This window comes from Rana temporaria, chromosome 13 (genome assembly GCF_905171775.1).
Source record: "Rana temporaria chromosome 13, aRanTem1.1, whole genome shotgun sequence".
Classification (NCBI taxonomy): domain Eukaryota; kingdom Metazoa; phylum Chordata; class Amphibia; order Anura; family Ranidae; genus Rana; species Rana temporaria.
The window spans coordinates 106,000,004-106,144,182 of record NC_053501.1 but is presented as its reverse complement, the minus strand read 5'-3'; the positions used below and the strand labels follow the sequence as shown (position 1 = coordinate 106,144,182).

Below are 144,179 nucleotides of genomic sequence, written 5' to 3'. Positions count from 1 at the left end.
ATTAACCCCAATGTGGTCAGTTGGGGTAAATAAATTCATCGGTGGTGCCAGCAGGAGGAATAGTGTCCCATCATTGGTGTGATGGTGTCAGCGAAAAAAATGTCCCATCACCGGAATCAGTAGGAAGAATAGCGCCCCATCATTGGTGTCAGTGGAAGGAATAGTGCCCCACCCACCATTGGAGCACAGGTGTGTGAGGAGGAAGGTGTGTCTGAAGCTGCTGTGTGAGAAGGGAGTTGCCTGGAAATCTCTCCCAGCTCTCCTGGCCCCTTTCTGGGGAAGCCATGGAGGGCAGCGGGGGCCTCCCTTCCTGGAGGTTCTCAGCCATCTCCTGGGCCATCTGCTGCCATGCCTGCCCCTCTACAAGCCTCAGCTGGTGATCTCTCTGCCCCTGGTGTGGATGAAGGATCGGAGGCCATTCGGGAGCGAGTGGTGGCCGGGATAAAAGTCCTAAACCGGGAGAGGGACAAGTTGTACAAGCTACGTGCGGAGCTGAAGCGCCTGCGAAGGCAACGTGAAGGCTTACATAGCCAGAAACGCGGATCCATGGATCCAGAGATCCAATTGGCCAAGGTCCGTGTGGACCATCAGGAGACCATTGTGGCCATAATGGAAGGAAGGGATGGTCCTTTCAAGGAAAAGTTCTGCAACGACAAGAGGTTTTCAAAGGTGACAAAGATGGAGGTGGAGGAGGAGGAGACCCCCAGTTCTGACCCCCTGCCCCCCCAGGGAGAGGTAAGCACCCCAATGCCTTCCCAGGACTCAGGAGGCATGCTGAGGGTGATCCAGGTAATGGAGTCTCCTGTGCGGGGGGATCAGATGGTCTTCAATGAGGAAGACATAACAGATAATGTGCCTGATAAGGTAAAGCCAGCTAAACCCCATGTTGTGGACAGAACTGTGTTTGTACCATCTAGCACCAAGCCTGATAATGTGCCTAATAATCAGACTGTATGCAGTAATAATGTGCCTGCTGAGGCTGCAATGCAGCAAGAGACACGTTCAGAAAATGACATTCCTGTGAAGGAACTGCAAGTCCCAGCAGAACCCATTAACCCCACTGCTGCTGAGACCAGAGCTGATTGCCCCACTGCTGCTCAGGACTCCACAGCGCAGCATCAGGCGACGGCCGGTACTGCAGCAGCAACAGTGACTGATCCTGATGGGAATGTGTGTGTGACTGATAAAAATCATCCCAGTTCAGGTGGGATGGACAATGGTCCCAGTTCAGGTGGGATGGACAATGGTCCCAGTTCAGGTGGGATGGACAATGGTCCCATTTCAGGTGTGATGGACAATACTAACTCTGTTCGTGTGGACAATGTACAGCATAAAGTGACTTCGGTGTGGGGTCTTGGCCCCAATAAACCCACTTTCGCTCAAGTGGTGCGCTCTGCCCCTGGTAGCTCCGCCCCCAAGCAGGGTTTTCCCCTGCGAGCTACCACCTCGAGCCCCCCAGGATATGGTCTTGGGTCTCTGGCTTCGGCTGGGGGTCCAAGACGCAATGTTGTCATCCTGAAATGGGAGGGTGGTGCAGTCCCCCCTGCAAGGCGTGCAGTGGTGGATTTAATCCTGGAAATGGGTTTTGGGGTAAATGATTTGTATGCTTTTATTCATGTGTCAGGGACGCGAGAGTATACAGTCAGTTTCACCAAGCCAGAGGGTCTTGACCTGTTCTGGGAGCGATATGAGGCCCGGTGCAGGTCAAGACCCGAATGGGAGAGTCTGGCCCCAGTTGCGATTTCGCAGCGGTCAACTGTAAAGAAGATCACTATCATCCTCACCAATGAGAGCGTCCCTGCCAGGGATCTGGAGGTCTGGTTGAGGAACTACGGGGAAGTTTTGACCAAACCCAGTAAAATACTGGATGAGCGTAACATCTGGACTGGGGGATGGTCGGTAACGGTCAGGCTGGCCAGGGATGGGAATGTTGTCCGTCACCTGCCTTCCTCGGCTTTCATAGGGAGGGATAGGATGACCGTCTTCTACCCTGGTCAGCCGAAGCTGTGCCACCGCTGTGGAGAGAAGGGGCACCTTAGCTCCTCCTGTTCGGCCTTGATATGCTCAGTGTGTCGGGGTCAGGGTCATATGGCCAAGGACTGCACCCAGAAGATCAGGTGCAACCTGTGCCTGCGACTTGGCCACCCTTATAGCAGATGCCCTGAGGCCTGGCACAATATGGAGAAGGAGGTAGTGGATGAGATGTCAAGGCTGGACAGGATGGAGGGGGAGGCCCCTGGTGTACCATCCTCCTCTGCGGTGACCGACCCCCCTGGTCCTGCTCAGGATCCCTCCCCAGTTCCCTCCCCAGTTCCTGTGGCCACCCCTCCTGTGTCTGTAAGTACTCCTTCTGTATCTGTCTCTGTGTCCCCCCAGCCTACTGTACCCGCTCCTCTTGTGTCAGAACCTTCCAAGTCTGTGCCCCCTGAGTCAGTTACCCCCCAGGAGTCTATCCCTCTGATTTACCTCCCCCACCAGGAGTGATAGCGGGTACTAAAAAGGTCGCTTCAAAGAAAAAAACAAGGGATGAGGGCATCTCTGAGGCTGACCTCAAGTACCTGGAAGAGAGAAGGAAGGTTGGGCGGCGGAAGAAGCAGGCGGTGAGGACGGAACGGGGACGGGAAGCTCCGGTGCCTGTCTCCACCCGTCGTAGGTCCACTAGGTGGGACATTTCCTCATCTGGCGCTTCTTCAGAGCTGAGCTCCGATTCAGAGATGGAGTTTGAGGCGGCCTCAAGAAAGAGGGAGGCTTCTGGTGATGAGCAGCAGAGGGGAGCTAAGAAGCAATCCACCCAATAACCCAAATGGCGGTTCCCCCTCCGTTAAAAGTGGCGACAATAAATGTTGCCAGCATTAAGTCAGTGAGAGCTCGTTCTATGGCCTTCTTTTTGTTCAGCCAATTAGATGCTGAAATTTTATTTTTGCAAGAGACTAGACTCACCTCCTTGGCAGATATTCATATGGCCAAGAGAGAGTGGAGGTATGGTCCATCTTACTGGTCTCTTGCGGCCGAGCCTTACGGCGGTGTGGCGGTGTTGTTTAAAACCGGCATGGTAACTGTCCGGTGGGTTATTGAGGTGGAGATTGGGAGATGTATGGTCTTGGACGTCCTTGTGGGAGGGCAGGACCTGCGCCTAATTAATATCTATGGGCCGCACACAAAGTGGGACAGGAAATGCCTTTTTACAAGGATCAAGCCATTTCTTTTTACATCCCGGCAAGTGGTCTTTGGAGGTGACTTTAATACAGTAATTAGGCCCAAGGACAGGAAGGACTTCAAGGACAGGCTGGGATATGATAGCGTTTTTTTAAATAGTATGGTTAGGGATGCTGGTCTTGTGGATGTGCACATTGCGCACCTCCCGGATGACACCGGGTTCACCTTTCATCGTGGTAATAGTCAGAGTAGGATAGACAGGTTTTTTTTGAAGGAGGCCTCTGCTTTCTCACCCCCAGTGGTGCAGGCAGTAGAGTTCTCTGATCACTGTATGCTATCTGTGGCCCTGAATGCTTCAGACGCCCCTCAGAGGGGAAAGGGCATCTGGAGATTGAATTCGACTCTACTCAAGGAAGAACATGTTAGACAATCCTTTGAGGAATTCTTTCAGGCACAGGTGACCCTCCTGGACTTTTGTAGCAGCAAGGCTGAGTGGTGGGAGCTGACCAAAAAGAGGATCGCTGGATTCTTCAGGGGCCTAGCCAATAGAACACAGTTTAATAAATACATGACCTACCAACGTTTGCGGAGGAAGCTGGATATTCTTGTCTCGAGAGGAGGAGATCCTGGGGCAATCTCCGAAGTGAAACTCCTTCTCAGGAAGTGTCAATATGACCGGCATGCCTCTTTGGTTCTGGAGAGGGACTATGGGAAGTACCACTCGCCTGACCCTTACCAGAACTGCAAACAAGGTGTAGCTGTTAAAGCGGTCGTTGGCCTTAAGGACAGTACAGGTTCCGTGACAAAGTCCAGGTCAGGGATTCTGGAGGTCGTGAGGTCCTTTTATGCCGACCTTCTTGGAAGGAAAGAGCTTGACCGTGACAAGATGGAAAGCTTTTTGGACTCTACTCCGGGTCTAAATGGTGGAGATGTTCCATTGATGAATTTGACAGAGGAGATCACAGTTGAAGAGGTGATGAGGGCAATTGAACAGCTTGCCATCAAAAAGTCACCCGGACCGGATGGCTTGACGGCTGAGTTCTACAAAGCCTTTAAGTCTATTCTGGCCCCACATTTGGTAGAGGTTTTTAACAGTTGTCTTGCTGAGGGGGTGCTATCCCCTTCCATGAGGCACTCGGCTGTGATTCTTCTGTCAAAGGGTAAAGATCCTTCGATGATTGAGAATTGGCGCCCCATCAGCCTTCTTAATGTCGATAGAAAGATACTGGCGAAGATATTTTTCTGGCGCCTGTCGTCAGTAGCAGAGTCTTTGCTTTCTCGCCATCAGCACTGTTCTGTCCAGGGTAGGAGCACCTTCACAGCGGTGTTAGCTGTCCGGGAGGCCTTGGAGCGGTGCAGGGCTGCAGGCTGGGGAAAGTACTTGCTGACATTGGATCAGGCAAAGGCTTTTGATCGTGTTAACCATGAGTACCTGTGGTTGCTCCTTAGTAAGTACGGTCTGCCGGGTGGTTTTGTTGATTGGCTGAAAGTCTTGTATAAGGGGGCAGAAAGCTTACCTCTTGTTAATGGTTGGGTTGGGCAGTCCTTTGAGGTTGGCTCCGGGGTGCGCCAGGGTTGTCCCCTGAGTCCCCTGCTCTATGTGTTTGCAATCGACCCCTTCATCAGGAGGCTAGAGAGCGGCATGTTGTGTGGGGTACCGGTGGGTCTCCCGGGTGAGCCGCCATTGAGGGTTGTTGCTTATGCGGACGATGTATCGGTGATTGTCACTGGGACGGATGAAGCGGAGGAGGTGGTCTCTCTGACATCACGGTATTCTGAAGCATCAGGCTCCAAGATCAATCAGGAAAAGAGCGAAGTTTTCTGGATGGGAAAGGAAGGTGAGGGGTTTGATCTCCCGGACACCTTTCCAGTGCCCCGGGAAAGAATTAAGATACTAGGCATTGAATTTGGACCCGGCGATTATGGCCTCAAAAACTGGGAAGGCAGACTGGAAATTGCCAATGCTAAGGTGGTCAACTGGAAGAGATGGAAGTTATCTATGAGGGAAAGGGTTGATCTGATTAAGACTTACCTGATTCCGATCTTCTTGTATGTCAGCTTTGTCTGCATCTTGCCAGTGTCTCTCTATGCTAGGGTCAGTAGTGTGTTCTTCCAGATGCTGTGGGGGAACAGACTGAACCCCATCAAGAGGAATGTTACCTACCTATCCAGGAGGGAGGGTGGCTTAGGTATGGTCAACCCAGTTCTTTTCTTTTCACTGCTATTTCTCAAGTTTAACATTGGTAGTATGCTTGCAGTGGAACCTCCTGGATGGGCAGGCATATTTAGATCTTGGTTTAGGCCTTTTCTGCGACTTTGGGAAGAAGGTGGCCAAGTGAAGAATCGCAGGGGTCATCGTGGTCAGCTACCAGCCTATGTAGCTCCGTGCCTGAAGTTACTGCGGCAGTGGCGATTGTCGGCTGAAGATCTCAGATCGGTTCCGAGGAAAGACCTTATGAGTCGAGTCTTGAGCGAAGTCTTTCATGACCCACTGGCCTTAAGGGATTGCCCAGGCCCAGTTTTGAGGGTGGGGTTGAGACTGATTAATTTGGATAGAATACCTCCTAAATTTAGGGATCTGGCCTGGTTGTGCTTCCATGGGAGGCTCTATGTTCGGGGCAATTTGAAATTCCGCAGTGGGGTGGATCGTAGCTGTCCTCGGGAGGAGTGTGCAGGTGAGGAGGAGACTATGGACCATTTTCTGCTTCGTTGCCCTTTTAACATAGAAGTGTACAAACAGGTGGGGCGGGCGCTCGGTGTTCCTTTCCTCTCCAGGCTGGGTTATGCCGAGTGGGTGTACGGAGCATTCAGTACCGGTGGAGGTTTTTGTTTGGAGACACTTTTTTTAGTTAGCCTAGTGGTCCGTTATTTCACCTGGAACGCACGGTGTCAGGTCAGCATTCGGCAAAAAATCCTTCCTGTTGAGGTGGTGGTGTATGACATTGTGCATGAGGTGGGGAAGATTTGGGGGCTTGAGAGAGACAAGCGGGGTCAGGGGGCTTGGCTGAAGGCGTGAGGGGTTTCAAGCCTCCCTGACTGCCAGGAGTCTCTTTCCCGGGTGTGGCTGTCTGTCTCTTATCACCCTAGATTATTATTTTTGATACATTTTTGATAAATGGCTGCGTACATAGGTGACGGGTTGTGCCTCTTAGGCCCTCTCTGCTGCATTGTGTAAATAGTTTTGTAGTAATGTTTTGGTAGTGGTGTATAGTGTATATATTGTATATATTCTGAACCTGGATGTGTATTTCTTGGATTTATGTTTGAAGTTTTGTACTATAGTTTTGTTTTTTACTTTTGTATAAAATTGGTTGCTTGATTCTTTTCAATAAAAGATCAATAGTGACCCATCATTGGTGTCAATGGGAGAAATAGTGACCCATCATTGGTGTCAGTGGGAGAAATAGTGACCCATCATTGGTGTCAGTGGGAGAAATAGTGACCCATCACTGGTATCAGCAGGATCAATAGTGCCCCGTCATTATTAGTATCAGCAGTGGCGCCCTGCCCCCCTAATCCACACGCCCAGATCCTAATCTACATGCAGGGTGCTGAACGCATAGACTTCAAAAGGGTATTTTAATGTTTTAAAGCACGTAATTAGAGCTGGAGACTCTAATAGGCTTCAAAAAAGGGTGGGCTCGTGGCACAGAGCACTGCACCTGAACTCAACCAGTTGTGTGACAATAGCAAATTAATCAGGAAGCAGGGTCCTGAGACTCGATTGGCCAAGAGGAGTAGCGAACATATTGGCCAGTACCGGGGAGATCCGGGAGATGGCTGCCGCCGTCCTCATTGTAGTGATCTCTCTGCATTGCCGCCAACGCCAGAGAGGATGTACGGGGAGATCCAGGAGATGGCTGCCGCCGTCCTCATTGTAGTGATCTCTCTGCATCGCGGGCAACGACAGAAAGGATGTACGGGGAGATCCGGGAGATGGCTATCCTCGTGAGCCCAACCGCATGAGTACCCATGGGGGGGGGGGGGGTGATTCTTTTTTTACACCCCCACCGGCTGGAGCACCAGCCTCCACTGAGTATCAGGGGGAGGAATAGTGCCCCAACATTGGTGTCTGTGGGGGGAAAAGTGTCCCATCTTCTATGGTGTCAATGGGAGTAATAGTGCCCCATCATTGGTGTCAGTGGGAGGAATAGCGTCCCATTCTCTTTGGTGTCAGCGGAAGGAACAGTGCCCTATCGTTGGTATCATTGAGAGAAATAGTGCCCCAACATTGGTATCAGTGTGGGGAATAGTGCAACATATCTGGTGTCAGTGGGAGGAATAATGCTCAATCGTTCATATCTGTGGGAGGAATTATAGCCCATCCTTTGTGTCATTGGGAGAAATACTGCCCCACTGTTGGTGTCAATGGAAGCAATGGTGCCTTATCATTGTGGGGGGAAAAGTGCTCCGAGGGACAGATAAAGGCAAACCAAGGGCCTCCTCTTGTCCACGGGCTGCAGTGTTTTTATATCTCTGCTCTACAGGTACATTACTAACAGTGTCCTTCCAAGTTCTGGATTCTCAGAGTTTTCATATGTATATTGAGCTCATTTAATGAAGACATCTGGGCCCGGATTCAGATAGCCTTTACGTCGGCGTATCTATTGATACGCCGCGTAAGTTCTACGAAGCGCCGGCGTATCTTCTTTCTGTATTCAGAAAGCAAGATACGCCAGAATTTTACTAAGATACGGCCGGCGTAAGTCTCTTACACCGTCGTATCTTAGGCTGCATATTTACGCTTCCCGCTAGGTGGCGCTTCCGTAGATTTCCGCATTGAATATGCAAATTAGGTAAATACGCCGATTCAGAAACGTACGTCCGCCCGGCGCATTTTTTTACGTCGTTTACGTAAGGCTTTTTCCGGCGTAAAGTTACCCCCCATAAAGTAGGGGTAAGTCATGTTAGGTATGGACGTCAGAAATTAACGAACAGCGTCGGATTTTACGTCGTTTGCGTAAGTCGTTCGCGAATAGGGCTGTACGTAAGTTACGTTCACGTCAAAAGCATTGACAGTTTGTGGCGTAATTTGGAGCATGCGCACTTGGAAACGTTCACGGACGGCGCATGCGCCATTCGTAAGAAACGTCAATTACGTGGGGTCACAAGTAATTTAAATAAAACACGTCCACATCATCCACATTTGAATTAAGCGGGCTTATGCCGACACATTTACACTACGCCGCCGTAACTTAGGGCGCAAGTTCTTTCTGAATACGGAACTTGCGCCCTAAGTTACGGCGGCGTAGTGTATCTGAGATACGCTACGCCCGCCGATAGATCCGAAAATGTATCTGAATCCGGGCCATAGAGTTTTTATTTTTTTTATATATATATTGTGACTGCGATATTGCGGGGGACACATCGGACACTTTTGACACATTTTTGGGACCATTCACATTTATACAGCGATCCCTGCTATGAAAATGCACTGATTACTGTGTAAATGTGACTGGCAGGGAAGGGGTTAACACTAGGGGGTGATCAAGGGGTTAATGTGTTTCCTGGGAGTGATTCTTACTGTGGGGGGAGGGGACTGACTGGGGGAGGTGACCGATGGTTGTTCCTATGTACAAATGACACAGCATCGGTCTCCTCTCCCTAACAGGACGTGGATCTCTGTGTTTACACAGATCCACGGTCCTTCTGAGTTACTGGGCAATCACGGGTGCCCAGCGGCCATCGCGGCCCACGGGCACGCACATTGGGTCCCCAGTGACGCGGCGGGCGTGCACGCACTGCCCCTAGTGGTTCTGGAAGGCGCAACGTCATATGACGTCCGCCCAGAACAACAGTCTCTTTGTCCCGAAGTCATTTGACGGCGGACGGTAGAGAAGCTACGTGTTCTCTTTAGAGACCTAAGATTAATAAAGTTGTTACTGCATTTACAATCACCGTTGGTTGGTTACATAGCTGCTGCTACCCTAAATTTACCAATGATGAAGACAGTGATGAGTATTGTCTCCCTACAGGTAACACAGAGCTCTTCACAATTCTTCTTCCTCTGGCTCTAGGAATGTTACTCCTCCTTGTTTCTATCCTGGTGATCCTCTTCATTTGCAGCAAACATCACTCTGTTAAAACCCATGAACCAACAACAGGTAATTCTACTTCCTAATTAGTGCGTAATTGTTAAATAAAACCTGTGCTGAGACAAATACAGAGGGTGCCATTGCTGACCTTCTTCTGAAAAAGCCAGTTGCCTGGCTGTCTCTATGTTCAAGACTACAGGACAGTTCGATAATTCTGGGAGGGCGTACATTGACGTCCTCCCAGAATCGCGCTCCCACGGGCCCCCTGGGGCACGCACATGGGAGTGTTCAGGACCGCAGGGTACAGAATGTGTTTTGGGGTGTAATTTGTGGTATGCATATGCTGTGTGTGTGAAAAAACCTGCTAATATGACAATTATGTGAAAAAAAATCAAAAAGGAAAGAAAATCTTGATTTTTCAAAGAATTGTGGGAAAAAATTATAACTTCAAAAAACTCACAATGCCTCTTACTAAATACCTTGGAATGTCTACTTTTTTGGAACAAAAGGGCCGGGGGTTAGATTCTGGACCATTTTCAACAAAAGGGCCAGGGGTTAGATTTTGGACCACTTTGGGGCCAAAAAGCAGGGGGGTTAGATTTTGGGCAATTTTTAACCATTTTTGGAACAAAAGGGCCGGGGGTTCGATTTTGGACCATTTACAACAAAAGGGCCTGTGGTTAGATTTTGGACCACTTTGAACCATTTTGGGGACAAATAGGCCGGGGGTTCGATTTTGGACCATTTTCGACAGAAGGGGCGGGGGTTAGATTTTGGGCCATTTTTAACCATTTTTGGAACAAAAGATCCGGGGGTTATATTTTGGACCATTTTTAAAAAATTGTGGAACAAAAGGGCCAGGGGTTAGATTTTGGACCATTTTGGGACAAAAGGGCCGGGGGTTAGATTTTGGGCCATTTTTAACTATTTTTGGAACAAAAGGGCCGGGGGTTATATTTTGGACCATTTTTTTAAAATTGTGGAACAAAAGGGCCAGGGGTTGGATTTTGGACCATTTTGGGACTAAGGGGCTGGGGGTTAGATTCTGGACCATTTTCAACAAAAGGGCCGGGGGTTAGATTTTAAACCACTTTGGGGACAAAAAGGCGGGGGTTTTGGAACAAAAGGGCCGGGGTTTATATTTTGGACCATGTTTTTAAAAATTGTGGAACAAAAGGACCAGGGGTTAGATGTTGGACCGTTTTGGCACAAAAGGGGCGGGGGTTAGATTTTGGACCATTTTTAACAAAAGGGCCGGGAGTTTGATTTTGGACCATTTTTTAAAAATTTTGGAACAAACGGGTCAGGGGGTTAGATTTTGGACCATTTTCAACAGAAGGGGTTCGATTTTGGACCATTTTTGAAACAAAAGGGCCAAGGGTTCGATTTTGGACCGTTTTCAACAGAAGGGCCGGGGATTAGATTTTGGACCATTTTGGGTACAAAAGGGCAGGGGGGTTGATTTTGGACCATTTTCGACAAAAGGGCCGGGGGTTCGATTTAGGCTCTGTGAAATGTGTGACACAGCAGTGCCTACACACAGGGCATAGTGACTTGACTACATGTCACAGAATACAAGGAAGTAGATGTGTGGGGGTCTTCACAAAGCAAACTTACAAACGTCAAAATTGTTCAGATTAATAAGAACAGGCAAGAAATAATTGAAATGCAATGATAAAATGTATTATTTTACAGAGCGTTCCATTTTACAGGGCGGGAAGATTGAAGTTGAGGTGGTGTGTGGTTTCTGGTGTCTAATTAAAATGTTACCTGGCAGAACACCAAGTGATAGGCCACAGCCACGACAGCCACCGACTAAATGGGTGTTCTTACTTACTATGTCTGAGTCTGTTATTTAAAGTAAACCTCAAGACGGAAGTGGATAAAAAAGAAAGAGAGATATTGAGTAGAGAAATTTAAGTCATGAAAGTGAAAATGGAGGACATACAAACTAATGCAGAAACGCTGAAAGAAATTGGAGAGAGAGTAGAAGTATTAGAGGAAGATGCAGAATTTATCCAGAAGGAAAAAGAAAAGCGTAAGAAACTCTACAACTTCTTTGATTGGCTGATGGATTGGGTATGGGGACATTTCTTTGAAAAAGATCCTTGAGGCAACGTGCCACAGATGTTTTTTTCACAGATTTTTAGTTAGTTAGTATCAGTTAGTTCATTTTTGTGTGACGGATATGGTGACGCCACCCGCTATTGCCAAGACACAGCTTCACATTCTGGTTTGGAAAGAGGAAGGCTGAGGTTCTGCTTTAGTCCTGTGACTGTATTTACCAAGCGAATGGATTTAGTTAATTTTAAGGCCTCCTGATTGAGCTCAACAACTAAGGTAGCCATAGACTGTTCAAATATCAGCCAGTTCAGCATTGATCGCCTGGGGGTGATCCACCATTGATCACCTGGGGTTGTTATTACCACCCCAGGCCAAGGGTGGCAGCAGTCGTGTCATGGTATATTGAGTGTCCCCCTCAGCAAGGAATCAGTGGGAGAGGTTACCCCGCTATGCATGCTGGGGAGGGGTACTTAAGGGACAGACGTCATTGGTGTGGGGTCCGTTCACGCCTCGTGGCCCACCTGGCTGGAGGTGCGTGTTGTGAATCCTAGTTCCGGGACCACGTTGGCCTGGGACTGTGGCTTTGTCTGGTGGACCCAGTAGTCTGGCTGGGGCCTGTACGGCAAAGGTGATCCTGTGCTGTCCGTCCTGCGGGAGGAAGTCACTGGATGAAGGAAACCAGGGAAGGACCTATCCTGGTAGGGACCATGCAAGAGGCTGGTACCCTAGGAGAAGGCCTGGAAACTTCATCTAAGGATGCACCGTACACCGAGAGGCCTGACAGGTCTAAAAGTTCTAACGAGAAAAGCTAAAGAGATCCGGGTGCTGAATCCTGGGGCAGAGGATTCCGGACCAAAGGATCTTATCAAGAAAGGAAGGTCTGTATTTTTCGATTGGGAGGGGCACTAGGCAAGGGTGCCCCTTGTCACCCTTTTTATTTGCCCTCATGATGGAGCATCTTGCAGTGGCGCTGAGGGCGTCGGAGGGCGTAAAAGCAATTCGGGTGGGTAGTATAAATGAGGGCCTGGCTTTGTACGCGGATGACCTCCTGTTATTTTTAAGGGACCCGGGGGAGTCGTTGGTCACTGCTCTGGGTATTATGAACACCTTTACTACATACTCAGGGCTGAAAGTTAATTGGGGCAAATCGTCCATTCTACCTTTGGATAAAGGGGCCAGTGAAAAGGTGGATCCCAACTTACCACTTAAATGGGTTACTCAGATAACTTATCTGGGAGTGAAGGTAACGGCGAGTGTGATGGATTACATGTCTCTTAACCTGCTGCCCCTTTTGACATTCTTTAAACAGAAAGCACAGACTTGGCAGAAAACTTCCTCTGTCTCTGATTGGCAGGGTTAATCTCCTAAAGATGAAGATTCTCCCGGTTATTTAATATTTTCTGAGGAATGCTCCGGTCTGGATACCGAAGTCTTTCTTCCGGAAACTAGATAGTATCACCAGTACATTTCTCTGGGCACCCAAAACACCTAGGGTGGGGTTGAATGTTTTGCAGGAACCATGGGGTCAAGGAGGGCTGGCGTTACCTGACTGGCGCAAGTATTACTTGGCGGGGCAATTCGTTTTCGTACATAGATGGTTGAGTTCAGACGCCGGGGATTCGGCTACTATACTCGAGGCAGCCCATCTGGGCTCTTATGAGTCCCTTCGGTTGGCGATCCATCGGGGTACGGGTAAGGACCTCCCACTGACAGTGGATGGAGGTGGAGAAATTGGCTTGTCCTAGTTACACGGGGGTCTCCCCTTCGACTCCCCTGTGGATGAACCCGAAGCTCCAACATTTTTATAAATTTGACGACGCTGCTGGCTGGGCGGCTAAGGGGGTTAAATTGCTTAAGGACATTACGCGTGATGGGGTACTTTTAACGTTTGACCAGTTGAAGGCCAAACATGACCTACCTAATTCGCAATTTTTCCGGTATTTGAGACTGAGGCACGCATTTCAGACGCAGTTTGAGACGCAGACGGTTGAATCCTTTCCTTCTCGATTAGAGGACCTCCTAATGACAGAAGACTTACCCAAAACTATGTGTACTTTTTCGCCAGCGGACGCACATCATGTGTTTTGGGACTGCCCTCAGATTCAGCAGTTTTGGACTGGGGTCACGTCCTGTATAGCGGGAGTACTGGGGGTACCTGTACCTAGGGAAATAAGTGTATGTTTGCTGGGCTTGGTGGAGGAGGTGGTCCCGTCCAGGGCGCATAGGACGTTACTCAGCATCCTCCTGTTCTATGGGAAGAAATCTATTTTGCTTAAGTGGAGGAGTCCGGGGGCCCCAGAGATAGCTTTCTGGAAGGGGCTGGTGAATGCTATGCTCCCGTATTACAAGGCAACATACTTGTCTCGGGGGTGTGTGGGAAAATTTGAAAAAGTATGGAGGGCCTGGTATGAATCTGATCAGACGGTTGGGTAGCGAGGAATGGTAAATAATTTCTGAAAGTTTCCTGCTTTGGGTATTTGCATTAATTTACTCCAGGTGCATCGGGACTGGGATCTGGGACGGTTATTAAGCGAGGTGGAGATCCTTCTTTAGAGGAGCCCCGCGCTAGGTTTTGCAGGGTGAAGGGAACTGAGTAGAGGGGGGAGGGAGGGATGGCTCTGTTTTTATGTACATGGTCATGTTGACCAATGGTATACTTGGTGTTGTACCAAGGAATGTGTGTTTGTTATGCCCAAAAATTTTTCAATAAACAGAAATTTTCAAAAAAAAAGAAAGGAAGGTCTGTGGCAGAGACTGTATCCGGGTGAGCAATACCCACTCTGGCGACGAGAACTGTTTGCTGAAAACAGGAGTGTTTCCTTACTTTATGACTATACACCTGAACCTACCTACCCTTCCACCCCCCTCATCCTTCTTTTCTACTAAAGTTCTTCAAGAAAATAAACCCAAAGAAAAAGAGGTACATTGTGTGTGGACATTGACATTTTTCGGACTCTCCTTTAACCCTGGACAGCGAATATAGAGGTAACGTGCCACCCAAAATATAACCAGCAGCTCCTGCTGGGGTAGTGCTACACGTGGGGGCTCGTCCGGGATAGGCTGTTACCTCTAGCAACAGAATTGGAAAACTACTTTGCTTTATTGAAAGTCTGAACTTGATGGGGTGTTGAACTGTGTTTGAGAAAGAAGGGGTTAAGGTCAGGCCGCTTGGCGGAGACGTCAGCTACACGTGCAACAGAGGTGCGTGGAGCGATGTGGCAACTGAAAGAACCAAAAGAGGGAGGAGTTCCGGTCTCCTGCGTGAGACGTGTATGTGTCTGGCCCAAAAAGGACATTGATTGCCAGATCAGAAAGAGAGGATCGTAGAGCAAGTCATGTCAATGTATTCGCTGCCACCAACTAGGCCGAGACCTACGATGTTCCAGGCCAGAGTTAGTGTGAGCTCTGCATCGCCAGGAGCCTTGCTGACAGACACAGGCATTCGGATGAAACCGCATGGGCGTTTTGTTCTGTATATCAGCGGAAATGTGGAGGGGCTTGGTATGTTGTGCCCGAAATGTGAGGGATTGGCAGTCCAGTTCCGACCCTTTGGCCGATGCTTCCAATGTGGGGAGTACTTGTTCGGAGTGGATCAGCCCACTGGATCGCCCCGCGCCTATCGAGTGGATTGGATCACAGGCGCCGTCTCTTTGGAGGAAGCTACTTCATGGCCTACGTCCAAACCTACACCTGCCGTGCCTGCTATGGTGAGTGACCTCAACGAAAATGTCACTATTCGAAGTGTTTCGGAGCCACCAGCAGATGTTATTCTTGACATTTTTTGCACGGCAGTTGTTCCTACTGCTCCCACCGAGAAGAAGGTGGGATACGTAAAGGCTTCCCGCAGCCACGGTCGAGGCCAACCCCAGCAACTACCAGGACCGGGCTCCAAGAGAGATGTTGCCCTCGTGAAGTCCACATCAGGAACTGGTAAGCAGGCTGGGGATAAACTGACAAAACCTGTGCGCACCTATTTACCTGCAGAAAAGTGGGGGACTCTGATCTGGACTCTTTATCAGATGCCGGTGATGATCACTGGTTTTAACCTGAGTTCCCCGATCTAATGTGGAACACAAGATGGAAACCTGCCTCCCCCCACAGCTTGGAGAAGGATTCAGCTATGGACTCTGGAGACACAACGCCTCGGGCGGAAACCCCCGGGTGTTAACTTAGAGACTGTCATTGATGCAGGAACTGTTTCTGGTGAAAAAGATGCACCTCCATCTATTGCGTTTCTCTTAAAAAGGTCACCGGAGGCATATGTAATGCCGGGACTGGGACACTCCCGTTCACTACCCAGACTCGCCCCGCATGCAAAGGGTATTAATGAAAAGGATAGCTTTTGAGTATGGCTTGGAGTTTCCATATGTGTGTGCCAAAGGCGACTGTGGAGCAGATTGAAGCCAATCGAGAGAAGTGGTATGAGGAAGCCATTTGGGACTATTTTAATGTGCTTAAACCGTCCCGGAACTTGGACTATTCCTTTATAATGGCTCGTCGCTTCCGGGGATGTCGGTCGGCACATTTATTCCGATCGGGTGGTCATCCAAAGGCCTGGTAAGGATTGTACTGATTCTGTCTTCTGAAACTCCTCCTTTCAGCACCTCTGTAGTTTAGAAGGCAGGCTCTGTGAAATGTGTGACACAGCAGATTAATAAGAACAGGCAAGAAATAATTGAAATGCAATGATAAAATGTATTATTTTACAAAGCGTTCCATTTGTATGGCGGGAAGATTGAAGCTGAGGTGGTGTGTGGTTTGTGGTGACTAATTAAAATGTTACCTGGCAGAACACCAAGTGATAGGCCACAGCCACGACAGCCACCAACTAAATGGGTGTTCTTACTTACTATGGCGGCCTCTCTTATCATTTTGAGTCTGTTATTTAAAGTAAACCTAAAGACGGAAGTGGCTAAAAAAGAAAGAGAGATATTGAGTAGAGAAATTGAAGTCATGAAAGTGAAAACGGAGGACATACAAACTAATGCGGAAACACTGAAAGAAATTGGAGAGAGAGTAGAAGTATTAGGCCTCGTACACACGACCGAGGAACTCGACGGGCGAAACACATCGTTTTGCTCGTCGAGTTCCTTGTTAGGCTGTCGAGGAACTCGACAAGCCAATTTTCTCCATTCCCATTAAGGAAATAGAGAACATGCTCTCTTTTTGGCTCGTCGAGTTTCTCGACAGTTTCCTTCACGAAAATGTACACACGACCGGTTTCCTCGGCAAAAAAATATCTCCCAGCAAGTTTCTTGCTGGTTTTTGCCGAGAAACTCGGTCGTGTGTACGAGGCCATAGAGGAAGATACAGAAGTTATCCAGAAGGACAAAGAAAAGCGTAAGAAAATTTACAACTTCTTTGATTGGCTGATGGATTGGGTATGGAGACATTTCTTTTAAAAAGATCCTTGAGGCAACGTGCCACAGATGTTTTTTCCACAGATTTTCAGTTAGTTAGTTTTAATTAGTTCAGTTTTGTGTGACGGATATGGTGACGCCACCCGCTATAGCCAAGGCACAGCTTCACATTCTGGTTTGAAAAGGAAGGCTGAGGTTCTGCTTTAGTACTGTGACTGTATTTACCAAGAGTGTAAGCAAATGGATTTAGCCTCCTGATTGAGCTCAACACTTAACGCTGGCCATAGACTGTTCAAATTTTAACCAGTTCAGCATTAAAAGATAATAAAATACTACATTTGGAAACATAAAAAATAAATAAAAATGACATTTGCATTAAGTGATACTTTCCCTATGTGTATCTTTGCAGAGCCTACTTCATCCAGTGACTGTAATGCACCACCTGAGATCTTGTACTCCGCTCTCGCCATGTTCCCTATGTCACAAAGTAAGTATCTTGCATATTTGTTTTCATATTTCCATCATTTCATCAAGACTTTCAATTGTAAGTCAAAGTTTTGATTTGTCATGGAAGGGAAAAGTTGCAGGGAGTGGATCTGTTGCTATGAAAACGGACTAAAATGTCAACTCTTCACCGCTCTATGGATTCACGTTTCTCGGACTGTGGGGAGACATGCAGCAGACATGGTGCTCCAGTATTTAGCTGTGGGCGGAGGGCACAGGTTTCCCATTCAGCCCCGCTGATGGCAGCCTCTCAAAGTCTGAGTTGTATGCACTGTTAGGGCAGTATGTGCCCAGGGACGAATGCCAAAAACGCAAGAGGTCTGCATTCCGGGCTTTCGTTCCTGGGCACACACTGCCCCAAATGGAAGTACTTCTACCAGTAGGTGCAACACACAGCCCCGTCCAGCCACAGCAGCTGTCAGACTCTCATAAGCCCCGTACACACGATCGTGATTCCCAACAGAAAAAGTCAGATGGCAACTTTTGGTCGGGAATTTGGTCGGCAAGCCCTTTTTCTGTCGGGAATTCCAGTGCATTCCTGTCTATGTTACATTCTTTATTTACATTCTTTATTTATTGTATAACATTTTTTTTTTATTTCAATCCTTCAGATACTCCATTGACGAAGAGTGAAAACCAGGAAAATGTGAGTATTGAAAAAGTGGTTGGTGTTTTGCATGGTAGACATAGCATACTTGACTCTTGAAATAAGAAAGTGCCTGGCCCATGAATAAGCATTTTTTCCCAGCCTTCAAAGAATCAGCCATTAACTAATCACTAAGGCAGGGGAGCCCAACCAGTGGCCCACGGAGACCTCTGATGTGGCCCGCGGAGGCCTCTGATGTGGCCCGCGGAAGACCTCTGATGTGGCCCGCGGAGGCCTCTGATGTGGCCCGCGGAAGACCTCTGATGTGGCCCAAGCAGGCCTCTGATGTGGCCCGAGCAGGCCTCTGATGTGGCCCGAGCAGGCCTCTGATGTGGCCCGCGGAAGACCTCTGATGTGGCCCAAGCAGGCCTCTGATGTGGTCCGAGGAGGCCTCTGATGTGGCCCGTGAAGGCCTCTGTTGTGGCCAGGTTAGGCCTCTGATGTGAACCGCTGAGACCTCTGATGTTGCCCGCTGAGGCCTCTGATTTTGCCCGCTGAGACCTCTGATGTGGCCCGCTGAGGCCTCTGATGTGGCCCGTGGAAGCCTCTGATGTGGCCCGCGGAGGCCTCTAATGTGGCCCCTGGAGGGCTCTGATGTGGCCCGTGGAGGCCTCTGATTTGGCCCGTGAGCTCTAGGATGGCAGGTCAGCAATCCCAGATTACGGATTGCCAACCTGCCATCCCAGAGCATAAGTGTTGTGAATAAAGCCAGCGGTAGAGAAAGCAAGTAGCTGCAGAGCAGAGCTGCATATGCCATTGCTTCCTGTTTAGCACTGGCTCCTGTCACAGGAGTAATACCAAATGCACTCCGCCTTGGACAACAATAGCCGGCGATCCATGAATGGAAGTGTCATGAATATGCATCATGTCTGTCTGCCTACCTGATCTCCATGTGTTCATTAGAGGCAGATCCTGTTCTGGTTTCCCTTCTTATCACTTCCTCTTCCTGTATGGCTCCACCCTAGTCCATCCCAGGAAGCCTATATTAACCGTTGCTCTACAGGTCTGCGGTGCGGTTCAACAGTGTTCCTATGCTCAGTTCCTGTCTGCAGTGTATTGCTAGTTCCTGGTTGCAGAGTGCTACGATCATCTTCCGTGTACCGTTTTGGCTTGTCCCCGACTTCCCTGTCTGCCTGTGCCCCTGACTATTTGCATGTTCCACGGTTATCCTTGTCTGCCTGTTGCCCTGACCTCGGCCTGTCCATCACCACTCTTTGTTCTGCTGGCTGCTTCCCCCTTCTCCCTGCGGAGTGTGACCTGAGGAATCCCGAGAACGCGACCTGGACCCAGTTGCGGCCAAGACCATCCCTACCACCAAGGGCTCTGGTGAATACAAAACTGGGTCTTAGACTCCGCGCCCTGGGTGATCTTGGGTCACGCTTCCTCCCTGCCAGCAGTAGTCGGCTATAGGGTTCACTTCCCTGCGGTGCATCCCTGACCCCTACAGGGTGCACTTGTCACCTGGCCACAGGTGACCTGACAGTTTGAACAGCCATGAACCCGGCCGACGTGCCGCTTCCTGCAGATGACCCATTACAGGGCGTTGTTCACAGACTCGAGACGCATGAAGCTAATCAGGCTCAGGTGATGCGTTTCCTTCAGGATCTGGCCTCCCGCTTTGATCAGCTTCAGACCTCGTTGGGAGCCCCGAATCTACAACCCCAAGTACAACCAGCGGCAGCGGCTGCGCCCGTCGCACCAGTCGCAGAGTCGCATTCACTGAAGCTACCACCTCCAGTCCGTTTTTCTGGAGACTCCAAGGCCTGCAGGGGGTTTCTTAGCCAGTGCACCATCCATTTTGAACTACAGCCTCAAAACTTCTTGTCGGATCGGGCAAAGGTAGCCTATATTATTTCCCTCCTTTCCGGTGAAGCTTTAGCCTGGGCTGCCCCTATGTGGGAGAGGAATGATCCGGTAGTTTCCAGCCTGTTCAACTTCCTAAAGCTCTTTCGGAACATCTTTGAAGAGCCGGCTCGGGCCTCTTCAGCGGCCAGTGCTCTGCTACGTCTCCGCCAAGAATCTCGTTCAGTGGGTCAATATGCTCTTCAGTTCCGTATACTCTCAGCTGAATTGAGCTGGAACAATGAGGCCCTGGTCGCTACCTTTTTACATGGCCTCTCTGACCGAGTGAAGGACGAATTAGCGGGAAGAACCATCCCCGTCGGTCTGGACGATGTCATCTCCCTGTGCAATCAGATCGATATTCGTTTTCAGGAGAGGTCCATTGAGAAAAGACACCAGCACTCCCTAGGTCGTAGTCAGTCTGTGCTTCCCTCACTTCGTCCCGTAGACCACCCCCTGCCTGCTGAGGAACCTATGCAGTTGGGCCGGACCAGACTAACACCCGAAGAACGTGCTAGACGCAGAACTCTGGGCTTGTGCCTCTATTGTGGAGGCAAGGGCCATCTTCGTGCTTCCTGCCCGCTTCGCCCGGGAAACGCTCAGGTCTAATACATTTAGAAGGTGGAGTATTGGACCCAGAAACATCACCTTCCCGTCTGCTCCTTCCGGTGTCCCTTCATGTAGGCACTTCTCCCCTATCGATCTCTGCATATCTGGATTCCGGGGCTGCCGGCAACTTTATGGACTGGAGAACTGCTTCTTCTATGAAGCTTACCCTTTCACCCCTCACTACGCTGCTGGTAGTCTCGGCAATTGATGGCACTATTCTCCCAGGGGGTCCTATTCGCTTCCAGACACTACCCATTAGGATGTCGATAGGGATTCTCCACCAGGAGTGGATATCCTTTCTCATCCTACCTAAAGCCTCCACTCCCATTGTATTGGGCCTTCCTTGGCTACAGCTCCACTCTCCCCATGTGGACTGGGCTTCTGGGCAGATTCTGGCTTGGGGTCCTTCATGTTTCTCGTCATGTCTTTCCAAGGTGACTCCTAAGGGGGAACTTCCGGTTGCTACCACATCAGTATCTTCGGATCTTCCCACTGCTTACAGCGATTACCGGGATGTGTTCTGTAAGAAATCAGCCGAGGTGCTTCCTCCCCACAGATCTTTTGACTGTGCCATTGACCTTGTTCCTGGAGCAATTCTGCCCAGGGGTCGCACATACCCTTTGTCCATCCCAGAGACCCAGGCCATGTCTGAGTATGTTGCAGAAAACCTTGACAGAGGTTTCATTCGGAAATCGTCATCGCCTGCAGGAGCAGGGTTCTTTTTTGTTGCCAAGAAGGATGGTACCTTGAGACCCTGTATTGATTATCGAGGATTAAACGCTGTTACTATTAAGAATCGTTACCCCTTACCCTTGATATCTGAATTGTTCGATAGGTTGAGGGGTGCCTCCATTTTCACTAAGTTGGATCTCAGGGGGGCGTACAACCTCATTCGAATACGAGAAGGCGATGAGTGGAAGACTGCGTTTAACACTCGAGACGGCCATTATGAGTATCTGGTCATGCCTTTCGGGTTATGTAATGCCCCAGCCGTGTTTCAAAACTTTGTCAACGAAATCTTCAGGGACCTGCTGTACCAGTTTGTTGTCATCTATCTGGATGACATTCTAATCTTTTCGGAAAATCTGCATGTCCACAGGAACCATGTTCGCACTGTACTCCAGCGCCTCAGAGAGAATAATCTCTATGCCAAACTGGAGAAATGCTCCTTTGAATGTTCTGAGGTCCTGTTTCTAGGATGCTTTGTTTCAAGCTTGGGCCTTCGTATGGATCCTGGGAAGGTCTTAGCCATTACCAATTGGCCTCTTCCTGCTAGCCTCAAGGCCACACAGCGCTTTCTTGGTTTCACAAATTATTATAGGCAGTTCATCAGGAATTATTCTTCCATTGCCGCGCCTATTATCGCTTTGACCAAGAAGGGTGCTAATGCCAAAGACTGGCCTCCCGAAGCTGTCTCTGCGTTTCACGATCTGAAACAGGCCTTCGTCTCTGGACCTCTTTTGAGGAGACCAAACCCTGAGGAGGCATTCTTTATTGAAGTGGACGCTTCTTTTGTGGGAGTGGGAGCGGTGCTTCTTCAACTTTTTGAGAAGAGACGTCAACCATGTGCGTTCTTTTCCAAAAAAAATTCTCAAGCAGAGAGAAATTATGCCATCGGTGACCGGGAACTTCTCGCAATTAAATTGGCGCTAGAAGAGTGGCGTCATCTTTTGGAGGGTTCTCCTCACTCCATAACGATCTTCACCGATCACAAGAATCTACAGTACTTACAGAATGCTAAACGTCTGAATCCCAGACAGGCCAGGTGGAGTCTCTTCTTTTCCCGTTTCAGTTTCACGATTACATACAAACCTGGTTCCTGCAACGGTCGGGCTGATGCGCTTTCTAGATCCTTTGACACCTTGGACGAAGATCTCACTCTTGAACCTGAGCCGATCATTCCAACTTCATGCATTGTTGCCCATTCTACCACCCTGGACTCAAAAATTCCTCCTGGTAAGACCTTTGTCCCCACTGAGCTAAGAGCCAAGATCCTTCGTTGGGGACATGATTCCAAGGTGGCGGGCCATGCTGGTTTCCTCCGGTCCTTCCTACTCATTAGTCGTCACTATTGGTGGCCAAATCTCCGCTCAGAGGTTAAAGACTATGTCAAGGCTTGTCATGTCTGTGCTCAGTTCAAATCCTCCACACAAGCTCCTGCTGGTCTCCTCATGCCCTTGCCCATTCCCAAGGAGCCCTGGGCTCACATTGCCATGGATTTTATCACCGATCTTCCACTGTCTGACGGTAATACGGTCATTTGGGTGGTAGTCGATCGGTTCTCCAAAATGGCACATTTTGTTCCCCTTCCTGGTCTGCCTTCTGCTCCTGCTTTGGTCCCCATTTTTGTTCGAGAGATTTTCCGTCTTCATGGGGTTCCTTCTCATATTGTTTCGGACAGGGGTGTTCAATTCACGTCTCGTTTTTGGAGAGCCTTTTGCAAATCCCTCAATATTGCTTTGGATTTTTCCTCTTCTTACCATCCTCAATCCAATGGGCAGACGGAGAGGGTTAATCAGGAGTTAGAGGTTTTTCTTCGTACCTTAGTCTCCGCTCATCATGACGATTGGTCCTCTCTACTTCCATGGGCGGAATTTTCCCATAACAATCATGTGAATACCAGTTCGCAGAGAACACCCTTCTTCTCAGTTTATGGAAGACATCCTCAACTTCCACTTCCCATGACCTGTTCTCTGGATATCCCAGCTTTGGCTTCAGCTCAAGAGTCATTCAATTCCATCTGGAGCGACGTCCATGATTCCCTCCGGGCAGCTGCCGACAAATTCAAAGGCTTTGCTGACCGCCGCAGGCGTAAACCGCCTTCTCTTCAACCAGGGGACAAAGTCTGGCTCTCCACCAGAAACATCAAGCTCCGAGTTCCTTCTCTGAAGTTTGCTCCAAGATTCATTGGTCCATACACCATAATGGCTAAGCTGAATCCAGTTTGTTTCAAGCTTCAGATTCCCAAAAACCTCAAAATCTCTAACTCCTTCCATGTTTCCCTTCTGAAGCCTTTAGTCCTTAATAGGTTCTCTCGTCCTCTCCCCACCACGGCACCAGTCTCTGAGGAGAATCAGGAATATGAGGTCAGTCAAGTACTGGATTCCCGACTCTGTAGAGGTGCTCTTCAGTACCTTGTTCATTGGAAAGGCTTTGGTCCTGAGGAGAGGTCTTGGGTTCCTGCATCAGAGGTCTTTGCACCTCGTCTATTGAAGAATTTTCATCTGAAGTTTCCCTCTAAACCCGGACCCAGGCAGGGAAGGGGGAGGCCTCGTAAGAGGGAGGGTACTGTCATGAATATGCATCATGTCTGTCTGCCTACCTGATCTCCATGTGTTCATTAGAGGCAGATCCTGTTCTGGTTTCCCTTCTTATCACTTCCTCTTCCTGTATGGCTCCACCCTAGTCCATCCCAGGAAGCCTATATTAACCTTTGCTCTACAGGTCTGCAGTGCTGTTCAACAGTGTTCCAATGCTCAGTTCCTGTCTGCAGTGTATTGCTAGTTCCTGGTTGCAGAGTGCTACGATCATCTTCCGTGTACCGTTTTGGCTTGTCCCCGACTTCCCTGTCTGCCTGTGCCCCTGACTATTTGCATGTTCCACGGTTATCCTTGTCTGCCTGTTGCCCTGACCTCGGCCTGTCCATCACCACTCTTTGTTCTGCTGGCTGCTTCCCCCTTCTCCCTGCGGAGTGTGACCTGAGGAATCCCGGGAACGCGACCTGGACCCAGTTGCGGCCAAGACCATCCCTACCACCAAGGGCTCTGGTGAATACAAAACTGGGTCTTAGACTCCGCGCCCTGGGTGATCTTGGGTCACGCTTCCTCCCTGCCAGCAGTAGTCGGCTATAGGGTTCACTTCCCTGCGGTGCATCCCTGACCCCTACAGGGTGCACTTGTCACCTGGCCACAGGTGACCTGACAGGAAGACTGTTAGTAAAGGTCAGTTTATTACTAAAATCACATTGTTAATATGGGCATATCTGTTCTGCAATGGTTACTACTTTGACCTGATCCACAGGTGCACCTGTGGGTTACCTGTACTGCGCCATAGACTTCTGTTATTACCTGCAGGTTTAGTGCGCTTTCAGAAAGTGCACCACACCTATAGGATATAATAGAAGTTTATGTCAAAGTGCAGCTAACCCGCAGGAAAGCCATCTATGCACTGAGCTTCACATGTGGTGTGGGTAAACCGCAGCACATCAGTGTAAAAGCAACCTTAGGCCCCTTTCACATGATCAGTCCGACCCAATTGGACCCCTCCATTTACCTCTATAAGGCGGCACCCCCCTACCTCCAATTCAATTCGCCAAAAAAAACAGTTTAAGTGGATCGGAGGGCCCGTAAGAGTAGCGTGGACTGTGTCTGTCTGTTCTCCAAATGCAGAGTGGACACAGACTTGTCATCTGCTCTGCTCCACTCATTGTGTTCCGCGACCGGTAACCAAGTCGCTTAAGTGGCCTTCGCTCTTCAAAAGGCACCTCTGCCTTAAAGCGGGAGTTCACCCGAAAAAAAAATTTTAACATTAGATTGAGGCTCATTTTGTCTAGGGGAATCGGGTGTTTTTTTTTTTTTTAATCGAAGCAGTACTTACCGTTTTAGAGAGCGATCTTCTCCGCCGCTTCCGGGTATGGGTCTTCGGGACTAGACGTTCCTATTTCACTGACAGGCTTCCGACGGTCGCATACATCGCGTCACGAGTAGCCGAAAGAAGCCAAACGTCGGTGCGGCTCTATACGGTGCCTGCGCACCGTTTGGCTACTTTCGGAAAATCGTGACACGATGTATGCGACTGTCGGAAGCCTGTCGGAAGCCTGTCAATCAAATAGGAACGCCCAGTCCCACAGCCCATACCTGGAAGCGGCGGAGAAGATCTATCTCTAAAACGGTAAGTACTGCTTCGATTTAAAAAAAAAAAACACCAGATTCCCCTAGACAAAATGAGCCTCAATCTAATGTTAAAAATTAAGTTTTTGGATGAACCTCCACTTTAAGGGCTCGTTTACACTTGCTTTAAAATGTGGCATTGGACACACTTTTTTTTAAAGCACTCTGAATGCCAATTAAAGCCCCTGTCACTAAAAAAATAAATATTTTGTTACAGTCCTGTTCACACATTGTGTTCTCTCTGCTTCATAAATGATACCCCATGTCACTTTCTTGGTGCTTCAAAGCATCTCCAAAGCCTCCATAGAAGTCTGTGACAACGCTTGCTTGCAGCTTCTGAAGCTTCTGAGGGTTTTTTATTCGGCTTCACTTTTTTTTGGAGTTATTGCAGGTATTTAATATCCCAGAATGCACTGGGAAACCAACAAGTCAACCGGAAAGACTTATCGGCAGTCACTTCCGGTTCATGCGTATATATATTCTGGAAGTGTCTGGTGTAGACGTAACATCTGGTGTGGAGCAGCAAAAAAGGGGAGCAGGAATTATGCAATCGATTTATGAAAATTAGGGAGTTAAAGCGGGAGTTCACCCGAAAAAAAAAAATTTAACCTTAGATTGATGCTCATTTTGTCAAGGGGAATCGGGTAGTTTTTTTTAAAAAGTAGCCGAAAGTAGCCGACGTTCGGCTACTTTCGGAAAATCGTGACGCGATAGATACGACCATCGGAAGCCTGTCAGTCAAGTAGGAACGCCCAGTCCCGCAGCCCATACCCGGAAGCGGCGGAGAAGATCGCTCTCTAAAACGGTAAGTACGGCTTAGATTTTAAAAAAACTACCCGATTCCCCTAGACAAAATGAGCCTCAATCTAATGTTAAAAATTAACTTTTCGGGTGAACCTCCACTTTAAGCAGATCTCAGAGTGAGGAGCTGCAACTCAGAATAACTGTAGACCTAGAGGATGTGTCTCACTTTTTAGAGTCAAGTCGTTATATAGCTCATCAGGGTTCATTGAGAAAACCAATGAAGACTGTTTTAAGTCATAGGCATTTATACCGACTGATTGAAACCTTATTATTATTATTTTTTATATTGCTTATCTTTAACTGATTTGTAATTGTCAGATTTTTGTATTCATTATTTTGGTGTGTTTATTTGTTAGAATGTCACCTACGCTACTGTGAAGACCAGATCAAGAAGGCAACCTGCTGCTGACCCTGATAGCATTTATCAGAACACCTAATCCTGAAGAACTCTCCCCTGGGGTCCCATATAATAAAGATGAATTCTAGGCATAGTTTGTATTGTGCAGTTATATTTTTTTGTATAAGTATTTATAGTCCATACCGGCTATCGATGAGAGGGCTGAGAATCGCTGTAGTAGGTACCACTATTACAGTGATCCCTGCAGTCTTCCGAGTGGCTTACCTGTTGCACAGTAACCACAGCAGGTCGCTCACTTAGCAGAATCCAGTAATTCACAACAACTTGGCGGGAAGACACCCGACCGGGAACACTCACAGCATATAACAGTGATGTGTAGAAGGAGCAGGTCTCAGATGTGCCAACAGTGTCTGCCTTAGGGCTAGTTTACAATCGCTTCAAAACAAGGCTTCGGACAGGCTTTGTTAAAGCTCTCTGAATGTCAGTCGAAGCTCCTGTCACTAAATAAAATGGTTAGCTTACAGTCCTGTTTCCAACTTGCTTTTGCTTGGTGCTTTGACAAGGCTTTAGTGGGGCTTTGACGAGCCTTTGGTGAGGCGTTGACGAGCCTTTGGTAGGGCTTTGATGAGCCTTTGGTAGGGCTTTGACGAGCCTTTGGTAGGGCTTTGACAAGCCTTTGGTAGGGCTTTGACGAGTCTTTGGTGGGGCTTTGATGAGGCTTTGATGAGCCTTTGGTAGGGCTTTGACAAGCCTTTGGTGGGGCTTCAATGAGTTTATGGTGGGGCTTCAATGAGGCTTTGATGAGCCTTTGGTGAGGCTTTGATGAGCCTTTGGTGGGGCTTTGACGAGCCTTTGGTGGGGCTTTGATGAGCCTTTGGTGGGGTTTCAATGAGGCTTTGGTGGGGCTTGCTTTGACAAGCCTTTGGTGGGGCTTTGACAAGCCTTTGGTGGGGCTTTGACGAGCCTTTGGTGGGGCTTTGACGAGCCTTTGGTGGAGCTTTGACGAGCCTTTGGTGGGGCTTTGACGAGCCTTTGGTGGGGCTTTGACGAGCCTTTGGTGGGGTTTTGAGGAGGCTTTGGTGGAGTTTCAATGAGGCTTTTGTGGGGCTTTGATGAGCCTTTGGTGGGGTTTCAATGAGGCTTTGGTGGGGCTTGCTTTGACGAGCCTTTGGTGGAGCTTTGACGAGCCTTTGGTGGGGCTTTGATGAGCCTTTGGTGGGGTTTTGAGGAGGCTTTGGTGGGGTTTCAATGAGGCTTTTGTGGGGCTTTGATGAGCCTTTGGTGGGGTTTCAATGAGGCTTTGGTGGGGCTTGCTTTGACGAGCCTTTGGTGGAGCTTTGACGAGCCTTTGGTGGGGTTTTGAGGAGGCTTTGGTGGAGTTTCAATGAGGCTTTTGTGGGGCTTTGATGAGCCTTTGGTGGGGTTTCAATGAGGCTTTGGTGGGGCTTGCTTTGACGAGCCTTTGGTGGAGCTTTGACGAGCCTTTGGTGGGGCTTTGATGAGCCTTTGGTGGGGTTTTGAGGAGGCTTTGGTGGGGTTTCAATGAGGCTTTTGTGGGGCTTTGATGAGCCTTTGGTGGGGTTTCAATGAGGCTTTGGTGGGGCTTGCTTTGACGAGCCTTTGGTGGAGCTTTGACGAGCCTTTGGTGGGGCTTTGAAGAGCCTTTGGTGGGGCTTTGAAGAGCCTTTGGTGGGGCTTTGAAGAGCCTTTGGTGGGGCTTTGACGAGCCTTTGGTGGGGTTTTGATGAGGCTTTGGTGGGGTTTCAATGAGGCTTTCGTGGGGCTTGCTTTGACGAGCCTTTGGTGGAGCTTTGACGAGCCTTTGGTGGGGCTTTGATGAGCCTTTGGTGGGGCTTTGACGAGCCTTTGGTGGGGCATCAAGCGATCTTTGCCATAGACGTCTATGGAGGCTTTGAAGCACCACTAAAGCTACATGGGGTAGCAAAGCCTGTCTGAAGACTTGTTTTGAAGCAAGTGTAAACTAGCCGTTAATGTGTGTAGAAGCCGAAGCAAGTGTAAATGAGCCCTTAAGGGGCGGGATGCGCTTGGCCAGTCCGTATCGAAATGGGAGGTTTCCAGGAAGGATGGCACATTCCTATTCTTCCCTACTAGTCTGAAACCTCTCCTTATCACTAATCACTGTCCCTGTCAGACGGGTACCTGTCCATACACTACCCACACACAAAATGTGTGCTAAGCCTGGAGAGCCGGAGCATTACGACCAAAGATGGCTGCTAGAGTCACACGGGGTGGCAGCATCCAATTGGATAACTTCCCCAGTGAGCCAGGAAACCATAGAGCAGGGGTAGGCAACCTCGGCCCTCCAGCTGTGGTGAAACTACAAACCCCATCATGCCTCTGCCTCTAGGAGTCATGCCTGTGATTGTCAGGGCCTTGCAATGTCTCATAGGACTTGTAGTTTCAAAACAGCTGGAGGGCCGAGGTTGCTTACCCCTGCCATAGAGGAACCATGTTCCTCTCGACTTCCGCTCCTCCTGCAATGCCTTGGCAGTTGAGTGCCCTCTGCAGGGGAGAAAGAAGACTACACCTGCTTACACCTGATACAGGTAAAAAGACCCTAAATGCTACATGTCTAAGTATTTGCCCAACTCCTCTTCCCTCTTGTGGAACCCAATATAAGACATTCACCACAAGGAGCCTAGACAAAGGTGTTCGGAGAAGGTGGAGATCATGACATCAGCGTCTCACATCTCCCCTTCGTCCACTCAGAGAACGTCTTGCAGCAAGTTCTGCCTGCGCCGGTTTCCTCTGGGTACTCCGCTTTCCTCCCATACTCCAAAGACATGCTGGTAGCTTAATTAGTTTCTACCTAAATTGGCCCTAGTATGTGCATGTATGAATTTAAGTTAAGGACCTTAGATTGTAAGCTCCTTGAGGGCAGGGAATATACAACATATCTGTAAAAGCGCTGTGTAAATTGTATAAGTATCTGAAATAAATAAAACATTTTAAAAACTGAATTGAGAAAAATGCAAGGCGTTCTGTGAATGGTGAACGTGCAAAATGAACCACCCCCTGTGGTCACTCCACAGCAGGACAACTACTCGGCAGGGGGGCCGGAATTCTGTGGCAACCAATGATTGTCCTCTTCCAAAGTGTTCTTACAGGTATGGAATATGCAGATTTACATCGGTCCAAACTGGACCAACATAACTATGCAATAAAAACTATACCTGGAGTTCAGCTTTAAACTCTTCCATTGAGTTGATGTTACGTTGTTGCGTGAGCCAGTTTTGCTCTCGGCCTTGTGCTCCCATTGTGCAGACAGTTTCCCCTCTGTTGCGACAAACTCCATGAAGCCATTATCTTCAAGCCATAGGTCCATTCGCCTACTGCATTTTTAACCAAATTTCCAGAGATATAAAAAGTTCTCTAAAATGGCTGGTTTAACCACTTGCCAACCGCTTTACGCATATATACGTCGGCAGAATGGATTGGCTGGGCAAATCAACGTACCTGTACATTGCTTTGAAAAGCCTGCCGTGAGCTCCGTGACTGTGCCCGCAGGACCCACGGACTCGATGTCCGCCGGTGTCCCCTGATCGGGTCACAGAGAGGCAGAATGGGGGGATGCCAGTGTAAACAAGGCATTTCCCTGTTCTGCCTACTGCAGTGCCGATCCTGACCTCCCTGGGGCCCTAAGCAAAGAGAAGCGGGGGGGGGGGGGGTGTTCTGCTGTCAGAAATGACATCTTACATTAAAGTGAGAAGTGGGGGGGTGCTAACTTTCTACCTCTTCTCTGATGCAGTCAGCAAGTTGAGAAGCGGGGTGAGGGGCGCACTAGCTCTGCGGGGCCCTAAGCGGCTTGTATAGTGAGCCTATAGGGTGGATCGGCCCTGGCCCAGTGACAGGACAATGATCGTCTGCTCAAAGTGATCGGGAGAAGCAAACAGTGTCATGTCACATGTAGCCCAGCCCCCACACAGTTAGAATCACTCCCTAGGACACACTTAACCCCTTCCTCGCCCCATAGTGGTTAACCCCTTCCCTGCCAACGTAATTTACACAGTAATAAGTGCATTTTTATAGCACTGATCGCTGTATAAATGTGAATGATCCCAAAATAGTGTCGAAAGTGTCCGATGTGTCCGCCATAATGTCGCAGTCACTATAAAAATTTGCAGATCGCAGTCATTACTAGTAAAAAATAAATAATTAATAAAAATGCCATAAAACAATCTCCTATTTTGTAGACACTATGGTGTAGATTCAGGTAGGGGCGCTCAATGATACGGCGACGCAGCGTATCGTATTTACGCTACGCGGCTGCAACTGACTGGAGCAAGTGCAGTATTCACAAAGCACTTGCTCCGTAAGTCGCGGCGGCGTAGCGTAAATGGGGCCGGGGTAAGCGCGCGTAATTCAAATGTGGAAGGGGGCGTGTTTTATGTAAATTTATGATGACCTGACGTGATTGACGTTTTGTACGGACGGCGCATGCGCCATCCGTGTACATATCCCAGAGTGCATTGCTCTCAAGTACGGCGCAACGACGTATTGGTTTCGACGTGAACGTAAATTATGTCAAGCCCTATTCGCGAACAACTTACGCAAACTTCGTAAAAAAAATCAAATTTCGAAGCAGGAACGACGTCCATACTTAACATTGGCTGCGCCTCCTAATAGCAGGAACAACCTTACGCCGAAAAAGCCAAACGTAAACGATGTAAATAAATTGCGCCGGGCGTACGTACGTTTGTGAATCGGCGTATCTAGGTAATTAGCATATTCTACACCGACAACAACGGAAGCGCCCCTAGCGGCCAACGTAATATTGCACACAATTCTACGCCACCGCAATCAAGTTACGTCAGTGGAGGAAGCCTATTTTTTAAGCGTATCTGCCTTTGAGAATCGGCATAACGATACGCGGGCGCGGATTTCAAATTGCGGCGGCGTTTCTGGAGATACGCCGCCGTAAAAGGTACGTGAATCTACCCCTATAACTTTTGCGCAAACCAATAAATATACACTTATTGCGATTTATTTAATTTTTTTACCAAAAATATGTAGAAAAATACGTATCGGCCTAAACTGAGAAATATTTGTTTTTATATATATTTTTGGGGGATATTTATTATATCAAAAAGTAAAAAAAAAAAAAATTTTTTTTTTTTTAAATTGTCGCTCTTATTTTGTTTATAGCGCAAAAAATTAAAACTGCAGAGGTGATCAAATACCACCAAAAGAAAGCTTTATTTCTGGAAAAAAAAGGACGTTAATTTTGTTTGGGAGCCACGTCGCACGACCGCGCAATTGTCAGTTAAAGCGACGCAGTGCCGAATCGCAAAAAGTTCTCTGGTCGGGAAGAGGGTAAATTTTTCCGGGGCTAAAGTGGTTAAAATACCTTTTTTGCAAATTATCCAAAATCGGCAACCCTTCAAAGCAGACTAAATTGGCTCTTGGAGATAACACGAGCAGAGAGCACAGGAAAGCGAACATCTCTGAATTAATGACTTTATGATTTGAATTTCTGATATAAGATCAACAAGTTATTTTTTGCACAGATATTAAAAATGCTTTCAATAAAAATATTAACGGCTGAAAATCAAGCAAATAAAAAGTTAACTGTTGGTGTTTTTACACACACTTTAAGTACCAGACCTGTATAGGCGCACTATATATATATACTGTATATAAAAAAAAAAAATTCCATTTATCCATTCTTCTTTTTTTTTTTTTATTAGCCCTTTTTAACCACTTCCCATCTGGGCCATTTCTGGAACTTCGCTCCTACATGTAAAAACTTTTTTTTTTTTTCTAGAAAATTATTCAGAACCCACAAACATTATATATCTTCTTTTTTTTTTCTTTTTTTTTTTTTAGCAGAGACCCTTGGGAATAAAACGGTGGTCGCTGAAAATGTTTATGTCTTATTTAAATACACATATATTTATTTATTTTTACACACACAGCACAAAAAAAAAAAAATGATATCCTAATCATGCATAGCCCTTCTAAATAGGGGTTAATCCTTAAACATAGCTCACAGTCTTACTCCATAATACATGATCGCTGGATAAATAGAGTTATACTGTAAGAATACAGCACAAAGAGAGAGACCGTTAAGGCTAACGAAAAACCTAGGTACTAGGAATTTTCCCCCATTTACCTTTTTTTATGTCACACAGTATCTGCGCAGCGATTTTTTTTTAAACGCATTTTTTTGGGTTTCACTAATTAAAAAAAAAAAATATGTGAAAGATTTTACTCAGAGTAAATGGATACCTAACATGTCACGCTTTAATAATTGCACAGGCTCGTGGAATGGCGCCAAACTTTGGTACTTAAAAATCTCCTTAGGCAACGCTTTAATTTTTTTTACAGGTTACCTGTTTAGAGTTACAGAGGAGTAGCCAGATTCAGGTAGATGTGCCTAACTTTAGGCGGGCGTAGCGCATCTCATATACGCTATGCCGCCGTAAGTTAGAGAGGCAAGTACAGTATTCACAAAGAACTTGCGTCCTAAGTTACGGCGGCGTAGTGTAAATGGGCCGGCGTAAGCACGCGTAATTCAAAGTAGGCTGTAGTGGGCGTGTTGTATGGTAATGAATCCTGACCCCACGTAAATGACGCGCCTAACGAAAGGCGCATGCGCCATCCGAGGATGTATCCCAGTGCGCATTCTCAAAATCACGTCGCAAATAGTCAATGCTTTCGACGTGAACGTAACCTACGCCCAGCCCCATTCTGAATCGGCTTACGCAAACGACGTAAACAACGTGAAATTCGACGGCTGTTCCGACGTCCATACTTAACATTGGCTGCGCCATCTTTTTGGTGGATTATCTTTACGCCTGCAAAATGCCTTACGTAAACGGCGTAGCTCACTGCGACGGGCGTAGGTACGTTCGTGAATAGGCGTATATTTCTCATTTACATATTCTTGGCGTAAATCGATTTACACGCCCCTAGCGGCCAGCGTAAATATGCAGCTAAGATACGACGGCGTAGGAGACTTACGCCGGTCGCATCTTAGCAACAGAGAAGCGTATCTCAATTTGAGCATACGCTTAAAGATACGACGGCGCGGATTCGGACTCAACTGATACGCCGTCGTAAGTCTTTGTGAATCTGCCTAGAGGTCTTGGGCGAGAATTGTTGCTCTCACTCTAACGCACGCGATGTGGGCGTGACTTACGTATGAATTTGCTTCTGTGCGCGAGCACGCAGGGACGGGGTACTTTAAAAAAATATATATTCTTTATTTTACTTTTATTTATTTTTATTTTTACACTTTTTCTTTATATTTTTGATCACTTTTATTCCTATTGCAAGGAATGTAAACATCCCTTGTAATTGGAATAGTGTGTGACAGGTCCTCTTTAATGGAGAGATGTGGGGTCTATAAGACCCCACATCCCTCCTTCAGGCTGGAAAGACCAAGATCAAAAAAATAAATAAATTCTGCCTTACCAACCAAGTCCCCGGCATTTTTACCGGCCCGGACGTGACGTCATAACCTCGCGCCCGGGCCTATGAGGGTCATAGAGATGACTGGGGACCATCTGGTCACTAGAAATCTCTATTGCTAACTTCCGGCGGCAACCCTTCGTATTGATTTTAAAGGGTACCCCATGCCAAAATAATTTTAAAAAATGGCATGGGTTCACACCAAAATCCATATCAGACTCTTATCTGAGCATGCAGCCCAGAAGGCCAGGTAATAGGGGGGCATGTGCCCCCACCCTGAACCATACCAGGCCACATGCCCTTAACATGGGGGGGTTACTTTTTAATTATTTTGGTATGGGTTTCCCCTAATAATCCATACCAGACCCAAAGTATCCAGCATGGAATGGGAGAGGTACCTCACGCTGTTTTTTTGTTGTTGTTTAATGCCAGGACTTGGAAATAAGTCAGTCTTTCCCACTGAAGCACAGAGCTCAACCGACCCGAGTTTTTGTTGCTTGATAACATTTTTATAGCGCATTTTGCTTTTCTTCTTTCAGGATATTGGAGTAATATGACTTTCACAGGGTGATATGAGGAAGGACATTAATTACAGAGCTCATAACTCTAGGAGGAAACGCGTTGTGATCTTGACCGGGAGCAGTTTATTTCCTGATTTTTATTGCTGATTTTCTGGAAGGGTTTGCCTAAATTCTTATGCCCTCGGAATTTCCGACAACGAATGTTCGATGGGAGCTTGTTGTCGGAGAAAGTCCGACCGTGTGTAGGCCCCATCGGACATTTGCTGTCGGAATTTCCAACAACAAAAATTCGAGAGCTGGTTCTCAAATTTTCCGACAACAAAATCCGTTCTCGTAAATTCCGATCGTGTGTGGACAATTCCGACGCACAAAATTCAACAGATCCAGGACCTGATGAGAGCTTTCTCTCTAATTTCCACAGTTGAAACTTATATGTCAATAACACTTTTAGAGGAATGAGGAAGGGCTTTATCCAGGGCTTTTTTTCAGCGGGAACGCAGTTCCGGCACCTCTAGTACTGAATATATGTCATGGCAATGGGTACTGGGGTATTCTGGCAGGAATCTACTTTTGTGAGGGGGTCTAATGTTGCTGGTTGGGCAATTGTTGGGGGAGAGGTCTATTGATGCTGGCTGCTGGAGAGGCTATTGATGCTGGCTGCTGGGAAATCTGTTGTTGTTGCTAGGGGGGTCTATTGTTGCAGGGGTGGATCTATTGTTGCTGGGGTGGTATTTTGTAACAGGTGGTCTATTGTTGCTGGGGGATGGGGTATAATGTTGCATTGGGCCTCTATTGTTGCTGGGGGATCTATTGTTCCTGTGGTTGGCCTAGTGTTGCTGGGGGTATCTATTATTGCTGGGGGGGAATTATTGTTGCTGGGGTGGGTCTAGTGTTGCTGGGGGGGTGTATTATTACTTATGGGATTTATTGTCGCTGTGGGATCTATTGTTTCTGGGGGTTCTATTGTTACTGGGGTGGGGTATAATGTTGCTGGGGTGGGTATAATGTTGCTGGGGTGGGTGTAATGTTGCTGGGGTGGGTATAATGTTGCTGGGGTGGGTGTAATGTTGCTGGGGTGGGTATAATGTTGCTGGGGTGGGTATAATGTTGCTGGGGTGGGTGTAATGTTGCTGGGGTGGGTGTAATGTTGCTGGGGTGGGTGTAATGTTGCTGGGGTGGGTGTAATGTTGCTGGGGTGGGTATAATGTTGCTGGGGTGGGTGTAATGTTGCTGGGGTGGGTATAATGTTGCTGGGGTGGGTATAATGTTGCTGGGGTGGGTGTAATGTTGCTGGGGTGGGTGTAATGTTGCTGGGGTGGGTGTAATGTTGCTGGGGTGGGTATAATGTTGCTGGGGGTATCTATTATTGCTTGGGTATCTATTGTTGCTGGGGGATTTATATTGCTGGAGGGACCTGTTATTGCCTAGGTGGGGTCTATTTTCGCTGGCTGTAAAGGATTTATTTTATTGCTTTTCTTGTTATCATCAACAAATACCATACAAAAGCACCACAAAATGTAGTTCTGTATTCTCTAAAAGGGCCGGTACTGGGAGGTGGGTAGGGGGTGGTACCAAGGGAACGGTGCTCGGGGGTGGGTAGGGGGCGGAGGCAAGTAATGACTCAGAAGGGGGGAGTTCCCTGGTTTTATCTGTTTCTGTTTTTTTTATCCCACAGGGGCGCAGAGACAGCAAGGATCTAACCTTTTTTCCGTTTTATCTAGCCCTAAATCCAAATATTTGGATGAATTTACCCTTTAATGACTTTAGGCCAGTGGTCTCAAAGTACCGGCCCGCGGGCCGACCAGTTATTTTTTTTATGTGAGCTGGCGCCATCTGGTGGTGGCCGTTGGTATTACAAGTTAAGCATTACAAGTTAAACAGCAATTCTAATGTCATTTTACACTATTTTCAGTGCCATCTTCTTCCCTCTAATTAGAACCCCCAAACATTATATATATTTTTGATCCTAACACCCTAGAGAATAAAATGGCGATCGTTGCAATACTTTCTGTTACGCCGTATTTGCGCAGCGGTCTTACAAGCGCACTTTTTTGGGAAAAAATTTCACTTTTTTTAATTAAAAAAATAAGACAACAGTAAAGTTATCCCCATTTTTTTTTAATATTATGAAATATGAAGTTACGCCGAGTAAATTCATACCCAACATGTCACGCTTCAAAGTTGCGTCCGCTTGTGGAATGCCGACAAACTTTTTTACCCTTTAAAATCTTCATAGGCAACGATTAAAAAAATCTACAGGTGGCATGTTTTAAGTTACAGAGGAGGTCTAGGGCTAGAAATAGTGCTCTCGCTCTACCAATCGCGGCGATACCTCACATGTGTGGTTTGAACACCGTTTACATATGCGGGCGCTGCTCGCTTATGTGTTCCCTTCTGCGCGCAAGCTCGTCGGGACGGGGCGCGTTTTCTGGCTCCTAACTTTTTTAGCTGGCTCCTAGATTCCAAGCAAATTTGTCAAACCCTGACTTACACCAGTGCTGGTGGTAATAATGCGCTCGCTGACACCAGTGCTGGTGGTAATAATGCGCTCGCTGACACCAGTGCTGTTGTTTTTGAAGTTTGAAAGTTTGCATGCGGCCCCCTATGGCATATGAAAACTTGTCTTGTGGCCCTCAGGTAATTTGAGTTTGAGACCCCTGATTTAGGCAGATGCATGGAGCACAGTGGGATAAGAATAGCAAAAAAAAACAAACCAAAACAAAGGTACCTAGTGTGGCTTAGTAATGAAGACATCGTGTTTTGTCTGTTCCAGTGTCTACCTGCCAAACTTAGGGCCTTGAAAGAATTGTTGTTCTGCTTCAGTTCTCCTGGTGCCTTCCTGTGATTATTAATAGCTGGATTATCCCTCTAATTATATCCATGAGTGTTTTCCAGATTTCATTAAACAGGTGGCGATTACATCAATGCATTCATAAAACGGCCTTTTCTGCTTTTTTAACCACTTAAGCCCCGGACCATATTGCTGCCTAAAGACCCAAGGGGTTTTTACAGTTCGGGACTGCGTCGCTTTAACAGACAATTGCGCGGTCGTGCGACGTGGCTCCCAAACAAAATTGTCGTCCTTTTTTCCCCACAAATAGAGCTTTCTTTTAGTGGTATTTGATCACCTCTGCGTTTTTTTTTTTTTGCGCTATAAACAAAAATAGAGCGACAATTTTGAAAAAAATGCAATATTTTTTACTTTTTGCTGTAATAAATATCCCCCAAAAACATATATAAAAAAAAAAATTTCCTCAGTTTAGGCCGATACGTATTCTTCTACCTATTTTTGTTAAAAAAAATCGCAATAATCGTTTATCGGTTGGTTTGCGCAAAATTTATAGCGTTTACAAAATAGGGGATAGTTTTATTTATTTTTTATTTTTTTTACTACTAATGACGGCGATCAGCGATTTTTTTCGTGACTGCGACATTATGGCGGACACTTTTGACACATTTTGGGACCATTGTCATTTTCACAGCAAAAAATGCATTTAAATTGCATTGTTTATTGTGAAAATGACAGTTGCAGTTTGGGAGTTAACCACAGGGGGCGCTGAAGGAGTTAGGGTTTACTTTGTATGTGTTTACTAGTGTAGGGGGGTGTGGCTGTAGGAATGACGTCATTGATCGTGTCTCCCCTATAAAGGGAATGACGCGATCGATGCGCCGACACAGTGAAGCACGGGGGAAGCCATGTTTACACACGGCTCTCCCCGTTCTTCAGCTCCGGGGAGCGATCGCGACGGAGCGGCTATAAACAAATAGCCGCGCCGTCGTCCCGGATCGCTCCCCGAGCGGACCCGACCTCCGCATGTACCGGGGGGGGGTCCCGATCAGACCCCCCACCCACGTCTAGCAGAGGACGTACAGGTACGTACATGTGCCTGTCCGTGCCATTCTGCTGACGTATATGTACATGAGGAGGTCGGGAAGTGGTTAAAGGCGGCTCATCGTATTCTACCTCTCGGGTAGACCGGATGCAGTTGAAAACGACTTGTATAAAGGTGTAACTCTAGCCATAGAGGAAGATTTCAACATTAACCACAAAGCGACCGCCGTCTGCACAATGGCACAGGCAGACGAATGGGCGTACCTGTACGTCCCTTTAAATTTGCCGCCCAGCACGCACGCGCGCGCCGTGTGAGTGCGCTCGCGGGTCTTGGGAACTCGATGTTCCCAGGCGGCCCGTGATTGCGGTCAGCCGAGGCAGAACAGGGGGATGCCTTTGTAAACAAGGCATACCCCTGTTATGCCTAGTGACATGTCACTGATCGGATGTTCCCTCTCATCGGGAACCACTCAAAGGGTTTGTAAAGGAATTTTTTTTTTTTATCTTAATAGCTTCCTTTACCTTAATGCAGTGCTGTTTTCATGTCCTCATTGTTCGTTTTTGCTCTCAAGTTGCTGTAATTCTTCTCTGATCTCCACACTTCCTGGTTGTCTGTTTCCTGATAACCACAGTACTGGGAGCTTTCTCTATGTGGTCACTAATCAAGGAGGTGTGATTACTGTGGCCCAGATTCTCGAAGGCGTTACGACGGCGCAACACCATTAGCGCCGTCGTAACTCCTCATCTGGCCCCGGGTATCTATGCGACTGATTCTTATAATCAGTTGCCCATAGGTACCCATTAGATCTGACAAGCGTAAGGCTCTTACGCTGTCAGATCTTAAAAGTAATTTTTTTTCCCGCCGCTAGGTGTCGCATCGTCGCTTTTCCCCGTCGTCTATGCAAATGAGGTAAGTACGGCGATTCCCGAACATTTGCGAGGTCGACGCAGCGAATTAACGTCGTTTGCGTAGCGTACCCGACGCGTAAGGTTGCCCCTGCTAATTAGCAGGCGCAACCAATGTTAACTATGGCCGTCGTTCCCGCGTCGAAATGAATAAAAATTACGTCGTTTGCGTAAGACGTCCGTGAATGGCGCTGGACGCAATTTACGTATACATCTAGGCAAATGACGTCGGTGCGACGTCATTTAGCGCAATGCACGTCGGGTAATTTACCCGACGGAGCATGCGCAGTACACTCGGCGCGGGAGCGCGCCTAATTTAAATGGTGCCCACCCCATTTGAATTGGGCGGGCTTGCGCCGAGCAATCTAACGATACACCGCCGCAACTTTACAGGTAAGTGTTCTGAGAATCAGGATTTAAACCTGTAGACCTGCGGCGGTGCAACGTAGAGCTCATACATTACGCTGCCCAGGAGCAGCGCTAATGTATGAGAATCTGGGCCTGTGTGTTTAAAACCCCTCAGCACCAATCAGTTTAGTTTTACAAACCATCACTGCCCTGTATTGGCTCTGTGGCTCTGTACATCACAGAAGCAGGAAACAACAAGCAAAAACGAAACTAGAAACTGCAGGTACATAATATGATTGATTTGTATCTATTTTTAATAATTTTTAAAAGGAATCAGTTAACTATTATTAGCTGGAGTCAGGTAGCCGTGCCTAACGTTACGCAGGCGTAGCGTATCTCATATACGCTACACCGCCGAGAGGCAAGTGCTGTATTCACAAAGCACTTGCGTCCTAAGTTACGGTGGCGTCGCGTAAATGTGCCGGCGTAAGCACGCCTAATTCAAATTGTGAAGAGGTGGGAGTGTTTTATGTAAATAAACGATGACCCCACGTAAATGACGTTTTGAACGAACGGCACATGCGCCGTCCGTGGATGTATCCCAGTGCGCATGCTCCAAATTACGCCGCAAAAACTCATTGGTTTTGACGTGAACGTCAATTACGCTCAGCCCATTCACGGACAACTTACGCAAATGACATAAAAATTAAAAAATTTGACGCGGGTCCGACGTCCATACTTAACATTGGCTGCGCCATCTTTTTGGTGGATTATCTTTACGCCTGAAAACGCCTTACGTAAACGGCGTATCTTTACTGCGACAGGCAAGCGTACATTCGTGAATAGGCGTATCTCTAACTAAAGGCATTTAGTTGCTTCCATGTGATTGGCTGATTAGAATTTGTGTTACCAAGCAATTGAACAGTTGTACCTAATAAAGGGCCAGATTCTCAGAGCAAGTACGCCGGCGTATCTACTGATACACCGGCGTACTTTCAAATTTGCCGCGTCGTATCTTTAGTTTGATACAACGGCTTCTGGCTTAGATCCGACAGGCGTACTGCTTCGTACGCCTTCGGATCGTAGGTGCAATACTTCGGCGCCCGCTGGGTGGAGTTTGCGCCGTTTTCCGCGCCGGGTATGCTAATTGTTTTTTTCCGTCGATTCACGAAGGTACGCGCGGCCGTCGCATTCTCTTACGTCGTCGCTATTCGGCTTTTCCCGGCGTATAGTTAAAGCTGCTATTTCGTGGCGTATAGATAGACTTGCCATGTTAAAGTATGGCCGTCGTTCCCGCGTTGAATTTAATTTTTTTTTTTGTTTTGCGTAAGTCGTCCGTGAATAGGAAAGGACGTAACTCATGTCGAAGTTCAAAAAATGACGTCATTTCGCGCAAAGCACGGCGGAAAAATTCAAAACAGAGCATGCGCATTCCAATTGGGCGCGGGGACGCGCTTCATTTAAATGAATCACGCCCCCAACCCGCCCAATTTCAAATACGCCGCCAGAAAAACACTACGCCGTCGTAACTTACGGCGCGATTTCGCTGTGGATTCGAAATTCCGCCAGGTAAGATACGGCGGCGTAGCGTATCACTGATACGCTGCGCCAGGGCAATTCTATGTGAATCTGGCCCAAAGTGTCTGGTGAGTGTATAATGTGGACAGTAATTTGTTGTGCATGTTGTAAATTTTTGCAATAAAAAAAAACAACAAAAACTTAAAAAAACGTTTCTGCTTACTTTAAAATAGAGATGTGCGGCCATTTTTACGGGAAATAAACAAATACCAAACCAACGTCATTTTAACAGTGACAGAGCAGTGAAGTATGGGGATTTCCCAACCTGCTGCCATTCACAGTTACATTACTAAGCCACAAAAAAAGTAGTTGATTACGATACTTCCTACTGGTTATGTGGTGTAATCATGACTGACAACACAGGAATCTTGCCCAACAAACCTCGAAACTGTCATTGGTATAAATAGCCCCATTCTCCTGGTAAACTCAGAGGACCCCGTTCCTAGCCACTTCAATATTAGACAGTTATACACCTCCCTGCCCAAGGAAATTTTCAGCTTTCAGCGATGTCGCACTTTGAATGACAATTGCGCGGTCATACTACACTGTACCCAAAAAAATAAATTATTATTTGGTTACCACAAATAAAGCTTTCTTTTGGTGGTATTTGATCACCTCTGCGATTTTTGTTTGTGCAACAAATAAAAAAAGACCGAAAATTTTGAGAAAAAAGTTTCTTTGTTTCTGTTAGGCCCCATACACACGGGAGGATTTATCCGCGAATACGGTCCAGCGGACCGTTTCCACGGATAAATCCTCTCGAGGATTTCCGCGGATTTCTATGCGATGGAGTGTACACACCATCGCATTGAAATCCGCGCCGAAATCCTCTGGCGATGACGTGTGTCGCGCCGTCGCCGCGATTATGACGCGGCGACGTGCGCGACGCTGTCACATAAGGAATTCCACGCATGCGTCGAATCATTACGACGCATGCGGGGGATCCCTTCGGACGGATGGATCCGGTGAGTCTGTACAGACCAGCGGATCCATCCGTTGGGATGGATTCCAGCAGATGGATTTGTTTAGCATGTCAGCGAATATTCGATCTGCTGGAATCCATCCCAGGGGAGAAATATCCGAGGAGACAGATCCGCTGGAGTGTACACACCATAGGATCTATCCGCTGAAACCCATTTGCTGGGATTTTTCAGCGGATGGATTCTATGGTGTGTATGGGGCCTTAGTTTTTTTTTTTGTAAAAAAGTATGTTTCCTTCTTCAATGACGGGCACTGATAAGGCGGCACCGATGAGGTGGCACCAATGAGGCGACACTGATGGGCACTGATGATAATGTTTCCTGATAGGCGGCACTGATGGGCACTGAAAGGTGGCACTGGTATGTGGCACTGATGGGCACTGATAGGCGGCACTGATGGGCACTCATAGGCAGCACTGATGGGTACTTATGGGTGGTACTAATGGGTACTTATGGGTGGTACTGATAGGTGGCACAAATGGGCACTGATAGGCACTGAGAGGTGGCACTAATGGACACTGATGGGTGGCACTGATGGGTGATATTTCTGGACATCACTTGTCTGAACTGATCCATTATGTTGTCAGTCAGTTCCCATTTGTGGGTACTGATTGGCTTTTATTGGGCATATTTTTGCATATGTGGATGGCCATGGGGTACGTACATGTTGGGGGCTTCCCTGGTGGTCCAGTGTGGGCATCTGCGGGGGGGGCAGCACTGATAAACAATTTGCACAGACCCCCCTGTCAGGAGAGCCGCCGATCGGCTCTTCTCTACTCGTGTCTGTCAGACGCGAGTGAGGAAAAGCCGATCAATGGCTTTTCCTGTTTACATCGTGATCAGCAGTGATTGAACACGGCTGATCACGGGGTAAAGAGTCTATGTCGGAGGCTCTTCACCAAGATCGGTTTAGAGGTGTGTCAGACTGACACACCGCACCATCAATCGCAGCAATGCGATCCACCACGGGCGCACGACGGCTGTTATCCTGCTGGACGTTGTATGACACTCAGGATAACTGAACCACCGACTGGCCGCCATTTTGTATAGGCCGAGCGTGAAGTGGCTAAACATAGGAGCATGCACTCAGGACATGGGGCTAGATTCAGGTACCTGTGCTTGTCCTTACGGCGGCGCAGCGTATCGTATTTACGCTACGCCGCCGTAACTTACAGGAGCAAGTGCAGTATTCACAAAGCACTTGCTCCATAAGTTGCGGCGGCGTAGCGTAAATGGGGCCATCATAAGCCCGCGTAATTCAAATGTGGAAGGGCGGGGGGGGTGTTTTATGCTAATGTGTGATGACCTGACGTGATTGACGTGCGCCGTCCGTGTACATATCCCAGTGTGCATTGCTCCAAAGTACACCGCAATTTTTGGCTGTGTAACTTAAATCCGTCCGGCGTAAGGCGTTCCCAATTCAAATGGGGCGAGTCCCATTTAAATTAGGCGCGCTCCCGCGCCGGACGTACTGCGCATGCTCGTGACGTCATTTTCCCGACGTGCATAGCGCAAAATTACGTTACGCCGAGCTTCGTGAATCGTGCCGGGTCAAAAAAGTTGCGTCGGGGGAAAAAAACGGTGTACTAACTTTACACTTTGTAAAAGCAGCCCTAATTTTGCGTTTGCAAACTAATACTTACGGAGAAAAAACGAGGCTGAAAAGCTTTGTGGATCTCCGTAAGTGCTAATTTGCATACCCGAGGCGGCATTTCGACGCGAAATGCCCCCAGCGGCAGATGCGGTACTGCATCCTAAGATCCGGCAGTGTAAGTCCCTTACACATGTCGGATCTTCTGTCTATCTCTTGGAAACTGATTCTGTGGATCAGTTCCATAGATAGAAACAGGGATACGCCGGCGGAACAGCAGATCCGCCTGCGTATCTCTTTTGAGGATCTGGCCCATAACCCATTACACGCTATCTACCCCCGCAGGGGTATGATCATCTGGTGAATGCAATCATAGGAGGGGGGAGCACCCAAAGAGTCACCTTTGCTTGTTTTTTGCACAAGACGCTAATACAGCACTAGTCACTTTATTTGGGATTTTTTGGAATATTTGGACAATTCCTTATTAGAGTTACTGTATATACTCAAGTATAAGCCGACCCGAATATAAGCCGAGGCACCTAATTTTACCACAAAAAACTGGGAAAGCGTATTGAGAGGGTCAACGATGCCCATTTGCACGCCTCACTGTGCCCATTGCAACCTCACTGTGCCAACCTCACTATGCCCAAACTCACTGTGCCCATTGCAACCTCACTGTTCCCATTGCAACCTCACTGTGCCAACCTCACTTTGCCAACCTCACTGTGCCTATCCTCACTGTGCCCATTGCAACCTCACTGTGCCCATCCTCACTGTGCCCACTGCAGCCTCACTGTGCCCAAGTCAGTGTACCTGAAATTATTGACAGGCTGTGGGTATCTATTCATTGTTTAAAAGTCGCGGTCTCCTCCTGGTCCCGTTCTGTGATAGGCGTTTCTCAGGCGACACAGTTCCGCCAATCACGAAAGTTCTCTCATCCTCGGACTCAGTTTCCCAGCAGACACTGGGGGCAGATCCTCAAAGAAATTACGCCGGCGTATACCTTGAACTTTAAAGTGGAGATCCACCCTAAAATAAAAAATAAATAAATAAATGGACAAAAAAGGCTGCAAAAATGTAAACAATTAAAATAAAAAATGTTTTTATATATATATATACTTACCAGAAATGGCTGTTGCTGGGCAGATCGTCCTAATCTGCCACTTCCTATTCCACTGTAGTCTTCTCCTCATCGCATTGCCTTCTGGAAAATGTTGGTTCGCTGTCTTCTGGGACCCGTGTGTGTCCCAAAAGGCAGCCACTCATGCACAAAGCGCCCCGCGACTCGCACATGCGCAGTAGGAAACGGGCAGTGAAGCCTCAAGGCTCCACTGCCTGTTTCGCTTACTTCGACTGGCGGCGTCGGGACCCGATCCAATGGACGGATCCGGCCTTGGGTGGCCGACATCGCGGGCACCCTGGACAGGTAAGTGTCCTTATTAAAAGTCAGCAGCTACAGTGTTTGTAGCCGCTGACTAAAAAAATAATTATTTTTTTTACAGCTGGACCTCCGCTTTAACCACTTAAGCCCGGGCCTTTAGACAGCTGCACTGCGTCGCTTTAACAGACAATTTCGCGGTCGTGCGCCGTGGCTCCCAAACAAAATTGGCGTCCTTTTTTTCCCACAAATAGAGCTTTCTTTTGGTGGTATTTGATCACCTCTGCGGTTTTTATTTTTTGCGCTATAAACAAAAATAGAGCGACAATTTTGAAAAAAATTCAATATTTTTTACTTTTTGCTATAATAAATATCCCCCAAAAACATATATAATTTTTTTTTCCTCAGTTTAGGCCGATACGTATTCTTCTACCTAATTTTGGTAAAAAAAAATCGCAATAAGTGTTTATCGATTGGTTTGCGCAAAATTTATAGCGTTTACAAAATAGAGGATAGTTTTATTATTTTTTTTACTACTAATGGGCCGATTTTTTTTTTGTGACTGCGACATTATGGCGGACACTTCGGACAATTTTGACACATTTTTGGGACCTTTGTCATTTTCACAGCAAAAAATGCATTTAAATTGCATTGTTTATTGTGAAAATGACAGTTGCAGTTTGGGAGTTAACCACAGGGGGCGCTGGAGGAGTTAGGGTTCACCTAGTGTGTGTTTACAACTGTAGGGGGGTGTGGCTGTAGGACTGACGTCATCGATCGAGTCTCCCTATAAAAGGGATCACTCGATCGATGCAGCCGCCACAGTGAAGCACGGGGAAGCCGTGTTTACATACGGCTCTCCCCGTTCTTCAGCTCCAGGGAGCGATCGCGAGGGGGGCGGCTAGAAACGAATAGCCACGCCCTCGTCCCGGATCGCTCCCTGCAGGTTACCGACCGCCGCATGTACCGGGGGGGGGTCCCGATTGGACCCCAGACCAGTGGAAAGGCGGGGACGTACATGTACGCCCATATGCCTGTACGTGCCATTCTGTGGACGTATATGTACATGCGGCGGTCGTTAACCGGTTAAAAAGAATGGGCTAAAGAAACCGGTGAAGAAGAACCAAGTTCAATCTTTGAAGGCTGGAAATATGTTTCCCATTCCGACAAACCTGGACCCCTGCCCCAGCATGACGATGACAAGGTTGGAATTTGACGTACATGTCAGGAATCCTTTGGGATTAGGTGGAACAGGAGATCCAGTACTAGAACATGTAGAAGTACAATCCCGAACCTTTCTTCACACATTCCCAGGGCATTGTGATACAAGCGTGCCAGAGACAACCTCCTGCTTCCTTGATTACAAAGGAAAATACAAGAATCTGTTATGGTTAGCCTCATTGGCGTGTGTGCGATTTTCAGGCAACATGAGTCCCAAATTATTTGTGCTCTTCATCTGTAAGTACCGAATTTTCATTTATTTCTGCTTTATGAGATTTCCATCGTGTAATATTACATACAATACATATTGACTTAGATAATTATTAAGGGATATCAACAGGTGTGCCGATCAAAATACTTTTCTCAAATTCGTATTAAATTTAAATTTATTTAAATGTATTTATTTTTTAATTTAAATTTATTTATTTATTTTTTATTATTACATTATTACATTTTTATTAACTGCATTTTTATTAACTGCATTTACTTTTCTCAAATTTGTATTACATTTAAATTTTTTTTTTTTATTATTTAAATTCATTTATTTATTTTTTATTATTACATTTTTATTAACTGCATTTACTTTTCTCAAATTTGTATTAAATTAAAAAAAAAATGTTTCTATTTAAATTAATTTATTTATTTTTTATTACATTTTTATTAACTGCATTTACTTTTCTCAAATTTATATTAAACATTTTTTTTCTTTTATTAAAATTCTTTTTTTTATTATTAGTGGCCCAGATTCAAGAAGCAATTGCGCCTGTGTAACCATAGGTTACACAGCGCAATTGCTTACTTGCCCCGGCGTTACGAATGCTCCTGATTCAGGAACATCGTAACGCCGACTGCAGCCTAAGATATGCGTGGCATAAGGCTCTTATGCCACGCATATCTAGGCTGCATTCTTGCGATGACCGCTAGGGGGCGTTCCCATTGTGGTCAGCGTATAGTATGCAAATTGCATACTAACACCGATTCACAATGTTGCGCGAGCCCTGCGTACGCAATTTACGTCGTTTCCGTACGGCGTGTTTAGCGTAAGGCTGCCCCTTCTAATAGCAGGGGCAGCCAATGCTAAAGTATACCCGTCGTTCCTGCGTTGCGACGTTCGAATTTTACGTAATTTGCGTAAGTGATTCGTGAATGGCGCTGGACGCCATTCACGTTCACTTTGAAGCAAATGAAGTCCTTGCGACGTCATTTGCCGCAATGCACGTCGGGAAAGTTTCCCGACTGAGCATGCGCTCTACGCTCGGCGCGGGAGCGCGCCTAATTTAAATGATTCCCGCCCCCTACGGGATCATTTACATTAGGCGCCCTTACGCAGGGCAAGTTTACACAGCGCACACGCAATTTACGGAGCTACTGCTCCGTGAATCGCGGGTAGCGCAGTAAATTTGCGGGGGCGCAGGGCAAAAACGCTGCCCTGCGCCTCCGTAAATAAGGGGCAAATCTACCTGAATCCGGGCCATTATTATTATTACATTTTTATTAACTGCATTTACTCTTCTAAAATTTGTATTACATTTTAATTTATTTCTTTATTTATTTAAATTCATTCATTTATTTATTTATTTGTTTATCTATTTATTTTAAATTATTACATTTTTATTAACTGCATGCTTGTTCGCCAGTAGCTTAGAAAATAATGAAGTCAGACATTTTTAGAAGTAGATCATCCTTCATATTTATTTTAATATCATTTTTTTTTTAATAGTAAGTACAGAAGACCTGAAAACTGACTTCCCATAAATGACTTTCATGCGTGATTTTAGCGCTTTAACTACTTCAGCCCCGTAGGATTTGGCTGCCAAATGACCGGGCTATTTTTTGCAATTCGGCACTGCGTCACTTTAACTGACAATTGCTCGGTCGTGCGACGTGGCTCCCAAACAAAATTGACGTCCTTTTTTTCCCACAAATAGAGCTTTCTTTTGGTGGTATTTGATCACCTCTACGGTTTTTATTTTATGTGCTATAAACAAAAATAGAGCGACAATTTTGAATTTTGAATTTTTTTTTTTACTTTTTGCTATAATAAATATAAATACTGGGAACATCTTTTTTACCTATGAAGATTTATTACCATTTCTTTATTGAAGTTTATTTTGCACATTTATCCACTGTGAACTGAATTTTGAGGATTCATTTATTATTAATTTTTTCACAGTTTTTTATGGACTACTTTAATGTGTTTCGTACGGACACTTTTCAATGATTGGTTAATTATTAATATACCCAATCCTTTATCTCACTTATAATTAGCGCTACACTTTATGTTTTATTTTTTAGTGCTATAAAAATGCACTGATTACTGTGTAAATGACACCGGCAGTGAAGGGGTTAACCACTAGGGGGGCGAGGAAGGGGTTAAGTGTGTCCTAGGGAGTGATTCTAAATGTGAGGGGGTGGGCTACAAGTTATACGACACTGATCACTGCTTCCGATTATTTGATCACCTCTGCGTTTTTTTTTTTTTTTGCGCTATAAACGAAAATAGAGCGACAGTTTTGAAAAAAAATAATATTTTTTACTTTTTGCTATAGTAAATATCCCCAAAAATATATATAAAAAAATTGCAATTAGCGTTCATTGATTGGTTTGCGCAAAAGTTATAGCGTCTACAAAATAGGGGATAGTTTTATGGCATTTGTATTAATATTTTTTATATATTAAAAATGCACTGATTACTGTGTAAATGACACTGGCAGGGAAGGGGTTAACCACTACGGGGCGAGGAAGGGGTTAAGTGTGTCCTAGGGAGTGAGTCTAACTTTGAGGGGGCTGGGTTACAAGTGACACAACATTGATCACTGCTTCTGATTATTTGATCACCTCTGCGTTTCTTTTTTGCGCTATAAACAAAAATAGATCGACAGTTTTGAAAAAAATATATACTTTTTGCTATAATAAATATCTTCAAATATATATATATATATATATATAAAATAATTTTCCTCAGTTTAGGCCGACACGTATTCTTCTACATATTTTATGGTAAAAAAAAAACGCAATAAGCAAATATTTATTGGTTTGCTCAAAAGTTATAGGGCCAAATCCTCAGCCAGGCGGTGTAACTTAAGGCCGGGTACACACGGACAAACATGTATGGTGAAAGCGGTCCGTCGGACCGTTTTCACCATACATGTCTGCCAGAGGGCTTCTGTACGATGGTTGTACACACCATCGTACAGAAGTCCGCGCGTAAACAATACGCGGGGCGTGTCCGCGGTGTCGCCGCGACAATGACGCGGCGACGTGGGCGGCCCGCCTTTAAAATGCTTCCACGCATGCGTCGAAGTCATTCGACGCATGCGAGGGACGGCGGGCGCCTGGACATGTACGGTAGGTCTGTACTGACGACCATACATGTCCGAGGCCGGGCAGGATTCCAGCGGACTGTTTTAAAACAAGTCCAGGAATATTTGTCTGCTGGGAAAAGGCCCGGCGGGCAAATGTTTGCTGGAATTCGGCCCGCTCGCGCCCACACACGACCAAACATGTCTGCTGAAACTGGCCTGCGGGCCAGTTTCAGCAGACATGTTTGGTCGTGAGTATGGGGCCTTACTTTCAGCAGTTAAGTTACACTGACTTAAAGTTTTTACCTAAGTGCCTGATCCACAAAGCACTTACGTAAAAATTTCAAGCCGTGTAAGTTAAGTGCCGCCGTCGTAAGGCGTTCCTCCTCTCCGGGGGGCGTTTACAATTTAAATGAGGCGCGCTCCCGCGCCGGCCGTACTGCGCATGCGTGTGACGTCATTTTCCCGACGTGCATCGCGCGAACGTAATTGACGCCGGGCGGGTTTGTGGATTGCGACGGGACACTAAAGTTGCGACGGGTGAAAAAAAGACGCGCCGGGAAAACAAATAATTAAAACAAAAAATGACAGCGTCGCTCAGCATGCATTCCTGAGAGGGAGAACTCCATGCCAATTTTCAACGAAAAAACCGGCATGGGTTCCCCCCCCCAGGAGCATACCAGGCCCTTAGGTCTGTTATGGGTTGTAAGGAGACCCCCCTCCGCCGAAAAATTGACGTAGGGGGTCCCCCTACAATCCATACCAGACCCGTATCCAAAGCACGCTACCCGGCCAGCCAGGAAGGGAGTGGGGACGAGCGAGCGTCCCCCCCCTCCTGAGCCGTGCCAGGCCGCATGCCCTCAACATGGGGGGGTTGGGTGCTCTGGGGCAGGGGGGCGCACTGCGGGCCCCCCCCACCCCAGAGCACCCTGTCCCCATGTTGATGAGGACAGGACCTCTTCCCGACAACCCTTGCCGTTGGTTGTCGGGGTATGCGGGCGGGGGCTTATCGGAATCTGGGAGTCCCCTTTAATAAGGGGGCCCCCAGATACCGGCCCCCCACCCTAAGTGAATGGATATGGGGTACATCGTACCCCTACCCATTCACCTGTAGGCAAAAAGTAAAATGTAGTAAACACACAACACAAGGGTTTTTAAAATAATTTATTATTCTGCTCCGGATGCCCCCCTGTCTTCGTTATTAGCTCAATTAGCAGGGGGGGCTTCTTCTTCCGCTCTCTCCGGGGGTCTTCCACTCTCCGGGGGTCTTCTCCGCTCTCCGGGGGGGCTTCTCCGGACTCCGGGGGGGGCTTCTCCGGACTCCGGGGGCTTCTTCCATCTTCTCCCCTCTTCCGCTGTTGACTCGGCGAACCCCGGTTCTTCTGCAGCTCTCCGGTGCCTTCTTCTTCAGCGCTGGCTGCCTGCTATGTTTGTGTGTTAGCTCGATTTCAAACAGGCAGCCAGCGCGGTCTTCTGTGGCGTCAGGGTCTTCTCTTCCTTTCTTCCGATGTTGCCTCGTCGCCTGTTGTCGCTGTAATGATGGAAGCGCGCCTTGCATCCCATTTATATAGGCATCACCGTCCCATCATGCTCCGGTAGGTACCCACGTGGTGGGTGCCTACCCACGTGCACCCACCACGTGGGTACCTGCCGGAGCATGATGGGACGGTGATGCCTATATAAATGGGATGCAAGGCGCGCTTCCATCATTACAGCGACAACAGGCGACGAGGCAACATCGGAAGAACAGAAGACCAGAAGACCCTGACGCCACAGAAGACCGCGCCGGCTGCCTGTTTGAAATCGAGCTAACACACAAACATAGCAGGCAGCCAGCGCTGAAGAAGGCACCGGAGAGCTGCAGAAGAACCGGGGTTCGCCGAGTCAAGAGCGGAAGAGGGGAGAAGATGGAAGAAGCCCCCCGGAGTCCGGAGAAGCCCCCCCCGGAGAGCGGAAGAAGAAACCCCCCCCCCGGAGAGCGGAGAAGACCCCCGGAGAGTGGAAGAAGAAGCCCCCCCTGGTAATTGAGCTAATAACGAAGACAGGGGGGGCGTCCGGAGCAGAATAATAAAATATTTTAAAAAGCCTTGTGTTGTGTGTTTATTAACTTTTACTTTTTGCCTCCAGGTGAATGGATAGGGGTACGATGTACCCCATATCCATTCACTTAGGGTGGGGGGCCGGTATCTGGGGGCCCCCTTATTAAAGGGGACTCCCAGATTCCTATAAGCCCCCGCCCGCAGACCCCGACAACCAATGGCAAGGGTTGTCGGGAAGAGGTCCTGTCCTCATCAACATGGGGACAGGGTGCTCTGGGGTGGGGGGGCCCGCAGTGCGCCCCCCTGCCCCAGAGCACCCAACCCCCCCATGTTGAGGGCACGCGGCCTGGCACGGCTCAGGAGGGGGGGGCGCTCGCTCGTCCCCACTCCCATTCCTGACCGGCCGGGTAGCGTGCTTTGGATACGGGTCTGGTATGGATTGTAGGGGGACCCCCTACGTCAATTTTTCGGCGTAGGGGGGGTCCCCTTACAACCCATACCAGACCTAAGGGCCTGGTATGCTCCTGGGGGGGAACCCATGCCGGTTTTGTTTTTTACAAATTGCCGTGGAGTTCTCCCTCGGGAAAGCATACCAAATGCCGTCGCTGGAATGGGCTTTTACAAGGTGTAACTAGTTTACACTTTGTAGAACGAGCCCTAATTTTACACTTGCAAAATAACACTTACGGCGCAAAAAGGAAGCTAGAAAGCTTTGTGGATCGCCTTAAGTGCTAATTTGCATACTAGCAACGGCATTTCGACTCGAAATGCCCCCAGCGGCGGATGCGGTACTGCATCCTAAGATTCGGCAGTGTAATTCAATTACACATGCCGGATCTTCTGTCTAACTTTGGAAAAAGCCTTTTGAGGATCGTTTCCAAAGTTACACACAGACTGAACAGCAGTTAAGTCGGAGTATCTCTTTTGAGGATAACCCCCATAGTGTCTACAAAATATGGGATAGTTTTATGGCATTTTTATTGTTATTTTTTTTTTACTAGTAATGCCGATTTTTATTGTGACTGCGACATTATGGCGGAAACATCAGACACTTTTGACGCTATTTTGGGACCATTGTCATTTATACAGTGCTATAAAAAATGCACTGATTGCTGTGTAAATGACACTGGCAGGGAAGGGGTTAACTACTAGGGGGGCGATCAAGGGGTTAAGTGTGTCCTAGGGAGTGATTCTAACTGTGGTAGGGCTGGGCTCACTACAGCATGACAGAGATCACTGCTCTCGATGACAGGGAGCAGTAGATCAGTGTCCTGTCACTAGGCAGAACAGGGAAATGCCTTGTTTACATCTCCCCGTTCTGCCACTCCGTGACACGATCGCGGGCACCCGGAGAACGAGTCCGCGGGACCCACAGACAAGGTCACGGACCACTATGCCACAATTTAAAGGCGTCGTACAGGTACATTGCTTTGCGCGGCCGTGCCATTCTGCCGACGTATATCGTTGTGAAGGGGGACTTTGATGTGATGGGTGGCTTCTGATATGATGGGAGGACTTCTGGTGTGATGGTAGGCTTCTGATGTTATGGGGGGCTTCTGATGTTATGGGGGGCTTCTGATGTTATTGGGGGCTTCTGATGTTATGGGGGCTTCTGATGTTATGGGGGGCTTCTGATGTTATTGGGGGCTTCTGATGTGAAGGTAGGACGTCCGATGTGAAGGGAGAATGTCTGATGTTATGTGGGGCTTCTGATGTGAAGGGAGAATATCTTATATATTGGGGAGCTTCTGATGGAATGGGGGGCTTCCGATGTGAAGGTAGGACTTCTGATGAGAAGGGAGAATATCTTATATGTTGGGGGCTTCTGATGTGAAGATAGGACTTCTAATGTGAAGGGGGAATGTCTGAAATGTTGGGGGCTTCTGATGTGAAGGTAGGACTTCCGATGTGAAGGGAGAATTTCTGATGTTATGTGGGGCTTCTGATGTGAAGGAAGAATATCTTATATATTGGGGGGCTTCTCATGGAATGGGGAGCTTCAGATGTGAAGGTAGGACTTCTGATGTGGAGGGAGAATATCTTATATATTGGGGGGCTTCTGATGCAATGGGGGACTTCTGATGTGAAGGTAGGACTTCTGATGTAATGGGGGAATATCTTATATGTTGGGGGCTTCTGATGTTAAGGGAGAATATCTTATATGTTGGGGGCTTCTGATGTGAAGGGAGAATATCTTATATGTTGGGGGCTTCTGATGTAAAGGGGGAATATCTTATATGTTGGGGGGCTTCTGATGTTAAGGGATAATATCTTATATGTTGGGGGCTTCTGATGTTAAGGGAGAATATCTTATATGTTGGGGGCTTCTGATGTAAAGGGAGAATATCTTATATGTTGGGGGCTTCTGATGTAAAGGGGGGATATCTTATATGTTGGGGGCTTCTGATGTAAAGGGAGAATATCTTATATGTTGGGGGCTTCTGATGTTAAGGGAGAATATCTTATATGTTGGGGGCTTCTGATGTTAAGGGAGAATATCTTATATGTTGGGGGCTTCTGATGTGAAGGGAGAATATCTTATATGTTGGGGGCTTCTGATGTAAAGGGAGAATATCTTATATGTTGGGGGCTTCTGATGTAAAGGGAGAATATCTTATATGTTGGGGGCTTCTGATGTTAAGGGAGAATATCTTATATGTTGGGGGCTTCTGATGTTAAGGGAGAATATCTTATATGTTGGGGGCTTCTGATGTGAAGGGAGAATATCTTATATGTTGGGGGCTTCTGATGTAAAGGGAGAATATCTTATATGTTGGGGGCTTCTGATGTTAAGGGAGAATATCTTATATGTTGGGGGCTTCTGATGTGAAGGGAGAATATCTTACATGTTGGGGGCTTCTGTTGTGAAGATAGGACTTCTAATGTGAAGGGGGAATATCTGATATGTTGGGGGCTTCTGATGTGAAGATAGGACTTCTGATGAGAAGGGAGGATATCGTATATGTTGGGTGGCTTCTGATGTGAAGGAGGCTTCTGATGGTAATTTATTCCTTGGAGTGTGTTGATTTATTCATTTATAAAAACTGATTTGTTTTTTGGTACTGAAAAGTTTAGATACACCTGTTTTAGAATATCTATTTTGGCCCAGAGGCGATTCAGTTCGCATGTGTTGCGCTATATAAGTTTCTCACTCACTCAAGAGTACTTTATGTTCAATCATTTCTTTTGTGCTTAATGTGATTAATGTTTGTTTTTATATATGTTTTTTTTTATATATACAGAATAATTTGTGTTTTGATATGGGACATGAAAAACCTTTTTTTTTTTTATTATTATTCTTTTTATTGCACTTAAAAAAAAAGCAAGTACAGAAAATACAAAGAAAAAAAAACTAGCCAAACAAGAACCTTACGCCCCGTACACACGGTCTGAATTTCCAGCGGAAAAACGTCCGTCGGATAAAATTCAGACGGAAAAATCGAGAACCTGCTCTCAATCTATTGCTGTCGGAATTCCCCACAGAAAAAGTCAGATGGAACATAAACATGGTCGGAATTTCTGACCAAAAGCTCCCATCTGACTTTTTCTGTCTGGAATTCCGACCGTGTGTACGGGGCTTTAGCTATTATAAAATATTAACTGAACATAACTTTCCATTGAGAAGAGCCAATTAAAGGGAACGTTGGAAATAGCTGAATAATTGTGTGCCTGTTCAACTCTTTTGGGATGATCCATGCACTAGGCAGGGGTAGATGCCCCATCCATGCACTAGGCAGGGGTAGATTCCCCATCCATGCACTAGGCAGGGGTAGCTGCCCCATCCATGCACCAGGCAGGGGTATATGCCCCATCCATGCACTAGGCAGGGGTAGTTGCCCCATCCATGCGCTAGGCAGGGGTAGATGCCCCATCCATGCACTAGGCAGGGGTAGTTGCCTCATCCATGCACTAGGCAGGGGTAGATGCCCCATCCATGCACTAGGCAGGGGTAGTTGCCTCATCCATGCACTAGGCAGGGGAAGTTGCCCCATCCATGCACTAGGCAGGGGTAGTTGCCCTAACCATGCACTAGGTAGGGGTAGTTGCCCTAACCATGCACTAGGCAGGGGTAGTTGCCCCATCCATGAACTAGGCAGGGGTAGTTGCCCTAACCATGCACTAGGCAGGGGTAGTTGCCCTAACCATGCACTAGGTAGGGGTAGTTGCCCTAACCATGCACTAGGCAGGGGTAGTTGCCCCATCCATGAACTAGGCAGGGGTAGTTGCCCCATCCATGCACTAGGCAGGGGTAGTTGCCCCATCCATGCACTAGGCAGGGGAAGTTGCCCCATCCATGCACTAGGCAGGGGTAGTTGCCCCATCCATGCGTGAGGCAGGGGTAGTTGCCCCATCCATGCACTAGGCAGGGGTAGTTGCCCTAACCATGCACTAGGCAGGGGTAGTTGCCCCATCCATGCACTAGGCAGGTGTAGTTTCCCCATCCATGCACTAAGCAGGGGTAGTTGCCCCATCCATGCAGTAGGCAGGGGTAGATGCCCCATCCATGCACTAGGCAGGGGTAGTTTCCTCATTAATGCACTAGGCAGGTGTAGTTGCCCCATTCATGCACTAGGCAGGGATAGTTGCCCCGCGGCCAGAAAAAATACTATATGTTTGGTTGGTAGAATGGAAATAGTCATCCATTCAGAGTGGGACCTGCAGTCATGTTCACTTATGTCCTGCCTGCCCATTGAGGCCGGCCATCTGACCTGCATTGTCGAATCGCATCCGTCTGGTTCCTGGTTTGGAGGTATTCGTTCGACTGGATTAATACAGCCACCACCGCCCGGAGTGACGATCCATGCAGAGTTCCAGGTCTGCCGAGACCATCACGCCTTTTAGACTTACTGTTAGTATTAACACGTGCGTCCACACCTGTCGGTAAGAGTACCCATTTCATTTATCTTGATGTTTTGGATGACTACTTCAGACAAGCTATATATATTATATGAGAAATATCCATCCAGTATTCACTTTTGAACTGTGAATTACCCACCTGTTGAAGTTATTCATTTATTTGTTTGGAGACTCATTATTTGGACTTTATTTGCTCACTATTGGCCAAGTTTAATTTACATTGACCATCACACATTAGTGCTGCACTTTTTGTTTCACACCTGCAGTCAGACACCTGTTGGGTTTTATATAGCTAACTGCTTCCTGTTCGTAAACCTGCAATCCCAGCTTCTGGTGGAGAGAAAAAAAAAAAGATCTCAGCTTCCCAGCCAAGGCGGCGCCATTCTTTTTAAATGCAGGGGCTGGACGTGATGTCATAACATCGCGCCCGCCCTCCGAATGATCATAGAGACTCCAGGGACTATCTGGTCCACCGGGAATCTCTATGGTCAGCATCCGGCACCAGAGGTTCCTGTCAGGGCACCAGTGCTGTTCAGCCCCAAATTCCACTTCTGCGTGGCTGGCCAGCGCTATTGCACTCGCCTGTATCAAGCGCGCATGCGCGGTGTGGCCGCGCGCCGCGGGCTCGTTCCGCTCTCGGCCAATCAGAGGCCTGAGCGGCTTATTTAAACCAGCCCCTTCCTCCTCTCAGGTTGCTGGTTTGTAACAGCTTCTGAGATACCCTGTTCGCTGAAATACCTGTCTGATACCTGAATTACCTGACCTTTGGCTGACCTCCCGGATTGCTGCTCTCTTTAACCCAATGACCCCTGGCTTGAACATTGGACTTCCTGCTGTCTCCAACCCTTTGACCTCTGGCTTTGAACCTTGGACTTCCTGCTCTCTCCAACCCCTGACCACAGCTTGTCTCTCGGATCAGTCTTCAGCCTTGCCCCTGTTTGAAGTGCCTTGTACCCGGACTGTTTCTGTTGGATCCTCAACTGTCCCCAGCGGGCTATTACCACTCAGTTCCTGCTCTACGCATCAGACCTCCACCTTACTGCTGGTACCGGTGCCTCCCGGCGCGTCCTTCCCCCTGTCCCAATCCCAGGGGGCGGATCGTGCCAGGTCGCAAAGGTGAGCCGCCCTCAGCATCTCGGCCTTGGTAAGTTATCCCGTGATAGTTCCCTTCTTCAACTCACCGATGGCAGGGGTGAGTCAGTAGAAGCACCGGAGGGCAGCCTGTAAGAACGATCAAGCGGCTGAACAGCCGCTATGATCATTCGTATTGGGATAGGGTATCGCCGGCGCTAAAAGATATCCGAATGATGCCTGTAGCTGCACCCATCATTCAGATATCACCGCTCAAACCTGATGACGTCATATGACGTGCGGCGGGCCGGAAGGCACTAATTATGGTACTGCAACTACTAAAATGAAACAGTTGCAAAGAAACATAAATGGAATAACAATAGATAATACCTAACAAAAAAGTATGAAGGTTGGATGAAACTATTGGATGATACAAAGATCACGGCTAATGTCAAGACAACATACTCAAGTATTAATTGGCAAAATATTTTTACAGATGGGAAACCTTTAGCAGACTTTTTCTAGTAGCTACCAACCTACCCTCTATCCTTGTTTCTGGGCCAATGTTCCATCAAAAAGTCCCCCTCCCTGTCATATCCATCTAAATGCCAAGAAAGAAAGGACTTCCTCTGTAGCAGATACATTGGCTAAACAGGAAATTACAATTCCTGGCTCCTTATCAACAATTATACGCCTGATAGCAATGACTTCCTTTCTAGCACACCTAACTGATGTTTCTAGAGAAGTTTTCCTGTTTATTGAAAGCGTTATTTAGTTATTTTTTCCAACAATATCAGCCACTCTCCAACTCAAGCCAAAGTAGCCGTTCCAAGTAGGCCACTTAAATATGTTTACTAATCCGACTGCTTTGCCAGTGGCAAGAGACCCATGAAATGAAATCTGTATTTTATACCCATGTATAATGACAAATACATAGGGCCAGATTCACAGAAAAAGTACGCCGGAGTATCTGCTGATACTCCGGTGTACTTCCAAATTTTCCGCGTCGTATCTTGATTTGGAATACTCAAACCAATCCTCAAACCAAGATACGACGGCTTTTGGCATAGATCCGACAGGCGTACGGCTTTGTACGCCTTCGGATCCTAGGTGTAATTCTTCGGCGGCCGCTGGGTGGAGTTCGCGTAGTTTTCCAGCGTCGGGTATGCAAATTAGATGTTTACGGCGATCCACGAAGGTACGCTCGTTCGTCGCATTCGCTTACGTCGTCGCTAGTCGGCTTTTCCCGTCGCAAAGTTACGAGTCCTCTTTAGGTGGGGTAAAATTACACCATCCATGTTAAAGTATGGCCGTCGTTCCCGCGTCGAATTTCAAATTTTTTGGGTTTTTTTGCGTAAGACGTCCGGGAATACGAAAGTACGTTACGCACGTCGCCGTTCAAAAAACACGCCGGGGCGCCGTAATTTCGCGCAAAGCACGGCGGGAAATTTCCTAACGGAGCATGCGCAGAACGTTCGGCGCGGGAACGCGCCTAATTTAAATGGTACACGCCCCATTTGAATTAGGCGGGCTTGCGCCGGACGGCTTTACGCTACGCCGCCGCAAGTTTACACGCAAGTGCTTTGTGAATCAAGCACTTACGCTGAAAACTTGCGGCGCTGTAACGTAAATGAGATACGTTACGCCGCCGCGCAGCTACGTGAATCTGGCCCATAGTATTTAGAATAGAATAGAATAGCTGACGCCAATGAACTTGTTTTGGAAAATTTCACTGTTTAGAGCCATTATCATTAATTGGCGGACCGCGGTCAGGATCCGGACTGAGTCACTGTCCAGTTTGAACCACTGGCGCTGCTGGCGTCATCTTTTTCAATTAACAATTTGGTGATTGGTTGCTAGAAAGCAGGGTGGCCTGCGCCACCAATCACCAACTAGTTAATTGAAAAAGATGACGCCAGCAGCTAAAATACGGGGCACTGCCCAGATGGTCAGATAAAGGACTCCTTTATCTGACCATCTGGGCAGTGCCCCGTATTTTAGATCACGTTTACCCCTTCCATTTCTTGGTGACCCCTGTCATCAAACTTAAAAACAAATAGGTAGATTCAGAGAGAGTTAGGCCGGCATATCAGTAGATACGCCGACCTAACTCAGAATCTACGCCGACCTATGTTTAAGTGTATTCTTAATCAGAGATACGCTTAAACATATCTAAGATACGACGGCTTGCGCCGTCCTATCTTAGGTTGCAATATTTCGGATGGCCGCTAGGTGGCGCTTCCATTGCGGTCGGCGTAGAATATGCAAATTAGTAGATACGCCGATTCACGAACGTACGCCCGGCCGACGCAGTACTTTTACGCCGTTTACGTAAGAGATAGGCCGCGTAAAGTAATGCCGCGTACACACGGTCGTTTTCTGCGATGTAAAAAAACGACGTTTTCTGTGAAGTAAAAAACGAAGTTTTTGAAACTTCAATTTTCAAAAACGATGTTGCCTACACACCATCGTTTTTTCACAGTGCTCTAGCAAAGCGAGGTTACGTTCACCACGTTTTTCCATTGAAGCTCGCTTCATAACTAGCTTCTGGGCATGCGCGGGTGTAAAAACGTCGTTTGAAACGTCGTTTTTTGCTACACACGGTCAATTTCTGTGAAGTCAAAAACGACGTTTTGAAAAACGACACATAAAATTGAAGCATGCTTCAATTTTTTTGGGTCGTTTTTCAGAAGACATAAAACGTCGTTTTCTCCCACACACGGTCAATTAAATTGACGTTTTTAAAAACGTCGTTTTTTTACATCGCTAGGCCCTAGTTGGAATAGTAACGTCAAGTATGGCCGCCGTTCCCGCGTCGAAATTCAAATTTTTTACGTCGTTTGCGTAAGTCGTCCGTGAATCGGGATTTACGTCGTTTACGTCCACGTCAAAATCAATAGGCCCGTGCGGCGTACTTAGCCGCAATGCACACTGGGAATTGTAGGCGCCCGGCGCATGCGCAGTAAGTAAAAACTTCAAAAACTTAAGGTCAAGCCTTATTAACATAAAACACGCCCCCCTTACACACATTGGAATTTGGCGCCCTTACGCCCGCCCGCTTTAGGCTACGCCGCCGTAACATAGCAGGCAAGTACATTGTGAATCATGTACTTGCCTAGCTATCTTACGGCGGCGTAGCCTTAACACGCTAAGCTACGCCGCCGCAAGTTTAGGCATCTGTACGTGAATCTACCTAAAGGAGGCTATTGAGTCTTCAGCGGTGCAGGGATCACCATGACACAATATGCCTCTCTATACCACACTTGTGCTCGCCCTCTTGGGGTGGCAGTCTGGATGGGTGGGGTTCCGAGAAAGGGGTGGGGCCTGCCAATCAGTGGCCACTAGCGTTGGGGGCCGCCCTTGCACATGTGCATACATACACACATATACCTATATTAAGGAGGACACGCAGCAGGAGAGAGGTATCGTGGACCATTTAGGCTTTGAAGAAGGGGGTACGCCCCAGAAACGCGTCAGACGTTCAGATGTCTGAAGTTCTACTGGCAGGTGCCGTGAGGTCCAGTCCAGCTGTCTGAAAAGCGCTTACTTATAATTCCGTTGTGAGTAGGACCATTGCTTTTTATTCTGTTTTTAATATAAAAAAAAATAAGTGGTAATGCACAAGGTCGGTGCGCCCTCCTTTCTTTTCTTTATATTATTAGCCTGTTGGCTAACTTGAAAAGTGATCTCTGCCAGTGCTGCCTCCCACCCGCCACCCAGAGTTGTGTGGAAGTCTCTGCATCTTCTTAACTCTTTGCTCTCTGTTTCCCGGGGGGGGTGGGGGGCAGTTTTTAGGCCACTTTCTAGCAACCAATCGCCATCATTAAATGCTGCCAACAGTTTAATACCTAGACAGTGGCAAGACCCAGAATGGCCTACAATGAAGAGCTGGTGTAATAAAGTACATGAGATCTATAACTTATGCCCTGTACACACGGACGAACCGATCGTGGGTGGACACGGACGAACCGATCGTGTGTGGACCCCCTCGTTTTTTTTTCCCATCGGTGAAAAAACATAGAACCTGTTTTAAATTTTTCTTATGGTTAAAAAAAAAGATAGAAAAAAACGATCGTCTGTGGGGAAATTTATCGGTCAAAAATCCATGCATGCTCAGAATCAAGTCGACGCATGCTTGGAAGCATTGAACTTTATTTTTCTCAGCACGTCGTTGTGTTTTACGTCACCGCGTTGGGACGCGATCGGATTTTTAACCGATGGTGTGTAGGCAAGACTGATGAAAGTCAGCTTCATCGGATATCCGATGAAAAAAATCCATTGGTTTAGATTCCATCAGATATCCGATTGTATGTACAGGGCATTAGAGTACACATAAGGTTTAGTGGTGAAGAGGGAATGGACGGGTTTGAAGAAAAGTGGAGAGATTGGATAAAGTATAAGTATTCAATAAGATGTGCTGAACTGATAGGAACATTGGGCCAAATTCTCAAAAAAGCTGCCTAACTTAACTTTCAGCAGTTAAGTTACACTGACTTAAAATCTCTACCTAAGTGCCCGATCTTCAAAGCACTTACCTAGAAATTTCAGGCCGTGTAACTTAAGTGCCGCCGTCGTAAGGCGGTCCTCCTCTCCTGGGGGCGTTTAAAATTTAACTGAGGCGCGCTCCCGCGCCGGCCGTACTGCGCATGCGTGTGACATCATTTTCCCGACGTGCAGCGCGCGAACGTAATTAACGCCGGGCGGCTTTGAGAATTTCGACGGGACACTAAAGTTGCGACGGGTGAAAAAAAAAAGACGCGCCGGGAAAACAAATAATTATAAAAAAAAATTACAGCGTCGCTCAGCATGCATTCCTGAGAGGGAGAACTCCATGCCAATTTTCAAAGAAAAAACCGGCATGGGTTCCCCCCCCCCCCCAGGAGCATATCAGGCCCTAAGGTCTGGTATGGGTTGTAAGGAGACCCCCCCACGCCGAAAAATCGACGTAGGGGGTCCCCCTACAATCCATACCAGACCCGTATCCAAAGCACGCTACCCGGCCGGTCAGGAAGGGAGTGGGGACGAGCGAGCGCCCCCCCTCCTGAGCCGTGCCAGGCCGCATGCCCTTAACATGGGGGGGTTGGGTGCTCTGGGGCAGGGGGGCGCACTGCGGGCCCCCCCACCCCAGAGCACCCTGTCCCCATGTTGATGAGGACAGGACCTCTTCCCGACAACCCTTGCCGTTGGTTGTCGGGGTCTGCGGGCGGGGGCTTATCGGAATCTGGGAGTCCCCTCAAATAAGGGGGCCCCCAGATACCGGCCCCCCACCCTAAGTGAATGGATATGGGGTACATCGTACCCCTACCCATTCACCTGGAGGCAAAAAGTAAGTTAGTAAACACACAACACAAGGCTTTTTAAAATAATTTATTATTCTGCTCCGGATGCCCCCCCTGTCTTCGTTATTAGCTCAATTACCAGGGGGGGCTTCTTCTTCCACTCTCCGGGGGTCTTCTTCCACTCTCCGGGGGTCTTCTTCCACTCTCCGGGGGGGGTTTCTTCTTCCGCTCTCCTGGGGGGGGCTTCTCCAGACTCCGGGGGTGTTCTTCCATCTTCTCCCCTCTTCCGCTGTTGACTCGGCGAACCCCGGTTCTTCTGCAGATGTCCGGTGCCTTCTTCTTCAGCGCTGGCTGCCTGCTATCTTTGTGTGTTAGCTCAATTTCTAGCAGGCAGCCGGCGCGGTCTTCTGTGACGTCACCTTCTTCTCTTCTGTTCTTCTCCCCTCTTCCGATGTTGCCTCGTCGCCTCTTGTCACTGTAATGATGGAAGCGCGCCTTGCATCCCATTTATATAGGCATCACCGTCCCATCATGCTCCGGTAGGTACCCACGTGGTGGGTGCACGTGGGTAGGCACCCACCACGTGGGTACCTGCCAGAGCATGATGGGACGGTGAATGCACTATTTATGTAATTGATTTAATATGTGTTGTATGGCCGAGAAGAGTTTCCCGGCTTTTGTATTTTTATAGTCTTGAAGAAAGCAAATAACAGAAACTCCAACCGGAAGGGGTTGGAGCATTTGGCTCAAGAATACCTGACGCCAATGAACTTGCTTTGGAAAATGCCACCGCTTAGAGCAGTTATCATTAAATTAGCGTAACGCGGTCAGGATCCGGACTAAGTCACTGTCCAGTGCGAACCACTGGAGATGTCGTAGTTATCATTTCCTACTAACAAGTTGGCAGAGGCGTATCTAGTGGAAATGGCGCCTATGGCAAGCACCGAATATGCGCCTCTTTCAAAACATTCACCCCCCACAGTAGTGTAGTATATCCTCCTCTGCCCAATTTACCCCTCACAGTAGTGTAGTGTCCTGACCTTCTTTGTTATGGGGGAGTGCCACTGCCTTAGAGCAACCAAGACCGTCACAGAGTGCCTTGCCTCCATCACACTATCCCTCCTTCCTCCATGATCTATGCCTTCAGTCACCATCACACCATCCCTCCCGCCTCCATCCCTCCTGTCACTATCACACCATCCATCCTTCCTCCATGAGCCATCCCTCCTGTCACCATCACACCATCCCTCTGGCCTCCAGAATCCATCCCTCTTGTCACCATCACACCATCCCTCCCGCCTCCATCCCTCCTGTCACTATCACACCATCCATCCTTCCTCCATGAGCCATCCCTCCTGTCACCATCACACCATCCCTCTGGCCTCCAGAATCCATCCCTCTTGTCACCAACACACCATCCTTCCTTCCTCCATGAGCCATCCCTCCTGACACCCATCCATCCTTCCTCCATGAGCCATCCCTCCTGATACCATCCATCCTTCCTCCATGAGCCATCCCTCCTGTCACCATCACACCATCCCTCCCGTCTCCATCCCTCCTGTCACTATCACACCATCCATCCTTCCTCCATGAGCCATCCCTCCTGTCACCATCACACCATCCCTCTGGCCTCCAGAATCCATCCCTCTTGTCACCATAACACCATCCCTCCCGCCTCCATCCCTCCTGTCACTATCACACCATCCATCCTTCCTCCATGAGCCATCCCTCCTGTCACCATCACACCATCCCTCTGGCCTCCAGAATCCATCCCTCTTGTCACCAACACACCATCCTTCCTTCCTCCATGAGCCATCCCTCCTGACACCCATCCATCCTTCCTCCATGAGCCATCCCTCCTGTCACCATCACACCATCCCTCCTGTCACCATCACACCATCCTTCCTGTCACCATCACACCATCACTCCTGTCACCATCACACCATCCCTGCTGTCACCATCACACCATCCTTCCTGTCACCATCACACCATCCTTCCTGTCACCATCACACCATCACTCCTGTCACCATCACACCATCCCTCCTGTCACCATCACACCATCCCTCCTGTCACCATCACACCATCCCTCCTGTCACCATCACACCATCCTTCCTGTCACCATCACACCATCACTCCTGTCACCATCACACCATCCTTCCTGTCACCATCACACCATCCCTCCTGTCACCATCACACCATCCCTCCTGTCACCATCACACCATCCTTCCTGTCACCATCACACCATCCCTCCTGTCACCATCACACCATCCTTCCTGTCACCATCACACCATCACTCCTGTCACCATCACACCATCCTTCCTGTCACCATCACACCATCCCTCCTGTCACCATCACACCATCCTTCCTGTCACCATCACACCATCCCTCCTGTCACCATCACACCATCCTTCCTGTCACCATCACACCATCACTCCTGTCACCATCACACCATCCCTGCTGTCACCATCACACCATCCTTCCTGTCACCATCACACCATCCTTCCTGTCACCATCACACCATCCCTCCTGTCACCATCACACCATCACTCCTGTCACCATCACACCATCCTTCCTGTCACCATCACACCATCCTTCCTGTCACCATCACACCATCACTCCTGTCACCATCACACCATCCCTCCTGTCACCATCACACCATCCCTCCTGTCACCATCACACCATCCTTCCTGTCACCATCACACCATCACTCCTGTCACCATCACACCATCCCTCCTGTCACCATCACACCATCACTCCTGTCACCATCACACCATCCTTCCTGTCACCATCACACCATCCTTCCTGTCACCATCACACCATCCCTCCTGTCACCATCACACCATCCCTCCTGTCACCATCACACCATCCCTCCTGTCACCATCACACCATCCCTCCTATCACTATCACACCATCACTCCTGTCACCATCACACCATCCCTCCTGTCACCATCACACCATCCCTCCTGTCACCATGACACCATCCCTCCTGTCACCATCACACCATCCTTCCTGTCACCATCACACCATCCTTCCTGTCACCATCACACCATCCCTCCTGTCACCATCACACCATCCCTCCTGTCACCATCACACCATCCTTCCTGTCACCATCACACCATCACTCCTGTCACCAACACACCATCCTTCCTTCCTCCATGAGCCATCCCTCCTGACACCCATCCATCCTTCCTCCATGAGCCATCCCTCCTGATACCATCCATCCTTCCTCCATGAGCCATCCCTCCTGTCACCATCACACCATCCCTCCTGTCACCATCACACCATCCTTCCTGTCACCATCACACCATCCCTCCTGTCACCATCACACCATCCCTCCTGTCACCATCACACCATCCCTCCTGTCACCATCACACCATCCTTCCTGTCACCATCCTTCCTGTCACCATCACACCATCCCTCCTGTCACCATCACACCATCCTTCCTGTCACCATCACACCATCCTTCCTGTCACCATCACACCATCCTTCCTGTCACCATCACACCATCACTCCTGTCACCATCACACCATCCTTCCTGTCACCATCACACCATCCCTCCTGTCACCATCACACCATCCCTCCTGTCACCATCACACCATCCCTCCTGTCACCATCACACCATCCCTCCTGTCACCATCACACCATCACTCCTGTCACCATCACACCATCCCTCCTGTCACCATCACACCATCCTTCCTGTCACCATCACACCATCCTTCCTGTCACCATCACACCATCCTTCCTGTCACCATCACACCATCCCTCCTGTCACCATCACACCATCCCTCCTGTCACCATCACACCATCCCTCCTGTCACCATCACACCATCCCTCCTATCACTATCACACCATCACTCCTGTCACCATCACACCATCCTTCCTGTCACCATCACACCATCCTTCCTGTCACCATCACACCATCCTTCCTGTCACCATCACACCATCCCTCCTGTCACCATCACACCATCCTTCCTGTCACCATCACACCATCCTTCCTGTCACCATCACACCATCCCTCCTGTCACCATCACACCATCCCTCCTGTCACCATCACACCATCCTTCCTGTCACCATCACACCATCACTCCTGTCACCAACACACCATCCTTCCTTCCTCCATGAGCCATCCCTCCTGACACCCATCCATCCTTCCTCCATGAGCCATCCCTCCTGTCACCATCACACCATCCCTCCTGTCACCATCACACCATCCCTCCTGTCACCATCACACCATCCTTCCTGTCACCATCACACCATCACTCCTGTCACCAACACACCATCCTTCCTTCCTCCATGAGCCATCCCTCCTGACACCCATCCATCCTTCCTCCATGAGCCATCCCTCCTGTCACCATCACACCATCCCTCCTGTCACCATCACACCATCCCTCCTGTCACCATCACACCATCCTTCCTGTCACCATCACACCATCCCTCCTGTCACCATCACACCATCCCTCCTGTCACCATCACACCATCCCTCCTGTCACCATCACACCATCCTTCCTGTCACCATCCTTCCTGTCACCATCACACCATCCCTCCTGTCACCATCACACCATCCTTCCTGTCACCATCACACCATCCTTCCTGTCACCATCACACCATCCTTCCTGTCACCATCACACCATCACTCCTGTCACCATCACACCATCCTTCCTGTCACCATCACACCATCCCTCCTGTCACCATCACACCATCCCTCCTGTCACCATCACACCATCCCTCCTGTCACCATCACACCATCCCTCCTGTCACCATCACACCATCACTCCTGTCACCATCACACCATCCCTCCTGTCACCATCACACCATCCCTCCTGTCACCATCACACCATCCTTCCTGTCACCATCACACCATCCTTCCTGTCACCATCACATCATCCCTCCTGTCACCATCACACCATCCCTCCTGTCACCATCACACAATCCTTCCTGTCACCTTCACACCATCCTTCCTGTCACCATCACACTATCCCTGCTGTCACCATCACACCATCCCTCCTGTCACCATCACACCATCCTTCCTGTCACCATCACACCATCCTTCCTGTCACCATCACACCATCCCTCCTGTCACCATCACACCATCCCTCCTGTCACCATCACACCATCCTTCCTGTCACCATCACACCATCCCTGCTGTCACCATCACACCATCCTTCCTGTCACCATCACACCATCCCTCCTGTCACCATCACACCATCCCTCCTGTCACCATCACACCATCCCTCCTGTCACCATCACACCATCCCTCCTGTCACCATCACACCATCCCTCCTGTCACCATCCCTCCTATCACCATCACACCATCCCTCCTGTCACCATCACACCATCCTTCCTGTCACCATCACACCATCCCTGCTGTCACCATCACACCATCCTTCCTGTCACCATCACACCATCCCTCCTGTCACCATCACACCATCCCTCCTGTCACCATCACACCATCCCTCCTGTCACCATCCCTCCTATCACCATCACACCATCCCTCCTGTCACCATCACACCATCCCTCCTGTCACCATCACACCATCCCTCCTGTCACCATCACACCATCCCTCCTGTCACCATCACACCATCCCTCCTGTCACCATCCCTCCTATCACCATCACACCATCCCTCCTGTCACCATCACACCATCCTTCCTGTCACCATCACACCATCCCTGCTGTCACCATCACACCATCCTTCCTGTCACCATCACACCATCCCTCCTGTCACCATCACACCATCCCTCCTGTCACCATCACACCATCCCTCCTGTCACCATCACACCATCCCTCCTGTCACCATCACACCATCCCTCCTGTCACCATCACACCATCCCTCCTGTCACCATCACACCATCCTTCCTGTCACCATCACACCATCCCTGCTGTCACCATCACACCATCCTTCCTGTCACCATCACACCATCCCTCCTGTCACCATCACACCATCCCTCCTGTCACCATCACACCATCCCTCCTGTCACCATCCCTCCTATCACCATCACACCATCCCTCCTGTCACCATCACACCATCCCTCCTGTCACCATCACACCATCCCTCCTGTCACCATCACACCATCCCTCCTGTCACCATCACACCATCCCTCCTGTCACCATCACACCATCCCTCCTATCACCATCACACCATCCCTCCTGTCACCATCACACCATCCCTCCTGTCACCATCACACCATCCCTCCTGTCACCATCACACCATCCCTCCTGTCACCATCACACCATCCTTCCTGTCACCATCCTTCCTGTCACCATCACACCATCCCTCCTGTCACCATCACACCATCCCTCCTGTCACCATCACACCATCCCTCCTGTCACCATCACACCATCCCTCCTGTCACCATCACACCATCCTTCCTGTCACCATCACACCATCACTCCTGTCACCATCACACCATCCCTCCTGTCACCATCACACCATCCCTCCTGTCACCATCACACCATCCCTCCTGTCACCATCACACCATCCCTCCTGTCACCATCACACCATCCTTCCTGTCACCATCACACCATCCTTCCTGTCACCATCACACCATCCCTCCTGTCACCATCACACCATCCCTCCTGTCACCATAACACCATCCCTCCTGTCACCATCACACCATCTCTCCTGTCACCATCACACCATCCCTCCTGTCACCATCACACCATCCTTCCTGTCACCATCACACCATCCTTCCTGTCACCATCACACCATCCTTCCTGTCACCATCACACCATCCCTCCTGTCACCATCACACCATCCCTCCTGACACCCATCCATCCTTCCTCCATGAGCCATCCCTCCTGTCACCATCACACCATCCTTCCTGTCACCATCACACCATCCCTCCTGTCACCATCACACCATCCTTCCTGTCACCATCACACCATCCTTCCTGTCACCATCACACCATCACTCCTGTCACCATCACACCATCCCTCCTGTCACCATCACACCATCCCTCCTGTCACCATCACACCATCCTTCCTGTCACCATCCTTCCTGTCACCATCACACCATCCCTCCTGTCACCATCACACCATCCTTCCTGTCACCATCACACCATCCTTCCTGTCACCATCACACCATCCTTCCTGTCACCATCACTCCTGTCACCATCACACCATCCTTCCTGTCACCATCACACCATCCTTCCTGTCACCATCACACCATCCTTCCTGTCACCATCACACCATCACTCCTGTCACCATCACACCATCCTTCCTGTCACCATCACACCATCCCTCCTGTCACCATCACACCATCCTTCCTGTCACCATCACTCCTGTCACCATCACACCATCCTTCCTGTCACCATCACACCATCCTTCCTGTCACCATCACACCATCACTCCTGTCACCATCACACCATCCCTCCTGTCACCATCACACCATCCCTCCTGTCACCATCACACCATCCTTCCTGTCACCATCACACCATCCCTGCTGTCACCATCACACCATCCTTCCTGTCACCATCACACCATCCCTCCTGTCACCATCACACCATCCCTCCTGTCACCATCACACCATCACTCCTGTCACCATCACACCATCCTTCCTGTCACCATCACACCATCCTTCCTGTCACCATCACACCATCCCTCCTGTCACCATCACACCATCCCTCCTGTCACCATCACACCATCCCTGCTGTCACCATCACACCATCCTTCCTGTCACCATCACACCATCCCTCCTGTCACCATCACACCATCCCTCCTGTCACCATCACACCATCCCTCCTGTCACCATCACACCATCCCTCCTGTCACCATCACACCATCCCTCCTGTCACCATCACACCATCCTTCCTGTCACCATCACACCATCCTTCCTGTCACCATCACACCATCCCTCCTGTCACCATCCCTCCTGTCACCATCACACCATCCCTCCTGTCACCATCACACCATCCCTCCTGTCACCATCACACCATCCTTCCTGTCACCATCACACCATCCCTGCTGTCACCATCACACCATCCTTCATGTCACCATCACACCATCCCTCCTGTCACCATCACACCATCCCTCCTGTCACCATCACACCATCCCTCCTGTCACCATCACACCATCCCTCATGTCACCATCACACCATCCCTCCTGTCACCATCACACCATCCCTCCTGTCACCATCCCTCCTGTCACCATCACACCATCCTTCCTGTCACCATCACACCATCCCTCCTGTCACCATCACACCATCACTCCTGTCACCATCACACCATCCTTCCTGTCACCATCACACCATCCCTGCTGTCACCATCACACCATCCCTCCTGTCACCATCACACCATCCCTCCTGTCACCATCACACCATCCCTCCTGTCACCATCACACCATCCCTCCTGTCACCATCACACCATCCCTCCTGTCACCATCCCTCCTGTCACCATCACACCATCCTTCCTGTCACCATCACACCATCCTTCCTGTCACCATCACACCATCCTTCCTGTCACCATCACACCATCCCTCCTGTCACCATCACACCATCCCTCCTGTCACCATCACACCATCCCTCCTGTCACCATTACACCATCCCTCCTGTCACCATCACACCATCCCTCCTGTCACCATCACACCATCCCTCCTGACACCCATCCATCCTTCCTCCATGAGCCATCCCTCCTGTCACCATCACACCATCTCTCCTGTCACCATCACACCATCCCTCCTGTCACCATCATACCATCCTTCCTGTCACCATCACTGCTGTCACCATCACACCATCCCTCCTGTCACCATCACATCATCCCTCCTGTCACCATCACACCATCCCTCCTGTCACCATCACACCATCCTTCCTGTCACCATCACACCATCCTTCCTGTCACCATCACACCATCCCTCCTGTCACCATCACACCATCCTTCCTGTCACCATCCTTCCTGTCACCATCACACCATCACTCCTGTCACCATCACACCATCCTTCCTGTCACCATCACACCATCCCTCCTGTCACCATCACACCATCCCTCCTGTCACCATCACACCATCCTTCCTGTCACCATCACACCATCCTTCCTGTCACCATCACACCATCACTCCTGTCACCATCACACCATCCTTCCTGTCACCATCACACCATCCCTCCTGTCACCATCACACCATCCCTCCTGTCACCATCACACCATCCTTCCTGTCACCATCACACCATCTCTCCTGTCACCATCACACCATCTCTCCTGTCACCATCATACCATCCTTCCTGTCACCATCACTGCTGTCACCATCACACCATCCCTCCTGTCACCATCACATCATCCCTCCTGTCACCATCACACCATCCCTCCTGTCACCATTACACCATCCCTCCTGTCACCATCACACCATCCTTCCTGTCACCATCCTTCCTGTCACCATCACACCATCCCTCCTGTCACCATCACACCATCACTCCTGTCACCATCACACCATCCTTCCTGTCACCATCACACCATCACTCCTGTCACCATCACACCATCCTTCCTGTCACCATCATACCATCCCTCCTGTCACCATCACACCATCCCTCCTGTCACCATCACACCATCCTTCCTGTCACCATCACACCATCCCTGCTGTCACCATCACACCATCCTTCCTGTCACCATCACACCATCCTTCCTTCATGATCCATCCCTCCTGTCACCATCACACCATCTCTCCTGTCACCATCACACCATCCCTCCTGTCACCATCACACCATCCCTCCTGTCACCATCACACCATCCTTCCTGTCACCATCACACCATCCCTGCTGTCACCATCACACCATCCTTCCTGTCACCATCACACCATCCTTCCTTCATGATCCATCCCTCCTGTCACCATCACACCATCCCTCCTGTCACCATCACACCATCCCTCCTGTCACCATCACACCATCCTTCCTGTCACCATCACACCATCCTTCCTGTCACCATCACACCATCCCTCCTGTCACCATCACACCATCCTTCCTGTCACCATCACACCATCCTTCCTGTCACCATCACACCATCCCTGCTGTCACCATCACACCATCCTTCCTGTCACCATCACACCATCCCTCCTGTCACCATCACACCATCCCTCCTGTCACCATCACACCATCCCTCCTGTCACCATCACACCATCCCTCCTGTCACCATCACACCATCCCTCCTGTCACCATCACACCATCCCTCCTGTCACCATCACACCATCACTCCTGTCACCATCACACCATCCCTCCTGTCACCATCACACCATCCCTCCTGTCACCATCACACCATCCTTCCTGTCACCATCACACCATCCCTCCTGTCACCATCACACCATCCCTCCTGTCACCATCACACTATCCCTCCTGTCACCATCACACCATCCCTCCTGTCACCATCACACCATCCCTTCTGTCACCATCACACCATCCTTCCTGTCACCATCACACCATCCCTCCTGTCACCATCACACCATCCCTCCTGACACCCATCCATCCTTCCTCCATGAGCCATCCCTCCTGTCACCATCACACCATCCCTCCTGTCACCATTACACCATCCCTCCTGTCACCATCACACCATCCCTCCTGTCACCATCACACCATCTCTCCTGTCACCATCACACCATCCCTCCTGTCACCATTACACCATCCCTCCTGTCACCATCACACCATCCCTCCTGTCACCATCACACCATCTCTCCTGTCACCATTACACCATCCCTCCTGTCACCATCACACCATCCCTCCTGTCACCATCACACCATCTCTCCTGTCACCATCACACCATCCTTCCTGTCACCATCACTGCTGTCACCATCACACCATCCCTCCTGTCACCATCACACCATCCCTCCTGTCACCATCACACCATCCCTCCTGTCACCATCACACCATCCTTCCTGTCACCATCCCTCCTGTCACCATCACACCATCCCTCCTGTCACCATCACACCATCCCTCCTGTCACCATCACACCATCCCTCCTATTACCATCACACCATCCTTCCTGTCACCATCACACCATCCCTCCTGTCACCATCACACCATCCCTCCAGCCTCCATGAGCCATCTCTCCTGACACCATCCATCCTTCCTTCATGATCCATCCCTCCTGTCACCATCACACCATCCCTCCCGCCTCTATGATCCATCCCTCCTGTCACCATCACACCATCCAACCTTCCTCCATGAGCAATCCTTCATAACACCATCCATCCTTCCTCCATGAGCAATCCCTCATAACACCATCCATCCTTCCTCCATGAGCCATCCCTCCTAACACCATCCATCCTTCCTCCATGAGCAATCCCTCATAACACCATCCATCCTTCCTCCATGAGCCATCCCTCCTAACACCATCCATCCTTCCTCCATGAGCCATCCCTCCTGACACCATCCATCCTTCCTCCATGATCCATCCCTCCTGACACCATCCATCCTTCCTCCATGATCCATCCCTCCTGACACCATCCATCCTTCCTCCATGATCCATCCCTCCTGACACCATCCATCCTTCCTCCATGATCCATCCCTCCTGTCACCATCACACCATCCATCCTTCCTCCATGAGCCATCCCTCCTGTCACCATCCATCTTTCCTCCATGAGCCATCCCTCCTGTCACCATCCATCTTTCCTCCATGAGCCATCCCTCCTGTCACCATCCATCTTACCTCCATGAGCCATCCCTCCTGTCACCATTACACCATCCCTCCTTCCTCCATGAGCCATCCCACCTGCCTCCAGCACCTCCTCTATTTATTACCTTAAGGTGTGCCTGCAATGCCTGGGCTAGTCCGTTTGTGCTGTGGATGCCTGGGCTGGGCTGTCACGCTGTCCCCGACAATCTGGATCATCAAGAAAAAACTCAGACCACTACAATGGCTCCTCCATTCCGCCTGCACAGCTCGCCTACTCCTGCTACTTTTAAATTCTGGCGCTCCTTGTGGGTATGCGCCATGAGATGACATCACTTGCCTTCCCACCAGTAGTAGCACTTCTCAGTCAGTTCTCCTCAGCGAGTTCACGACATGCCGACAGTGACGTCACCGCTCGAGCTCGGGGAGAAGATGAAGCTGCGCTGCGAAGAGGAGGGTAGGCGGAGCTTTAGGCTCCGCCTACTCGCCAGTTAGCCGAATGACGGTCTGGCCGGTCACACTTATAGACAAGAATGGGGGCGCCCGCAACTGTCACGCTCCTACATTATACTGCCACCCAGCCAAGGTACCTGAAAGTGAATTGCCGTGCCGCCGTCTGCACTGGGGCTATAGTGCAAGAGGCGGCCGCAGGAGAATGGGTGGGAATTTTTTTCATGCAGGGAGAGTTTTTTTTGGCGCCCCCCCATGGCGCCCATGGTACTTGCCATGGCTGCCATACCTTGGATACGCCACTGCAAGTTGGTGATTGGTTGCTAAGGCCACCCTGCATTCTAGCAACCAATCACCTGCTGGCTAACTTGAAAAATTATCTCTGCCAGCTCCCGCTCCCCCCCCCCCCCAACCAATGCTGTGCTGCCTCCTGCCAACCAGAGTTGTGTGGAAGTCTCTGCATCTACTTAACTCTTGCTCTCTGTGTCGGGGGGGGGGGGCAGTTTGGAAGAAGTCCAGCTTCGGGTTTAGCTTGTTGTTAAGCCTTTAGTGGAACGTGGAGTACCTATAAAGGAGACTTAGGGGTTAGTTTACTAAAGGCAAATCCACTGTGCACTACAAGTGCAGCAGTTGTTGTAGATCTTAGAGGAAGATCTGAAATGAGGGGAAGCTCTGCTGATTTCTATCATCCAATCATGTGCAAGAATGTCCCCCTCAGATCTACAGCGACTGCACTTGTCTTGGATTTAACTTTAGTAAATAAACCCCTTAGTGTTCTGCGTTTAATCCATGGTGAGATGTTGTATGCGTTGTGGCAATGCCAGAGAAGACAGAGGGCAGAGGACATAGCTGTGAATGGGGGTGGGGTCATTTGAAGGGGGCAGAGGATAGCTGTTGGGGGTTGAGAAGGGGGGTTTAGAAAATGGCTGTGGGGGGGAGGGTACAAAGGGGGTAGAGAACAGGGGGGCCTGTGAAGGGGGATAGAGGACATAGTTGTGAGGGAGTGAAGGGGTGGGAAGAGGAAATGACTGTGGGGGGGGGGTGTTAAAGGGGATGTAAAGGGGGGTAGAGAATATAGCTGTGTGGGGTGTACAGGGGGGTATAGGAAATGGTTGTGGGGGGGTGTTGAGGGCTATGTGAATGGGGTAGAAGACATGGCTGTGGGGGGGAGGTGTTGAGGGGTGTGTGAAGGGGGTTAGAGGACATGGCTGTAAATGAAGGGGGTGTGATGTGAAGGAGAGTTCAGAACATTCTGGGCTTCGGCAAAATGGCCACCTCCAGCAAGGAGAAACAGGAACAATGCAGGAGGCAATTTACAGCACAATTTACGGCACACACTCATTTTGGTAGCATAAGTATTAATGTAGAATGTATGAATATTAAAGAATATTTTTTTTTTATTAAGTTGTTATGGGTAAAGTTCAACTTTAAGTATATATACATATTAAAAGAGGCAAGCCTACCAGCAAGTATATATCACACATATCCTACTGTGAAAGTTCATCAAATTGTCTGTTGGAATTAATTCAATCTAGTACTTGTAAGAAAGTGAAGTTTTTATATTATTATATCCATCACATTTGTACTAATACCCTGTTTGTCTGTTTTCTAGTGGCTGCTGTAGGAAAACGAGGTAAGTGAACATTCTTTTTTAGCCTGAAGAGGGCAGCATGCCTCAAACGCTTGCATTACAATGGCCCGGATTCACAGACAGCGGCTCACATTTATGCCGCCGTAGCGTATCTCCTTTACGCTATGCCGACGCAGCGCAGAGAGGCAAGCACTGAATTCACAAAGCCAGTGCTGCCAAAACTGCGCTGGGTTTCCTCGGCGTAAGCCGGCGTAGGTGGAAGTGGGTGTGAGCAATGCAAATGATGGGCCGAGCGCCAGACAGATACGTATAACGAACTGCGCATTCGCCGTCCCGTGGACGCATCCCAGTGCGCATGCTCAGAATCACGTCGGAACTACTCCCTAAGATACGTCGGATCACTGCCTACGGTGTGAACGTAACCTACGCCTAGTCATATTCACGTCCTACGTAAACTACGCAAAATACGTCGGCTTGTGTTCCTTTTGCATGGATGCTGCTGAGTTACACCTCCTTTATGGAACATAACTTTACGCCGGACGTTCATACGCGCACTGCGTCGGACGGACGTACGTTCGTGAATCGGCGTATCTCCCTCATTTGCATATTTGAATAGAAAATCAATGGGAGCGCCAAATACGTCCAGCGTAAATATGCGCCCACTCTACGGCGTAGGCAAGTTACGTCGGTCAGATGAAGCCTATTTTCAGACGTATCTTCGTTTCTGAGTCCGGCGCATAGATATGATGGCGCATATTTGCACTTAAGCGGCGTATCTGGAGATACGTCGGCGCAAGTGCTTTGTGAATCCGGGCCAATATGTTTAATGAGACAATAAATCGTATCATCCTAAATCCAAACTAAAAAAAAAATTCCAAAACAATTTAATGAAGGGAGGATTGTCACTCCTATTTTGTAATCGTGGTTTTCACGTAAATCTAGTACAAATCAAATTGTAATTTTATTCTTTATGACCTGAAACTCTTTATTTATGTTAAAGATAAACTGTAATGGTTTTGGGTACATTTTACAATCATGTTATATTTATTTATTTATTTACAATTCTTTTTTTTTTTTAAAACGACATATGCCTCACAGAGCATTATGGTTCTTCTAAAGGGATAGCACACGTGGTTTACCTTTAGACTGTCTCTCTCGAATTAATTAAATTCACATAGACTTACACTATATTGTCAAAAGTATTGGGACACCTGACTTTGCACACACATAAACGTTAATGACATCCCAGTCTTAGTCCGTAGGGTTCAATATTTAGTTGGCTCCGCCCTTTGCAGCTATAACAGCTTCAACTCTTCTGGGAAGGCCGTCTACAAGGTTTAGGAGTGTGTCTATGGGAATGTTTGACCATTCTTCCAGAAGTGCATTTGTGAAACATTGGTGATCAGTAGGAAGAACGCTCTTTATATTGGTAGTCGGTGGAAAGAATGCACCTTACATTGATCCTATAAATAAAAGCATATGTGCCTAAAGAAGCTGGTCAAGAGGATATTAATAGAAATAAGGAGTGCAGCTCACGTACAGTACATCTGAAAAAATAACAGGTGGACCTGATCGGAAAGCCTGTGTTAAAGGACCCTTAGGTTCTCCAACAAACCTTTTGAGTACTTCACAGAACAGCAATATTTATGCTGAGATTAAATTACACACAGGTGGAATCTATTTACTAATTGGGTAACTTCTGAAGGCAATTGGTCCCACTACATTTTAGTTAGGGGTATCAGAGTAAAGGGGGCTGAATACAAATAGACGCTACACTTTTCAGATATTTATTTGTAAAAAAAGAATTATCATTTTCCTTCCGCTTTACAATTATGTGGCAATTTGGGCCAGATTCTCGTAGATCGGCGTATTGTTGCGTGAGCGTAACGCATCCTATTTACGTTACGCCTCCGCAACTTAGACGGGCAAGTGCTGTATTCTCAAAGCACTTGCTCCGTAAGTTGTGGCGGCGTAGCGTAAATAGGCCGGCGTAAGCCCGCCTAATTCAAATGTGGGACAGGGGGGCGTGTTTTATGTTAATGTTATGTGACCCGACGTGATTGACGTGTTTCATGAACGGCGCATGCGCCGTCCGTGGACATATCCCAGTGTGCATTGCTCCAAATACGCCGCAAGGCCGTATTGGTAACCATAGGTTACACAGCGCAATTGCTTACTTGCTCCGGCGTTACGAATGCTCCTGATTCAGGAACATCGTAACGCCGACTGCAGCCTAAAATCTGCGTGGCATAAGGCTCTTATGCCCGCATATCTTAGGCTGCATTCTTGCAATGGCCGCTAGGGGGTGCTCCCATTGTGCTCAGTGTATAGTATGCAAATTGCATACTAACACCGATTCACAATGTTGCGCGAGCCCTGCGTACGCAATTTACGTCGTTTCCGTACGGCGTGTTTAGCGTAAGGCTGCCCCTCCTAATAGCAGGGGCAGCCAATGCTAAAGTATACCCGACATTCCCGCGTTGCGACGTTCGATTTTTACGTAATTTGCGTAAGTGATTCGTGAATGGCGCTGGACGCCATTCACGTTCACTTTGAAGCAAATGACGTCCTTGCGACGTCATTTGCCGCAATGCACGTCGGGAAAGTTTCCCGACGGAGGATGCGCTCTACGCTCGGCGCGGGAGCGCGCCTAATTTAAATGATTCCCGCCCCCTACGGGATCATTTACATTAGGCGCCCTTACGCAGGGCAAATTTACACAGCGCACACGCAATTTACGGAGCTACTGCTCCGTGAATCGCGGGTAGCGCAGTAAATTTGCGGGGGCGCAGGGCAAAAACGTTGCCCTGCGCCTCCGCAAGAAAGGGGCAAATCTACCTGAATCCGGGCCAAACATTTTTGGTTGTAACATGACAAAATGTCGAAAATGACAAGGGGTATGAATACTTTTGCAAGCCACTGTATATCCGGGGAATGACTAGGCTGGGGGGATAGGTGGGTATTTGCATGTTGGGCTGGTGATCCTCTCCCATTCAGACATCGCTCTGGAACCTGCAGTCAGTGACGGCCTCCTGAGCGGTATATTGCTTTCTGCTCCCTATTCCGACCCTGCCATCAAAGGGCCACTTGGTTGTGTTGGCCTCCCTCCCTGGTCAAATGTTTCCAGATCTCTACTGATAATATCTGCTTAAATTTATTTTACTGAAATGTCTTCTTGATAAATGACCCATCTTATGTGCTATTTTGTAGGATCTGCAGCAAGGCCTGTGTTGAAATTCAGTCCAAACTATAATCCGATCTTCTCAGGAGAGAAAATGAAAATGACCTGTGATTCCCAGCCTAAGGAGACGGAATATTCCTGGCTCTTTAACAATGCTATTATATCTAAGGGGGATCTATATGAAATTCCAAGTGCTAACATCATGCAGAGTGGAAATTACCAGTGTCAGACCAAAGATGGTAGCAAAAGTGAGATGGTCGCACTGAATGTGACTGAAGGTGAGCTAATCCAATGACTCACTGTACCTGTTGCCTTTTTAGTTGTCACTAACATACTTGTATGTCGCAGACAGACATCTTCAGAGTTCTGGTAAAAGAAGAAAACTGCGCTAGACTAATACACACGAAAAATAGGCAGCAGCTTATTGTGGGATATACACATAAACAAAATAAGCAAAAAAGATAAAACCACAAAAAACATTACAGGAGCCCTTTCTCCTGTAGAACGACGTGGTGACGTCAATACAAGCCCTTCCGGACGCGTTTCGTCACAAGCTGACGTTTTCAATGCGGATATCCCATTGTACTATTTTTTTTATATATTAAAATTCTGTGACGGTATCACGCTACTGTCCGCTTCTTTTTCTCTTAAGTGTAATACCCCATTTCGGTCACAACTCTATGAGACACTGAGGGGAATCTAGCCATCCATACCTGTCTGCTTCCTGATTGAAACAGCTAAAGCAGGGGTGGCCAACCAGTGGCCCGGGGGGCTACATGTGGCCCACAGAGCCCTCTGATGTGGCCCGCGACCTCCTGCTCTGGAATGGTGGGTTGGCAAGCCCAGATGGCAGGTTGCCGACCCGCCATACCAGAGTATCAGTGTTTTGAATAAAGCTGAGGGTAGAGGAAGAAAATGGCTGCGGAGCAGAGCCCCATAAGCCGATGCTTCCTCTACAGTGTCGGCTTTTCCACAGGTGGAGTTTATGGCAAAGTTCAACTAACCCGCAGGATAGACACAGGTGCACCACGCTGCACCCACGGTGTGGGTAAAAAGCAGCACTTCGGTGAAAAAGCAGTCTTAGGCCCTTTACACACGATCAGCCCAACCAAATGTGACCCTCAATTCACCTCTATAGAGCGACAGATGTCTGTTTACGCCCGCCTACCTCCAATCCGAAAAACAGAAGGAAATGTGTCCCCTTTCATCTGGGCGGATCGGAGGGCCTATAGAGTAGTCGTAACCTGTCATCCGCACGCTCTGCTCATTGTGGCCCTCGACTGATTACCAAGTTGCTTAAGTGGCCCTCGCTCTTCAAAAGGTTGGGAACCCCTGAGCTAAAGGCTAAAGGCTAAAGGCCGTGGCTGGCTAATTATAGCCAGACACCCTTTATGCTTGCCATCTGGGAAGCGGTCATTTCCTGTACTCAAGAAGCTTCCAGCGCATAATTTCAATACTCAAGTTGAACAGTGGGATTTAAGAGTTATAAATAGATTTTTCCAGTACTGATGAAGTTTGAGGCAACCCCACAACATGTGGATGAGTGACCCAGTGGCTGAGGTACATCTAGGATGCTGAAGTTGCCCTTCATCAAGAGTGAAGTTCCTGTGAAATGTAATGTACTCTGTGTACGATAAACAGCTGAGTCAGGTGTTCTGAGGGCAAAAGGGATGATATTACTTCATTGGTGTATGAAGACGATTGCATTAGAGCAGGGGGTCTCCAAACTGCGGCCCTGGGGCCGGATGTGGCCCTTTGCTTGCCTTAATGCAGCCCTTGGGGCATTATTCCATCCAATTTAAATGGGGCACTATTCCTCCAACTGACACCATCCATTTATTCCATTAACACCAACGATGGGGCACTAGTCCTCCCACTGTCACCAAAGATATGGTATTATTTACTCCCATTGGACACCTGGACATTTTTTTACTCCTAATGGCCCTAGTCTGGCCCCCCTAAAGTCTGAAGGACTGTAAACTAGCCCTTTGTTTAGAAAGTATGGAGACCCCTGCATTAGAGTGTGAATCCCAGATCACAAACACACGTGTGTGTGTGTGTATCAGCAGAGCAGTGTACGGTGTCAGTAGAGCAAAGATTGGTGTCAGCAGGGCAGTGGACGGTTTCATTAGTTTTTTATCTTTATTTTTTTACAATATTATTATTATTATTTTTTATTACTATATTATTTTTATTGCTTTTTCACAATTTTTTTAGGATTTTCACTATGGTGAAAGATCAAGGGTCTAAACCTGGGGTCGGCAACCAGTCGATCGCAGGCTACCTGTTGACTGCCGGTATATGACAGGTAGACCAGGAACGGGTCTGTGCCACAGACCCCACTACTGATAGTGGTCCTACTTCTCCACCCCCAACATCCTCTGCCGCGCCTTTGATTCCTCTCTTCCCCTCTATCCTCCTCCAGCAATGAGAACAGCGGAGAGCGAGAGGCAGCAGAGCCCAGGACGCAGGGCTGGGGAGGAGCTGGCCAAGTTAGGGGCTGCTCGATATAAAATGCTGTGATCTATTTTTTTGTCCCAGTCCAGGCCCGGATGACACCACTAAGTATGAAGTGATATCCGGCCATGATGGTGTCACCCCCATCTGTGAAAGTGCATGGATTGGCGGACTGGCATAAACCATAAAACATTTACAGGGGAAGCTTCGGGGTGCAGGACACAGCACTGCGTCAGGCTAGGGAGGGGGGGGGGGTTGAGCCTGTTCATTCCCCTCGTATTGCTCAGTGACCAGCACCAGGTGACACCAACCCTAGTGACCCCCCTGACCATATTTACTTATTCTAAACTTTCTTTATATGCTTGGTAGATGCTGAAGAGTTATAAACACCAGACAGACTATGTTTATCTTTTGCAGACTGAGTTCTTGTGTCTACTTACCTGCTCTGCTACGTGTGGGGTTCCTGCCAACCCTCAAACATTTTCAATGTATTTTATGTTGTGGAGAATGTAATAAGAGAAGCTTGGACACATAAAAGGTGGATAGGATCACCCATGACAAGAGCAGAGGCAACAATTATAGCAGAGAAATCTCACTGTTGTAGTATTCAAGACATTTAGAAAGCCAGCTGATTTAGTTAATCACACTCCAAATCGCAGATTTGTCAATGCGGGTGGGTGTCACATGACCACATGACCGATCAGTGTACCGGACCACTACCAGTACCATTTGATCGCTGTGACCAATCAGAGCATATAACAAGACAATTGTAAACAATAGATGGCTTCCTTGCATGCCATTCATTGTGTATAATTGTGTTGCTAGCTGTGATTGGTCACAGTAATCACATGGTACAGACAGGGGCAATCACAGCCCATCTGTACCATGTGATTAGCTGTGGCCAATCACAGCTAATCATAACAATACACACTAAATGTATTTGTTTCATTCAGTAAAAATGGTTACTTATAGCAGTGAAATTCACTGCTATAAGCAATCATAATGAGTACAAAAAATCCTTATAATTTCCCAAGAGTAAACTGTTACTATGGTAAAAATAGAAAAATAAATGCCTTTTTTAGTTTATTTAGCAAAAAATAAAAAAAACAGTGGTGATTAAATGCCACCAAATGAAAGCTCTATTTGTGTGAAAAAAAACTCATATGGGTACAGTGTTGGATGACCACGCAATTGTCGTTCAAAGTGCGACAGCACTGAAAGCTGAATATTGACCTGGGCAGGAAGGGGGTAAAAGTGCCTGTTATTGAAGCGGTTAAAATAGGAACTTTTGGTAGATTGATCCTAGGACACAACACCGTGTTTCCCCAAAAATAAGACCGGGTCTTATATTCATTTTGGCTACAAAAAACACACAAGGGCTTATTTACAGGGGATGTCCTATTTATTTACATTATATACAATGACAATCTTAAAGTGGTTGTTCCCCACTTCGAATACTGCAGAGGGAGGGGCCGAGATCCCAACTGACTTCAGCCCCGCTCTGAGCACTGCAAAAGGAAGGGGCCGAGATCCCTACTGACTTCAGCCCCGCTCTGAGCACTGCAGAGGGAGGGGCTGAGATCCCTACTGACTTCAGCCCCGCCCTGAGCACTGCAGAGGGAGGGGCCGAGATCCCTACTGACTTCAGCCCCGCTCTGAGCACTGCAGAGGGAGGGGCCGAGATCCCTACTGACTTCAGCCCCGCTCTGAGCACTGCAGAGGGAGGGGCCGAGATCCCAACTGACTTCAGCCCCACTCTGAGCACTGCAGAGGGAGGGGCCGAGATCCCTACTGACTTCAGCCCCGCTCTGAGCACTGCAGAGGGAGGGGCCGAAATCCCTACTGACTTCAGCCCCGCTCTGAGCACTGCAGAGGGAGGGGCCGAGATCCTAAATGAATTCAGCCCCGCTCTGAGCACTGCAGAGGGAGGGGCCGAGATCCCTACTGACTTCAGCCCCGCTCTGAGCACTGCAGAGGGAGGGGCCGAGATCCCTACTGACTTCAGCCCCGCTCTGAGCACTGCAGAGGGAGGGGCCAAGATCCCTACTGACTTCAGCCCCGCGCTGAGCACTGCAGAGGGAGGGGCCGAGATCCCTACTGACTTCAGCCCCGCGCTGAGCACTGCAGAGGGAGGGGTCGATGACGTTAGTCGGGAGAGGAGAAGATCTTTGGCGGGTCACGTGAGCAGCCAGCGGCGCTGTAAATAAGGTATTTATCACAATAAAGTTACATAAGGAGACATTGCACATTATATAATCGTTTTACAGAATGAATTACATGTTTTTACAAGGACTTAAACAAGGGCTTATTTTCGGTGTAGGGCTTATATTTCAGCCATCCCCGAAAATCATGCTAGGTCTTATTTTTGGGGTAGGGCTTATTTTCAGGGAAACAGGGTATCCTATATCGGGCAATAAGAGAGAAGTGGAACCGTGTGATGAAAAAAATAACCAGCGCTGGTTCTCAGCCAAGTGGAACTGTCTACCAGGGTGAAGGCACTGGTCACTCTTGAGTTACCCTTGCTCTAATACACATCTTATATGATTCTGTATTTCAGGCCAGTTGATCCTGCAGACAGCACCCTATATTCACGAAGGTGATCGCTTGATGCTGAGATGTCACCACAATCCCGGAATGACCGGAACAATGAGTATATTTTACAAAAATAAAGCCGAATTAAGAGGTTGGAATGATGATGCTCTGTTTACGGAGCCAGGCATTACCATGAATGCATCTGGTTCGTACAGCTGTATAAAAAAGTTATCTTGGGATTCCAGGAGCTCTCAGTCCACCGCGTCTGCTACCATAAAAGTCAAAGGTAAGGTCTGAATACTGAACTTGGGTTGAGTGGGGTTTTATCTCTTGCAGTTCTCCTATTTATGTCCAGAGCTCTAACTATTCAGTCTGTATTAAGCTTCATGGTGGGATCAGTGTTGCCAACCTACCAGATTGAAATTTACTGACACAACCAGGGCTGGATTCCAGACAAGGCCAACAAGGCCAGACCTCGGTGCGGAAGTGGGTGCAGTAGGTGAGCACCCCCCAGCCGATTCTCAATGTCATTTTCGGCAGTACTACCACCCGCCCTTCTCAATGCAATTTTCAGCAGCACCCCTCTCCCAATGTCATATTCGGCAGCAGCAATGCCCCCCCACGCCCCGCTTCTCAGTATTCTGCCGAAAAAGTCCCCCGGCGGATAATGTCCCCCATGTACTGCGCAGGCGGCATTGAAGGACCCGGCCTTGGGGCGGACACAACACCCAAATTTTACTGGCACAGACAAGTTTTTACTGGCATTTCCAAAAGTTACACTGCCTCGGGGCGGCAGTGGGTGCAGGGGCGGCACTATGGCTGAGAGGAGAGGACACTTTCACCACTTTCACTTTCGTTTCTGGAGTTCCCCCCCCTGTCATGTCACGGATGGTGAGAGGAGAGAAAACTGAGGGAAGAGGAGGTGAGCACCCCCCCCCCCCCCCCCCCCCCGATTCTCAATGCCATTTTCGGCAGTAGCACCCCCCCTGTACTGCGTAGGCGGCATTGAAGGACCCGGTCTTGGGGCGGACACAACACCCAAATTTTGCTGGCACAGCCAAGTTTTTACTGGCATTTCCAAAAGTTACAAAATTACAGTTTTACGTGCAAATTAGACTACAAACAAATACAATATGCAATTAGCAATATGATTTAAGGTAGATAATAAGGCAAAAAACATATTTCTTATTTTATTTTCAGTATAGTGATTAAGTAGCTCAGGGACAGGAGACAGGAGTGACACTGACAGCAGTGTGCAGCAGCACAGATGATGATGAGACCTTCCCAGCACGACACGTCCCAGTGACAGTCTCTCTCCAAGCCAAGTGGTCCCTCTAGTCCAATCCAGACTAAACAGCACTGACGGTCCCGGTCCCAGCCTGCCTTGCTCCCATACTCAGTGCCGATCCTGACCTCCCTGGGGCCCTAAGCTTAATGACATGGCACATTAAAAAGCAGCAGCGGGGGGCGCTGATGACAATGACATGTCACATTAGAGAAAGTAGACAAGCGGGGGGAGGGGGTGTTCTGCTGTCGGAAATTACATCTTACATTAAATTGAGAAGCATACAGAGTTCAGGATTACACTACATACAGAGTGCAGAGTTCAGGATTACACTACATACAGAGTGCAGAGTTCAGGATTACACTACATACAGAGTGCAGAGTTCAGGATTACACTACATACAGAGTGCAGAGTTCAGGATTACACTACGTACAGAGTGCAGAGTTCAGGATTACACTACATACAGAGTGCAGAGTTCAGGATTACACTACGTACAGAGTGCAGGGTTCAGGAGTGACTTATGTACAGAGTACAGAGTGCAGAGTTCAGGATTACACTACATACAGAGTGCAGGGTTCAGGATTACACTGCATACAGAGTGCAGAGTTCAGGATTACACTACGTACAGAGTGCAGAGTTCAGGATTACACTACATACAGAGTGCAGAGTTCAGGATTACACTACATACAGAGTGCAGAGTTCAGGATTACACTACATACAGAATGCAGAGTTCAGGATTACACTACATACAGAATGCATAGTTCAGGATTACACTACATACAGAATGCATAGTTCAGGATTACACTACATACAGAGTGGAGAGTTCGGGATTACACTACATACAGAGTGCAGAGTTCAGGATTACACTACATACAGAGTGCAGAGTTCAGGATTACACTACATACAGAATACAGAGTTCAGGATTACACTACATACAGAGTGCAGAGTTCAGGATTACACTACATACAGAATACAGAGTTCAGGATTACACTACATACAGAGGGCAGAGTTCAGGATTACACTACGTACATAGTGCAGGGTTCAGCAGTGCCTTACGTACAGAGTGCAGAGATCAGGATTACACTACATACAGAGTGCAGAGTTCAGGATTACACTACATACAGAGTGCAGAGTTCAGGATTACACTACATACAGAGTGCAGAGTTCAGGATTACACTACGTACAGAGTGCAGAGTTCAGGAGTGACTTATGTACAGAGTGCAGAGTTCAGGATTACACTACATACAGAGTGCAGAGTTCAGGATTACACTACATACAGAATGCAGAGTTCAGGATTACACTACATACAGAGTGCAGAGTTCAGGATTACACTACATACAGAGTGCAGAGTTCAGGATTACACTACATACAGAGTGCAGAGTTCAGGATTACAGTACATACAGAGTGCAGAGTTCAGGATTACACTACGTACAGAGTGCAGGGTTCAGGAGTGATTTATGTACAGAGTGCAGAGTTCAGGATTACACTACATACAGAGTGCAGAGTTCAGGATTACACTACATACAGAGTGCAGAGTTCAGGATTACACTACATACAGAGTGCAGAGTTCAGGATTACACTACGTACAGAGTGCAGAGTTCAGGATTACACTACATACAGAGTGCAGAGTTCAGGATTACACTACGTACAGAGTGCAGGGTTCAAGAGTGCCTAACGTACAGAGTGCAGAGTTCAGGATTACACTACATACACAGTTTTTTTTTTACTAGTAATGGTGGCGATCAGCTATTTTTAAGCGACATTGTGGCAGACACATCGGACACTTTTGACACTTTTTTGGGACCATTACAGCAATCAGTGCTATACAAATGGGGGGTGCTGACTTCTTACCTCTTCTCCCATGCAGCCAGTCATTTGAGAAGTGGGGTGAGGGGGCGAAAATGACTTCTCACCAGGTGGGGCCTCTAGTAATTTGGGGGGCCCTTCGCAGCTTTGCGGGGCCCTAAGCGGCTTGCATAGTGAGCCTATAGGGCGGATCGGCCCTGCCCATACTGCAGACCCACACACGAGGCTCTGGCTGGCACGGCTTGGCTCCGTCACACAACATGCTAAGGCACTGCCTCCGCCAGAGCCGCCCGATCACACAGTAGCAGGCACTCGGATGGTCTCAGTCAGCTCTGGACCAAGCCGAGTGTCACCACCATATTTTTTACTGGCAACCTTTTACTTTTACTGGCACTTACTGGCAGGAGAAAATTGCCTGTTTTTTACTGGCTGCCACTAAAAATACCGACAGTTGTCAACACTGGGTGGGATAGTATTGTCACTCGTCTATGGTCTATGTAACAGCAGAAGGGGTCCCAGAACCCACCAAACACATATCTAGTGTAAATGGGTCCCTAAGTCCCAAAATGCCCTTGTGAAGCTGCACAGTCTGCAAAAAATGTTCCATCTACCCCTTCCTTCCAATCCATTGTAATGGTCAGTTCTTTCTCTTATCTTGTCTTTTGACATAGCAGGGTAACATATTGCTTGTTCTTTGAAACCTCGATAAGCCATCTGTTGCTTCCCTAATACTTGAGATTTGCAGCCCCTGTGGGATTCCAGTCCCATTTCCTGATATGAGTAGGAAATTGGCCATTAAGGACGAATGACTCACAAGATAGTTCCTGCAGCTTGAGAGCTCCTTGTTTGTTTCCGAGCAAAACCATTTTTTCCTTGAGCCGCTCCATGACCGGTGCCAAAAGCCTTTCTTGTGTTTTCTGAAATAGGGTGTTACCAGCTGGCACACGTTGTGGGACACATTTGGACAATTGAATAGTGGTCATGGTCATACTTGAGAACAGGATAGCACTAACATATAGTAGATAGTAAACACTGGCAGGCTTTGTACATACAAGCTCCACTATGTGAAAAAGAAAATGGGCAATGTAGGTTGTAACTGAATATTTGCAAAGCTGTCATCAAGCTTCATGTTGCTTTGTTCAAGTCTTTAAAGTGGATGTAAAGCCCCTCTCATCCTTTCTAAACTACTGCCACAGTGCTGATCTATAAGGATATAGACGCCTCCTGCATGTATCCTCACCTGTCAAATGTCTCCCCTCTGTCTGTTATAAGAACTGAAAAACTGCAGATTCTGTGGGTGGGTCTGTTGTCTGGAGCTCGGTGGGTGGAGTTATGATGTCAGTAGTCTCCCCGCCCTCCTCTACACTCCCCTTACACTGAATTCTGCTATGATCACTAACATCCAGTCAAAATCAAGAAAAGTAACCACGTGACTTCAGAAAAGGAGTGGGGGTGGGAATTAAAAAAATAATGCCTGTCTCCAGGCTAGTGCATGAGATATGTAAATAACTTATGTACAGAGTGCAGGATTACACTACATACAGAGTGCAGAGTTCAGGATTACACTACATACAGAGTGCAGAGTTCAGGATTACACTACATACAGAGTGCAGAGTTCAGGATTACACTACATAAAGAGTGCAGAGTTCAGGATTACACTACGTACAGAGTGCAGAGTTCAGGATTACACTACGTACAGAGTGCAGGGTTCAGGATTACACTACATACAGAGTGCAGAGTTCAGGATTACACTACATACAGAGTGCAGAGTTCAGGATTACACTACATACAGAGTGCAGAGTTCAGGATTACACTACATACAGAGTGCAGAGTTCAGGATTACACTACATACAGAGTGCAGAGTTCAGGATTACACTACATACAGAGTGCAGAGTTCAGGATTACACTACATACAGAGTGCAGAGTTCAGGATTACACTACATACAGAGTGCAGAGTTCAGGATTACACTACATACAGAGTGCAGAGTTCAGGATTACACTACATACAGAGTGCAGAGTTCAGGATTACACTACATAAAGAGTGCAGAGTTCAGGATTACACTACGTACAGAGTGCAGGGTTCAGGATTACACTACATACAGAGTGCAGGGTTCAGGATTACACTACGTACAGAGTGCAGAGTTCAGGATTACACTACATACAGAGTGCAGGGTTCAGGATTACACTACGTACAGAGTGCAGGGTTCAGGATTACACTACGTACAGAGTGCAGGGTTCAGGATTACACTACGTACAGAGTGCAGAGTTCAGGATTACACTACATACAGAGTGCAGACTTCAGGATTACACTACATACAGAGTGCAGGGTTCAGGATTACACTAAATACAGAGTGCAGAGTTCAGGATTACACTACGTACAGAGTGCAGGGCTCAGGAGTGCCTAACGTACAGAGTGCAGAGTTCAGGATTACACTACATACAGAGTGCAGAGTTCAGGATTACACTACGTACAGAGTGCAGGGTTCAGGATTAAACCACATACAGAGTGCAGGGTTCAGGATTACACTACATACAGAGTGCAGAGTTCAGGATTACACTACATACAGATTGCAGGGTTCAGGATTACACTAAATACAGAGTGCAGAGTTCAGGATTACACTACATACAGAGTGCAGAGTTCAGGATTACACTACATACAGATTGCAGGGTTCAGGATTACACTAAATACAGAGTGCAGAGTTCAGGATTACACTACATACAGAGTGCAGAGTTCAGGATTACACTACATACAGAGTGCAGGGTTCAGGATTACACTAAATACAGAGTGCAGAGTTCAGGATTACACTACGTACAGAGTGCAGGGCTCAGGAGTGCCTAACGTACAGAGTGCAGAGTTCAGGATTACACTACATACACAGTTTTTGTTTACATATTAGGAAATCTTATAGGGCCAGATTCAGATAGGTTAGCGGATTTTTAGATCTGATTTATGATCCGCCGCCGCAAGTTTTTGAGGCTAGTGCTGTATTGAGAAAGCACTTACCTCAAAACTTGCGGCGGCGTATCGTAAATCCCCCGGCGGAATTCAAATTCCGCGGCTAGGGGGAGTGTACTATTTAAATCAGGCGCGTCCCCGCGCCGATTGAACTGCGCATGCGCCGCCGGCTAAATTTCCCAGCGTGCATTGGTCCAAATGACGTCGCTAGGACGTCATTGGTTTCGACGTGAACGTAAATGGCGTCCAGCCCCATTCACGGACGAGTTACGCAAACGGCGTAACATTTTCAAATAGCGACGCAGGAGCGACGGCCATACTTAACATTGGCTGCGCCTCATATACCCAGGGGTAACTATCCGCCGGAAAAAGCCGAACGCAAACGACGTAAAAAAAAAGCGCCGGGCGGTCGTTCGTTTCTGAATCGGCATAACTCCTCATTTGCATATTCGTCGCGTAAAAAACCCGAAACGCCACCTAGCGGCCGGCCTGGAATTGCAGCCTAAGATCCGACGGTGTAACACAGTCACACCTGTCGGATCTTAGGAATATCTATGCGTAACTTGATTCTCTGAATCTGTCGCATAGATACGACCGGCAGAACTCAGAGATACGACGGCGTATCAGGAGATATACCGTTGTATCTCTTTGTGAATCTGGCCCACGCTGTACATTTTGATATATAAAAAAAAAAAAGAAAACAATTTTTCGGGTTTACATCCACCTTAACAGACAGCTCAGATAAGCTTTATAAATCTCCAGCTAAACAGGTACAACTTATGTATAAGGATTTGTTTAATCTCTGTGTATCACCGGGGGGCAGTCACTTTACTGGGTATATGGAAGCGCTTACATCCACTTTAACCTTTTCACGCCCGCGCTATAGACAAAAGACATCTACAGCACGGCGATCAATTGCCGGGCAGACGTCCATGGACCTCCTCTTGTTTACTTCCACAATGCGCGCCGCCGCGGGCGCGCATCGTGGAAGAGCTGGGCCCACCATGTCACGCGGGCGTCGATGCGCATCCCTGTCGGCCGCAAAGTCCGCCAGGTACCCGCAATCGGCAGTCACGGAGCCAGGGAAGTGGATGTCTGTGTGTTAACTTCCACATTCACATCCTGTCAGGGAGAGAGGAGACCGAAGGTGTGTCCCTTGTACATGCTGTGTCCCTATGTACAAGGGACACACCATCGGTCACCTCCCCCGGTCAGTCCCCTCCACCCACAGTAAGAATCACTCCCAGGGAACACATTAACCCCTTGATCGCCCCTACAGGTTAACCCCTTCCCTGTCAGTCACATTTATACAGTAATCAGTGCATATTTATAGCACTGTTTGCTGTATAAATGTGAATGGTCGCAAAATAGTGTCAAAAGTGTCCGATATGTCCGCCGCAATATCTCAGTCCTGACAAAAATTGCAGATCGCCGAAAATGCCATAAATCTATCCCCTATTTTGTAGACGCTATAACTTTGGTGCAAACCAATCACTACGCGCTTATTGCGTATTTTTTTTAAACAAATATTAGCTGGATTCAGGTAGGGGCGCGCATCTTTGCGGCGGCGTAGCGTATTTACACTACGCCGCCGTAAGTCAGAGAGGCAAGTACAAGTACTGTATTCACAAAGTACTTGCCTCCTAAGTTACGGCGGCGTAGCGTGAATAGGCCGGCGTAAGCGCGCCTAATTCAAATGAGGATGTGGGGGGCGTGTTTTATGCATATTAACTGTGACCCGATTGACGTGTACATATACCACTGTGCATTGCGGCAAAGTACGCCGCAAGGACGTATTGGTTTCGACGTGGACGTAAATTACGTCCAGCCCTATTCACGGACGACTTACGCAAACGACGTAACATTTTCAAATTTCGACGCGGGAACGACGGCCATACTTAACATTGACTAGGCCAGCTATTTGATGGAATAACTTTACGCCTGAAAATGCATTTACGTAAACGGCGTATCTTTACTGCGACGGGCAAGCGTAAGTTCGTGAATAGGCGTATCTAGTGATTTACATATTCTACGCCGAACTCAATGGAAGCGCCACCTAGCGGCCAGCCTAAATATTGCACCCTAAGATACGACGGCGCAGGCTGTCGTACCTTAGCTAGGTTTAAGTATATCTCTGTTTGAGAATACACTTAAACTTAGGACGGCGCAGATTCCGAGTTAGGTTGGCGTATCTACTGATACGCCAGCCTAACTCTATGTGAATCTAGCTATATATGTAGAAGAATGCGTATCGGCCTAAACTGAGAAAAAAAAAAGTAAAAAAAAAAAAATTGGGATATTTATTATAGCAAAAAGTAAAAAAATACTGGCCCAGATTCAAGAAGCAATTGCGCTATGGTTACACGGCGCAATTGCTTACTTGCTCCGGTGTAACGAGTGCTCCTGATTCAGGAACCTTGTTACACCGACTGCAGCCTAAAATCTGCGCGGCATAAGGCTCTTATGCCACGCAGATTTTAGGCTGCATTCTTGCGTGGGCCACTAGGGGGCGCTCCCATTGTGATCAGCGTGTAGTATGCAAATTGCATACTACCACTGATTCACAAACTTGCGCGGGCCCTGCGCAAGCCAGGTATGGAGTTTCCGTACGGCAACTTTAGCGCAAGCCTGCCCCTTCTAATAGTAGGGGCAGCCAATGCTAAAGTATAGCTGCCGCTCCCTGCGACGTGAAATTTGAATTTCACGTCGTTTGCGTAAGTGATTCGTGAATGGCGCTGGACGCCATTCACGTTCACTTTAAAGCAAATGACGTCCTTGCGACGTCGTTTGCCGCAATGCACGTCGGGAAAGTTTCCCGACGGAGCATGCGCTGTACGCTCGGCGCGGGAGCGCGCCTCATTTAAATGATTCCCGCCCCCGGCGGGATCATTTACATTGCGCGCGCTTACGCCGGGCAATTTTGCCGGCGCGCCCTCGCAATTTACGGAGCTACTGCTCCGTGAATCGAGGGCAGCGCAAAATATTTGCAGGGGCGCAGGGCAAAATCGTTGCCCTGCTCCCCCGCAAATATACCTGAATCTGGGCCACTGTGTTTTTTTATGACGCTCCTTTTTTGTTTATAGCGCAAAAAATAAAAACCGCAGAGATGATCAAATACCACCAAAAGAAAGCTCTATTTGTGGGGAAAAACGGACGTCAATTTTGTTTGGGAGCCACGTCGCACGACCGCGCAGTTGCGTTCAAAGCGTGACAGTGCTGAAAGCTGAAAATTGGCCTGGGCAGGAATGGGGTTTAAGTGCCCAGTAAGAAAGTGGTTAATGTAAATAACTGTATCAGTCTGTGTTTCAAAACCCTTGCCCGGATTCAGAAAGAATTGCGCTCTATTTGCGGAGGCGCAGGGCAACGATTTTGCCCTGCGCCCCCGCAAATATTTTGCGCTGCCCTCAATTCACGGAGCAGTAGCTTCGTAAATTGCGAGGGAGCGCCGGCAAAATTGCCCGGCGTAAGCGTGCGCAATGTAAATGATCCCGCCGGGGGCGGGAATCATTTAAATTAGGCGCGCTCCCGAGCCGAGCGTAGAGCGCATGCTCCGTCGGGAAACTTTCCCGACGTGCATTGCGGCAAATGACGTCGCAAGGACGTCATTTGCTTCAAAGTGAACGTGAATGCCGTCCAGCGCCATTCACGATTCACTTACGCAAACGACGTAAAATTCGAACGTCGCGACACGGGAACGCCGGGTATAGTTTAGCATTGGCTGCCCCTGCTAATAGAAGGGGCAGCCTTACGCTAAACACGCCGTACGGAAACGACATAACTTGCGTACGCAGGGGGCGCGCAACATTGTGAATCGGCGTAAGTATGCAATTTGCATACTATACGCTGACCACAATGGGAGCGCCCCCTAGCGGTCAACGCAAGAATGCAGCCTAAAATCTGCGTGGTATAAGAGCCTTATGCCACGCAGATTTTAGGTTGCAGTCGGCGTAACGAGTTCTCTGAATCAGGAGAACTCGTTACGCCGGCGCAAGTCAGCAATTGCGCTGCGTAACCTATGGTTACACAGGCGCAATTGCATACTGAATCTGGGCCCCTGTTTCTATACATAGTAGGTAATTAAATATGTACATGGTGGGCAGCCTTACCTGCTCAGGGCTCTGTTTTTTTCCTTCATAAAAGAACGGCCATTTACACTGTGACATTTGTGTTTTACAGAACTGTTCACAGTCCCTGTAATCAGCATGTTCCCAAATCCACCAAAAGGAGGCGATAAAGTGAGTCTAAAATGTCAGGCAACTGTCTCGACATATAAACCGAAAACAGAACTGTGGTATGCTTTCTACAAAGATGGAGAGAACATTCAGATATTTAGCCCAGCTAATCAATGTGGAATTCCATCCGAAAAACTCAAGCCTTCGGGGAAATATTCCTGTGCTGTGACACCTAAATTAAGCAGTGTGACAAAGAAAAGCCAAGCAATATATCTAAAAAGTAAGTAAAAGTATGTATATAGCAAGAATTGGTAGATGGTATAAAGCAGGGGTGTCAAACTCAATTTTATCGAGGGCCTTATCAGCAGTATAGTTGCCCGGTAGTGCAGAATTCGGAATTATGCTACACAGAGTACGGGGTTCAGGAGTACCTAACGTACAGAGTGCAGAGTTCAGGGTTACACTACATACAGAGTGCAGAGTTCAGGAGTACCTAACGTATAGAGTGCAGGGTTCAGGAGTGCCTTACGTACAGAGTGCAGAGTTCAGGATTACACTACGTACAGAGTGCAGAGTTCAGAATTACACTATGTACAGAGTGCAGAGTTCAGGATTACACTACGTACAGAGTGCAGGGTTCAGGAGTGACTTACGTACAGAGTGCAGAGTTCAGGATTACACTACGTACAGAGTGCAGGGTTCAGGAGTGCCTTACATACAGAGTGCAGAGTTCAGGATTACACTACATACAGAGTGCAGAGTTCAGGATTACACTACATACAGAGTGCAGAGTTCAGGATTACACTACGTACAGAGTGCAGGGTTCAGGAGTGCCTTACGTACAGAGTGCAGAGTTCAGGATTACACTACATACAGAGTGCAGAGTTCAGGATTACACTACATACAGAGTGCAGAGTTCAGAATTACACTACATACAGAGTGCAGGGTTCAGGAGTGCCTTACGTACAGAGTGCAGAGTTCAGGATTACACTACATACAGAGTGCAGAGTTCAGGATTACACTACATACAGAGTGCAGAGTTCAGGATTACACTACGTACAGAGTGCAGGGTTCAGGAGTGCCTTACGTACAGAGTGCAGAGTTCAGGATTACACTACATACAGAGTGCAGAGTTCAGGATTACACTACATACAGAGTGCAGAGTTCAGGATTACACTACGTACAGAGTGCAGGGTTCAGGAGTGCCTTACGTACAGAGTGCAGAGTTCAGGATTACACTACATACAGAGTGCAGAGTTCAGGATTACACTACATACAGAATGCAGAGTTCAGGATTACACTACATACAGAATGCAGAGTTCAGGATTACACTACATAGAGTGCAGGGTTCAGGATTACACTACATACAGAGTGCAGAGTTCAGGATTACACTACGTACAGAGTGCAGGGTTCAGGAGTGACTTACGTACAGAGTGCAGAGTTCAGGATTACACTACGTACAGAGTGCAGGGTTCAGGAGTGCCTTACATACAGAGTGCAGAGTTCAGGATTACACTACATACAGAGTGCAGAGTTCAGAATTACACTACGTACAGAGTGCAGGGTTCAGGAGTGCCTTACGTACAGAGTGCAGAGTTCAGGATTACACTACATACAGAGTGCAGAGTTCAGAATTACACTACATACAGAGTGCAGAGTTCAGGATTACACTACGTACAGAGTGCAGGGTTCAGGAGTGCCTTACGTACAGAGTGCAGAGTTCAGGATTACACTACATACAGAGTGCAGAGTTCAGGAGTGAGTTACGTACAGAGTGCAGAGATCAGGATTACACTACATACAGAGTGCAGGGTTCAGGAGTGACTTACGTACAGAGTGCAGAGTTCAGGATTACACTACATACAGAGTGCAGAGTTCAGGATTACACTACATACAGAGTGCAGGGTTCAGGATTACACTACATACAGAGTGCAGAGTTCAGGATTACACTACATACAGAGTGCAGAGTTCAGGATTACACTACATACAGAGTGCAGAGTTCAGGATTACACTACATACAGAGTGCAGGGTACAGGAGTGCCTTACATACAGATAGGTAGATTCACAAAGAGTTAGGCCGGCTTATCAGTAGATAAATATACGTTACTCTGCCCAGCCGTGCCATTCTGCCGACGTATATGTACAGGAGCCGGTTGTTAACCGGTTAAGCACACCCTCCAGCCTGAGCTAAGGGCAGATGGATTCCAGGCAGTAAATGCTACATGAATCGTATGCCCTGGCTCAAGATGGCCAGAAATGCTAGGGGGATATTTTTTAAAGTGATTTCTCAGCAAAATAAAGCCTGGAGACATGGATGGGTGGGGTTTGCATTGATTTTGCGTTGATTAATAAAAATTAATTAAACAGAATTTTTGGTTCTAAATGTATGAATATAATTTTTCCTTTTTTTTTTTTTTTTCAGGTTCTAAGGCAGCGCTTACACAGAACATTGTTGGGTTGGCACTATATGAGTGTATACTGATAATGTCTTTCATGTTCATCTTTATCACATAACTCTATTAACAAACAAACCATAAAGAACAATGTAAAAAATACATTTATTAAACACCTAATATACAAAAAGAAAATTAAGTAGAGCTTTTTTTAAATAACATTTTGCCATATATAATTTTTTTTTTTAACTGCATGAATTCGTTGTACTAAAGTGATTAAACCTAAACCATTATTTTTATGATTTTTTTTTTGTGATAGTTTTCCTTTATATTTCTGTAAGTGAAGATTCCACCTGTCCATAAATACCATAAAAACCGATGCCTTATTACTTACTGGATCGTCTTGATTGTTGGATCTGCTCAGTACAGGTCGATGACATCATCATAGATCGCTCATCCTCCAATTTACCTCCCATATTGCTGCTGCCTTTCCATATTATGTATTCTGTAAATTTTACATTTGTACAATTAAAGCCCTCCGGGCAAATATAAAAACCTGTTTAGAATGTGCATATTCTTCTTCTTATTATTATTATTATACAGCGCCAACAGTTTACGCAACGATTTACAAAATAAAAGGGAGACAATACAGTTACAATACAATAAAATACAAGAGGGTTAAAGCGGATGTGCCACTAAACAAATATATTAAAAGCCAGCAGGTACAAATACTGCAGCTGCTGACTTTTAACATAAGGACACTTACCTGTCCTGGAGTCCAGCGCTGATCGCAGCAGAGCACGAGCCGATCGCTCGTCACTCTGCTGCTCCCCCCGCCATCCACGCTGAGGGAACCAGGAAGTGAAGCGCTCCGGCTTCACTGCCCGGTTCCCTACGGCGCATGCGCGAGTCGCGCCGCGCCCGCCGATTGGCTCCCGCTGTGTGCTGGGAGCCGAGTGTTCCCAGCACACAACGGGGGACGGACGGGAAGCGGAGAAAAAACCCGTCCTTTGCCCGTATCGTAGGGCCGGAAGTGGGTGCAGACACCTGTCTGTAGACAGGTATCTGCACCCCCCTCCCCCCTGAAAGGTGTCAAATGCAACACCGGAGGGGGGGAGGGTGCCGATCAGCGTGACTCCACTTTAGAGTGGAGATCCGCTTTAAGAGGGCCCTGCTCAGAAGAGCTTACAATCTAATGGGGGGGGGGGGGGCAGGTGGTACAAAAGAATGTGGGGCAGATCCACAAAAGGATTACGCCGGCGTATCTACTGATACTCCGGCGTAATTTTTAATTTCCCGCGTTGTATCTTTGTTTTGAATCCTCAAAACAAGATACGACGGCATCTGGGTTAGATCCGACAGGCGTACATCTTCGTACGCACTCGGATCTTAGATGAAATTTTTCGGCGTCCGCTAGGTGGCGTTCCCGTCGTAATCCGCGTCGAGTATGCAAATTAGCTATTTCCGACGATCCACGAACGTACAAGCGGCCGTCGCATTTTGTTACGTTGTTTCTGTTCGGCTTTTTCCGGCGTATAGTTAAAGCTGCTATCTGGTGGCGTACTCAATGTTAAGTATGGCCGTCGTTCCCGCGTATAATTTTGAATATTCTACGTCGTTTGCGTAAGTCGTCCGTGAATGGGGCTGGACGCCATTTACGTTCACGTTGAAAACACTGACGTCCTTGCGACGTCATTTGGAGACATGCACCCTGGGAGTTTTGACGGATGGGGCATGCGCAGTTCGTTCGGCCCCCTACCCGCCGCATTAGAATTACGCGCCCTTATGCCGCGAGAGATACACTATGCCGCCGTAACTTACGGCGTGAATTCGTTGTGGATTCAAACTAAGCATAGGTAAGTTACAGCAGCAAAGCGTATCTGACATACGCTGCGCAGGTGCAGATCTATGTGGATCTGCCACTGTAACTGCGGGGAATGAGCTGATGGAAGCGGTAAAAGATTAGTTGGGGGTGCGATAGGCTTCCCTGAAGGGATGAGTTTTCAGGGATCGTCTGAAGGCAGCCAAGGTTGGAGATAGCCGGACAGATTGAGGTAGAGAGTTCCAAAGGATAGGAGAGGCTCTGAAGAAGTCCCGGAGACGAGCATGGGAGGAGGAGACAAGAGAGCTTGAGAGCAGGAGGTCTTGAGAAAAGCGGAGAGGACGGTTTGGATGATATCTGGAGACCAGATTGGTGATGTAGCTCGGGGCAGAGTTGGGAATGGCTTTGTATGTTGTGGTTAGTATTTTGAACTTAATTGGCTGGGCGATCGGGCACCAGTGTAGGGATTGGAGGAGAGGGGTAGAAGACACTGAGCAGTTGGTAAGATGGATAAGTCTGGCAGCAGCATTCATGATAGACTGAAGAGGGATAGCCAATGGACAGGTAGGCCAATTAGAAGGGAGTTGCAATAGTCAAGGCGAGAGATAACAAGGGAGTGAATGAGGAGCTTCTGTGGTTTCATTTGTTTGTGTAGCGCCGGGCCACTTTCAGGGCCGGTGCTATGTTAAATTTAGGGGAAAATTCAGAGAAATAGTTAGCTCTGAATTCATTTGACTTTTTAAATTTTGGATCTCTGCTCTGGCTTGGCTGTACTGTGGGCTGGCCTTTCGTCTGGGGACTCCTGGCACCCCTGTACAACAGGTGGCAGCAGTGTGGTCAAGTGTGCCACTTTTTAGCGGCCAGTCGGGGGTTGGCCAACCTCGCTGTGCATGTTGGGGAGGGGTATAAAGGGGGCAGACGCCATTACCTTGAGGTTCTTCCTCGTGTGGCGCCCACCATTGGGGTAGCCATTCCACGACACCCCCGCGTATGGCCCTCCTGGCCGGGGTGTGCGTGAGCAGCAGTGTCTCCTGGTTTTGGGATCACATTGTCCCGGAGCGATTGATCCACTGTGCAGGCCCAGTAGTCGACTGGGTCACCAATCTGGAGGAGGTCCCGAGTTGTCCGTCCAATTGGAGGAAGCTGACCGATAAGGGGTCTGTCGTGGGAATACCAAGCACGAGGCTGGTGTTCCAGGAGGGGCATGTCCATTCATCGGGGGACCACCTGTGTTGTGACAGGCTGGATGTTGGTCGCCTGTTAGCTGCTAATTGTGCAAAACCACATGAAGGAGATCCAGGGTCTGAATCTACTAAGAGAGGATTCAGGACCATAATTGTCTCCAATCTTGTAGGAGGGTCTGTGGCAGAGACTTAAAGCGGAGGTTCACCCATGGAGAACACATTTTCCCCTTAGATTAATGCTCGTTTTGTCTAGGGGAATCGGCTAGTTGTTTTAAAATATGATCAGTACTTACCGTTTACCGCATCTTCTCCGTCGCTTCCGGGTATGGGCTGCGGGAGACGCCCGCTCCCGAAGACCCATACCCGGAAGCGACGGAGAAGATGCATCTCGAAAACGGGTAAGTACAGCTCATATTTTAAAACAAATAGCCGATTCCCCTAGACAAAACGAGCATCCAGCTATAGTGGAAAAGAGGAAAAAAAACACAAATGGGTGAACTCCCGCTTTAAACCTAAGTTCGAGTGACATTCTGGCTGCCAGGCTGATGAGAGAGGCCTGTCCAGGTGCGCTATACCCACTCCACTGGAGTGGCGAAGTAAAGTGTCATTGGAAGCAGGACTGTTTCCCTGTGTTCAGTGATACCTGGATCTACTGTATCCTAATTGCTATCCCTTCACCTCTCTACTTTTTAACCATTTTTACCCGGCTGGGTAATAAAATTACAGAAAAGACACCTGTTGTGTGGATATTCCATTGACTACAACTACAAGTACCCTAGATGGCGGAGATACAGAGGTAACGTGCCACCCAAAACAAACCAGCAGCTCCTTCAGGGGTTGTGCTACATTTAAAAGGGGTAACATTTTACAGATGATACGGAGGTGAAGTCTACAAGCTTTTGACCACGATTGGATTCGGGTCAGAAAGGTCAGAGTCTAGGATTACACCGAGAACCCTGGCGTGACGGAAGGGATTTATGGTTGCATTATTGATTTTGATGGAAAAGTTATGGAAAGGGGTGGGGGGGGGGGGGATTATCAGCTCGGTTTTAGAAAGATTTAGTTTAAAACACAGTTCCACCGAAAAGTGGAACTTCCGCTTTAAGCACTCCTGACCCTGACATGCCACATTTGGCATGTCATTTTTGTTTTGGGGGGGGTGTTTACCTTACTTTTAGTGAGACTTCCTGTCCCACTTCCTTTTTTGGGCCGCCTAGGTGACTCCTTCTCTCGCCCTAGGCGGCCCCTCCCTGCCAGCGATTTTCTGGGACACAACTCAGGTCCCAGAAGATCGGCTGGCCAATAGGAGAGGAACTCTGCTTTAAAGTGGATGTAAAGCCACTCTCATCCTTTCTAAACTACTGCCATAGTGCTGATCTTTAAGGATATAGATGCCTCCTGCATGTATCCTTACCTGTCAAATGTCTCCACTCTGTCTGTTATAAGAACTGAAAAACTGCAGATTCTGTGGGTGGGTCTGTTGTCTGGAGCTCGGTGGGTGGAGTCGTGATGTCAGTAGACTCCCCGCCCACCTCTACACTCCCCTTGTCAGCATGCATTTTCTCCTGTGTATTTCTTACACTAAATTCTGCTATGATCACTAACATCCAGTCAAAATCCAGAAAAGTAACCACATGACTTCAGAAAAGGAGTAGGGGGGTGGGAATTAAAAAATAATGCCTGTCTCAGGCTGCATTGAGGCTGCAGATGGGCACATAGGCTGCAGATGGGCACATAGGCTGCATTGAGGCTGCAGACGGGCACAGAGGTTGCATTGAGGCTGCAGACGGGCACAGAGGCTGCATTGAGGCTGCAGATGGTCACATAGGCTGCAGATGGGCAAATAGGCTGCATTGAGGCTGCAGACGGGCACAGAGGTTGCATTGAGGCTGCAGATGGTCACATAGGCTGCATTGAGGCTGCAGATGGGCACATAGGCTGCATTGAGGCTGCAGATGGGCATAGATCAGGCTGCAGATGGACACAGATCAGGCTGTAGATGGGCATAGATCAGGCTGCAGATGGGCACATAGGCTGCATTGAGGCTGCAGATGGACACAGATCAGGCTGCAGATGGGCATAGATCAGGCTGCAGATGGGCATAGATCAGGCTGCAGATGGACACAGATCAGGCTGTAGATGGGCACTAATCAGGCTGCATATAGACACTGACCATTATTTTGCTTCAAAGTGGTTTATTGTAAAAGGTACTGTACTTATATAGCGCTGTCAATTTACGCAGCGCTTTACAAATATGTTGTACATTCACATCAGTCCCTGCCCTCAATGAGCTTACAATCTAAGGATGTTTTTTTCTAAGGATGCTTTCTCTAAGGATGCTCTAAGGATGCTAAGGATGCTTACATTCCTTGTAATAGGAATAAAGTGATTATTATTATTTTTTTTTTTTTAAGGGAAATTTGCCAGGAATAAAACACCGGGACTGGATGTAGTTCCCATAGAATGGTACACACTGTAAGGGGTTACTTTGGTTGGAGTCCATAATGCAGCGACCAAGCCCGAAGCTCAGTGACCGTGACCGCAGGACTCGCAAATCGATCGCCGCTGGAGTCCCACGATCGGTCCCCGGAGCTGAAGAACAGGGAGAGCTGTGTGTAAACACAGCTTCCCCGTTCTTCACTGTGGCGCCCGCATTGATTGTGTGTTCCCTTATATAGGGAATCACGATCAATGACGTCACACCTACAGCCACACCCCCCTACAGTTAGAAAAACATATGAGGTCACACATAACCCCTTCAGCGCCCCCTAGTGGTTAACTCCCAAACTGCAATTGTCATTTTCACAGTAAACAATGCATTTAAAATGCATTTTTGGCTGTGAAAATGACAATGGTCCCAAAAATGTGTCAAAATTGTCCGAAGTGTCCGCCATAATGTCGCAGTCACAAAAAAAAATAATAATAATAAAAATGCAATAAAACTATCCCCTATTTTGTAAACACTATTAGGTAGATTCACAAAGAGTTAGGCCGGCTTATCAGTAGATAAGCCGACCTAACTCTGAATCTACGCCGGCGTTTGTTTAAGTGTATTCTCAAACAGAGATACACTTAAACAAAGCTAAAATAGGCCGGCTTGCGCCGTTCTATCTTAGCTTGCAATGTTTCTGTTGGCCGCTAGATGGCGCTTCCATTGCGGCCGGCGTAGATTATGTAAATGAGGGGATACACCGATTCACGAAAGTACGCCAGGCCTACACCGTCGCATTACATCGTTTCCGTAAGGGATAGGCTGCCTAAAGTTATTCCACCTATGAGGTGGAATAACAATGTTAAGTATGGCCGCCGTTCCCGCCGCGAGGTTTCAAATTTTTTACGTCGTTTGCGCAAGTCATCCGCGAATCGGGATTTACGTCGTTTACGTACACGTCGAAATCAATAGGCCCGTACGGCGTACTTAACCGCAATGCGCACTGGGAAATGTAGTCGCCAAAAATAGGTAGAAGAATACGTATCGGCCTAAACTGAGGGAAAAAAAAGTTTTTTTATATTTTTTTTAGGGGATATTTATTATAGTAAAAAATATTGCATTTTTTAAAAAATTGTCCCTCTATTTTTATTTATAGCGCAAAAAATAAAAACCGCAGAGGTGATCAAATACCACCAAAAGAAAGCTCTATTTGTGGGAAAAAAGGACGCCAATTTTGTTTGGGAGCCACGTCGCACGACCGCGCAATTGTCTGTTAAAGCGACGCAGTGCCGAATCGCAAAACCTGGCCTGGGCATTTAGCAACAAAATGGTCCGGGGCTTAAGTGGTTAAACAAATGTGGTTCAAAACACTCTCACCGAAAAGTAGTATAAAACGGAATTGGTCGGTGAAACGTTTACACCGGGGATCTAAGTCACAGCTTTGGAAGCTTCAAGCCCGTTTTAGTCCCTGAAGAGGATTTGTAAGAATTTTTTACACATAGCACTGCCTGTGGTCCATTTAAAATCCCACTTTGAGGAAAACTTTCTTTACTATGGCCCGGATTCAGGTAGATTTGCCCCTTATTTACGGAGGCGCAGGGCAGCGCTTTTGCCCTGTGCCCCCGCAAATTTTCTGCGCTACCCGCGATTCACAGAGCAGTAGCTCCGTAAATTGCGTGTGCGCTGTGTAAACTTGCCCTGCGTAAGGGCGCCTAATGTAAATGATCCCGTAGGGGGCGGGAATCATTTAAATTAGGCACGCTCCCGCGCCGAGCGTAGAGCGCATCCTCCGTCGGGAAACTTTCCCGACGTGCATTGCGGCAAATGACGTCGCAAGGACGTCATTTGCTTCAAAGTGAACGTGAATGGCGTCCAGCGCCATTCACGAATCACTTACGCAAATTACGTAAAATTCGAACGTCGCGACGCGGGAACGACGGGTATACTTTAGCATTGGCTGCCCCTGCTATTAGAAGGGGCAGCCTTACGTTAAACACGCCGTACGGAAATGACGTAAATTGCGTACGCAGGGCTCGCGCAACATTGTGAATCTGTGTTAGTATGCAATTTGCATACTATACGCTGACCACAATGGGAATGCCCCCTAGCGGTCATCGCAAGAATGCAGCCTAAAATCTGCGTGGCATAAGAGCCTTATGCCACGCAGATGTTAGGCTGCAGTCGGCGTTACGATGTTGATGAATCAGGAGCATTCGTAACGCCGGGGCAAGTAAGCAATTGCGCTGTGTAACCTTTGGTTACACAGGCGCAATTGCTACTTGAATCTGGGCCTATATGTATTTGGGATCCACAAGCAGTTAGTCGAATAACTGGGGCAAACCCCTTTCATAGGTGTACATAGTAAAACAATGCAGTGGCGGCTGGTGGTAATTTTTTTTTTTTTGGGGGGGGGGCGGCAAATAGTGCAGCCACCTCCCCCCCAGTCTGGTCGGTCGGGAGCACCTACCCCATCTTTGACGGGCATCACAGACGGCTTCCCCTTTTTCTCCCTCCTCCTCGTCGGCCAATCGGAATGCTACTCCTCCCCGCTTCCTGATTGCCGGGGAGGAGATTCAGTTCGCTATTGTCACGCAACTGAGTGGGCTTGGCTCCCAGTGCTCTGCGCCCGAGTTGAAGCCAATTGGAGCCTCTAGCTAATCACGTGCTTCAAAAAAAACACGCCCGTGTGACCCTAATGGATGGACCGCCACTGCTCTCTGTGTTACTATAACAACTTGCATAGAGCTGAAAATGTGGAGAATACTTCCCCAATCTGATAAAACTCTTCTTTTCAGTGACCATCAAGGTAAATTGAGTCCCATTGTGTGATCTTCGTGTTTTACAGAACTATTCACAGCTCCTGAAATAAAAGTGAAGACAAACCGGGTGCTGGAAGGAGATCACATGACCCTGACATGTGACGCGAGTCTTAGCCCACACAGACAGACGGATCTTCAGTTCGCTTTCTACAGAGATCAACGGACTGTTCAGAATTCCACTTTATCTGACCAATAGAGTTGAAATGGCTCAACTGAAGGATTCTGGGAAATATTATTGTGAAGCAAAAACTTTAACCACTTCCCGCCCAGTCAATGGCAAATTCACGTCCGGGAAGTGGTTGCACAATCCTGACTGGATGTCTATGACGGCCTGCAGGATAATGCCTAGCGCGGGCCCGCGGGAGCGCGCAGCGCGGTAATCGGGGAACGGCGTGTGTCCCTCGGACACAGCGCTTCCCTGATCACGGTAAACAGACAATTTAATTTTGACACAGCCGATCACATGTCAAAACAAAGTCGGCGGCACGCTTCGTGCGCGCCGCCAGAGGCTTGCAGAGTGGGGATCGGAGAAGGTGCGTGTCCCTTGGACACAGCGCTTCCCCGATCAGGGGAAACAGCTAATGAAATTGGCTGTTTACCACATGACCGGCTGTGTCCAATCACAGCCGGTCACAAATGTAAACAAACACAGCAGATAAAATCTGATCCCTGCTCTCTCCTCACACACCGATTTGTGAGGAGAGAGCAGGGATCAGTAAGTGAGATGTGTAGTTTTTTGTCTACACTGTATTGTGCACAACACAGCCCCCCCACCCCCCCACCAATAAAGAGCACCTGTCACACAGCCCAGCCCATCAATCAGCCCATCTGTCAATCTATCCATCAGCCCATCTGTCAACCATCGGTACCACCGCCATCAGTACCACCACCACCACCCATACTGCCATTGGTACCACCACCACCTTTACCGCCATCGGTACCGCCACCACCCATACCGCCATCGGTACCACCACCACCCGTACCGCCATCGGTACCACCACCACCTGTACCGCCATCGGTACCGCCACCACCCATACCGTCATCGGTACCACCACCACCCGTACTGCCATCGGTACCACCACCACCTGTACTGCCATTGGTACCGCCACCACCCATACCGCCATCGGTACCACCACCACCCATACCACCGCCATTGGTACCACCGCCATCGGTACCACCACCACCCGTACCACCACCATCGGTACCACTACCACCACCCGTACTGTGATAGATTTCTGTAATAATGCCTATTTGATAAGATGAGCTTATTCTTTTTGTTATCAGAACCACTAATAATGTTTGATATTTTCTTTATTGTTTATATTGTTGTTTTTTAATTGGGTTTTTTCTATATATATATATGCATGAATGAAATCATATTAGTACCTATTTTCCTTGATAAAGATTTTGTCAGATATCAGGAATGAAATGAAGAGATAGGTGTTTTAAAGTTATAAGTACATCTTGGAACTTAAGGTTGACCATACAAGGACATGTTATTAATAACAGATGTAATCCTCCCTTCTACTGCCATTTCCTCTTTGCTACACATTCCAAGCCTTTCCTGGATGCTTCGTTTTGGAGAAGCAATTGTGGATTTTCTATAGGAAGTTACCCTTCCCCCATGCTCCTGTCTTCAGCCCACCAAAAAGGAATTTCTGACGTCGGAAGGAACTTTAAACTTTGTAACATGAACTGGCCAATAACAGCCTCACAAGGGGGTGGGTGAAATGGGTTGACGAATGAGAATTCATTTTTGTGTTTCTATGTTAAGCTGTGGGGGCATAGCTCGCGCTCTTGGCCGTTTGAACGTTGGAGAGGTGAGATGTGTTCTGTTCATAGATTACATTGTCTCACTTTATAATTTGAATCTTCCGGCAGAAAATGTGTAACCCTGAGTTTGTCAGGATTTCAATTAAGTAATGAGTCTCTATCAGTACCACCACCATCGGTACCACCACCACCCGTACCACCGCCATCGGTACCACCACACATTCCTGCCACTAATACCGCCATCGGTACCACCACCCGTACCACCACCACCACCTGTACCGCCATCGGTACCACCACTACCCGTACCACTGCCATCGGTACCACCACCCATACTGCCATCGGTACCACCACCACCTGTACCGCCACCACCCATACCGCCATCGGTACCACCACCCGTACCACCACCGCCATCGGTACCACCCCCACCCGTACCACCATCTGTACCACCACCACCCATACCGCCATCGGTACCACCACCACCCATACCGCCATCGGTACCACCACACATTCCTGCCACTAATACCTCCATCGGTACCACCACACAGGCCGCCACCACTACCACCAGCAGTACCATTACGCAGGCCCACCAATAAGTACTGCCATAATGTCCCAAAGGCTTTACACACCCGAGGAGGCATATGCCATTATTGCCATGTCAGATGATGAGAACAGCGAGGAGCTCCCATCATCCGATTCTGATTCGCAATACGAGCTAGTGGAGGATAGTAGCTCAGAGTCCGAGTCCCCGGAGGAAACCGCCCCTCCCAAAAGAATTCGATCAGGACCAAGATCAGGACCAAGATCAGGAGATCTGCCCAGCACCAGCAGCGCCATACCCCAGGAAGAGGAGCCCAGTACAATTAATGGAAATACATGCCCAACTCGAAGAATCCTGCCCCAGTCCTACCTTCCCGATGCCCTGGCAAACCTCTTATGATTACCTGCCAACTCAGGATCCGCTATCCTCCCCCCTTTCACCGCACAGCCAGGTGTGCAGCCCGACACTATGGATTTTTCTCAATTCGATTATTTTTGTTTATTTTTCCCAGATTTTATGCAGAATATAGTGGATCAAACTAATATATATGCATCACAATTCATTGCCGCCAACCACAATTCTTCCTACGCCCGCATGTTCCAGTGGCGGCGTCTAACATTGGAAGAATTTAAAATGTTTTTGGGCCTTATGTTCAATATGGGGCTTACACAGAAGAATGAAGGCCATTCATATTTGGTCTACCCGCCCCATCCAACACATGCCTATATTTTCCGCTGTCATGTCCAGGACAAGATACGACATGATAATGCGTTTTCTCCACCTTAATGACAATTCACAGTGCCCTCCCCGAGATCATCCCCACTATGACAAATTGTACAAGATACGCCCCCTGATCAATGCCTTTTCCCAGCGATTTGCAGAAGTTTTCATCCCAGACCAAAACATTTGTGTGGACGAGTCCCTCATACATTTCACTGGCCGACTGCACTTCAAGCAGTACATCCCAAACAAGAGAGCCAGGTATGGGTTAAAATTAAGTAAATTATGCGATCGAGCCACTGGATATGTGTTCACATTCAGGATCTACGAAGAAAAAGACTCCCAGCTCCAGCCCCGTGATTGCCCCACATATATTGGAACCAGTGGGAAAATTGTCTGGGAGTTGGCATACCCCCTGTTCGGAAAAGATTACCATTTATATGTCGATAATTATTATACCAGCCTGCCCCTTTTTTGTCACCTTTACAGCAAGCAAACCCCGGCCTGCGGTACCTTTAAAAAAAAAACGGAAGTGATTCCCACAAACATTTTTGACCAAAAAATTTAAATCTGTCGAATTGTCATTCATGAGGAACGAGAAGGTGTTGGCAATGAAGTGAAGGGACAAGAAAGATGTCCACATCCTCTCTACCATCCACAATGACACCGTGGTGGAGATCCATAGAAGACGCGGCCCTGTTGTAAAGCCTGAATGTGTTCACGATTACAATTTGTACATAGGGGGGTGGATTTAAACAACCTTTAAGCTACAGCCCTATCTACCTGAAAGTCCTATTACTGGCACAAGAAAGTTGTGTTTCACCTGTTTCACATGGCCCTTTATAATTTGTTTGTCTGCTACCAAAAAGTAACTCAAAACCCACAAATCTCCTACCTCAAGTATATCGAAGACATCATTGAAGCCCTCATTTACCAACAAGATCCCATCCCAGGAAGCATTCGCTCTGATTGTGTGAGTCAACTTCACGAGCGACACTTTCCCTTTAGCATCCCCCCCACAGAATCTGGAAGAAGACGCCCAAAAAAATGCCGTGTATCTGGAGGAGTAAGAAGAGACACCACCTGTTACTGTCCCGATTGTCCCTTCCAACCTGGCCTGTGCCTCGGACAGTGCTTCAAAAAGTATCATACATCCATCCAATATTAGTTCCCCTTATTATTAACAGACTTCCATTTCCCCATTTGCCTGCTACCATGTTACTACCTTCCATGTTAATTAACTGACCCTGGCCTGTTTACCGACGATGTCTTTGCTTGCCGATTTAAAACACGTTTCTGACCTCCACGTGTACCAACCTCAGCCTGTTTACCGACGATGTCTTTGCTTGCCGATTTAAACCACGTTTCTGACCTCCACGTGTACCAACCTCAGCCTGTTTACCGACGATGTCTTTGCTTGCCGATTTAAACCACGTTTCTGACCTCCACGTGTACCAACCTCAGCCTGTTTACCGACGATGTCTTTGCTTGCCGATTTAAACCACGTTTCTGACCTCCACGTGTACCAACCTCAGCCTGTTTACCGACGATGTCTTTGATTGCCGATTTAAACCACGTTTCTGACCTCCACGTGTACCAACCTCAGCCTGTTTACCGACAATGCCTCTGCCTGCCGATTTAAACCACGTTTCTGACTTCCGCGTGCACCGACCTTGGCCTGTTAATCTACCATGTTTTTGCCTGCCACTTGGACTGATCTTTTGGCCATTTACTTTTAGTACACAGGGGTCTCACATATGTGAGGGGCTTCAGAAAAGCGTTGAGTAGAGAAAACTCGTTTTTCGTTTTCTGTACTCCCAGAACATGGTCTGGTTGCCCAGAGGCTTCAAAGCGATATGGGTGAGAGAAGCCTCTACCCCTGTCCCCCTGGCCCTAAGCTTGATGGTCCTTCCTGCTGCCTGGACCAATACTTTGGCTGTGCTGACCATATTACTGCCTGTAATGACCCATGACATTATGGACCATGTTTCTTCCTGCTGCTTGGACCAATACTTTGACTGTGTTGATCATGTATCTGCCTGCTGCCTCTACTGACTTTGCACAATATTTCTACTGGGACACCTCTGCCTGCTACCTGGACCTGTGCTTTGGCTGTGCTCTGGCTGTGCTGACAGTATCTCTGCCTATACGAACTATGGACAGTATTGCTGCCTGGATGATTGCTTTTGTTGTCGCTGACCTCATCCCTGTCTGCTGCCTGGACCGATGCTCTCCTCTGTGGACCACTGCACTTCTAAAACCACAGGTAATCTTTTGTTATTTGGTATGTACCTGCTATGTGTTAAATATATGAAGGGCCTTCAAAAATGTGATCGGTAGTCAGAAAATATGTGCAATTAATGCTGCTAGAATGCCTGGAAGTGCTACTTGGATGTTGGGCCTCTGTATGTGTTCAGGCTGTGTAAAAGTCTGGTATCGCCATACTCAGGAGTAGTGGCAGAATGCATTTTGGGGTGTCATTTTTGCTATGTATATGCTATGTGTTAGAAATTTCTTACAAATGGACAACTTTATGTAAAAAACAAATGCATTTTTATTTTTTTCCACATTTTTCAAAACCTTCTGGAAAAAAATGAACCGTTCAAAAGACTCATAATGTTTCATAGATTATACGTTGGGGTGTGTGCTTTCCAAAATGGGGTCATTTTGTGGACAATTCCATTGTCCTGGTGCTCCAGGGCCTTCAAAATTGTAATAGGTGGTTGAGAAAGGATATGTGCAATTTATGCTTGTAGAACGCCTAAAGGTGCTACTTCAATGTTGGGCCTCTGTATGTGGCCAGGCTGTGTAAAAGTCCCAAACATTTGGGATCGCCATACTCAGGAGGAATAGCAGAATGTATTTTTGGGTGGAGTTGCAATTATGCATATGCTGTGTGAGTAGAGTTGCCACCTCATCCCTTTAAAACAGAATACATATGAATTACACAGGTTCTGAGACAAATTGAATGCAGATAAGGCACCAAGTGAGTTTAATTACCACCTTAATCAGCCACAGAACCTGTGTAATTAATATGTGTTCTGTTTTAAAGGGATGAGGTGGCAACCCTATGTGTGCGAGAAATAACCTGTTAATATGACCAGTTTATGTTAAAAAAAAAATCCTAATTTTTCAAAAAATTGTGGGGAAAAAATACAACTACAAAAAACTCACCATGCCTCTTAGTTAATACCTTGGACTGTCTACTTTCCAAAAAGGAGTAATTTGGGGGTATGTGTACTTTCCTGGCTTGTTATTGTCTCAAGAAATTAGATCGGCATTCAGTACATTAGGTGTTATCAGATGTGATCAATTTTCAGTGATTGACACCATAGTTTGTAGACTCTATAACTTTCACAAAGACCAAATAATATACACTAATGTGTGTTATTTTTACCAAAGATATGTAGCAGTATAAATTTTGGCACAAATTTATGAAGACATTTTTTTTTTTTTTTTTTTTTTTTTTTTTTAATTTTCACTGTTTTTTGCTTATAGCACAACAAATAAAAAACCTAGTGGCGATTAAATATCACTAAAAGAAATCTCTATTTGTGAGAATAAAATGATAAAAATGTGGTTTGTATACAGTGTAGCATGACTGAATAATTGTCATTCAAAGTGTGAGAGCGCTGAAAGTTGGAAATTGGTCTGGGCGGGAAGGTGCATAAGTGCCTGGTATGGAAGTGGTTAAACAGTAATGTGAAAAAGAGAAGCGATGAGTTGAATATTAAAATAAATGGTAAGTAGATGTTTATAGATTATTTTCGGAAAATAAGTCTATTATTTAGTGTCACTTCCCCTTCCTGCCCAGGCCAATGTTTAGCTTTCATCTCTGTCGGGAAGGAGATTCAGTTCGCTATTGTCACGCAACTGAGTGGGCTTGGCTCCCATTGCTCTGCGCCCAAGCCCGCCCTATTTTGAAGCCAATTGGAGCCTCTAGCTTATCACGTGCTTCAAAAAAACACGCCCGTGTGCCCCTAATGGATGGACCCCGCCACTGCTCTCTGTGTTACTATTACAACTTGCATAGAGCTGAAAATGTGGAGACTACTTCCCCAATCTGATAAAACTCTTCTTTTCAGTGTCCCATTGTGTGATCTTTGTGTTTTACAGAACTATTCACAGCTCCTGAAATAAAAGTGAAGACAAACCGGGTGCTGGAAGGAGATCACATGACCCTGACATGTGACACGAGTCTTAGCCCACACAGCCAGACGGATCTTCAGTTCGCTTTCTACAGAGATCAACGGACTGTTCAGAATTCCACTTTATCTGACCAATATGGAGTTGAAATGGCTCAACTGAAGGATTCTGGGAAATATTATTGTGAAGCAAAAACTTTAAACAGTAATGTGAAAAAGAGAAGCGATGAGTTGAATATTAAAATAAATGGTAGATGTTTGGTGCTATGCTAATCGTCCTGAATACACGGCGAGGTGGAGAGGGATGGCGGTTGGCAGGTGCTAAGCCTGCTGGCGTGGAGGCGGAGGCCTTCTGATTCGGACGGAGAGGCATGAGGTCGAAGCTGGAGGGCTGGGCCTCTGGCCTGGATTTTGTGGTGCCTGCCCCAGTCAGTTGTTCGGGAGAGAACGCTAGCTCCTCCTTCCCCTTGGGGGGAGCGGTTAGTATTTTCCGAACGTGATTAGGAGGGAGTGATGGGAGTAGCCTACTGGCGTGGGCTCTCCCCAATATCCTACCTTCCTGCCTGGGATGGGTGCTACTGGTCCGGGCCGGGGGTCAGGGTCCGTTGAAAAGCCTGTGGAGATAGTGCCCCTGGAGTGGCAGTCCAGGGGTGCCATACATTGCACGAGTGTTTGAGAGGGCACTTACTCGTATGGCACCAGGGCCACGTCTCCACAAACACCCTTTTCACACCTGCCTCTAGACCTGGGCCCTTTGGCTGGGACCAGAGGAATCTAATGTTTAGCATCTTGTTGAGAATCCTGTTCTTTGTTTACAATCGTTGTTGGTTCAACCATTTCAAAATTAAAATAAAGAGTCTCTCTCACGCCGCTGCATCTTTCAGGATATAGACTGTGAGAAACCAGCTTTATAATGCTAGTCCACTGGACTTCCAACAGTTCTAAATAAATAAAGCATCAGTTGGGAAATATTTAAAACAAATGACAGCTTTACGCAAATATTAAGGTAAAGACCAGGAGAATGGCCAATAATTGCAAGTCTGCTGTCTTGGTAGCTGTTCCCTCAGGTTGGTATTTGTCACAATATCAGACGGATGGGGATGACGGTATGAAGAGGTAGATCATTGTTAGACAGACCTTCCTGTAATGTGAATTGTATATATTGATATGTTTCAGACTATGTGATCCTGCAGGCTCCTCTCTACATTTATGAAGGTGACCATGTGACTCTGAGATGTCACCATTATCCCGGATATTCTGCAGGACGGACGATATTTTACAAGGATAACACTATAATAAGAGACTGGGGACCTGATTCTCTATTCCGTATTACAAATATTAATATTGATGGATCTGGTAAATTATAAATGTAGAAGACAGATCTCTAGAGCTCAGAGGTACTCAGAAGAAGTATATATTTCTGTCAAAGGTAATAAGTCCTACTAGTTGGATTTGGGTGGGGGTGTCACAGTGTGTTATGTCCAAGATCTTCCGCTAACTAGTTTATGTCAGGTTGGGCTCATCTTTGTGTCAGGTTAGCGATCTCACTTCATATTATTTTCCATATTTTGTAATTATGTACAAGATGAACGGGCATAGACAGTGTTATTATTTTAGATCCCTTTCACACTGCCGCCCCGGGTGTTGGCGGTTCCTTAGACTCTGCGCCTCAGCCCTTAGGGCTCTCACTAATCGAGCATAGACAGTGTTATTTTTTTAGACCCCTTTCACACTGCCGCCCCGGATGTTGGAGGTTCCTTAGACTCTGCCTCAGCCCTTCTTAGGGCTCTCACTAATCAAGCATAGACAGTGTTATTATTTTAGACCCCTTTCACACTGCCGCCCCGGGTGTTGGTTCCTTAGACTCTGCGCCTCAGCCCTTCTCAGGGCTCTCACTAATCGAGCATAGACAGTGTTATTATTTTAGACCCCTTTCACACTGCCGCCCCGGGTGTTGGCGGTTCCTTGGACTCTGTGCCTCAGCCCTTCTTAGGGCTCTCACTAATCAAGCATAGACAGTGGCCCGGATTCAGAGAGCAATTGCGCCTGCGTAACCATAGTTACGCAGCGCAATTGCTTAGTTGCCCAGGCGTAACGAGTTCTCCTGATTCAGAGAGCTCGTTACGCCGACTGCAGCCTACAATCTGCGTGGCATAAGGCTCTTATGCCACGCATATCTTAGGCTGCATTCTAGCGATGACCGCAAATTGCATACTAACACCGATTCACAACGTTGCGCGAGCCTTGCGTACGCAAATTACGTAGTTTGCGGACGTCGGGTTTCGCGTAAGGTTGCACATTCTAATAGCAGGCGCAGCCAATGCTATAGGATACCCGTCGTTCCCACGTCGCAACGTTCGAAATTTACGTGATTTGCGTAAGTGATTCATGAATGGCGCTGGACGCCATTCACGTTCACTTTAAAGCAAATGACGTCCTTGCGACGTCATTTGCCGCAATGCACGACGGGAAAGTTTCCCGATGGAGCATGCGCTCTACGCTCGGCGCGGGAGCGTGCCTAATTTAAATGATTCTCGCCCCCTACGGGATCATTTACATTAGGCGCCCTTACGCAGGGCAAGTTTACACAGCGCCCCCGCAATTTACGGAGCTACTGCTCCGTGAATCGCGGGTAGCGCAGTAAATTTGCGGGGGCGCAGGGCAAAAACGCGTTTTTGCCCTGTGCCTCCGTAAGAAAGGGACAAATTCTACCTGAATCTGGGCCCGTGTTATTATCTAAGACATTAATTATCCCAAGGGCACAACATGTGCAAAGAGCACCTAGAATTAAGGCAAATAAAGGTATGACAACTAGTGACAAGACCCATATTGAGAAGATCAAGCTTAAAGACACAGATTGGACAGGAGGGAGTTCTTTTCTTAAAATCACGGGCCAGATTCACAAGGAGTTACGCCGGCGTATCAGTAGATAGGCCGACGTAACTCCGAATCTAAGCCCGTCGTATGTCTAAATGTATTCTCAAACTGTCGTATCTTAGGGTGCAATATTTACGTTGGCCGCTAGGTGGCGCGTCCATTGAGGTCGGCGTAAAATAAGCTAATAAGTACTTACGCCGATTCACGAACGTACGCTTGCCCGTCGCAGTAAAGATACGCCGTTTCCGTAAGCGATACGCGGCGTAAAGATAAACATGCCCCCTAGGTGGCGTATCCTATGTTAAGTATGGCCGTCGTTCCTACGTCGAAATTTTGAAATTTAACGTTGTTTGCGTAACTCGTCCGTGAATAGGGCTGGACGTCAATTATGTTCAGGTCGAAACCAATGACGTCCTTGCGACGTCATTTAGTGCAATGCACGTCGGAAAATTTTAGGGACGGCACATGCGCATTAGGTTCGGCGCGGGAACGCGCCTAATTTAAATGCTCTACGCCCCTACCCGACTGATTTGAATTACATGGGCTTGTGCCGGGGGATTTACGCTACGCCGCCACAACTTTACAGGCAAGTGCTTTGTGAATCAAGCACTTGCCCGTAAAACTTGCGGCGGTGTAACATAAATGAGGTACGTTACGCCGCCGCAGATGTACGTGAATCTGGCCCCATGAGTTCATCCTCGTCTTCATCCCCATTATTTTCTCTGGGTGAGCCTCCTGAATTTCTATTTAAAATTCCCATTGGTTTACCAAAATCCTCAAGAACTTTTTGATACAGTTCATCCATGACAGCGTTAGCAAGATCAACACGTTTTATATAGATGAAGGCATAATATAATCGATCCAAGTCTGTGGTATCAGCCTTGTCTTCATACCACTTCTTTATTGACATGTGACATTCTTTCATGGGCATTTTTTTGGAAGGTCCAGAGAGGCGTCTAAAGAAATGACTGCATTCTTCTTCTGTTAACCCCCTTAGCGGTAATCCCGAGCGTGACTCGGGGTGTTTTTTTTATGCTGAGATCGGTATCCCCGAGTCACGCTCGGGGTGGATGTGCAGAGCCTGCAGCGGCGTTCCTTACCTTCTCCAGGCGATTCAGCGATGATCTCTCATTGCTGTGATCGCCGCCGAGATCCCCGCCACGCCGTTCATCGGTCATGTGACTTCCTGGTTCCGTTCCCTGCAGCAGCAATGGTTCATGGGAGTGGAACTGGGAGGGAAATTCAAATGTTGCACAAACACAAACATATAAAAAGGAGGTGATACAATGTAATCTGAGAGGATTACACTGTATCACCTTGGAATCTGACACAGTGCCCTTTCAGTGCCCCTTGCCATTGTCATTTGTGACAAATAAAACCTTTGAAAACCCTTTGAAAATGGCATCAAAAAAGCGCTGTTCTACAAATGCGCTTTTGGATCAGCTGAGCGCGATAGTGGCAGCGACACGGAGTTGATCGCAGAACAGAGCGACAGTGAGTCGTGGGGAGATTTGTCATCTGACTCCGACACTGATCCAGAAAGTGACAACGCCGATGATCCCGCACCTGACCTAAGTGATGTGCGCACTTGGTGCCCTATAGACAGCGATGCGGACCAAGCAGCGCCCCCAAGGTTCCGATTCACTGGATCTCCTGGGATGAAGGTTGATGTGGAGAGTGACAACCCTCTGGCGTACCTGAAACTTTTTCTTTCTGAGGAGGTAATTTTAAAAATTGTGACAGAGACCAATCGATACCACGATCAGCAATCCGCTACGCTGCGTGCCAGATTTTCCAGATCCAGAAAATGGCAACCGGTCACTAAAAAGGACATCTGAATGTTTCTGGGACTCATCATCCTTCAGGGAGTGGTGGGCAAACCGCTCCAGAAATGGTACTGGACCACCAATAAGATGCTGGCCACTCCATTTTTTGGCACTGTGATGTCTGAATATCGTTTTTCACTCATTATGAAAAACTTACACTTCGCCAACAACAAACATTTTGATGAGGCCACGCATCCTGCGCCCAAGCTAAAAAAAATCTGGGAGGTGTGCCAGATGATTGTCGCCAACTTCCAGCGGACCTACGTGCCAGAAAGGGATGTCAGTGTGGACGAAAGTCTGATGGCCTACAAGGGACGCCTGAGTTGGATCCAATTTATTGCGTCCAAAAGAGCGCGCTTTGGCATAAAATTTTATATGATATGTGAATCTTCCACCGGATATATCTGGAATGCGGTCATTTACACCGGGAAAGGTACCAAGTTTAATCCCAGGTACAACCGCTATGGGATGGCCACATCGTCTGTCCTTTCACTGCTGGACCCATTATTGAACCAGGGATATTGCGTGACAATGGACAATTTTTTTATACGTCACCGGAACTTTATGAGGTTTTGACCTCAACAAACCGTGAGGCCAAACCCGCGTGACATGCCATCTACGTTTGGCAAGAAAAAACAAAAAAAAGGAGAGATGGTTGCCTTTCAAAAGGGTAAAATGATGGCAATGAAATGGAGAGACAAAAAGGACGTGTGTCTCATGAGCACCGTGCACAGCACCTCCACTGCCATGGTCCGCACAAAACACGGACAAGATGTGCTGAAGCCACAAGTCGTGATCGACTATAATCATACGATGGGAGGTGTCGACCGAGTCGATCAGGCAATGACATTTTACCCGGCAATGCGGAAACAACAGAAAAGATACTACAAAAAGATTTTCAGGCATCTCCTTGAACAATGCCTTTGGAACGCTTATATTCTTTATAAAGCAAACACTGAAATACCTCTTGTTCATTCTGACTTTATATGAAAGGTGGCTGAGCAGATTTTTTATCAACCACCCGACGCCATCAGTGTCTGCTAACAGACCCGGATGGACGCGCTGTTGACGTTGGCAATCCAGAGCGCCTGACAGGTCGTCATTTTGTAGAATTTGTACCGCCAACCGCACGAAAGTTAGCGCCTACCAGGATGTGCGTCGTTTGCTGTTCCAAGAGGGACGGCAATGGAAAAAAAGTCAGAAAAGAAACAAGGTACTATTGCCCAGATTGCAACGTCGGACTTTGTCTAGTTCCATGTTTCAAACTGTTTCACACCCAGGATGTGTATTGAATTTCTTTGTTTGACTAATTTCTTTATTTTTCATTGCATTATTGAATAAAATTATATTATTTATTAGATTATAATTCATGTGTTTGTGTTTCAAATTAATCACATCTGGAATGTCTACTAGAGTCTTGTTTTGGTCAGGTTTAAGTAAGTAATTATTAAGAATTGCAGGCCTATAATACATATCACCAAATTTCCATGAAAAAAATTGTACCGCTTTTGGTACGTAATTCCAGACAGAATCATACCCCCAGAGAGGTTAAATAGCCAACAAGACGCCTTACCGCAACCCAACCCAAAACATCTGCAACAGTGTCTGTATCATCAGAGAACAATGTAGAGCCCAGGTAAAGGAGAAGTAAAGCAGCAGTGATGTAATTTATGAACATTTCTGGTCCACCTCCAGCTGGACTCCACTTTAAGGCCCAGATTCACAAAGGAGATACTCCGTCGTATCTCTCAGAGTATCTATGCGACTGATTCATAGAATCAGTTACGCATAGATATCCCTAAGATCCGACAGATGTAATTGTTTTACACTGTCGGATCTTAGGATGCAGTAACGCGGCCGCCGCTGGGGGGAGTTTGCGTCGTAAACCATCGTCGGGTATGCAAATTAGGAGTTACGGCGATCCACAACGGTTTTTCTTGTTCGCTACGTCGCCGATAGTCTAGTTTCCCGTCGTAAAGTTAGTCGTCGTTTTGGGTGCCTTAACTTTACACAGCACACGTATGTGCTGTATAAAGTATGGCCGTCGTTCCCGTGTCGAAATTGAAAAATTCACGTCGTTTGCGTAAGCCGTCCGGGAATACGGAATTACGTCACTACGCGCAAAGCACGGCGGGTAATTCAAAAGGGAGCACGTGCGGTAGGTCCGGCGCGGGAGCGCGCCTAATTTAAATGGCACACACCCCTTTGAATTACGCGGGCTTACGCCGGAGGTCGCCGGCGTAGGTTTTCATTGCAAGTGCTCTGTGACAATCAGGCACTTGCGATGAAAACTTGCGGCGGTGTAACGTATCTACGATACAGTACGCCGCCGCACTTCTACCTGAATCTGGCCCTAAAAGCCTGTTTATGCAAAATATGTACTAGCTAATCACGTGCTTCAAAAAAACACGCCCGTGTGCCCCTAATGGATGGACCACCACTGCTCTCTGTGTTACTATTACAACTTGCATAGAGCTAAAAAATTGGAGAATACTTCCCCAATCTGATAAAACTCTTCTTTTCAGTGACCATCAAGGTAAATTGAGTCCCATTGTGTGATCTTCGTGTTTTACAGAACTATTCACAGCTCCTGAAATAAAAGTGAAGACAAACGGGGTGTTGGAAGAAGATCACATGACCCCGACATGTGACACAAGTCTAAGCCCTCACACACAGACGGATCTTCAGTTCGCTTTCTACAGAGATCAACGGACTGTTCAGAATTCCACTTTATCTGACCAATATGGAGTTGAAATGGCTCAACTGAAGGATTCTGGGAAATATTATTGTGAAGCAAAAACTTTAAACAGTAATGTGAAAAAGAGAAGCGATCAGTTGAATGTTAAAATAAATGGTAGATGTTTGGTGCTATGCTAATCGTCCTGAGTACACGGCGAGGTGGAGAGGGATGGCGGTTGGCAGGTGCTAAGCCTGCTGGCGTGGAGGCGGAGGCCTTCTGATTTGGACTGAGAGAGGCATGAGGTCGAAGCTGGAGGGCTGGGCCCCTGGATGGACATCCTGAAGGATGGACAATATTTTACAAGGAAAACACTATAATAAGAGACTGGGGACCTGATTCTGAACTCCGTATTACAAACATAATTATTGGAAAATCTGGTAACTATAAATGTAAAAAAGAGGTCAATGGAGGTCCCGTGTACTCAGAAGAAGTATCTATTTCTGTCAAAGGTAAGTCCTTCTAGTTGGATTTGGGTGGGGGTGTCACAGTGTGTTATGAATGGAAGACCGCCTTCAGATCCAGGTTTGAGCACTATGAGTACCTGGTGATGCCGTTTGGGCTATGCAATGCCCCAGCCACTTTCCAGCACCTGGTAAATGACATTTTTCGGGAGTACCTAGATACATTTTTAGTTGTTTACCTGGACAAAATTTGAATTTTTTTCACTACCATCGAGTTACAACGGGTTCATGTAAAGACTTTCAATGGTGTGTATAAAGTTACAAATTTGGAACTCTGCAGACTTGTTTCTTTCTTTTATTCACTGGGGTGTAGGAATCGTATGTTGTCGTAGGAAGCGCCTAATTCGAGGATATGATTGCACCCAGCTGCGTGGGGATTGTTGTACTTTAATTCTGTAAAACTGATAACTGAATTACATTCTTTCCTCAACAAAACTGTTCAGAAGATTCAACACAAATAGATTCACAGATTTTGATAAAAACTGGATTTCAAGAACAATATCATCGGCATTGAAGAGCTGCAGGTGGGAAAAGTTATTTCTGGGAAAATGCTGCAATGTATGGAGTTTATGTGTACATGGGACGAGCTGGGTTATTTTTCATTTTTAGGCTCCATATAACAAAAATCAAACTCCAAAAAGAGAAGGAACTGGAGAAGACTTGGAGAGCATGTAATGGTTCACGATCTACAGTACAGATTAATGTTTGGCAGTCAAGACTTCCCTTGAAGTTTTTTGTTTTAAAATTATGTTGCTTGGACTCCCAGTTGTGTTTTTAGATATGAACGGCCGTTTTATGTATTTTAATAAATTAATAAGAACAAGGTTTAAAAAAAAAAAAAAAAAGACTGTCCTTAGGAGACACGCGCTATTTGATGCCTGGCGGGGGCCCTTCACCGGGTGATCGCCAATATACGTTTTACTGGGCACCGCAACGTACCCACACGCGCATAGATTACTTCTTTGTAAATAACAATACGTTGCGCATTGCGGAGTCGGCCAGTATTTTTCCCATTTCCTGGTCTGACCACGCCCCCATCATGCTTTCCCTAAACTTGGGCACCCCCTTCGCTGACCCTATAATTGGAGGCTAAACAAATTTCTCCTGCAGCATGCCCCCTCGAAGTCGGAAATGGAGGCGACCCTACAGCACTACTTTATAGAGAATGACACCTCTGACGTCTCCCCTTCTACACTGTGGGCAGCACATAAGGCGGTCCTCGGGGGGCGGTGCCTGGCGCTTTCTTCAGCTATGAAGTGGGACGCCAATGCTGCTAGAGTGCTGGCGGTTAATCAGCTCAAGGCCTTGGAAGCTCAACTTCTCCTGAAGCCTTCCACTGCTCTCCTTAAACGAATAGTTCAGGTACACGTAACACTCTTGCGTTGGGAAAGGTAGAGAAAGCGCTTATCCGCCTCAAGCAACTTTATTATGATAAGGGCAACAAGGCGCAAGCACTCTTGGCCAGAAAACTCACTGACCGGGCTCTCGCCTTCACCCCTCATCAGGTGAAGAATGGGGGGGGGGCGACCTCCTGACTGATCCCCAGGACATAGAAAATACCTTTGCAGACTATTATACTGACTTATATAATAAACCAACGGTCCGGCACAACCCCCCCCCCCCCCCCCCCACCCTGTATGAACCAATACCTCGAAAAGGCCGGCCTGCCTCAACTTCGGGAGACAGACCTACAGGACTTAAACATCCCCATAACTTCGGAGGAACTTGCGGAGACCGTGAAGGGCCTTCCTGCCTGTAAATCCCCTGGCCCAGACGGATTGCCCTATAAGTATTACAAGACCTTTCTCCCCCTGCTCTGCTCCCACATGACTAAACTGTTTAACACCTTTTCGCATCAGTCCCCGATTTCTGGGGACATGCAGGGATCTTTTTTGACTCTTGTACCGAAGCCGGACAAAGACTCAGCCTCCTGCGCTAGCTATCGACCTATAGCCTTGCTCAATTCAGACCTTAACATTTTCACGAAACTGTTATCTACCCGACTGAATCAGGTCCTCCCTGCCCTGGTCCATAAGGACCAGGTGGGCTTTGTCCCTCTTCGCCAGGCAGGCGACAACACTAGGAAGGTCATAGACTTGATAGATGTAGTTAACAGGGAGGGAGTCGGGGCCCTGGTTCTGAGCCTTGATGCAGAAAAGGCCTTTGATCGCCTGAGCTGACCGTTTAAGGTGGCCACCCTACAACACATGGGTTTCAGAGGTTCCTTCCTGCGGGCGGTGCAGCACCTTTACTCGAACCCCAACTCCCAAGTTAAAACCCTGTTCGCCACTTTGCCCCCATTCCAGATCACCAATGGCACGCGCCAGGGATGCCCATTGTCCCCCTTACTCTTTGCCTTGTGTGTAGAACCGCTGGCGGCGACCATCAGGGGGCATCCGGACATTCGGGGCATCTCGGTACGGGGCAAGGAATTTAAAACATCCCCATTCGCAGATGACATTATCCTCACCCTGACCCAACCCAGAGTTTCCCTCCCTAACCTTCATGCTGCGCTAGAGAAATACGGGGCAATCTCGGGATATAAAACAAATGCGTCAAAGTCCTTTGACGCAGCCCTTCCTGTCAACATCCCGGACACTGAGATCCGCCACCTGCGGCTGAACTTCCCCTATTCTTGGGAAAGTTCCTCCCTTAAATACCTAGGGGTGCAGATCACCCCATCCTTTGGTTCCCTGTATCAGGCTAACTTCCCCCCTCTCTTGATAATGGCTCTCCTTCAGAATCGGAAGGCCCATCACATTTCCTTACTGGGCAGAATCGAGTCTGTTAAAATGGTCATCCTCCCCAAGCTCCTCTATTTATTTCAGACGCTGCCCATTCCAATCCCCTATGCCCAATTACGCAAGCTCCAGAGCGACGTGCTGTGATACGTCTGGGACTATAAAAAGCATAGGATACCCCGCACAGTCACGACGGCGTCGCGCGGGGACGGAGGACTGGCGTTCCCTGACTTTGTCAGATACTATCAGGCCACACAACTGCGAGCGATAGTCTCGTGGTTTCCCCAGAGGTCATACAATAGGAAGACGGAAATAGAGAAAACATGGTTGGCGCCAACTCACCCAAACAGTCTCTTGTGGGATACAGACGTGGAGGTAGATCCATGCCGCCTACTTGGATCGATGTCCTTGCTACGTGGGCTCTGTCGCAAGTTGTCCCGGGAGAGGTCGCTTAAATCTGAGTGCTCCCTGCTGAACTCTTTCATCTGCAACCCTAAACTACCAGATAGCCTAACGCACCAGATGTCCTGGCCCTGGGCCTCGCGGAACTTATTCCACCCTGGGCACCTGGTCGACCGAGGTCCTGTAGGCTGCTGACATTTTCGAAGCTCCAAACGAAACATGATCTTCCAAAAGGGGTGTTCTATAGCTATTTACAAATAAGGCACTACGCTCAAACTATAGCACCTTGACTCCAATTTTCCCAACCTTCTCCATTTGAACATATAGTTCTAGAGGGTCGGCACCGAAGGGGACTGATTTCGGACATTTACCGGATCTTGAATGAGTATGACATGCCAGTGCGGGGAAAACACACATACATGTTGAGATGGGAGAGAGAGTTGGGAGAGGCTTTATCACCGGAGGCCTGGCAGGTCGTCTTGAGACAAGCAGCCAAAAGCTCCATGTGTACCCTGTACAAAGAAAACGCATACAAGGTCCTTTTTTTTCTGGTACCAGACCCCAGATATTCTGCACAAAATTTACCCCTCTGTCTCTGATCGTTGCTGGCGCTGCCATCGGCACAGGGGCTCCCTCTTCCATATTTACTGGTCGTGCCCTCTCATTACCCCGTTCTGACATTCTACACAGCAATTGCTCACCCGTCTCTTTGAGACGCCAGTTCCCTTGTCCCCAAATTATTTTTGCTAGGCATTTCTCAGCCTAAACTTCCCAAACCGTATAAAAAATTACTTAGGCACATCCTGACCGCGGCTCGCTGCTTGATAGCCCTCAATTGGAAGAAAACCACACCCCCATCTCAGGAAGCTCTTTACGCCAGGGTAAAGGATGTGGAACTGATGAAGAGGATGACGGCCAGGATGCGTGACGGTCTGGACGACCATGATGAGGTCTAGAGGAAGTGGCATCGGCGGGAGGACGTCCCGGGGGCAGGAGTGGACGCGGTAACGTAGAAACCACTTTTGTTCTGTATCTCTCTCCTCTCTTCCTTCTATCTCTCCTCCTTTTCTTTCTTTACTTCTGATTAACTATTGTTGCAGTTAGAGTTGTGATATTATAAGAATGCCACGGCTTACCATGCCTGGATGTTAGACATGATTATCTGAGGGATCAGTTTATTATTGCACTACATACTACGCTGGCCTACGGCCTGATCCCCCCCTGATCATACGTAAGGTGGGAATAGTATGCATACTTCCTGGCACGGGATTGTGTTTTGCACTGATCTTTTTGATGTATATTTGGCATCTTTACCTGTAAACTGTTTTATACAAATAAAAATTGTTATTTAAAAAAAAAAAGACAAGCTTTTTATGAATACAGGAATAAACCGAGCAGGATGCTAGCTAACGCGCTTAGAGACGAGTGGATAAAACCATATTGATCGTATTAAAACTCCGGGAGGTGTCCTAGTTAACTGTTGTGTTTTTTTAAGGTCATATTTACCCGCACAGTAATTTACTTTGAATTCTTTTATAACAAAGATGCTTTTAAATACAAGTCAACCTATATGATATCAGTCTATAATATGAAACTTATTCACGGAGATGTATGATCATACAAAATAGCTAATTTATTGGTAGACAAAATATGAATATATACATGAAATTAAAATACCAGTTGCGTTACATTAACGACTTGGAAATCAATAAAATACCCCCAAAATGGGCATGCAATACCTTTGATCTGTGTCATGGTAGGTTCTCAAGATAACTTTATGTAAATGACAATGAAACAAAAGCGTCTATTTCACATGCCCAGCCGTTACTATACTGCAGGTAAGTAAGAGGTTAACAATGTGAAATATATTGGGCGTTTGTTTTGTCAATCAAATTGGAACTATGCAAAAATAAAAATATAATTAAAATTGTATTCTTTGAGGAAAAATTACCAGTTATTGATTATGAGAACAAACCATAACTACGCGATATTCAATACTTCAATATTTCAACATTTCTTGGGAACAATAATAGATTTCAGATAAAATAAAAATGACATAGTTACCAATTCCAAAAATGGCTATTTCCTACTGGCAAGTGACCAGAGCTAAAATCGTTGCAGTCTTCATGCATAGTGCAAGTGCGCCCCCTCCCCATCGGAGTCAGTCCTCCCTGTATCATATTTCAGTCATTGCTGCATTCCTGCTCTCATGGGGCGCTCCTATTGATGGGGTCTTCCTTGAGGTCCTCTTTCATGTTCCCATTTTAAGATCCCTTTCTTTAAGATCTCTACTCTCTAACTTTATATCGATCAAAACAATAGGACCATAAAGATCATACTCAGTTCTGCCCCTCTGACAACTGTCCTTCACTCATAGGTCTGTGGCACATATGGGCGTTCCTGTCAAAACGTGTCTGGTTTCTATTGGCTGACAGCTTAATAATTGACTTGTTCTCTGGGCTTGGAGAACCTCAAGTAATATCACTTCCAGCCACTAGGTGTCTCACTTTTATTCTGAGATCATGCATACGTTGGATATTTATATTTTTGGGTAAACTATCGACATATATCCATATATATATATATATATATATATATATATATATATATATATATATATATATATATATATATATAATCTACATACATCTATGCATGACTCTGGTATCTTTATATTATATAAAATACAATTAGTATACTTTTGCATTCCACATAACATGCTTATTTCCTGTATAACTGTCAGGGACCTGCCAATAGGCTCCGGCGTGCACGCATGCGCGCACTTACTGATGGTCAGAATCAGCACCAGTCACCTATTCATGTGCGCAGGCGCGCCCCACATGCACACGGATATGTGCCAAATGCGCGCATATGTGCGCCAAATGTGCACGCTCGTGTGCGCGCGCATGCGCCTACTACACGTGCACGTGCATGACGGCGGGAACGCGCGCGTGCTCGTTAATGCGCGATTGGCGCCACTCAGCATTTAAAAAGCAAGCAGCTGCAGTGACACTTTGCTGTCTGATCTGCAGCGTTGTATCAGTGAAACCTGTGACCTGTTGTAACCTGTTACCTTAAACCGACCCGGCTCCGTCTGACCATCCGACCCTCTCCACTCCGACCCCTGGCTTGCTCTGACTCCGCTCTGCTCTCCTGCCCACCGTTACCAGACCCTGTGCCTGAATCTGACTATGCTTGCTTAACCCACCTGATTATCTGCTAACCCGGTTTGCTTCACCAGCTCCTGCTATCCAGTGCCTGTGCCAGCTCCAGAGACGCTGTCTCCTACAACCACCGTCCCGAAGGACCACCAACGGTGCCGAGCTGCTATCATCACCAGGCACTCCTGCCTCGCCGCGCTCCCGAGCTTGCTGTCCCCACTCCAGCAGCTCCAGAGCCAGGACTGTAAGAGAGGCCTCCTCCTGCACACCAGGCTCTGGCTACAAGGTACGTTCCAGTACATAACAATAACCGTATATTTCCTAACAACATTCTTTCCAATCATGCATAGGTTTATATTTCAATCAATGCGAAATACTTATTGATGTGGATACATGAATCATTTTGATATGTGTTTGATGTATATGTGTTACAGGTTAATTCACATTTTTATAATCACAATGTAATATCTTTCATAATGTTGATTAGCTTCTTCAATGCACTTCTATTTATAAAACAAATTTCTCATATAATTCTTTCTTCTAACAAAGTTCTAAATTAACAGAATATCTCCCTGTGGTCCTAAGTCATTGATAAGTCATTGATAATCCTGGATGAAATTCTAATTTGTTTCACTACCATCGAGTTACACCGGGTTCATGTAAAGACTTTCAATGGTGCGTATAAAGTTACAAATTTGGAACTCTGCAGACTTGTATCTTTCTTTTATTCACTGGGGTGTAGGAATCGTATGTTGTCGTAGGAAGCGCCTAATTCGAGGATATGATTGCACCCAGCTGCGTGGGGATTGTTGTACTTTAATTCTGTAAAACTGATAACTGAATTACATTCTTTCCTCAACAAAACTGTTCAGAAGATTCAACACAAATAGATTCACAGAGTTTGATAAAAACTGAATTTCAAGAACAATATCATCTGCATTGAAGAGCTGCAGGTGGGAAAAGTTATTTCTGGGGAAATGCTGCAATGTATGGAGTTTATGTGTACATGGGACGAGCTGGGTTATTTTTCATTTTTAGGCTCCATATAACAAAAATCAAACTCCCAAAAGAGAAGGAACTGGAGAAGACTTGGAGAGCATGTAATGGTTCACGATCTACAGTACAGATTAATGTTTGGCAGTCAAGACTTCCCTTGAAGTTTTTTGTTTTAAAATTATGTGGCTTGGACTCCCAGTTGTGATTTTAGATATGAACGGCCGTTTTATGTATTTTAATAAATTAATAAGAACAAGGTTTAAAAACAATAAAAAAGACTGTCCTTAGGAGACACGCGCTATTTGATGCCTGGCGGGCCCTTCATCCGGGTGATCGCCAATATACGTTTTACTGGGCACCGCAACGTACCCACACGCGCATAGATTACTTCTTTGTAAATAACAATACGTTGCGCATTGCGGAGTCGGCCAGTATTTTTCCCATTTCCTGGTCTGACCACGCCCCCATCACGCTTTCCCTAAACTTGGGCACCCCCTTCGCCGACCCTATAACTGGAGGCTAAACAAATTTCTCCTGCAGCATGCCCCCTCGAGGTCGGAAATGGAGGCGACCCTACAGCACTACTTTATAGAGAATGACACCTCTGACGTCTCCCCTTCTATACTGTGGGCAGCACATAAGGCGGTCCTCAGGGGGCGGTGCCTGGCGCTTTCTTCAGCTATGAAGTGGGACGCCAATGCTGCTAGAGTGCTGGCGGTTAATCAGCTCAAGGCCTTGGAAGCTCAACTTCTCCTGAAGCCTTCCACTGCTCTCCTTAAAACGAATAGTTCAGGTACACGTAACACTCCGTGATCTTGAGTTGGGAAAGGTAGAGAAAGCGCTTATCCGCCTCAAGCAACTTTATTATGATAAGGGCAACAAGGCGCGAGCACTCTTGGCCAAAAAACTCACTGACCGGGCTCTCGCCTTCACCCCTCATCAGGTGAAGAATGGGGGGGGGGGGCGACCTGCTGACTGATCCCCAGGACATAGAAAATACCTTTGCAGACTATTATGCTGACTTATATAATAAACCAAAGGTCCGGCACACCCCCCCCCCCCCACCCTACCTTACAGCCTGTATGAACCTCGAAAAGGCCGGCCTGCCTCAACTTCGGGAGACAGACCTACAGGACTTAAACATCCCCATAACGTTGGAGGAACTTGCGGAGACCGTGAAGGGCCTTCCTGCCCGTAAATCCCCTGGCCCAGACGGATTGCCCTATAAGTATTACAAGACCTTTCTCCCCCTGCTCTGCTCCCACATGACTAAACTGTTTAACACCTTTTCGCATCAGTCCCCGATTTCTGGGGACATGCAGGGATCTTTTTTGACTCTTGTACCGAAGCCGGACAAAGACCCAGCCTCCTGCGCTAGCTATCGACCTATAGCCTTGCTCAATTCAGACCTTAAAATTTTCACAAAACTGTTATCTACCCGACTGAATCAGGTCCTCCCTGCCCTAGTCCATAAGGACCAGGTGGGCTTTGTGCCTCTTCGCCAGGCAGGCGACAACACTAGGAAGGTCATAGACTTGATAGATGTAGTTAACAGGGAAGGAGTCGGGGCCCTGGTTCTGAGCCTTGATGCAGAAAAGGCCTTTGATCGCCTGAGCTGGCCGTTTATGGTGGCCACCCTACAACACATGGGTTTCAGATGTTCCTTCCTGCGGGCGGTGCAGCACCTTTACTCGAACCCCAACTCCCAAGTTAAAACCCCGTTCGCCACTTCGCCCCCATTCCAGATCACCAATGGCACGCGCCAGGGATGCCCATTGTCCCCCTTACTCTTTGCCTTGTGTGTAGAACCGCTGGCGGCGACCATCAGGGGGTATCCGGACATTCGGGGCATCTCGGTACGGGGCAAGGAATTTAAAACGTCCCCATTCGCAGATGACATTATCCTCACCCTGACCCAACCCAGAGTTTCCCTCCCTAACCTTCACGCTGCGCTAGAGAAATACGGGGCAATCTCGGGATATAAAACAAAAGCGTCAAAGTCCTTTGACGCAGCCCTTCCTGTCAACATCCCGGACACTGAGATCTGCCACCTGCGGCTGAACTTCCCCTATTCTTGGGAAAGTTCCTCCCTTAAATACCTAGGGGTGCAGATCACCCCATCCTTTGGTCCCCTGTATCAGGCTAACTTCCCCCCTCTCTTCCGAATGATAATGGCTCTCCTTCAGAAATGGAAGGCCCATCACATTTCCTTACTGGGCAGAATCGAGTCTGTTAAAATGGTCATCCTCCCCAAGCTCCTCTATTTATTTCAGATGCTGCCCATTCCAATCCCCTATGCCCAATTACGCAAGCTCCAGAGCGATGTGCTGCGATACGTCTGGGACTATAAAAAGCATAAGATACCCCGCACAGTCACGACGGCGTCGCGCGGGGACGGAGGACTGGCGTTCCCTGACTTTGTCAGATACTATCAGGCCACACAACTGCGAGCGATAGTCTCGTGGTTTCCCTAGAGGTCATACAATAGGTAGACGGAAATAGAGAAAACATGGTTGGCGCCGACTCACCCAAACAGTCTCTTGTGGGATACAGACGTGGAGGTAGATCCATGCCGCCTACTTGGTTCGATGTCCTTGCTACGTGGGCTCTGGCGCAAGTTGTCCCGGGAGAGGGCGCTTAAATCTCTGTGCTCCCTGCTGAACTCTTTCATTTGCAACCCTAAACTACCAGATAGCCTACCGCACCAGATGTCCTGGCCCTGGGCCTCGCGGAACTTATTCCACCTTGGGCACCTGGTCGACCGAGGTCCTGTAGGCTGCTGACATTTTCGGAGCTCCAAACGAAACATGATCTTCCAAAAGGGGTGTTCTATAGCTATTTACAAATAAGGCACTACACTCAAACTATAGCACCTTGACTCCAATTTTCCCAACCTTCTCCATTTGAACATATAGTTCTAGAGGGTCGGCACCGAAGGGGACTGATTTCGGACATTTACCGGATCTTGAATGAGTATGACATGCCAGTGCGGGGAAAACACACATACATGTTGAGATGGGAGAGAGAGTTGGGAGAGGTTTTATCACCGGAGGTCTAGCAGGTCGTCTTGAGACAAGCAGCCAAAAGCTCCATGTGTACCCTGTACAAAGAAAACGCATAAAAGGTCCTTTTTTTTCTGGTACCAGACCCCAGATATTCTGCACAAAATTTACCCCTCTGTCTCTGATCGTTGCTGGCGCTGCCATCGGCACAGGGGCTCCCTCTTCCATATTTACTGGTCGTGCCCTCTCATTACCCCGTTCTGACATTCTACACAGCAATTGCTCACCCGTCTCTTTGAGACGCCAGTTCCCTTGTCCCCAAATTATTTTTGCTAGGCATTTCTCAGCCTAAACTTCCCAAACCGTATAAAAAATTACTTAGGCACATCCTGACCGCGGCTCGCTGCTTGATAGCCCTCAATTGGAAGAAAACCACACCCCCATCTCAGGAAGCTCTTTACGCCAGGGTAAAGGATGTGGAACTGATGAAGAGGATGACGGCCAGGATGCGTGATGGTCTGGACGACCATGATGAGGTCTAGAGGAAGTGGCATCGGCGGGAGGACGTCCCGGGGGCAGGAGTGGACGCGGTAACGTAGAAACCACTTTTGTTCTGTATCTCTCTCCTCTCTTCCTTCTATCTCTCCTCCTTTTCTTTCTTTACTTCTGATTAACTATTGTTGCAGTTAGAGTTGTGATATTATAAGAATGCCACGGCTTACCATGCCTGGATGTTAGACATGATTATCTGAGGGATCAGTTTATTATTGCACTACATACTACGCTGGCCTACGGCCTGATCCCCCCCTGATCATACGTAAGGTGGGAATAGTATGCATACTTCCTGGCACGGGATTGTGTTTTGCACTGATCTTTTTGATGTATATTTGGCATCTTTACCTGTAAACTGTTTTATACAAATAAAAATTGTTATTTAAAAAAAAAAAGACAAGCTTTTTATGAATACAGGAATAAACCGAGCAGGATGCTAGCTAACGCGGGAGGACGTTTTTGACACATTTTTGGGACCATTGTCATTTTCACAGCAAAAAATGCATTTAAATTGCATTCTCTATTGTAAAAATGACAGTTGCAGTTTGGGAGTTAACCAGAGGGGGCGCTGTAGGAGTTAGGGTGCACCTAGTGTGTGTTTACAACTGTAGGGGGGTGTGGCTGTAGGACTGACGTCATCGATTGTGTCTCCCCTATAAAGGGGATGACACGATCAATGCGCCGCCACAGTGAAGCACGGGGAAGCCGTGTTTACATACGGCTCTCCCCGTTCTTCAGCTCCGGGGAGCGATCGCGACGGAGCGGCTATAAACAAATAGCCGCGCCGTCGTCCCAGATCGCTCCCCGAGCGAACCCGACCGCCGCATGTAGCGGGGGGGGCCCCGATCGGACCCCCCACCCACTAGAAGGCATGGACGTACATGAACGCCCATGTGCCTGTATGTGCCATACTGTGGACGTACATTTACATGCAGCGGTCGGGAAGTGGTTAAATTCTTTTATAACGAAGATGCTTTTAAATACAAGTCAACCTATATGATATCAGGCTATAATATGAAACTTATTCACGGAGATGTATGATCATACAAAATAGCTAATTTATTGGTAGACAAAATATGAATATATACATGAAATTAAAATACCAGTTGCGTTACATTAACGACTTGGAAATCAATAAAATACCCCCAAAATGGGCATGCAATACCTTTGATCTGTGTCATGGTAAGTTCTCAAGATAACTTTATGTAAATGACAATGAAACAAAAGAGTCTATTTCACATGCCCAACCGTTACTATACTGCAGGTAAGTAGGAGGTTAACAATGTGAAATATATTGGGCGTTTGTTTTGTCAATAAAATTGAAACTATGCAAAAATAAAAATATAATTAAAATTGTATTCTTTATGGAAAAATTACCAGTTATTGATTATGAGAACAAACCATAACTACGCGATATTCAATACTTCAATATTTCAACATTTCTTGGGAACAATAATAGATTTCAGATAAAATAAAAATGACATAGTTAACAATTCCAAAAATGGCTATTTCCTACTGGCAAGTGACCAGAGCTAAAATCATTGCAGTCTTCATGCATAGTGCAAGTGCGCCCCCTCCCCATCGGAGTCAGTCCTCCCTGTATCATATTTCAGTCATTGCTGCATTCCTGCTCTCATGGGGCGCTCCTATTGATGGGGTCTTCCTTGGGGTCCTCTTTCATGTTCCCATTTTAAGATCCCTTTCTTTAAGATCTCTACTCTCTAACTTTATATCGATCAAAACAATAGGACCATAAAGATCATACTCAGTTCTGCCCCTCTGACAACTGTCCTTCACTCATAGGTCTGTGGCACATATGGGCGTTCCTGTCAAAACGTGTCTGGTTTCTATTGGCTGACAGCTTAATAATTTACTTGTTCTCTGGGCTTGGAGAACCTCGAGTAATATCACTTCCAGCCACTAGGTGTCTCACCTTTATTGTGAGATCATGCATACGTTGGATATTTATATTTTTGGGTAAACTATCGACATATATCCATATATATATATATATATATATATATATATATATATATATATATATATATATATATATAATCTACATACATCTATGCATGACTCTGGTATCTTTATATTATATAAAATACAATTAGTATACTTTTGCATTCCACATAACATGCTTATTTCCTGTATAACCGTATATTTCCTAACAACATTGTTTCCAATCATGCATAGGTTTATATTTCAATCAATGCGAGATACTTATTAATGTGGATACATGAATCATTTTGATATGTGTTTGATGTATATGTGTTACAGGTTAATTCACATTTTTATAATCACAATGTAATATCTTTCATAATGTTGATTAGCTTCTTCAATGCACTTCTATTTATAAAACAAATTTCTCATATAATTCTTTCTTCTAACAAAGTTCTAAATTAAAGGAATATCTCCCTTGGTCCTAAGATGTCATTGATAATCTACACATTACCGCTCATTTATTTCATATCAACATATATTCTTTGACTACCCTGTGTATTGATACTTATACATTGGTTTGTGAATTTTAGACATTAAACTGCCTCTTAATTAAGATAGGATACTAAGACCAGCTGTGTAAACAATTCATTTTCAGGGACCTTTGCTGGCCCATAAGCCATTGTTTTTAGGACAGCTAAAGTCAACGTTCTTGTCCATGAAACGCTACTCCACAATGGAGATATCTTCTCCCTTGAAATTAGTTTAAACATCTTGTTTGGTGAGAAAGCCATTTCATTGTTCAGACTTTCACCCAAGCTTGTAAAAGTCATAGATAGCTAATGTATTGGGAACTGGGCAAATATGGCTTAGTTCCTGAAGAGTTCTCATTCCACTGATTCATCTCAAATTTTAGGCCTAATGGATCTTTCATATTTTTGTCGGAAAATATTAAAATATATTATTATTATCTTCGCCAAAACCCATGACATAACTCCTCACAAGAAATCACCAAGGCGTTCAGAAACTACTATGTGAGTCTATATCAGCTAGGAGACCAACAAAGGGCATCAAAGTTACCCAATAGAGAGGAAGGGGCTAAGGAATACATAGGGGCGTCGGGAATGCCTGGATTGCCGGAGGAAACAGCGGAGGATATAAATGGTCCAATTACAGCAGAAGAATTCTTAGACTCACTTAAAATGGTAAAACCAGACAAAGCCCCCGGCCCAGATGGGTTTACTCTACTATATTATAAGACTTATGCTTAAAAACTGATGCCAAGATTTTTGGATGCTTTTAATTCAATACGTGAAGGACCTGTAGAAACATTAATGGCACATATAGCAGTGATACCCAAAGAAGGGAAAGATCCAACACAATGCTCGAGCAATCTCACTGTTAAATGTAGATTTAAAGATTCTCACAAAAATACTGGCAAATAGATTATTACCGTATATTCCTTCCTTAATACATCAGAACCAAGTAGGATTTACCCCAGAGAGAGAAGGTAGAGAAAATACACAATGGGTTCTAAGTGCCATTTACTTCTCATAATCCTATCGGAAAACCGTAGTGCTCATATCTACAGATGCAGAGAAAGCATTTGATAGGGTAGACTGGAACTTCTTGAGAGCAACTATGCAACATATAGGATTGAGAGAAGGGGATGCAAAACTGGGTTATGAGTTTATATTCCCTACCGAAAGCCAGGGTCAAGATAAATGAGATACTATCTGAACCTTTTTCTATATGTAACGGAACAGGTCAGGGTTGCCCATTATCACTGATTATCTTTATCCTAACGCTAGAACCCTTTTTAAGAACAATAAGGGCTAATGTAGATATATGGGGCATTTCTCTAAAAGGTAGGGAACATTTTGGTAGGGAAAACTTGCATTATATGCGGATGACCTTATGTTTTTCATAACCGCTCCAGGGCTGTCCCTCCTGCCACAATTATCGAAGATAAGTAAATATGGGGAACTGTCCAATTTTAAGGTAAATTACGGTAAATCAGAAGCAATGGGGGTGGAGATGAGTGTAGTGCTGCAACAGCAACTAACAACCTTCTTTGCATTTAGATAGACAGACTCACACATAGGATACCTGGGGACTAAAATACCAATAATTGAATAGAATTTTTGAACTGAATTTCGCCCCTTTAGCACGACAAATTAAATTAGATCTGCAGAGGTAGGACAAGGAAGTCTTCATGTGATTTGGTAGAATTAACATTATAAAAATGAATGTAATGCCGACATTATTAGATTTGTTACAGACACTACCGATTAAGATCCCCCAAGGGTTCCTGAGAGACTTGAGAGCAAAGTTTGCTGGGTTCATATGGGCTGTAAAACAAGCAAGAGTGCGTAGAGATATTTTGACTTTACCAAAAGAAAAAGGTGGGGTGGGATTCCCAGACCCAGCCACCTATCATGAGGCATTACACTTATCAAAGGTACTGACTGGTGTGTAGCTCCAAAAGACAAGCCATGGATCCATATGGAACAAGCAATGTCCGAGTTACCCTTGGAGGTTCTAGTCTGGCTCATGGAATCTGCAATACCGCAGGCAGTGAAGCGACACCCAATGGTTGGTGCCACTATTAGCACTGTTAAAAAGATATTCAAAAAAAAAAATTGAGCGACCGAAATGAGCCTGATGATACCAATCCCGGGTAACCCGGCTTTTGAGCAAGGCCTAAAAGATCAAGGTGTTATGAACCTAAAACGACGGGGTAATGGAGCTGCCAGTACAGAGAAGGAAATGCTGAGCCCAGCCCTGACAGACATGAAGGCCAAAGGGAAGCCTGTATAGATCTCTTGACCAATAGGGATGGAGGAGGAGCGGAGTCCCATGACTGCAACAATACTAAACCACAGCCTGGAGATAATAAACCTGCTGACGGGACAGAGTTTTCCTCCTTTGTTGACCATTGTAATGGTAACAAGCTAGGGTTGACCTTCACGCATGTGTTTGATTTAGATAATTTAATTTTTCTTGACTTAGTCCTTGCCCATGATCACAAGGTCATCACAAGGAGTAACCATACTAAACCTACAGGTGGCAACTCATACTTACATTTCGATAGTTGCCACCACCCATCCTGGAAAACGAATATCCCCAACGGTCAGTTTAACAGACTACGGAGGAATTGTACAGAAACCCAAGATTATATGACGCAGGGACTGGTCATGAAAACTAAATTTGAAGAGAAGGGGTATCCACATTATCTAGTTGACAGGGCTCTCCGTTTGAACAAACAAACGAAGATTAAAAGTTATAAGGAAGCTAGAAAACAAAAGAAGGAGGGGGATGGGAAGGGAAGGAAAAACACAAAACTAGGGATGATCAGAAAGGAAAAGACAAAGGAAAGAGGGAGAGGGAGGGAGGACAAGATACACAAGGAAAGCACTCACATTGGCCGCATCCGTAATGATAACAATATAGAAAAGTACCCCTTCAAGAAGAGTGGGCAAAATCGGACTTTGAGGCTCGTGGAAGTATAAAAAATATATATTTTATTACATAAATTTACAAAATGTACACTAACAATGGTATAATGGAATGCAACTGATAACAATCACAATACAACCATTCAGAACAAGAGAATAGTGAAAGAATCCTATTGAAGTCGCCTAAGCGTTTCACCGTGGGGCTTCTTCAGGACGAAATGAATAGGATTATTGCTACTATGTAGCCATGATTTTCACAATCTGATACACAGCGGTGGATATAATCATCCAGGAAGATTCCAATGATAGATGAAATATATACCGATGGTAGTAGATAGTACAAAAAATATGTTTAGAGATCGATGATCGCAGGTCCAGGCCAAATATGTCAATAATGACATGAGCAAATACACATTACAGTCCCCAGGCAAAAGAAGACGTGTCAGGGATAGAGATGCAGGTAACCGAATCCCTTAAAAATCCACTAGGGGACCTAAAGCTGGGGCAAAAGACAGCTCACAGAGGCAAACATAAGGCCATCCATCAATAAAGGAACAGCATCTCCCATGTAACAGAGATCGTCTTGCAAACACCTTGTGTGCATGTAGCGTCCGTGTATGCCCCCAGGGTTATAAGGAAGCTAGAGACACCACAGGGAATTCCGTTAGATTTATTTCCACTTTTAATACAAAATATAAGTGTATTTCTAGAATTATCAATAAACATTTTAATATCCTCAAACTTGATCATCTTTTAGCACCATTACTTCCTCCTAAACCCCAAGTTACATTTAGAAGGTCCCGCACTATCTGCAATATTATTGCCCCTACCAAATTGGTTAAATCCAATAGAACACGCCCTCTAGACATTCAAGCCTATTTTGACAATAGGACTGGGATTTTTAGGTGTTGTAAGAGAGGTTGCCTGACGTGTCAATCAATTCCTAAGGGTGGTACCAATATCATTACAGTTAAAGATAATACTTTTCACATTAAACAGTTCCTCACTTGTTCGACAGAATACATCAATTATGTCCTACGATGCCCGTGCAAACTTCTTTATGTGGGACGGACGATTCGCACCCTTTGCAAAAGGGTAGGCGAACACCGTCGTCTTATCACAATGTGATGAGCACAGCGTCCCACGACATTTCCTTCAGGTACACAAGAAAGATTTCAAGGTCCTAGAAGTTATTGCCATAGAGGCCATACCAACAGGTACCTTAACTGACAACGAAAGGTTTTCTTTTCTTTGTAAGAGAGAAACCTTCTGGATATATCAGTTTGGTTCTCTTGCGCCTGGAGGGTTGAACGAGGAACTAGATATGTTAAGTATCACCTGTTAATAAATAATTAATTTTTAATTCTTAATTCATTTTATATTTCATATTTTTATCACATTTTTAGATTTAATCTGTAAGGTATTTGGTAGTGACCATCACCTCTATTCTCTATATATTTTTTTTATTTTTATCATTATTATTTTTTCATTATTTTTTCATTATTTATTCATTTAGTTACTATTTATCATTATTACTATTAATTAGCTTATCATTATCACCTTTTTTTCTTTCAATAAGTTTTTATTAAATATTTCATATAGGAATACAGTCATCTTATATACTTTTCAAAAATAGATATGGCACCTAGAATCATCACATAGCCGAATGCTAATAAATCTTGTAACGTTTAATACAATTAAATAAAATAATTCTTTGAGGAAAAAACAGAATAAGTAGTGACTGTCTGGTAGGCTAAATAAAGAAGTAAAATTAACTATCCTCATGACCCAAGAAGGTCATTCTGAGTAAACTGTGGCTCGGATTCGAGGGCAGCGCGGAGACCAGACCCTCAGCACCCCGTATGGGATCCTGCTGTGCTAAGGGAAAGGTCCCCGACCCCCGTTCCTCGCCATCCCCCCCCGCACCACTCTCACTAGTGCGGGCGAGTGGAGTGCAGCGGGATGCGAAAAACCCACTATGAAATTCCCCCTACAACATTTGCTATAAATAGAGGAGTCTAACAAGACATTAAAGTGTCAGTATCATCGACCGTAATCCTATAAAGATCGCTTGGTTAAAAAAAAAAGAAAACAAGAGGATCTAGTACCAAAGGGATAGTCACATAAAGGTAATAGATTAGGAAATAGATAGAAGAAGAGGGAAAGAGGTCAGGGAAGGGAGGGGATATAGCATGTCTAACATAGGGCTAGGCGGCAGTCAAGCTGTGACTTAAACGGGTGCCAGAGGAACACCGATATAGTCAGCCCAAGGTCCCCAGGTCTCAAGAAACATCTCAAAAGAATCATCCAGAATGCTGGATAACTTTTCTTGGGTCATGACCCATGAAATTTTTTGCTTAGCAACCGATACCATCGGCTTGGGTTGCTTCCAGGATTTTGCAATGGCTATTTTGGCACCAAGCAGAATAAAGTGCATTAATTTTTGAGTAGGTTTGGCCAGTAGAGGGATATGGGCATTCAGGAGAGCCACCTCTGGAGACCTAGGAATCCGGGTCCCTGTCACTGTGAATATCATGTTGAAGATGATTCTCCAGAAGGAGCGAATCCTAGGGCACTCCCACCATATATGAGCCATAGTGCCTCTCAGCTGACAACCCCTAAAGCAATTCGGGTTTCCACCTAGGTACATGACCGCTAATCTGGAGGGTGTGAGATACCATCTAGTAATGACTTTAACACTAGCCTCCATCAAGGACGTTCCCTGTATACCCCGGAATGATCTAAAGAATGCTTTATGCCAGGATTCTTGGCTAATATCCATACGGAAGTCAGCCTCCCAGGCCTCCATATAGGGTGTTTTGGTTGATGGATGAGTGAGGGCCGCATAGATTGCCGAAATACCACCTCTCCGCTCCATGGCTTGGCCGCACCAGATTTCATATGATGTAAAGTTAGGGGGTAGAGGTTTTGATTTCCAAATGGCATGAAGGAATTGTGAAATCTGCTGAAAGTGGGCCTTCTCCGATTCAGGTAGTTTCAGGGTGTGAATACAGAAAGAAAGGGAAATAGGACCACTAGGGGTAAAATACTGTCCTATCCGATACAGCCCCTTATCCAACCACCATTGAAACTCCTCAGATCGCATTCCGGGAGGAAAATCAGGGTTATTAAAAATACGAGCTAAAGGACGGATAGACGAGGTAAGGTTGGTGTTTTGTCTAAGGCGATCCCATAAGGCAAAAGATTGGGACAACACTGGGGATAAGATAGAAGGGCGAGATTTAATAGGAATCCATAGAAGGCAGTCCAGTGGTATGTTGGGGACTGCTTGTTCCTCAATGTTGACCCAATCCGGTATATTGTGTTTGTCATATATAGATGAGAGCTGTACTAATCTAGCTGAGAGGAAGTAGTTGTATAGATCGGGAAGACCAAGCCCACCTTTCCGTTTATGTCGAAAGAGTGTGTCCTGGGGTATACGATACCCCGAAGCGCCCCATACGAACTTAAGTAGTTTACTTTGAAACGATTTTAAGTGATTCCTTCTGATTGGGATAGGAAGGGAGCGAAAGAAATATAGGAGTTTGGGGAACAGAGTCATTTTGATCGAGTTGATCCTACCAATCCAGGAAAGGTTTAATTTAGACCATGTAAGCATGTCAGTTTCCAGTTTTTTGTATATGGGGGGATAGTTAAGGTTATAGAGAGCCTCGGTCTTGGCTGCTAAGGTGATGCCTAGGTATTTTATAGTCGACTCACTCCAGATAAATTTAAAGGAATGTTGGAGGCCCTGAACTTCTTGGGGACTTAGAGATATATTTAGTGCTTGAGATTTGGAGTAGTTGACCGAGAGGCCCGATAGTTTAGAAAAGTTGTCTAGAGTACGACATAGGTTGGGGAGGGTGGTAATGGGAGAAGTCAAGAACAATAGTATGTCGTCCGCGAAGAGCGCACATTTATGGATCTGTTCCCCGCACTTGACTCCTAATATATCGGGATTCTGTCTTATGGCAATAGCGAGAGATTCTATCGCAATAGCAAATAATAATGGCGACAGGGGGCAGCCCTGTCTCGTGCCTCTCTTAATTTCTATGGGTTTGGAGTAGTGGCCATTTATCCGAACAATCGCCCTAGGGTGTGCATACAGTGCTCTGATTATACCTAGAAACCCGGACCCAAACCCCCAACGTTCGAGAACGTTGAAAATGTAAGGCCAGGAAACAGAATCGAAGGCCTTTTGGAGATCCAGTGACAATAAAAACCCCTTCTGGGGGGTCCCTCCCGTCCAATTGGTTTGTAGTATCGATATTAAGTCTATTGCCCGTCTAATTTGATCTGGGCCTTGTCTGCCCGGTATGAATCCCACTTGGTTACTGTGTACATACTGTCCAATAAACCCCGCCAGTCTGTTGGCTAAAATTTTTGTGAGGACCTTAAGGTCATTGTTAATAAGGGAAATTGGACGGTAATTATGGACATCTTCTGGATTTTTGTCAGGTTTGGGGATAACTGAAATAAAAGCCGTGTTAATCTGGGGGTCAAAAGGGCTGCCCATGGTTTTGGAGTTAAAGAATCTGACCATATGGGGTGTGAGTATATCTACAAAGGATTTATAATAAGGGATGGACAGACCATCCGGTCCCGGAGCTGACCCCTTACGGAGACCCTTGATTACCTCCCTCACCTCATCCCCTGTGATTGGGGAATCCATTATCTCCCTATGAGCCCTCGAGATAGAAGGGATGGGGAGGCCATCAAAAAATTTTGAATGTAGGTACGTCGAGGGCGGAGTATGAGAGTCATAGAGGCTTGAATAAAAGCTATGAAAAGCTTCCAGGATCTTGGAGGGATTGGTCGTGGGAGGATCCCCCCCTATTTTAATTTTAGGCATGGAGATCAGTTTGGTTTTGGGGGAAAGTTTGGATGCGAGCATGGGTCCGATTCTGTCAGCTTTGGTGAAGAATTTGTGTGCACCCCATCTAAGTGATTTTTCTGCTCGGGTTGTCAGAGCTAGGTTCAGAGCAAACCTGGCATTATCAAGCAGGGTAGTAGGGACTCCCGTCGGATTCTTTTTATGCATTTCCTTAAGGGAAGAATATTCCTTTTCTAATTTCTCTATATCAGCTAATCTTTCCTTCTTAACCCGCGAGGAGATCTGTATAAGCTTACCCCTGATATAGGCTTTGTGGGCCGCCCAGAGAGTTTCCTCCGACACATCTCCAGTATCGTTGAGCTTAAAATAGTCTAATAGGGCAGATCCTATCTCCTTGACTCTGGCCGGCTCAGAAAGTAGCGACTCATTCAATCTCCATAACGTGCGCGAGCCTACCCTGAGGCCTAGTTTAAGTGTGATAAGAACTATGGAGTGGTCTGATATAGCAGAGTCCCGTATGGAAGCAGACAGTACAGCCGGTAAGGTGGTGGAGGGAGTAAGAATGTGATCAATGCGAGCATATGTGAGATGTGGGTGGGAAAAGTGAGTGTAGTCTCTCTTAGAGGGGTTGAGTTCCCTCCAGGCATCCGCAAGGCCAAAGCTATGCAGAAGCCTGGCGATTTTGAGGCTTTCTCTCGACGGACGTATTAGTCTAGACCCAGGCGGTTTAGTTTTGTCTAATCCGTGATCCAGGGCCATATTGGAATCCCCACCAAATACTATAGTACCTTCTAAATTAGGGGATAGGGCCTCAAGCATCTCCTTGAAAAATTTTGCTTGTCCCCTATTCGGGGCGTAATAAGATACAAATGAGAATATTTGATCCCCTATCCTCCCTTTCAAAAGTAAAAACCGCCCATCCGGGTCAGAGATGTCGGAAGTCTTAACAAATGCACATTTTTTGGAGAAAAGAATAGCCACCCCTTTCGTTTTGTTTTCTGCACTGGCTAAATAAAATTGGGGGAAATGCTGATGAAGAAAAGTAGGGCTGTATCGGATAGGAAAGTGAGTCTCCTGTAACATAATGACATCAAAATGGAGAGATTTATATTGATCCAATATCTTCCTTCGTTTAATCGGGGAGTTAATACCTTGGACATTTTGGGAAGCAATGCGGAGCTTAAGATCACAGGAGCTAGCCATGGAGTTCAGAGGTGGCCCCCCAGCGCAAGCATCCCTCACTCACCTGCTGCAGTCTCAGGACCAAGAAGGATCTGACCCAGATCGCAGCAACCTTCACGAGGTCTGGATCCCCCGAGCTGATTCTGTTAACTGAGGTACCTGGAAGCATAACACATGTTAGACCAACAGAAAGATGCATAGGGATCACGGGAAGAGGGAGGGGAAGACAGGAAAGGACAGAACCAGAAAGGTCTCCTGAAATAAGAAAAAGGAGCGCTAGGGAGGAGAGGCCCCAGACGCTCATGTAAGTGAATTCACAATCAGCTCTCCCCAAACCAGGGAGAGCCGTCCATCCCTCGGGGACCATAAGTCGACCGAAGGCTGGAAGGAGGCGCATAGGGACCAGGCCCAGACCGGGCGCCCAAGAAAAAGGAATGATCACATAAAAATAATGGAACGGTGCACGACATACAATATATCCGTAACCTGGGAGTAAGAGTGAGAAACCCCCGAATGCCTTCGCGGGCCCTCCCCCGCGGAAAAAAAAAAAAAAAAAAAAAAAATTGAGCAAAACCCAGATAATCCTCTAGTAAGCCTAAAAAGTAGCCTCCCCAATACCCAGAGGGTTCAGCTGTAGTAAAAGGGACAATATAAAGTAACCAGGAGGGAGACATAGAAAAAAGACAACCGGTCTAGCATATCTGGGAGTATAGAGCACACTTGAACCTAGAATCCAACATTTTAGTAGAGACTAGGAGAGAAAAAATTAGAAGAGAAGAAACACCACACAATGGAAGAAATCGAGTGAGACAAATCAAGTCAGTTTGTTCAGCTCAACCAAGGTTTAGCACAACGGTGAACAAAAACCTGCTATTCAAGCAGGAAAAGTACTACTTCAGGTAGTTCCATCATCTTTAGCCTTCTTGTTTTTGTTCTTCACCCATAATGGAGATGGAGGGCTAGTGGGAATGGCTCGTTTATTAGATCCCTGTCCTGTGTTGGACGTGTCCATTTCCGCTTCTTGTGCAATGATCTTCAGGCGAAGGAGCAATGCCTCACCGTCTGGAAGATTGGAAAAAGCGTAGGGTTTGCCTTTGAATTCAAACTTGACTGCAAAAGGGAAGGACCATTTATATTTGATCACTTTCTGGGTAAGAGCTAGGAGCAGGGGCTTCAAGGATCGACGTCTCTGGATGGTGGATGGAGATAGATCGGTGAAAAGTTGTACCTGATGTCCCTGGCACATTATGTTTTGATTAGATCTTGCTTGCCTCATGACCTCTTCCTTTATGAAGTAATGATGGGGTTTGGCAATGATATCCCTAGGGAAACCGTCTTTCCTGGGAGGTCCCAGGGCTCTATCCAGCTCCAAATGATGGGGGGCAACAGACGGGACAAGATATTTTATAAGGTCCTGCACTGCTTCTGGCACATTCAAAATGGTCTCAGGGAGCCCACGGATCCTAATATTCGCTCTTCTCGATCTGTTCTCGAGGTCATCGATACGAGACATAGCAATGTCCAGTTGGTCTTGTAGTGTTTGTAATTGGCTAAAGTTCTGTGAA

At 47.2% G+C, this 144,179-nt stretch overlaps 2 protein-coding genes across 2 annotated transcripts; both read left to right on the top strand.

Moving 5' to 3' along the window:
• The first annotated feature begins 46,131 nt into the window (after positions 1–46,131).
• Positions 46,132–97,568, top strand: LOC120920421 (Fc receptor-like protein 5). Its single transcript, XM_040332510.1, has 6 exons — positions 46,132–46,293; positions 76,249–76,269; positions 79,438–79,686; positions 84,423–84,683; positions 94,621–94,896; positions 97,039–97,568. Exons 1-6 carry the CDS (start codon positions 46,263–46,265, stop codon positions 97,128–97,130), a joined length of 930 nt encoding a protein of 309 aa, XP_040188444.1. The 5' UTR covers positions 46,132–46,262; the 3' UTR covers positions 97,131–97,568.
• Positions 97,569–109,128: 11,560 nt separating this feature from the next.
• Positions 109,129–120,021, top strand: LOC120920110 (Fc receptor-like A). The gene is made up of 4 exons (XM_040332023.1): positions 109,129–109,269; positions 111,984–112,038; positions 112,413–112,691; positions 119,720–120,021. The coding sequence occupies exons 1-4, from the start codon at positions 109,129–109,131 to the stop codon at positions 120,019–120,021; spliced, it is 777 nt and encodes a 258-aa protein (XP_040187957.1).
• Positions 120,022–144,179: the final 24,158 nt, after the last annotated feature.

Bases quoted from the DNA above. Each gene is read 5' to 3' on its own strand.
- LOC120920421 (XM_040332510.1), top strand. From the start codon at position 46,263: ATGAGTCCCAAATTATTTGTGCTCTTCATCT. The intron at 46,294-76,248 runs GTAAGTACCGAA...TCTGTTTTCTAG, and splicing joins ATTATTTGTGCTCTTCATCT to TGGCTGCTGTAGGAAAACGA. The intron at 94,897-97,038 runs GTAAGTAAAAGT...TTTTTTTTTCAG, and splicing joins CCAAGCAATATATCTAAAAA to GTTCTAAGGCAGCGCTTACA.
- LOC120920110 (XM_040332023.1), top strand. From the start codon at position 109,129: ATGGCCCTTTATAATTTGTTTGTCTGCTACCAAAAAGTAACTCAAAAC. The intron at 112,039-112,412 runs GTAAGTAGATGT...TGTGTTTTACAG, and splicing joins GTTGAATATTAAAATAAATG to AACTATTCACAGCTCCTGAA. The intron at 112,692-119,719 runs GTAGATGTTTGG...CGTGTTTTACAG, and splicing joins GTTGAATATTAAAATAAATG to AACTATTCACAGCTCCTGAA.